Source organism: Stylophora pistillata, chromosome 7 (genome assembly GCF_964205215.1).
Source record: "Stylophora pistillata chromosome 7, jaStyPist1.2, whole genome shotgun sequence".
Taxonomy (NCBI): Eukaryota; Metazoa; Cnidaria; class Anthozoa; order Scleractinia; family Pocilloporidae; genus Stylophora; species Stylophora pistillata.
In genome coordinates, this window is record NC_142525.1 from 16322697 (window position 1) to 16450713 (window position 128017).

Sequence of the window (128017 nt, forward strand, 5' to 3'; positions counted from 1 at the left end):
AGAGCAGAGCGTATACTTTATTATAATTCTTTTGTTAAAGACACTAGCCAGATGGCTCATTTTTATTAAATTGATTATTAATTAGTTTACTAATTTCAGAATGATCCTAGATACGAACATAGTTACAATGTTTATCTGTTTTTTTCTGTATTTCTATTGGTTTTGTAATCGAACCTGTCAGCGTTACCACGCGCATATAAAAGGCGAGTTTAGCGTCCCTTTAATCAAGTCTTCGTAAGTTTTGAGTAGTCTTGGTGAATTTTCTTACAGGCGAGACCTATATATGAGTACCTTTGTAACTTTGTTTTTCTAGTCTAGATTTTTCAGTGTTGGGCGAAAATATACGAACAGATATTCCGTTGTATATATTGCCGTATTCTCGATTGATTTAAGATGTAAAGGCCAAGATTGTACCAAATAGAAGTGAACGTCCACCATTTAGATAAGAACAATGGGGTGTTAACCAGCCACCAAAATTCTTGTAATTTGTATTGAAACTTTTGTACTGGTTCATTTGAATGTATTGTTCGTTGTCATTTTAATCTCGTTATCGGTGTTAAGGCCCACGCGATTCTTTGATAATGTATTCAGCGACATTTCATTAGATTGATAAAACTTCGTTGTATTGTTGTTTCAGTTTACGATCGATAGATTGATAGATTGTGAGATTGATCGTGATTTTCATCGTTGATTGCGGTTCGTGGTCGATTGCCTTTCAGGAATAAAGAATCGTGCTTTGGTTTGTAATCTCGATCTGTAAAATAGTCCCCAAGCACCTCTTTAACCGCGTCTTGAAGCAACGCCCCTTAAAACTTGAGATCTAGATTTTTTGGTCGCCGCAAACGCTACATTTTAATTTAAGCTACCGGTATTGTATTGCAGTGTAACATGGACAAGCTGCTGCAGTCATAATAATATAAAAAAGATATTTAGGCTGCAGAAACACTGAATCATCCTTGACACCCAACAACGCCATGGCACTGTGGATCTATTTAATATCGTATCGTGCTTAATTAGGTTATTAATTATATTAGGTTTTTTTTTAAATAGTAACAGTGTATTTAGAGGGCCACAAGCTCATTAGCTTTTAACTATTAAGTGTCACCCTCTTTAAATAAGGTTTAATTGATTGATCGATTGATTGATTGATTGGAGTCGCCGTCTCAGAAGCATTAAGCAAATTTAAAGTCTAATCATTCTAGTGGCTCTTTGAAGTGATGAGGATTCGCCAATTACCAAACCAATATGTAACCAGGTTTCTCGGTTATTTTATAAACATCCATCTAAACTCCAGGGTTTTCAATAGCCCTTATCGCATTTGTGTCTGCAATACAAAGGGTCCGCGGAGTTAAAGTTTCAGGACGAGGCTATCGGGTCAACGTTTCTCGAGAAACACCAGAAACACTCCATGTCTGACCGTATAACTCCCTGGAATCTGCGTTTTTTTCTGCCGAGGAAAGGTTCAAATTCTTAGTTGTAATTTTCCTGGCACCACGAAAGGAAGATTGAAAGAATGGCATTTCGGAAAGGAACGGTAAAATTTTGTCGCGTTTGTTCATGACTACGGCTGTTGTCCCTTCGTCGGCCTTTCTGAGGTTTAACTCAGAGTCACGTTTCAAGGCCCTCAGCGCCTTGCGTTCGGCCGGAAGCAAATTATCTTTTGGCTTTGTAATTTCTAGCCGTTTGTAATTTCGTAGCCGTTTGCTTCGATTTTACATGAAAGTTTTACCTGTGTGACCCGATAGCCTCGTTTCGAAACTTCAAAGTCCGCTGAGCTCTCGTACAGTGGGCGTAAATGCGATAAGGGCTGTTGAAGAAGTACAGTGAATAGTGAACTGTGTAGAGTAACCATGGGTTTTTGAGTAAGCAATTAGAGCGCACCTTCAACGCTATCCACCGTTTGACAGCCGGCCGGCACAGACAAGCTTCTCTGTCTGGTGTAATGTTTTGGACACGCCTCAGTTGGAAAAAGTCTGCTTTCACAGTTTCGCTTCACGAACTTGTTTTACAATGACTTTCCTATCGAAAATGATACAATGACATAAGTTTGGACAGAGTTTGATAAAATTGCTCGAAAGCACCGCGGAAACTTCAAGATCGGCCATGTTCATGCAAACAGTGTTGGTGGTTTCAATTTCTATGAAATAAAAACTTGGCTACTCCTGGAGGGTTCGACGTTCTTGTTATTTCTGAAACCAAAACTGATGCAAGTTTCCCGGACAGTCAATTTCATATCGATGGTTATCGCTTAGGTCGCAACGATAGACAGGCTGGCGGCGGAGGGTCTATGATTTATGTTGGAAGTGATGTTTACTTTATGAAAGTGAGACAGCTCGAAGGACTGTTCTTTGAAAATTTGTCCACCTTTTAAAACAGAGTTTTTGGTTCTCAAAATCAAACTAGGAAAGGGCTGGATAACAGTTGTTGGTGTTTACAGACCTCCGTCTGTACCGAAATCTCGATGGATTAATGAACTCTCATCACTCTTTGAAGCAGTGGCGATGCTTTCAGATACTGTCTTTTACGCCGGGGATTTCGATTCGCATTTATTGGATCCAGACAAACCTCCAAAAGATGGTAGAAGCCTCTTAGACTTGTTGGATATTTTTTATCTTAATTGCTTAATTACCAAAGCCACTCGTAATACCAAAACATCTGAGACACTACTCGATCTCATCCTGACTAATAACAAGACAAAGACTTTGACATCCGGTGTGGACTCAAATCAGTGAGCATTCGCTGGTTTTTACTGTCTTGCGGTCTGTGGCGCCCAGATCGCGTTCGAGAAAAACATGTTTTCGTAGCCTAAAAAATTTCAACCAAGAGAAATTTGTGCAGGATTTACGTATAGCACCTTTTACCATAATGAATCTATTTGATGATTAAACGATAAACTTTTCGCCTTTGAAGAACTGTACAATGACATATTGGAGGAGCATGCTCCTCTTAAACAGACCATTTTCAGGGGAAATCAACTCCCATATATGAATGAACAATGGCGTAAGCCCATTAGACATCGATATAAATTATGGCGGAAATTTACCAAAGATCGCACGGACGCAAATTACGTACAGTATAAAATTCATCGTAATAAATGCACGTCACTACGGAGGAAAGCGATAAAAGAACACTTTTTTCCCACATGGTAAAACAAAGCAGGCTAATGATATTATCCTTGAAGAAAATAATGTCATCACTGAGAAGAGTGCCGTTGCAGAGTTTTTTAATAATCACTTTATTCAAGCCACTAACAGTGTTGCACGGATAAATGACAGTGACTATGAACAGGACTTCGAAAATCATCCTAGTATTTTTGCCATTCATGAACGTTATAGGGACATCAATACGCCACTTTCTTTTGATTTTCACTGTACCAACTGTGTGCAGGTTGAAAAATTGCTTGAAGAAGTTAATGCGAGCAAGTCGAGTGGTCACGATATGATACTGCCACGACTAGTCAAAGCATCGGCAGCTGTGATAGCTGAGCCCATTGCTAATATATTTAATGCCTCAATTGCTCAAGGTTGCTACCCGAGTGTATGGAAATTGGGGCAGGTTACACCGCTGTTTAAGAAGAGTGCTGAATTTAAAAAGAAAACTATAGGCCTGTCACAGTCCTACCTGCACTAAACAATATATATGAGAGGCTGCTAGTAGTACAGCTGGGAGACTTTTATCAAGCGATTCTGTCGGATTCCATCAGCTCTTACAGAAGGTTTTACAGTTGCGAGACGGCGCTGCTAAAGTTATTTGGCTATACTTGATAAAGGGGAATTAGTTGTCGTAGTCTCAATGGACCTTTTTAAGGGTGTAGATGTTATTCAACGCAATCTACTTTAAGAAAAACTCAGAGCTTATGGTGTGGGAGAGAGAATTTTTGCGCTCTTCAAGGATTATTTGTCCAGGAGACAGCAGAGAGTCAAGATTTGGGACACCTTTTCCAATTGGAAAGATGTTAAAAGAGGGGTTCCGCAAGGAAGCGTTTTGGGGCCTGTGATTTTAATATATTCATCAACGACTTGTTTTACTCGGTTACGCAAGGTAAACTTCATGCATATGCAGATGATCATCAGTCATACTCTTCTGATGTCCACCCAGTAGCTCTAGAGAACTGTATTTGTCGGGAAGTGAGAGTTGCAAATAAGTGGTATCGCAGCAATGGAATGATTGTAAATGAGACAAAACACCAGGCTTTTGTCTTGGGAAAAACAGGCCACTCCTTCTCTTTCCATTAAAAGATTCTTTGGATATATTTGGAATAAATATTGACCATAGGTTGCGTTTTGATAATTATATATCAACTATTTGTAAGAAGATAAATGGCCAGTTCAGTGTAATGCTAAGATTTCGCACACTTTTCTCTAAAGATACTCTACTAAGATTGCATAAGGCTTTTATTATGCCACATTTTAACTATTGTTCGTCTGTATGGCACTTTTGTGGTGCGTGTAGTACTGAGAAGATAGATACTTTAAACAAGCGAATTCTTAGATTTATCTTGCAGGATTTTAATTCTCCACCTGACTATCTGCTTAGCAAAGTTAACTCCAAATCTCTGCATAAATGGCGCCTTCAGACTTTCCTAATTATGATATTGTACAAGAGCTTGTTTTTTACTTGCTATCCAGGCTATCTAAGGAATATGTTTAGTTTCCGGTCTGTATCCTATAGTCTATGCGAAAATGATATTTTTTCTCTACCGTCTACAAAAACTACTACTTCTGGTCTTCACTCCTTTTCATATATGGCTTCAAAACTGTGGAACTCTCTTCTGGACTCTTTTAGAACGTCTGACGTTTCTGATTTCAAGCACAAGATTCTACAGTATGACTCTTTCTCATACTTAAGTTTTAGAATGTTACAGTTTTTCATTTTACATTTTAGCAGTGTTTAGAATTATACTTGTAACTCGAAGATACTAGCTTATCTTTTAGCTACTTCAAACTCGAGGTTAAATAAAGTATATGTATGTGTGTGTGTGTGTGTGTGTGTGTGTGTGTGTGTGTGTGTGTGTGTGTGTGTGTGTATGTATGTATTTTTTAAACGGGAGTTTTGTACAAAGCTGTTTGGGAAAGCCAGATTTTGAAGTGAATTATTTACGGAAGATTTTATAAAGATCATAAAACTTAATGTAACATTTGTCAAAAACGGCCCGGAAAGAAAAATTTTCCTTATTGTTGTACTTTTGAAAAAAATGAAAACTTTAAATATCCATTGTAATGGCAGAAAGCATTACTCCAGGTTGTTGTGGACCGAGTGGTAAGTTCCTTCTTTTTCGCTACTGCTTATGCAACAATCAATGTCATCTTTATTCAATAATCAGCAGTTCGAATGTATGATAAATCATGCGTTCACAGTCGCTCATTCATTACTCACGAGTTTATTATGAACCAACAAAATGACCAGCTCCCAAGTGGCTACTTAGCTCAGATGGTAGAGCACTACACCTATTGGATTCAACTCCCGTCCGAGCTCTTATCTTCACTGAAGTTGAGGTAGGTGCCCACTATTGCCACTGCGCACACCGGCTCCTTAATTTGGTGCGCACCAACAATCTGTGAGAGATACATTCAAACAGGTTCCAGAGTTAATTAGATCTTTTCTCATGTTTCACACATAGTTAACATACGAAAAGAATCCTATTCGAGATGGGTGGAATACAAAGCGAAGTTGCGCTACCTTGAGACCTTACTATTAGTCAATTGAACAATAATTATGACAACCCCTCTTTCAAAGGGATCTGTGCTAGCACATATTCACGTTTCACATCTGAGGCAAAGGGCTAAGGGCCTATCTCGACTGAAATAAACTGAAACAAATTATCCCGGTGGCAACAAGTTCAGATATGAGGGAAGAAAATCCACTAAAGGACACCTCAATTACTCCATTAGAGAAGACGAAGGGGTTGATAAACAGTTTGGTTTCTTTACACCAAATCGATCGCCGGTAAGGTTTAACGTAAGCTGGCATGCCACGATTAAAGCAATCAATAGAAGCATTTGTATATTGCATTAAAGGATCACAAGTAAATGTTCGTGTAAGCATACTAGGGAGTTCTGGAAGCAGCAAAGAGGTATAACGTAGGTTTTCTATATTGATGGAAGGATCAATAAGACAATTAGACATTTCCAAAAGCGCTCAGAGATTCTAAATTGCTGTAGATGGAGCGATAGTAGACTCGATCTGGCAGTCTTACCAGAGGCCTGGCTGATGCCCTCTTCAGTACCTGTTATTAAACACTGAAAGCACTGCAGGAATAAACCTATTGAGCTAACCGCCTCCAGGTTAGCTCAATAGGATAGAGCGCTGAACTGTTGTGCGGGAGGTCGAGGGTTCGAGCCCCGGCCGGACCAACACTCAAGGTCATAAGATAATTGAGAAGAATATGCTACCTTTCTATAATATCAAGAAATGGTTAGACATTCTAGTCTTCTCGGATAGGGACGAATAAATGGAGGTCCCGTCTCCTGCAGGGTTAGGGGTAGGAAACGTTAATTTTCCACGCACGAGATTATTGTGTGATGGATGTCCTCCCCTTGGGTGGGATGGGTGGGTTTGTTGGAGCTGAAACCTCGTAGGGGACCCATGTCCTATTGTTTCTGCTCCAGTACTTGTTACAAATCCTTAAATATTTATAAATTAATAAAATAAAATAAAAAAACAAATTAATGAACTTGGAATCAAAGAAAGTTGTTGTTAGACTAACAGTGAAATTTTCTGGTGAAATTTTACAGGATGCGAATGGTTTCTGGTTCAATTAAAACTCTACGAGGATCTTTTCATGACCAAACATTAAGAATGGCTGCCTGTAAGGATCGAGAATCGTCCGTCAGCGACCATTTTGGTGAATTGCTCATATTTTGCTCAACGATACCCTTTGGTAAACTGTTTTCAAAAATCAAGTTTAAAAGTTCCGACGAGTGTTAATTTTTCAGAAATTTGCGAAAATTTCAAAACGCGGTTTAAGTGCGGTTTTCCGCCTGGCAAATTGTCCAAAATTCACTGCAAAACCCAAGCTCCGTTGAAGGCTTAAAATGAATTCAGTTAACCCCAAACCTCACACGTTTTAAGAAAAAGTCTTCCCATTCATTTGTGTTATGTTAATTTTTCCGTACACAGCTATATTGTGATTTTTTTTTTTTGTCCCTTAAGCAACACCCTCAAAAAGTGCTGTACATGGGGCGAAAAATAGGTAAAATATAACGCGATAAAAGTATACCTGGTACATAATTTTTTAAATTTTTAACTAGATATTCGTAATAAAATGTCATTATTCAACACCTGAGTAAAATTTGAGGCTTTGAATCGGAACGCTTCCTTTTGAAAATACCACAAATGTTTGTGTCCTGAGCGAGCAAAGACATATGTTGTGTAAACAAACGCTAATCTAATTATTCCCTGCCAGGTAGAAAAAGGTTTTGAAATCAACTTTAAGTTTGGAAATTTTTTAGCTGTTATGCCACAAGATATTAGGTAAAAGGGAAATCATACAATCAGAGTTGCGTGAGAGCAGAAAGAAAATAAAATCAGTGTCGAAAATGTACATACGGTTGTTACATCGATCACCATTATGCAAATTACGACCTCAGCTGTAGGAAAACTATGATATCTCTTGCTCAGTTTGTTGAATGACTCTTAAACAATTCAATGGTTGTTTTTCCTATATATATAGAGATAATATGTATATATTGATCAATAATTCCTGAGAATGTAGGGGGAGAACAGCATTCTGTACAAGCATTTCAGTGTACCAAGGCGAATTATTTCTATTTATCATAACCGACGTCCGATCCCAGCAAACACGCACCACATGAGACCCTAAATGGGCTGTCATAAATATACCAAAGACTGAAAAAAACAAAAACTTCACTCAAGGTCTGATAACCACACGATAACACTTTTACACTTCAATCTCTGATTTACTACAAAGGGCAAAGGATAGTGCGTCGGTGTACCCAGTATACTGTTGGAAAGGAAGATTCTCGTGTTTCTCTGAAAGAAGGCTGGGCTCTCAGAGTAATAAAGAAGGCTTACAGATTCAACGAAAAACAAAAGTCGTACCTTGTCTAAATTTCGAATAGGGCAGACGACAGACCACAAGCTTGACGCTGAGGTAGTTGCTCGAGATATGCGGCGTGCCAAGGGCACCGATGGTGCACGAAAAGAAAATTCCAGTCATCGGAATTCTTCACAACTACCCAGATCACCTCTTTCTTCTCAAGACAGAGTGCGTTAGTACGCCAATGAGATGCTGATGACAGTGATATCCGAGAAGCTCAGGAGGAGAGTAATTTTAGCGAGGCAAAGGAGACTGTCACGTCAATACAACTTGACCATCCCCTGATCTACGATCAGTACGATCTTTGTGAAATGGCGCTAAAGGACTCTTTGAAAATCTTGAGGCTACCCATGTTGCAGCACATGTGTGAAGATCTTGGCCTCAATATACCATCAAAGCCCATTCGTAAAAAGGCCCCGTAATTGGCTCTACTGAAAGAGATTGTCAGCAAATGTACTTACCAAAAGTCATCATGATGCTGACTTTCTCTTTTGTTTAGCAGAATAGGAAAGTGAGGAAGAAACGAATGAACGGCGTATCGTTCCTAATCGTCAGTTAGTGGTTATCTTATTTTTTAAAAATGCACGTAGGCCGGATCAGAAGTTGTTGCGTTTTGTTTTGTTTTTCTTTTAATCATGCCGGTATGGACCCTCACTTTTCTTTTCTGGTCTTCACGTAAGTAATGAAGTTTACTCATCTGGTAGCCGAAATATGCAAACTGACGGATGCGGGAGTATCCAACCTACATTTCTATCCGCTCATGTTTTAATGCGGGATTTCTTTCTCTAATTTAACGACGTCGTCCTTTCAGTTGCGGTTTATTAAACGCGCGTATGTTCAAGCACCCCCAAAACGTTTCCAATTACGTTACGTTGCTTGACATTAATAATTACCAGGCTCCGGTTGTTCAAAGGGCGGATAACGCTATCCAACGGATAAATCGCTATCCAGGGGATAAGTGTTACCAAAACATACTGCGCTATCCACCAGATAGAGATTTATCCAGTGTATAGCGTTATCCATTCTTTGAACAACCGGGCCCAGGAGAATAACACCTGTTCTCTTGTATTAAATTACTTTGAAGGTCATAAGGCACCTTTCTTTGTATTCATACTTACAGAAAATGAGTTCTCATTGTAAAAGATAAAAAGTATTTAGATTCTCAGTGTGGAATCAAGTCTTAAGTAGCTTCTTTCGAATGTATCTTTTGCATTACTTGAATGTGAGACGGTGGTAATGTAATGTGTACTTCACTTGCAGATTTTTCAGCCCAAAAATGTTTTGGAGAACCTTATCAAACATCTTGCAAAATTTTTGACCTGTCTCTCTACATTTTACAAGCTATAAGTCACTACAACGGAGACCGAATTTAATTTGGATAAATAACAACTCAATATGGTTAAATTACCTAGTTACTTGTTTACACCCTTTGCATAATTTTGCTCGCTCAGGTCACGAACACTTCTGACATTTTCGAAAGGAAGCAATGCGATTCAGAGCATCAAAAATTGCACAGTGAATGGAAATAGCATTGTTTGACGAATATATTGTTAAAAATCCAAAGTCTCAGGTAACAGCTACATTTTTTTCGCGCGAAATATCACCTGTTTTCAACGCCATTTTACGTAGTCTGTAGGGATGTTCTTTCAAGGGCTTAAGTGATCCCAAAATCGATGTGCCCGAAAAAATATACTCACCAGAATTGAATAAGAATAGCTTTCCTTACAACGTGTGAAGTTTGACTGATTTTATTTTAAGCCTTGAGCGGAGCTTGGTTTTCGCAGTTAATTTTTGACTGTGCGACATGCGGAGCCTGAACTCAGGTAACCTGAAACCGCGTTTTCAGATATTCGTAAATTTATGAAAAGTTAAGAATCGCTGGAACTTAAAAACATGATTTTTGAAAAGGGTTTACTGAAAGGTTTCTTTGGGCGAAATATGAGCAATTCACCAAAATGGTTAAAAGAGTCGTTCAATAAAATGAGCAAGAGATATCATAGTTTTCCTACAGCTGAGGTCGTAATTTGCATAATGGTGATCGATGTAACAACCGTATGTACATTTTCGACACTGATTTTATTTTCTTTCTGCTCTCACGCAACTCTGATTGTATGATTTCCCTTTTACCTAATATCTTGTGGCATAACAGCTAAAAAATTTCCAAACTTAAAGTTGATTTCAAAACCTTTTTCTACCTGGCAGGGAATAATTAGATTAGCGTTTGTTTACACAACATATGTCTTTGCTCGCTCAGGACACAAACATTTGTGGTATTTTCAAAAGGAAGCGTTCCGATTCAAAGCCTCAAATTTTACTCAGGTGTTGAATAATGACATTTTATTACGAATATCTAGTTAAAAATTTAAAAAATCATGTACCAGGTATACTTTTATCACGTTAAATTTTACCTATTTTTCGCCTTATGTACAGCACTTTTTGAGGGTGTTGCTTAAGGGACAAAAAAAAAATCACAATATAGCTGTGTACGGAAAAATTAACATAACACAAATGAATGGGAAGACTTTTTCTTAAAACGTGTGAAGTTTGGTGTTAACTGAATTCATTTTAAGCCTTCAACGGAGCTTGGGTTTTGCAGTGAATTTTGGACAATTTGCCAGGCGGAAAAACCGCACTTAAACCGCGTTTTGAAATTTTCGCAAATTTCTGAAAAATTAACACTAGTCGGAACTTTTAAACTTGATTTTTGAAAACAGTTTACCAAAGGGTATCGTTGAGCAAAATATGAGCAATTCGCCAAAATGGTCGCTGACGGACGATTCTCGATCCTTACAGGCAGCCATTCTTAAGGTTACTTCCCACCTTCAGATGCCGCAAAAAATCATTTTTTCTTTTATTTGACTAAATTGAGGTAAACAATTTTACTTAACGTTACCGGAAAAAAGTTAAAAATCTCTAAAAGCGTCCGAGTTACTTAGAAAAACGTACTTTCAAATAAAATTAACTAGAAGTTTCACAGTGAAAGTGGGTGCTGGCGTGAGAGCTTGAAGAAATACTGAATTTGCAGTTGGATGGTTAGCTTTAACGAGCGATCCACTTAGCTTCAATGAGCGATCCACATTTTGAATCTATGATTGCAAGCTTTTCTTTCGCCTCAACGGGCAAATGTAACTCAATGGTCGAATTATTTACCTCAACGGGCAGAGATTTTGACTCAATGATTAAACTTAATGCCTCAACGGGCGAAGAATACATATATGTTACGGGCTCGTCAAAATACGGTGCAACTCGTAAAAATACTCAGCGATACTACACAACAAAACGTCTAATGAGAGATTTATTATCCAACATGCCAAATTGTTATTTCAGTGCGGGCGAAGTTCGCGGATATTTCTGGAGTACAAATATCGCGTGATATTTGTACTCGTCTCGCGCGTTATTTGTACTCCTAGAAGCACCATTGGATGATTAAAGTTCACCACCAGATTTTCTCCAATTCTTCTTGGTTTAAATTGATCACGTGAAGCGATAGAGTTCATCCGTGGAGACACACTATCAACCCATAGTGCCCGTACGCGGAAAGTTCCCGGATGGGTAGTACTCATCCGTGAAAAATTTTGAATGGTTTGACGGCCGCGGAGTTGGGCAGATCGGTAAAACAGTGAGTTTTCAATTCTGACAGGTAGGACGTATTACTTAGCCAAGGTTACGAATCATTGACGTTTTTGACAGACTATACGCATGAATAAATGTTTGATTGCTCTGCATTTAGTGGGTTTTGACTGTTTTTCAACCGGCGCGCGGAAGAAAATTTAGTGGTTAACTATAAAGACAATAGAATGTTTGTCTCGGAACTATCAATTTGATAGTTGCCCCTTGGAAATTTAATGTTCTTAAAACTAGCATATTTGTTTTAAGAACATCAAATTTCCGCGGGGCAACTATCAGCCGATAGTTCCTCGACAGAAACTCTGTATTGTCTAATTATAGTTCACCACTAAATTTTCTCCGGTTCTTATTGGTTTAAATCGATCACGTGATGCGATAGTGTTCATCCGTGGAGAGACACTATCAGCCCATAGTGCCCGCCCGCGGAAAATACCCGGATGGATAGTGCCCGTCCGCGGAAAATACCTGGATTGATAGTACTCATCCGTGAAAAGTTTTGAATAGTTTGACGGCCGCGAAGTTAGGCACATCGGAAAAACAGTGACTTTTCAATTCTGACAGGTATAACGTATTATTTAGCCAATGTACGGTTGCGAATTATTGACATTTGTGACAAGCTGTAGGTGCGGAAGAAAATTTAATGGTAAACAATAAAAACAATAGTGTTTATGTCTCGGAACTATCGGTCTGATAGTTGCCCCTTGGAAATTTGATGTTCTTAAAACTAGCATATTTGCCCTCGAAGCTTCGCTTCTCGGGAAAATATTTGTCTTAAAAACATCAAATTTCCGCGGGGCAACTATCAGCCGATAGTTCCTCGACAAAAACACTCTATTATTTAAATAATGTGAAGTCGCTTTCGACATAAAGTAGGTTGGCTTCCCACCTTATTCTCTTTCCTCCCGAGACCAGCAAGCTGCAGTCGGCAGTTTACTCCGAATGGAAACATTTTTGCCCCACACTTTACCGCTGCTGAATGCACGGAGAAAAAAAATTATCTCTATGAAGTAGGACTTGATCGAAATCTTAGCACCTCCGTACGCGAATCGGCAAAAATTGGTCACATAATAGAGCAGCCAAACTGACACATAAATATCTTTTGTCTTCCTCGAGAGTGATCACTAAACCGTTCATGACCTTGATTAAGACTTCCACAAGCAACTAAAGACATCTATATTAAAAACTTACCTCGTTTATCGTTTCCTTGATTTCTAGCAGATCGGGACGGCTGTACACAGCTATTGCTCAAGATCGATCGATATTTCCAATTGCATTTTACGCGATGTCATCATAAGCACCCCGGATATAAAAAAACGCAATCGACTGCGCATGTCTCAGATCGTACATCCGACAAGTTTTGGTCTTTCTCTATATTGTAAAGAGGGGGTGAAAGGGGTTTTTGCGGGATTAAGTGTTTTTAATTTTCGGGATCAGTGAAAATACGAAATTAAAATGCGTGAACAGTGAATGTTTTGCTTGTTGTGATACGTAAACCTTAAGATCCTTTATCCGATATCCGTGATTTCCATCTAAATTTTGCTCGTGAAAATAGATGGTGACTACCAAGAAGCCATTGAAACTTCAAATGGACTTTTTAGAAGTCTAGAAATTTCTTTTAAAGGGTCTTTAAATGACTTGAAGATTACGCGACAAGTGACCCGTGACTTTGCACAGATTTTGCTTGGTAGGACCTTTGACCCCACCTCTCTACACTGACAAGCACAACCGATTAAAATGGCTGACAGTGGCGATGTTTTCAAGTTAAAGGGAGTAATATTCTATGTAGATCCCAAATCGGTGGGATGGATGGGTTTCCTTGGGGGTAAAGAAGCACTCGAATACCCGTAAATAGTACGCATTTATCCCTTGAAGCCTTTAAGCGTTGTCGAGAACATGATTACATAATAAGGGGGAATGACACTGTTAATATTCACTTAGCATTGATTACAGGGCGAAAATAGTTTTGTACACGTGTCTTCGAGTCGAACGAGCGAGGAATGCAAAGTTTGTATCGAGAGTAGTTAGCATTGAGCTTGAAGTAAAGCTCGTATCGAGAGACCTAATCAGAGAATTAAAGCAATTCACAAAACAAGTGGCACCTTCAACGGGACAAGACGAAGTGAGAGTCTTGGAACAAGAGCAAGAATCTGACCCGAGCAAACATGACGGAGAAACAAATAGCAGAGCTGGATACCAAAATCAAAGTGCTTTATTTCAAGCTCAAGAAAACCGACGAGATCGTGGAGAAACGAAAACGACAATCTTTAGAGCGCCACCAATTATCGATTACAAGTATCGTTAGTGCAGTGGATACGCTTAAGTCCGCAGTAGAGGAAAAGAAGTTCACAAAGGGAGAGAACGAGGACGCGATAAAAACATAGAGCGAAGAAATCGAGCAACACTTCGAGAAAGCTGACCAAGCAACCGATCCAAGTGATCCAAGCGATAGCTACGGAGGAGCATGAGAAAAAGCGTTTGAGAATCATAAACAGCAGATGGAGTTTGGGAGAGAGATTTTACAACAGAAAGCGAAGTTAGAAGAAAACCGTGAACAACAAAAAGCAGCCACTAGAGCGACCAAGGACTCCCCAAATTATCCATAACGAAGTTCAGCGGAAAGATAGAAGAATGGCTGCCATTCTGGGGGAAATTTACCTCCGAAATAGACTCCTCTAGCCTGGTACCCCTCAATAAATTTGGATATCTAAAAGAGCTGTCGGAGAGGCACGTGAGAAAAGATATTGACTACCATTTATAGCAGAAGGATACGAAAACGCAAAGGCTATTCTCGTAGCGGAATATGGTCAACCGACAGAAATTGTAAATGCCCATATCAAGAACATAATGGAGCTGCCGATTATCACTGGAGCGAATCCAAGAAAGGTCAAAGAGTTTTACAAACACAGCGCTTCAACGTACAAAGTTTAGACACGCTTGGACGGCTCGCAGATGTCAAAGGAAACGTCAGATCTACTTTAGACAAGCTTAAAAGAATCAAAGCCGATCTGGTGGGTGGAAATGAACGCTGGAAGGACTGGGGTTTCAAAGATCTTTAGACGGAGCTGCAAAAGTGGACCCAAATCAATCCGGTAGAAGAGATTGCTGCAGAAATTTCAGAGAAAGACCCAACAAGGAAAAGTAATCAACAATTTAGATCGCCCGTGCCTGCCTTCAATACACATCAATCAAAGCCGCGTTCCGGAAACCAGTGTGTCCACTGCGAAGATGAAAAACACAGAGCAATTGATTGTACAAAGATCACAAGTGTTCATGAGAGGCAGAAAATCCTATCAGAGAATAGACTGTGCTTTAATTGCACCGGTACAAGGCATCGCGCTGATGAGTGTAAGAGCAAATTAAGATGTCATATCTGTGATCGCAAGCATCACACATCCATTTGTCACAAGCAAGAAAACAATGCTAATCCACTCCTTGTCGCCACAGGGATTTCAACCGGAAATGTGACATATCCAGATAGGATATCGTGGGTCGTGGGTACAAGTCGTGGGTCGTGGGTGTGGGTGTGGGTGTGGGTAAAAGTCGTGAATGTGGTTAATACTTAATAATAAAAATAACCATTTAAACCATTAAATATAATAATACATAAATTTTATACAACCCTGTCATTCATTAATTTAACTGTACTTTCTTCTAGTTCTTTTATTTTGTTTATTCAATTTACCCTACTTTACGTCTATTTTTATCTGTTATCTCACTGTCAATGAAATTATTAGTTTCAGTTTCTAGACAGGAAGAGAGATAAATCTTGTAATTACATTAAATTAGTTTCACAACACGATAATTCCGGATCTGTCACCAGCGCGATCGCCGACGAGCGTCCATTGGTCGGCTACTCTGGGATTTGATTTTTCCCTTTTTCTGCTTTCTAGGGTAGTTGTCAAGGGAAATCCACAGGACATTCTTTTGTTCTCTTGCGGTTTTCAAGCCTCAGACGATAAAACTTTCCCGAGGTAATTTTCTTAGGGAAAAATCGGTCACACTTGCAAATTTGAGTTTCCCTAGGGAAACTGTCAACAAGTCAAGTTTCCCTAGGACAAAACCCTGTAGTATGACCACAGCTAATATCGCGTTTACGATCCTCCACTGTCGAGTTACCAGTCTGGCAGAGGTTATGTGCGTGCCTTTTGAGTCAGTCGACTTGTGTACAATCAGTTTTTCTTTGTGTATACAGTGTGTAATTACCAGATTTATCTATCATTCTTTTGTCATTGATGTTGTCAGACGAGATCTCGGAATTTCTGTTCCTTGGCCCCTGACTTTAGCCGCAAATATAGAATTCACGAGCGCTGTCGCAATTTTAACGTTATAGTACTACTATATGAAATCATTTTTGGTACAATCGTACAAAGCAACTCGGGTGTCTCGTTAACACAGACCTCGAAAACGCAGAACGCAGACCGCAGACCGCACTGCTCGAAAAACGTGTACACAGTGTGTAATTACAAGATTTATCTCTCTTCCCTTTGTTATCAAACGAGATCTCGGAATGCGTCGCGAAACTGAAACTAATTTCATTGACAGTGAGATAACAGATAAAAATAGACGTAAAGTAGGGTAAATTGAATAAACAAAATAAAATAACTTGAAGAAAGAACAGTTAAATTAATGAATGACAGGGTTGTATAAAATTTATGTATTATTATATTTAATATTTTAAATAGTTACTTTTATTATTAAGTATTAACCACACCCACGACTTTTACCCACACCCACACCCACACCCACGACCCACGACTTGTACCCACGACCCACGACCCACGACCATTAGTCAAACTCATCCAGATATATTTCCTGAAGTAGAAGGAATAAAATGTCGCGCTTTGTTGGACACGGGAGCAGGGAGTTCATATACATCTGCAACCCTTTTGGACCGCATTTCAAGCATTGGTCACAAGAAAGAAGCCCGAAAAATGGAGATGTTGCTTGGAGCGTCAACAAAGGAAGTAGAGCTGGTCACTATCACCATTTCTGATTTAAACCGAAATTTTTCAATGCTTGTATAAGTCATTAAAGTGGATAAAGGAGAGCTTTTCCTGGAAAACCCAAAATATCAAGAAGTGATCGCAAGAAATCCACACTTGTCGGGAGTTGCAATGAACGATGTGGACACAAAAAGTCGCCTACCAGTGCATATAATACCTGGAGCCAGTGACTACGCTAAAGTGAAAACAGAGATTGTACCGAAGATCGGTGAGCCTGGTCAGCCTGTGGCTGAGTTGACGAGATTTGGCTAGATTATCATAGCTCCAGGGAAAGAGCCTCTAGACTTAACAAACGTTCGGTTAACTCAAACATCACATGTGGACTACGAGGAACTTTGTCGTCTGGATTTACTTGGCTTGTCGGACACACCCCCTAACGACCAGGGCAGCGTGTATGCCGAATTTAAAGAGCAACTTGTACGACATGAGGCGGGCTGGTACGAGACTGGTTTAACCTGGCTAGGAAATCCTGTTTTGCCGAACAATACGGACGGAAGTCTACGACAATTAGCAAGTCTAAACAGGAAGCTTGAGCGTTAGGAACTCAAAAATCAATATGCAGAGATAAATGAGGATTAGAAGAAAGAAGAAGATGTCGAGAGAGCAGACGAGTCATCTGTTAATAGTAGAGAGTTCTACATACCACACAAACCTGTCGTGAGAGCCACAGCGGAATCAACAAAACTACGAATTTTCTACGACGCCTCGGCTAGAGCCTCCAACGGCTCTCCGTCGCTAAAAGACTGTTTTCATACTGGTCCGCCCCTGCAGAATAAACTCTGGAGCGTGCTAGTTAGAGGGCGCTTTAATCCTGTGGCTATTACTGGCGATTTACAGAAAACATTTCTACAGGTGAGAGGAGGAGAGACTGACCGCGACGCAATACCCTTTCACCGACGCCGAGACCAACAATCCCCATTGGAGACCCTGCGATTTACCAGAGCACTATTTGGACTTGCGCCATCTCCCTTTCTGCTGAGGGGAGTGATCGAGATGCACCTTAACAATTGGGAGGAGAGAGAGCCGGAACTTGTAGCCAAGATTCGCAAGGAACTGTACGTCGACGACTAAATTTCGGGATCAACTACAGTAAGAAAGACTCGAGAACTGAAAGAGAAGACCACAACAATCTTCCAAGACGCTTGTTTCAACCTCCATTAATGGCACTCAAATGTCCCCGAGCAGGAATAAGAGCAGTCTTCTAAAGAAGAGGGATAACCAACCTACGCAAAAAAACAGTTAGGAGCCCCACAAGGAACATTTTCCTAGTATTCTTGGGCTCCCGTGGAACAAAGAACAAGATTCACTTAGCATCACAGTCCCACCAGAGAAAGGTACGCTGACTAAAAGAGGTATCTTAACTAAGCTAGCTAAGATATATGATCCCCTGGGACTTGTCTCGCCTGAGACACTTATTGGCAAACTCATCTACCCTGCAGTTTGTGATACGAAAGAACCCTGGGACGCAGACCTATCACGTGACCATGCCAAGCTGTGGGTCAAGTGGGAAAGCAGACTACCAGAAAGTCTTACCTTACCGAGATCGCTGGCTATTCATAGAGACGGAATCGAGCAAATCGATCTATGTTCGTTTGGAGACGTGTGCGCGAATAGAGTCGCAGACTGTGTTTATCCAGCCATTTAACAAGCATCCGGAACAAACCAGGGGTTAATTGCAGCCAAATCGAGACTGTCCAAACAAGGTCTGACCATCCCGCGGTTGGAACTGGTCGCTGGTCACATGGCTGTGAACATTGTTGACAATGTGAGAGACGCTCTTGACGGGCTACCTGTAAGAATTTCACACTGAACGTTTTCAGGCTTCTCAAAATAAAACGAGTAGCGTGAGTGCAAGCCCTCGATACGAGCTCTTCAATACAAGCGTTTCTTCATCCACGAATAAGTTTTGGGCCCTGAGTAAGGTTGTTGGTAAAACGCGTAACTGCGTAACGAGTGACGGCGTAACGGCGTAACGAGAAACCGCGCAACGGGATTTTCTTTAATGTTATTATTAATTTTTTGTAATTGTTTAATTTTATTATTTTTTAAAGTTTTATTATTATCTTTTTTAAGGTGGCTCGTACCAGTTTCCTCGCGCGGGGAACAGGTCACTCTTGCGTGACGCGCGCGAGAGAAACGTGCGAAAGAAGCGCGAGATCAAAAGATGAAAATTCAAAACAAAGATGGCGGCGCGTGGAATTTTTTTCTACTTTTGTGAGTTTACCTAAGAGCTTGTATTTGATGTGTTGAGCGACCACTATGAATGCAGGAGATAGAAACTAAGATAACGAAGACGATTTTCGGAGAAGTAAAGGTTGCTTCACTTCACATTTAAAAGAAATATTCAACCGATATGAAATCTTGCGACGGCGAAAAAAGAAGAACTCAAGTGAAGGATAATCTACCTGAAGTGGAAGAAGACTTTGAAACTTCAAGGAAAATAATATGATATAGCCAAAATTCATGTGTAGGATTTCTAAGATGAGCTCGGGAGGCTGTCTTTGACGGCTGTTTAATGATTTTCTTAGCAGTAAACGTCTGTAAACATCAGATCGTAGGTGCTCGCGCGAGCACACGCAATTGTCAGCGGTAGCTAAAACAGATCATGAGCAAATGCCGATCTTATAGAATCCAGATTTTTAAAATGCGCGTGGAAATTGCTAAACTCACGAAAGCTATTGCATGAAAACAAGTCCGGTGACCCCTTCTTTTTATTGTTCCAATATGATAATAACGTCGAAAGGAATCATCAGAAAAAAAACTAAAAAATTCTACGGAAGGAAATTTGTGATGTGTGAAAATTGGCCTTTTTGTAGATTTTCTGAAATTCCGCTCCGTATAATTTTTTAAAAATCTTTGTGCATTTTCCTTTTCAAGTGCCAAAAGCAATCACTGAAAAAAATCAGGGGGTCACCGGGTTAATTTTCGAATTATTTAAGCTACAAACTAAAAAATGCGTCTGAATAAGCCTATGAAAGCGTTGCCATGGAAACTGCTAGTGACGAAATGACACTTAGTTTTGGATAACCAATGATTATATAATTCAACCCCGTAAAAGTGTTCAACTGGCCTTGGTCAGTCTTTCTGTTGTATTCTTTCAAAGTTACAAACCATCAAAAAGATGAAAACCGGTACGAGCCACCTTAAATGTGAACTTTATTATTCGTGATTGGCGGGGTTTTTCCGGGTGTTACGAAAACTAAGACCCTCGAAAACGAAGACCCAAGACCTAAGACCCGTCTTAGTTAATAATAATAATAATAATAATAATAATAATAATAATAATAATAATAGGGTTTATGAGCGTATTTAAGAAACCCAATGCGCTTACTTAGCATAATAAAACCTATATTAACAATGATACTAACAGTCAGTAGTACCTACACTAACAAAAATAAAGTTAAATGGGATAAAAAGCTATCTAGTATTTCACAATACTAAAAATAAAATGTCCTGAATAGTTTTCGAGATTACGAAAACTAAGACCCCCTAGAATCGAATCCGTCGAAATATAAAGTCAAATTGTAACCAAAACAGGTCTAATCTGACAAATTGTCTCCTGTCTGATCCTTTCCACCGAGTTTTAGGTCAAATTTAACGGTGAATTCAGGGCTCTTAGTTTTCGTAATCTCGAAAACTAAGACCCTTCTTAGTTTTCGTAATTACGAAAACTAAGACCCCCACCAAACCAGTCTGTAAATTGTGTACAAAGTCGAATCACGACCGTTCAAAGACTATGCTCCGTAAAACAACCAAAAAATACAATCGTACGCGTGCTAGATGATCCGCTTCTTCTAACAATTTGCAAACATATATTTTCAGCATTGTGACTTTATAAAAATGATGAAAGCCATACACTACCTACGTATAATTGTACACTGAAAATATGCCTTACCTCAATTGATCTTTAATTTTGTTGTTTACCCTTTCAATCATAAAATTGGTTTTCCATTGGAGATGGATGTTTTTCTACGTGTCTCTCATCCTCGGAGACCCATGGGCTGAGTGGGTTTCAAGTTAGGGCATGAAGAGCCCCTGGGGACATTGTCTTACAAGACTAGTTCCAAACGGTCGCAGTCGTTCTGCTATCTGATTGGTGCCAGAAAATCTTTGTGTTTTTCTGCCCAATCAGAGTGAAGTGTGCTTTAGAGTCCTTTCGTGTGTTTTAACACGGACATATACTTGTAGCGCAGTTGCTCGCCATGTTTGTTTGGACCGTGCGACAGAGATTTGCTTGAGGTGAAAAGTTTCAGTCTCGGCACACAACGTAAGAGAAATCGATCAGATTGTCCGCGAAAATCTTACCGGAAATTATACTGAATACTTTCGCAGGTATCATTAGAAAACATGTTTAAAGTTTGCGAGGTTTGTATACCACACGATGGTTGCAGTCATTGATATGTCGCTTTAAACGATAAACGAGATTTAAGCTTAAATCTTTCTAGATTTTTTGCATAATTTGCTGTGACTGAAACTTTGCCAATCCCGTGAAGTTATTTCGTCGCACGGGCCACGCAGGTATGTCGAGCAACTGGTACTTGCGAAACTTTCTGTGCATGCCAAACTCTAATCGTATCTTCGCTCGAAAAAAAAGAAAAGCTAAGCGTGGAAATATTTGCCTATTAGATGTGGGTAGATGATCCTGTACTACTAAGCTGACATTTGCAATAAAGCAAACCCGCCCTTTCCATCCGATATTTCTTGGTCTTTGGTTTTGTTTTTCCCACTGAAAACAGCATCGGATCGATTCCCAATGATCAAAGGTATTTAACTTGGTCTTCAGCAATCGACAGACTGAGGTGAAATGACAATGACCGAGGGACTAGAAGAGAATCCGTGGCCTTCCTAGCTCAAGAATTTCAACACTCTAGACAGCAGTTGAAAGATTAAGCTCTTTCCAAACCCCTTCGGTAACTGCCCGAGAACATCTCTCCTTCCCACGATGTTCTCGTTAATAAGTTTTTGTTCAGATTTTAATTAGCAAACCGGAAACACAGCTAAGCTTTCTCTTAGCACTTGCTGGAGGTCGTCCACGAATTTAACGTTCTCTGCAACCTTGGCCGTATTGTGAATGACTTTACTACTAAGATTAGATTTTGGCGCGCAGAGAAAGCAGAAAGCTACGTAGGCGAAAGCGCCAGTTGCTCGACATACCTGCGTGGCCCGTGCGACGAAATAACTTCACGGGATTGGCAAAGTTTCAGTCACAGCAAATTATGCAAAAAATCTAGAAAGATTTAAGCTTAAATCTCGTTTATCGTTTAAAGCGACCTATCAATGACTGCAACCATCGTGTTGTATACAAACTTCGCAAACTTTAAAACACGTTCTCTAGTGATACCTGCGAAAGTATTCAGTATAATTTCCGGTAAGATTTTCGCGGACAATCTGATCGATTTCTCTTACGTTGTGTGCCGAGACTGAAACTTTTCACCTCAAACAAATCTCTGTCGCACGGTCCAAACAAACATGGCGAGCAACTGCGCTACAAGTATATATCCGTGTTAAAACACACGAAAGGACTCTCAAGCACACTTCGCTCTGATTGGGCAGAAAAACACAAAGATTTTCTGGCACCAATCAGATGGCAGAACGACTGCGACCGTTTGGAACTAGTCTTGCAAGAAAATGTCCCCAGGGGCTCTTCATGCCTTAACTTGAAATCCACTCAGCCCCTGGGTCTCCGAGGATGCGTGTCTCTGCGATCGAGATTGCGTTACCTGTGACAGTGCTTGGCGGATTGCACGTGGACATTAATGTGGGTAGTACTAGTTTCCTCGCGCGGGGAACAGGTCACTCTTGTGTCACGCGCGAGAGAAACGTGCGAAAGAGGCTCGAGACGAACATTCAAAACAAAGATGGCGGCGCGAGGCGTTTTCTACTTTTGTAAGAAGTTTAGCTAACAGAGTGTATTTGATGTGTTGAACGGGCACTGCGTATGCAGTAGACAGAAACGAAGACAAAGAAGATGATTCTCGGAGAAATAAAGGTTGCTTCCCATCTAGACGAAATATCCAACCGATATGAAATCTCGCGACGGCGAAAAAAGAAGAACTCAAGTGAAGGATAATCTGCCTGAAGTGGAAGAAGACTGTGAAACTTCAAAGAAAATATTTAATCTGCCATTAATCTTCGTCGGAGCGACGAAGGGATAACGCTCGAAACGTCAGCTTTTGTAATCGTTACGGTGGCCAATTTACTATTTCAACTTTGTTGATATATCCAAATTATTTCGTTACCCCCACCGACGCATCCCCAAACAGTTTCTTTAGAAACTATCAGCCTTTATTCGAATGATTTTTTAAGCAGCAAACGTCTGTAAACATCAGATCGTAGGTGCTCGCGCGAACTCACGCAATAGTCAGCGGTAGCTATAACAGATCATGAGCAAATGTCGATCTTATAGAATCCAGATTTTAAATGCGCGACAACACGCGTGGGAATTGCTAAACTCGCGAGAGCTATTGCATGAAAACAAGTCCGGTGAACCCTTCTTTTTATTGTTCCAATATGATAGTAACGTTGAAAGGAATCGTCAGAAAAAAAAAAGGAGAATTTTACGGAAGGACCTTTGCGATGCGTGAAAATTGCCTATTCTAGGTTTTCTTAAATTCCATTCCGTATAATTTTTTTAAAATCTTTGCGCATTTTCCATTTCAAGTGCTAAAAGCAATTACTAAGAAAAATCATGGGGTCACCGGGTTAGTTTTCAAATTATTTGAGCCATAAGCTAAAAAATGCGTCTGAGTAATCCTTTGAAAGCGTTACCATGGAAACTGCTAGTGACGAAATGACACCTATTTTTGGATAGCCTCTGACTATATAATTCAACTCTGTAAAAGTGTTCAACTGGCCTTGGTCAGTCTTTTTGTTGTATTTTTTCAAAGTTACAAACCATTAAAAAGATGAAAACTGGTACCAGCCACCTTAAACTAAGAGCCCACAGAAAGCTCATATTCGATAATAAATCCGGTTAGGTTTTCCCGTGTTACTGTAACATCACGAAGCGAAGAAATGTGCCAAGAAAAGCGAAGAAAAAACGTGAAAAAACGTTTCACAACATGGGGTGTAATCTAGCTGTCAAGGAAACTATCCTGACAAGTCCAAGCTCCAGGTTTTGCTGACGGATAATATCGTTAAGCAACAGTAGCCATCCTAGTTCCACTTTACAGGTTTCGTAAGTTTTTACGAAAGAATTGATCTGCAGCGGCCAGGACAAATTGGAAAACAGACCTTGGGGAGTCGCAAGGAACACCTGGTCACGATTTCCGGTGTCGGGGATTAACTCCTTTGTTCGGAAACAGATAAAATCGATGCTAGCGCTTTCCCATATTGCAAGTACAGCAGTGTTTTTGCTCGATTGATCGAATATGAGCCTTCTGTGGGTTCTTAATTCAATGTCCACGGTCGTAATTCGACTTTGTAAATATTTTACAGAATGGTTTGGTGGGAGTCTTACTTTTCGTAATTACGAAAACTAAGAGGAGTTTTAGTTTTCGAGATTACGAAAACTAAGCCCCCTAAATTTACCGTTAAATTTGACCTAAAACTCGGTGGAAAGGATCGGACAGGAGATAATTTGCCAGATTAGACCTGTTTTGGTTACCATTTGACTTTATATTTCGACGGATTCGATTTTAGATTTAGGGGGTCTCAGTTTTCGCAATCTCGAAAACTATTCAGGGAATTTTATTTTTAGTATTGTGACGCGTCTTGGGTCTTAGGTCTTCGTTTTCGAGAGTCTTAGTTCTCGTAACACCCGGAAAAACACCGCAGATCGCGAATAATAATGTTCACATTAAAAATGATAAGAATAATAAAACTTTAAAAAATAATAAAATAAAAAACACTTCCCTTTCAGGAAAGGCAATTTAAACGCCATAGAGTTGACGATTTGCAATTTGTTGAGGAACAGAATAAATCTGCTATACGAATTGGTGGAATAGCCTCTTTTTTGTCCAGAAAGTTTATTTCTTCCGTTAATTTTTAAGGCATAAATTTCATAGTAGGATGGCGGTGTTTTGGACACCTGGTCGCGAAGAAATTCTTTAAATTGTTCTGGATGGCTTCCTTTAGCTAACTTTCTTTTGTCTTTTCACGCCATGAGAAATTTCCACGCGCATGACCCCATGCAAGCTTCTCTTCACCTAGTGTTACTCAAGGCCCAAAACTTATTCGCGGACGAAAAAACGTTTGGAGCTGGGGCTGAACATCGTTATATTTTGAGAAGCCTGAAAACGTTCTTGTAATATTCTCACACTTACAAGCATATGAGATATTATTGTTTTATGAAATCAATGCAGACGTGACCAGGAAACGTATCAAAGTTACAATTGTTTATTGTAATGTGGTATGTCAAGTTAGTTTTAAGATGCTGTGCGACTTTTTTATGCCGCGACTAAAACTTATCGCAAATTTACCATAACAAAAATAACTAAAGAGGTTTACAACGCAAAAACGCAGTTATTTTCCATGTATAATGGTTCATTACTATTCACATCACTCAGTAATAGAAAAAAAAAATAACAATTAAATTTAGTCACGCGCGTTATCGTCGTGGACATGAATGAGCCAAGCGCTTGAGTGTCTTTGTACAAAAGTCGTGCAACATGCCCTGACGTCCGTTCCGTGTTTTAGAATTTGGGTTCATTTTCCGCCTTTCGTGTTTTAGAATTTGGGGTCGTTTTCCGCCGTTCCAACTTGTAGGATTTAGGGTCATTTTCAGCCATTCCGCCATTCCATCGTTCCGGCTTTTAGGGTCGCCTTCGCTATCAGCCCCGAGTGCACTCGCGTGGTTAGCAGGCTCTTTGATGGTGTGTACAGAACTGAATTTATACAAAGGATGTTTTCTTCTGTCTTTCGTCACCCATTGACACGTTTGGCGTTATCAATATGTTTAACCACAAAGTATTTTACAAGTACTTTGATTTGATATTTTTTAGTCAACGTTCTCAAGAAAGAAATCGTTGTCGCAAGAGTTCCCAGTTATGAAAGTAACAGCAGCGGTCAAGGAAACGACCGGGACGAGTCAGACCAGAAAAGGAAGTCAACAAAACAATCAGAGAAAGGCAGGAGGTGGAAGAAAGCAATCAGCAACAAAACTTGAAGATGAACACCTTGTAAAGCGTAAATTTCCGTAAAACGTGAACATGGAATTTCCATCACCGTGATACGTTATTTCTACTTCTTTATGTCCATGAGCCGTGCGTAGGACCGCCTCCCCTTTTCCCCTTTTGTAAAGAATAGGCTGCTGCCTCGCTAGGGCTCGCCAGCAATAAATCAGGTGGGTGTCATGATCTCGTACCTGAGCGGCAACCGCTCCTCTTCATATTATTTGCATAGTATGTTTACATCGTGCACTTGACAAAATTCACTCGTGGATAAAAAAAATAAAATAAAAAACCGCTAAACAGGCCCAAAGAAGAAGAAAGGTTACCTTTCAGCGTCCAGATTTCGAACAAAGACATCGTCGTCACACCAAATTAAAAAGCGAGGTTTCCCCCTTTATTTGTGCAAGTACCAGCCTTGTTTAATAGAAAAACATATACAGTCGCCTCGAATCATAATTTTGAAGGCTGTCTGTCGATTCGTTGTCTTGCTTCCCAGCACATTATCTGGTTTATCCATTTTAACCGCGGATTTTTAGTTGTCAATTATCCTCAACGCTCCACTAAGGGATCGAGATAGAAAAAAACCTGTCTACACTGCTTCACTTTTCGAGAGATTTAATTTTGTCAAAATTCATTTAACTGCACTGAATAGCGAGGTCTTACTTCGTAGAGAAAAAAATATTGAAGTCTTGAGAAATTCTGTCCAGGAATTTCTGAGACTATCCTCAAAATCGTGTAAGAGGATTTCACGGAATAGGGATTACCATGCTACACCCACCATTTCAAACTTCAACCTTTGGTCAAAACTTGTTTAGTTTTAGAAAAAAACAAAGACCCATCACTAGCCTGAGTCGGTCCAAATTAGTATAACTGTGCCCACCGTCTTAAGTACATGCACCATGGCATGCACAAAGCTACCGTTTGATTTTAAACTATGATGTTCATCGATTTTCGATTTTCCCATGCAGCATCAAAGTTATTAATGGCGCATTTGTACAAGTCGGACAGACGGAACATTTTGTTGGAGATAAACTTAAATGATCTTTAACTTAGAACATGTAGGCAATTTTGAGAAACATTCAGATTCAACCAAACAAAAATCTGTTGTGAATGCCAAAAACACCAGGCTGTTCTTCGTAAACTTCACTATTTTATTTTTACTATTTTCTCTTAGTTAGTTAATTTAATCACTGATAGAAGAATTGTAAATATTTCTTGGTCGTTTTTCTTTTATCACTGACGTGCAGCACACCCTAAATCCTAGACAACGATGTTATATGGACCGATTAATTGGTTCTACTGTTTACATTGAAATCACAAGAAAAAAGATCACATAACGCAAACCACTTATCTTAATAAACGTCACAAAATACAACTAAAATATCTCGATAAATCCTCACAACATTCTATGCTTCACGTGAGTAGAGATTGCTTGATTTGCGTTTTTAATCAATCCAGAAGTCCACTCCAAATTACTCTCGTTCTCAAGCTTGAGGAGCTAGGAATATGGCGGCGAAGTTTTGCCGCACTCTGGATAACAGTTTCCGTTGATATTAATTTTTTTTACAGCAGGCAAACTCTCTTACTTTAGCACTTGGCAATCAATAAATAATGTGCAATAGAGTGCTTAGTAATCTCTGCCATAAACACCATGATCCAATACCCCTTCCAAATCCAGAGAGTGTGTTACATGGCAGAGGCCTTCTGACCCAAATGAAAGACCAGAAATGCTCCAGAAATCGAGGTGAGTTTACTCCGAGTCTTCAGTCTCATCCGAAAAAACTAATCGATTGACTGCTTAATTGACTACCAAATCTCATACACTACTATGGTGGCCGAGAACTGCCAATGAAAGAATCACATTTTTTTGAGTAATAAATGTTGGTTTGGCTGAGAAATAAAACAAAACAAAATAAAACATGAAGTAAAATTAAATGAAATTTAAAAGTACATTGAATTTTAAAGATAAAACCCCTTTACTTTTAAGTTAAACTAAAATGGAAATACAGTTCAAAGTGAAATTTCAAATGAAATTCAAAGGGCAAGTGAAAGTGAATTTCACCGTGGCCGAGCGCTGCCACTAGCATCATTCTACGCGCGCTTACAAAGCTCTGCGCCTGCGATTCTATTAGCCCATATGGTGGATAACCGTAAGGCTACCTGGACCGATGATGATAACCTAAAAGAAGTTTTAACTAAATATGTCCAGCAAGGCTTGGAAAGATCGGAAGCACTGGATTTTCTCAGACGCGAATTTCCACAATATGCATGGAGTATTCGTTCCCTTGATAGAAGGCTTCGTCACTTTAACATTTTCTTCAATGACAGGAGTGTCGAAGTTCAGGACGTGAAAGAAGCGGTGGAAGAGGGTTCGTTACCAAAACGGAAACCCCGAAAACGTAGACCCTTTAGCAAATCGAAGACCCTCTACCAAAACGGAGACCCCGAAAACGAAGACCCCCTACCAAAACGAAGACCCCATGCCAAAACGAAGACCCCCCTACCAAAACGAAGACCCATTACGAAAACGAAGACCCATTAACAAATTCGTTATGTTCATGAGACGCACTACGAAAACGGAGATTGTGACAGAAATCTTGAATTCTGAATTTGGCACATCTGTAATTTATTACGGAATATTTCAACAGTAGAGCCCTATGGAGCCCTAAATGAAGCTACGTTAAAGCTAAAACAAAATTTAATCGAACAGATATGACATGCACATGGAAGACGCGTTGCGTGACGCTTTAAGCGATGTAGGTAAAGATAACATTACAAAAGACAACGGTAAAAACAGCTCCAAAGCTGCCTTTCCCAATTTCTTCCTCATCGAAAAGCTCCTCCCACTTAAACTGCGGTAATTCATTGCAAATTGATCTATCAGTGGGCTGCCTTCCCACAAAAACGGGAAGCTTTTGGGCCATTATTTGGGCCACGCACGGCACTTGGAAGAAACCGCGTGCACCGTAAATTTGAAGACGGCACTTCAAAGCTTATCATAGGTTCTTAATTGTCAACAGGATCATTCATGAAATGTCACTCAAATGAGTTTCCGGAAACATTAAATACAAAGCGTATTATCGCAAGCTTTGTCCTGTGTGTTTTGCTGCTGGTAAAAATGGAGTCTATCTTTCTGTCGAGGGTAGAGGGTGGAGGGTCGAGGGTTTCATGTCGAGGGCGAGGGTACAATGTAGATGGTCGAGCAAAAACACTGCTGTACTTGTAATATGGGAAAGCGCAAACATCGATTTTATCTGTTTCGCAAACAAAGGAGTTAATCACCTACACTGGAAATCGCGACTTAGGTTTGTTTCCCAATTTGCATAGGCCGCTGCCAGTCACTTCTTGGGTAAAAACCCAGGAAATCTGTGAAGTAGAACTATGGTGGCTACTTTTGCTTGCCGATAGAAATTTTATTGTCTGGAGCTTGGACTTGTAAGGAGAGTTTCCTTGACAGCTGGACTACACCCCATGTTGTGAAACCATTTGTGAATGTAACCTTTCAGGGAAAAGCCACGTGTAGCCTGTGATGAGAACTTAAGGAGCTCGAGCAATTGAACACATGCTGAAGGGTTGAAAAATAAGAGTAGTTATTGGAAAAAGCGGCGAATCAAAACAGTATAGCGAACGGATGACAAAATTGAAGTTGTAGATGTGAGCGTGGTTCGCACTAAAGTCAAACGATAGAAAAGAAAAAAGTGGGGGCTAATACTAAAACATAACTCAAGAATATTGATAAGGAACACGATCTCAGAACTAAAACAAAACGATTGCAACTGGAGACATTTGATTCGCTTAATATATTTGTTTTACGTTGAAAAGAAAGAGCTAAGGAAACGTAATTAACATCAAATCAATACAGTTATCCTATTTTAGTTGATGGAATATATGAATTCCATGTGAGTCCTCTTTACTACCTGGGCTCTTACAATGGAGAGGTCACTCCCTTGAAGCGCTACCACGGTGCTCCAGAACAACACGGTGGAGGATAGTTACGGGTTAAAGCTCATGTTCAACTGGCGTCAGACAAAGCGCCTCGGATCCTCTGCGACGATGGGAAGGGCTGTTCAGCTCTGTGGGTACGCTACCGCCCGCCTCAAACCAGGCAGCCCCTGGTCAGTTAGGTGCTACCCTGCCACGCCCACTGCTTCGATGAGGTGGTCAGACAACCGTGGACGTGATTTACTCACCGGCTAAGGACGAGCAGCCTCCACTTTCAACAGACTACGTGAGCGTGCATGGCACAACAAATACCTGACTACCCGCACAATGTGCCGCATCTATGAAAGCTGCATCTTGAACACTCGGCTTTAAGGGGTCGAAACCTGGACCACATATGCCCGCCACGAAGAGGCTGAATGCCTTCCATCTCCGTTGCCTACAGCGCATCATGGGAACTGAACTGGTGGGACAGAATCACAAATGAAGAGGTACTATTGCGTACTGGTAGCCGCTCCATGTTTCAGACTCTGAAGACTCGAAGGATGCGCTGGCTGGGGCATTTCCGTAGGATGCCTGATGGTCCCCTTCCCAAAGGCATTCTCTACAGTGAGTTGCGCACGGGAACAAGACCCAGAGGTCGCCCTATGTTGCGCTTCAAAGACGTGGCAAAACGTGACTTAGTGGCCCTGGGCGTGGGCGTTGGTAGTTGGGAAGAGCTTGCTGAGGACAGGGCAGGTTGGAGGAATGCGCTACGGGAGGGAGGCAAGGCACTTGAGGCCCGATGGCTCGAAAAATTGGCACAACAAAGACTAGCTCTGTGACTCTGACATTGTACTATGTAAATGTTTCGTAAATTGTTCTGCCATATACATGTTCTTCATGAGAGTTATCTTTTGTAATTTTATCTTTACCTACATCGCTTAAAGCGTCACCCAACGCATCTTCCATGTGCATGTCATGTCTCTCCGATTAAATCTCGTTTTAGCTTTAAAGTAGGCCCATTTAAGGCTCCATAGGGCTCTACTGTTGAAATATTCCCTAATAAATTACAGACGTGCCAAATTCAGAATTTAAGATTTCCGTCACGATCTTCGTTTTCGTAGTGCGTCTCATGAACATAACGAATTTGTTAATGGGTCTTCGTTTTCGTAATGGGTCTTCGTTTTGGTAGGGGGTCTTCGTTTTGGTATGGGGTCTTCGTTTTGGTAGGGGGTCATCGTTTTGGTAGGGGGTCTTCGTTTTGGTAGGGGGTCTTCGTTTTCGGGGTCTTCGTTTTGGTAACTACCGTGGAAGAGGAGCTTAAAGGTCATGGTAAGCTGCTTGGATACAGAGCCTTGCACAAGAAAATCAGATTGGAGCACCGTCTAAATGTTACAAGAGACCAGGTTTACGATGTGATTTCTGAACTAAACCCACAAGGTCTCGAAGCCCGTGGTAATGTCGGAGCCAAGAGACAGCGAAGAAAAGGAAACTTCCCGTGGTTCTAACTGGGTTCATTCTCGATGGTCACGACAAGCTAATGGGTTATCAAAATTCAACATTTCCATTAGCGATGCATGGACACAGCTAGTAGAAAGCTAGTAGAAAGCTGCTGTGGTTGAAAGTTTGGGTTTCCAATCATGATCCCAAATTAATTGGAAGATGGTGAAACCAATAGTGCCAAAACCAAGCTCTATAAGTGATCATATATTCTAATGCATTAGCATTAAGCTCCTAGGTGTAGTCACATACCTTATGCGTCTCTTGCCCGTGCTCTTCCCCATCCTGATCATTTGATATTTCGCCATCTGAAATTTTTATAAAAAAAGAACATAGAATACTTTGTGGTCGGGAATTTGGCACATCTTCTTACAAGAGGGCCCACGTTCACCAACTAAGATGTCGCAAATCATATCTTTATCGATCTGGGGAGCAAAGTACTTCTGGCAAGCTTCTACTATGTTGTCGAAAGTTACTTCATCGAATTCGAATGGGACGAATTCTCTTGGCCCAATCCTGGTGTACTTCTGCTGTTTTCCAGTTACTTCCGAACTCGTCCTCTGCACAATTATTTCATCTTTCGCCTCTACAGATTCTCTTGCTGGTCGTTTCCCCTAAGCAGCTGTTTTTTTTTTTTTTGACGCTGGTTGTTTGCGAAGGAGCGAACTGCCTCTACTCCGCCATATTGGCTAATAGAATCGCAGGCGCAGAGCTTTTTAAGTGCGCGTAGGATGATGGTAGTGGCAGCGCTCGACCACGGTGAAATTCACTTTCACCTGCACTTTGAATTTCGTTTGAAATTGATTTTATATTTCACTCTGAACTGTATTTCCATGTTAGTTTAACTTAAAAGTAAAGTGGTTTTATTTATAAAATTCAATGTACTTTTAAATTTTATGTCATTTTACTTTAAAATTTCATTTAATTTTACTTCAGGTTTTATTTTGTTTAGTTTTATTTCTCAGTCAAACTAACATTTATTACTCAAAAATATGTGATTTTTTTTAATGGCAGCTCTCGGCCACCATACACTTTCTAATCAGAATATTTCGTTTCATGCATAACATCCTGTAAAGCGTAGGTCCTTGCGGCTATAGTGATAAGTCGCAGCCGTTCTTTGTCTCGGGATCCCTGTGTTTCCCTCTAGCTCCCCACAAACGGCTGCTCATGTTGACCAAATATTCCTTACCCATTGTTTCCTTCAACCAATGAGCGTCGAGCAGTTGTTCGGGACCCGCCAATCAGGAAGCGAAAAGTTGCCCGCGCGTTTACCGGGGTAGATCTCTCAAAACTTCGCCAAATTATATGTCTGCAGAGCTAAATATGTCATTATTTTTAAATTTCTATGGGTGATACCCCTAAGAAAGTAACTTGCAGTAATTTATCTGGATGTTTGCTGTGTACGTCAACAGTTTCGACTAAAGATAGAGTTAGAATCTTCGGAAGATCGGCTGATGTAGCGAGCGTCATAAGTTTAGCACTGGGTATAAACTTGGAAGCTTTCGACATTTATTTGAATTCCACTTTACTTAGGTCTCAAATACTACAGAAAAGTTTCCGAGATTAAGAAATTAGAAAACGATCTCCAAGAGCTAAAAAATGAACTGAAAGCTGGCTATGATTCCATTCAAGATCATCGGGTTAAGACTTCAACCATCCCTTGACAGCGACTCCAACACAAAGCGACCTTTTGTAGCGAAAGCTGTCGATTTCACCGGCCCTACCACATGTACTTCTTTGCCTCCAAGTCCTACAGTTGAACCGCTTGTATCTCTGCCTTGTACGCCTCAATCTCCTAGTGCATCAGCTATACTGCTACCTACTCTACCCGTCAGTCCAATAATCACTGAGAAATCGCCGCATGTTCACACGACAAAGCTCGCACCTCCAGTATCGTCTACTCCAAAGCCAAGGCCGACCGAACTTAAAGTCAGCTTGTGCATTGAATACCCAAGCAAAACTATCAATAAGAAACTTGGTTTAGACGTGGAAGCCATTACTAAGGCTTTGGCTCAAGGTTCCCCTTCAAGATTTGCTAATGCAACTTTAAAGTCGAAGTCGATGCTCAAACATATTATCCAAAGGGTCTTACGTATTGTTTTTGGAGATATAACTGGGCTTTGCTCAATAAAAAAAACATCATTGCTCCGAAGAAGCTCAAAGGAAGATCTTGAAAATTTCAATCTAAAGAGAATTTGTGACGAATGGTGGTAAAGAGCACCAGTATTCTACTCGTTCCTGTTGACAAGTTGCACAACAAACATTTGAAAAGCATTAGCGAGATGAATATATTATGAGCCCTCCAGATTTTGGAAGACAGCACTCTGATTGGTCAATCGGCTGGAATGGAATGTTTGGTTAACACGAGCAGCCGTTTGTGGGGAGGGAGACACTGGGATCCCGAGACAAAGAACGGCTGCGAGAGGAGACTAAAACTCTGCTGAATCGAACAATAAGAGATCGCCCATACAAGAAGAGAACGGCCATACAAATTGTTTAGCAAAATTTCCTTGATTTAACCTCTACAATGTATAACATTCACATGTAAAGTATGTAATAATGTTCAAACCTGTTTCAATCACGGCGCTTGACTGTTTTTAAATCGCAAATGGCAGGGTCGTCTCGAGGTATATTTTTTCATCGCTGATCCCGCAATTTTACCCAAATTTTTGATCCCTGATTCCAAAAGTGATGAGAATTTTGATCCCTGATCCCGCGAAATTTTGTTGATCCCAGGGCATTTTCTCTTCAATGCGCTAATGCGACATTATTTGTAACTACATAGATTAAACGAACCAACGTAGCTAAGGCTGGTAGTTCTTTACTGACTTCAACTGAAGACGTAAAACCATAACAAATGCAAAAATTACACTTAGGACTCGATGCAAACATTTTTCGAGCGACGCTACACAAAAACACATGAAATAAATTGGAAATAAACCTCAAAACAAACACTCGTCGAACCTAAGGCATGAAACCTACACACCATTACCTTGTCCCGCCTAAAGGATCGCGATGGCAAGACAAAGAGAGCACGCTAAACGAGCATGAATTTACCGAAACTTGTGTCAAACTTACGACTACACTAGTCAAAAAAAAAACGCACTGGTCACGTGACTAAAAAGGCGCGAAAAGTAACAGCGCGAGGACTGGACTGTGGCTACAGTCACATTATTAGACAATAAAAATATGCGACTTTACATTCCTTTCACCATATCATAATGACCCAAATAGCATTTAATAGGATCCTACCTGAATCAACTCGATCTTCCCTTCTTTTGTTCGTCCTTACCATTGTAGAATATAACCTTTCACAATCATCATCGAAGGGTCCGACACTTCGTTGACACGTGTAAACATTCTTGATTTTGGTCAAATTTAACTATAAGGTTAATTTCCCTAAATTCAAAACAAACTAGTGCGATACTATACAATTCCTAAACTTTTTTAGGGAAACAAAGGGAAACAAATTTTCCGGAAAGATCTGATACCTTTCGATTCCATCCTCCTGACAAAAAAAAAGAAGGCTTGAAATTGACGTGAACATTAGCCTCATTAACTTTTTAAAAAGTTCATTTTCACAACCAACATTGGAATAAAACTTATTTATCGTAGTAACCTTTCTTGACCAATCGTTTAAAAGACATCGTTTAGTCATGCTTCAAACTTGGTTTTCAACGCGTGAGTCTACATTGCCTTCTTTGTAAGAAATCTATTGAAATGTATCTATCGAGAAAACTTGTGCAAAGTTTGACACTGGAAAGGCCTGGGACTTTTTCACAAATAGTGTCACTCTCCTGCCGGATCTACTGCGTCCAGCTTCGAAACGCGTCGGTTGATCATCATCGTCTTCACTATTGTCACCATCACTTTCCTCCTCACCACTGTTCTCATAATCATCCTCGTCGGATACTATACCTTCTTCTCCCATGCGATTTGTGGATTCGGGCGATACTCTGAGGACTGATGTTTTGGAGATCGAGATCGCAACCTGGACCGCCAAGATCTGTGGAGCACGTGGACGAGTTTACCTTCAAGGGGCGATGACTGAATACGTCGAATTTATGACTTCTATTTCATGGTCAATTGGCACGAAAATTGACTACAAAATTGACATCACTAATATCAATGACTAGTCGATAAGTAATCGACGGGTTATCAGTCGATTAGTCTCTGACGAATTATCGATAGGCCGCAAGACTACATGTATGCGTTATTTACCAAGCGCGAGGCCAAGATGGCTGGATATTGGCCAAGTTCTCTTTTAGCGTTTTATGGACCGAGACGAAGTCGAGGTCCATAAAAACGCAAGAAGAGAGCGAGGCCAATATCCAGCCATCTTGACCGATTCGAGCTCAAGTTTTCTCACGTCCCTCTAGCTAAGAGATTTTGCTAATTTAAGCGAGCCGGAGCTGAATCAGCTGGCTGAACACTGAGAGACACCTGGAGAAGACCAAAAGAACAACAAACTGGTCTTCAAACTTTCAAGGTACGTCATATATAGCAGCAATTTTAGAGAGACAATAAACTTCTGCACAAGCTATGATTGTAAAACTACTCTGGCGTCGAAAGCCACTTAAGTCTGCTTTCGGAGAACAAAACAAGTAAGTTAAACAGACTTAACAAATTTCTGTTTAAAGTCTTCCGTATCAAATCCGTCTGTTCCGAAAACGTTAAAGATAATTGTTTCACTGAGCGTTATTTAGGAAAGGTTTATCAAAACAATGGTAGCCTCTGATGACTTTTTCAGCTTTGCTCGATCGTTGAACTCTGACAGCCGCTTAAAGGTGTGAGTACATCGTGCACAAATAAAGCTTACACTTCTAACATTTTCCAGCTTCGGTTGTCAGTTTTTTATTTTGTTAAAGAACGAAGTTATAAGAGAACAATTTTTTAAAGCCATTCACGTGTTCAATTTAAGCGTGGTTCTCAGAGAAAGCTATACAAATACCGATTGAAAACATAACCATCGGTCAGCTGAACTGAGGCGATTTTAATACGCCGAAGCGCGAAAACAAAAAGGGGAGCCATAAATTAAATCAAGTTTGTTTGGATTCACACACAGAATTGAAAGGTATCTAAACTCTCCTCCTTACAAAAAGGGCTCCAGTTAGCCAGTGATCCGAGATTTTTTGCGGTCAACCCAGATGTATGTATGTATGATTTTAAACGAAGAGGAAAGGAACGTAACTCACAAATTGTTGCTATCGATTGTCAATGTGTTATCGGTTTTTAGAGCATGGTTTTGTGTCAGGCCTTTTGGCAGTTTTAAAAACAATTTTATGTATACTCTGATCTTAATGATTGGTAACAACTCATTAATCTAACTTATCTGCTCGATGAACGCCGCCTTGAGCTTCGCTCATGCCATTGATCGCCTTTTCTGTTGGGCGACCAGGAACGTGACCTAGAATGTGGAATTCATAAAATTACATTTTGCCAAAAGATTGCTGGTTTTAACAAGAAAAAACCGTAAGTCAAAGTTAACATCAATTTACCTTCTACGGTGCGATCGTCTTTTCTCTTCTTTTTTTTCCCCACTGCACCATTGAATAAAAAAGAAACCGATCTGAAAAGTTGACTTTTACGTTCCAAAATTATACCTATAACACACGCTCTGTCGAGAGCAATCCAACGTGTTTATATGACGCATTATATGGAGTAGAATGTCATGCAGTGCGTGTTAGACAACAAAATCCTGGCAAGTTATTAGCAGATCAATCAGTCAGCTAGTCCAAATACCAAGGATTACTGTATGAAATGGACCAAAATTTTTTGAAGAAGCTTTAAAAAAAACCTTGTTAAGGTGCGCGTGGTGAATTCCTTTTGTTATCCAGAACGCCTGATCCTTGATCCAATGAAAAACACCGCTCATCCCGATCCCGGGGGTTGTGATCCCAGATCCCGGGGCTGTGATCCCGGATCCCACCCTTTTTTTGGCCTTTGATCCCTGATCCCATATATGTCGTTACGACCCTGAAATAGTGTTAGTGGAGTAGTCTGCCACATTGGAATGGGTGACGATTTCCGATAATCGCTCGATAATCACCCGACTCAGAAACTCGTCACTAGTGGTTCTCGGTTGAGCGTAAATCCTGCCAGCTTTGCGCCCGCGACGTAGAAATTCATTTCTAGTACTCCTCGGTTTTTAGGCAACTTGCGCAATGCGCAGAAAGGAAAATTATTATCTAAACGCGGAAGCTCGTAGGGTTTGGTTATCGACGAAGTGTCGACCGATTGTGAAAGGAAATCAGCTGATATGTAGCATATCCATGGGATTGCAATAAGAATTTATCAGATAACGTGAAAAACTTCTTCAAAAGATGAAACTCGATTTGAAGGGACGACTGCTTTTCCTCTGGGTGTGTTTCATGCTGCTATACTCTACTGGTAAGGAAATACGATCGCTTGTAATGTAGATTACCATCGCTCAGTTTCGACGGAAGTTATGCTTAGGAGTATCCTATCTCAGGAAGTTGTCACTCTGAACATGTACTTCACGACTGAAACGATTGACGGAGGCTGGTTATATGCCCTTCATATTATAAAACCAACAATCTATTATGAACGCCACACGATCGGGTATCGAACTCAGCTTAAAGGGAAAGTACGATCTAGAAAAAGTTTACTTAGATCAAAAGTTCATTGCTTGAGTTGTCCTAACTGGCTATTCATTTGAGCTAAAAGCGTTTTAGTTGCGAACAATTACGTGCCAAAACTCGACATTTTCAAATTGAAATCCGCTATCTTTGTTATGACGTAGCAATAGTCAAACATGCTAATTTATATCCCTTGCTGAAGTGGATGTAAACAAGGAAAAGTGCGGCGATGGGGGCGCCACCTATTGAATTCTCGACTTGGATTTTAATCTAGCGAGAGGATGTAGTACATCCATATATGCTTCAAACGAAACATGGCTGGTCTTGAGGGGAAGGAAATACTTCTGTAGGGGAGAAAGACAGAGAAAGTCATGAAAATGAATTTCAAGAAGAAGCGTCGACCCTCTCAGTCACTCACGTCTTGGAAATCGCGAGTGGTTCTCTTGCGGCAACTGTAAAGAGAAACCTATTGAAAATGAGTATGTATCCGCCTAAGAATTAAATGCACTAGGACACTGACTCAATTCGAAAAGCAAAGGTTTTTTCCTCAAACAAATCCTAGCTGTGGAGTGATAGTTACTTTGCTAAAGAAGACCGCAGCGCCCGCTACGGATTCATTTTACACTGCTACCTCGGAATGAGACGTACTATTTTTGCAGTTACAGGAACCCAGCTTCGGTGTATAACGGAACACGAGCCGTTTGGAACTAAGATCAGCCTCAGTTGGCATGCAACAAGGTAGAAATGATAGACTTGAAGATCATTCTTCATCTGCGTAAACACTGTTACAAACACTTAGCTGCCAAAATTAACGCTGACAAAAGGCAGAAGTTAATTGTTACGAATTAAATTTTGTTTGTTTCACCATTTACCTTTAATTTTCAAAGTTTTTTTTCATCTTTATTGCTTAGAATTAGCTTCAATGCAGTATTTTTCGTTGTAAAATGTTTGAAATGTCGCGATTTGTGAGAAGTAGAGCTTTGTTATTTTCGACGTGTGCCAGAAAATCGCCTCTGTCATACAGTGTTTACATTAGAAATTACCTCAATATGTTACCCTCCATAGGACTTTGATGCTAAAGGTGATAGCACGCTCAAAGGAAATGAGTTTTTTAGCATGCTTAAAGTGTGTCCAAGTGCACACTGCATTAGCAAAATCTCTTGTTTCATAGAACACACTTAAAACAAAAAAAGCGTGACCTGTCGAACAATGTAGCATGAGCAGTTGAACATAGAAGCGTGTTAACCTTCAAAAACAAAAGCTACTGTGCGAGACGACACAAAACACTTAGCACGCGAGATCCCACTCAACAATTAGGCTAGTGTGTCCACCGTGTCAAAAGAACTTTAAAAAAATGACTGGCTGAAGTGGTTAAAATGGATATCGATGCATAGTTACTTACCATTCTTGAATGAGCCTATTGAAGAATAATAGTCGATTCTGCTGGTCGTCAAGCATAAGCTTATCGATTTTATTTCACCCTTCTGACATACACCATCGATCGCTGTTTTTCGAGCATAAAAGATGATGAGATTCAGCTTCAAAGTCAACGTAACTCATTGCTTTTTGCAGTTTCTTCGAAGAAGTACTCTTTAGTTGGATTTACAGTACCCGATGGTGGGCTAAATGCTGTTTTCCATCTTTTTCTTGGTCATAAACATCGACCATTTCAAGTCTTGTGTATTGTGTTGTAGATATATTTTCTCGCACAAATGCAAAACAAATCTCGCATGGTAAAGTTTGGGGAATATTTTTTGAGCGGTTGAGTAGCATTATGACCAAAAGCGTTGTTTGCTCAAAGTAAACATGAGCACACCACACCAGGCACGAGCTTTGTCAAAATTCAGTTCTAGTGTTTGTGCAGATTTTACTCTAATGAATTTGAACGGTAATTTGAAACCTAAAAACGCGCTGGTGCAAGCGAAAGTCACAAGTATTTATATTAACAGACTATGCGCTTCTACAAATTTTCTGTTGTCTTTGTAGTTTCGCTTGCCAAATTGAAATTAAGCTTTTCAAAACTCCAAACTCCGCGCTAAAATATCAAAGAAAGTTTGGAGTGTCTTAGGGCTGGGAATAAACATAAGCCGCGTTTGGTTTCGCGAGCGTTCCATAGTGAGAAAAACATTCGTTGCTAGATTCTTGCTGGTTTTAAGAGGGGGACTGTTGTCTGATTTGAATCTCGCTCATGTCTGGCCATAAATTTTTGAATGGGACAGCTTGAATATAGCCCGTTCAGATGCGCTCAGCAGCACACACGTCTCGCTCTGTTCCTTCTCAATTCTCGTTTGTTTGTCTCGCTCGTGTCAGCCAAATCATCACCATGACTTGTCTTGTTTGATTCTCACTGATTAGCATTTTTTTTATGGCTGGTGTCTCGCCGAGAATTTTCGTATGGGGCGCGCCATCGATCGCACACTAAGCATGCCATTGACCGTACTAACTAAGCGTGCTACCGATCACACAGTAAAGAGTGCTATCGATCGCACACTAAGCGTGCTATTGATCGCATACTAAGGGGAACAAAAGATTTAGCATGTTAAGTCGTGTAATACAAAACAAGTGTGCTCTTCTTTTTTAAATCTATGTATAATCCGTGTTGTAGGACACACTAAGCGTGTTGTGTCAGCGTTTTGTGAGCGTGCTATCACCTTTAGCTTTAAAGTCCTATGGAAGGCCACATGTAACTGAAGTTAAAATGAAACTTTTGATTTCTTTTGAAAGCATAAGCACTGCATAATTACCTCAAGTAGTTGGTTCGAAGACATGAATAATTTCATATTATTTTTATGGTGTCCAATCGATATGATATAGTGAAATATGGGCACCTGCCTGATGAAGGATTATTTGTATTGTAGAGCGTGCCAGTATCGCAGAGGTCAGTGGTTTGAATCCCGTACAGGCCTGATTTTTTTCAGGTCTGATTTTCGCTATTGCATAAATAGTGCTCTCTACTGCGAGGATCGTGCATCATACGTATCTACAACTGCAGTTCAAAACATATGAACTTCAGATATTCATTGTATCTGATTTATCATCATGGGTTTATTACGAATCAACTTAACGGCCTGCTCCCAGTCGGCTTGTTAACTCAATTGGTAGAGCGCTGCACTAGTATCACAGAGGTCAGTGGTTCGACTCCCGTACAGGCCTGATTTTTTTCAGGTCTGATTTTCACTATTGCATAAATAGCGCTCTCTATTGTGAGGTTCGTGCATCGTACGTATCTACAACCGCAGTTCAAAATATATGAACTTCATATATTCATTGTATCTGATTTATCATCACGGGTTTATTACGAATCAACTTAACGGCCTGCTCCCAGTTGGCTTGTTAGCTCAATTGGTAGAGCGCTGCACTAGTATCGCAGAGGTCAGTGGTTTGAATCCCATACAGGCCTGACTTTTTTCAGGTCTGATTTTCACTATTGCATAAATAGCGCTCTCTACTGCGAAGATCGTGCATCATACATTATTTGTATTGGTCGCAAGCGTGTTTGTTTTGATAATTTGCTGGCGATGTATTAAATGTCATGTAGTTTTTTCTCCACAGGAGAATGTGACTGTTGGAGTAAAGAAAATTTACTCGATGGACTCACATCAGACTTAGGAAAGACAAGATATATTTGTACACTGCTTGGAAAAGCGCATGATGTTGTAAATCGGCTTTGGTCAAGGGTGGCGACTGAAAATTTACCACACATGGTGTACCACCATTACGAGCTTCAATTTATTCGCTTATAATAAAATGGTTTGAAAAAACTCGTAGAATAAAATTAATAACTGGGAGCTGTGTTGAATATGGAAAAGGTAAGCATAGCTTTCAGTTTGAAGCAAAGGTCAACAAGGAAAACTGTGACCTCTCACGGAAAACGTTCCGAACGGTTAGCCGTTCATAAACGGATAGCCGTTCACCAGCCGTTCATTGGTCGTTCGACTGTATTGGCATGCCGTTTGAACGACTCAAGCTATCCGTTCTTGAATATTCATCATCTGTTCGAACCATTCGAGCTATCCGTTTAAGAAACTTCATCATCCGTTCGAACGCCTCTAGCTATCCGTTCCTGAATATTCATAATCCGTTCGAACGCCTCCAGCTATCCGTTCTTGAATATTCATCATGGATCCGTTCGAATGGTTTGAGCTATCCGTTCGAGAAAATTCATCAGCCGTTCACTTTGCACTTTGGCAACGATGGTAGAAACATTTTCGGTGTGATCGCAATCCATATCTTATCTCGTTGAATTCTCCATTTTGTGATTGTGTGAAATGGCGGTAATTGACACAAGTTGTTAGCAGTTACCAAGGCAACACATTTTTGATGGAGTGTCAGGGAAGCTGGGATTATGGAAATTTAAACACGAATTGAAGTTGAGAACTATGCTTTTCGCGTGCAAGTTCCTTGGTTGTACCTTATCTTAATCGGTCGAATTCAATGATAAAAATATTAATTATAATTCATTTGAATACGCCGAAAGCGAAGTCGAGTTATTCAAACGATTGAGTTTCGACTCGTTTTAAGTTATCTTTTCACAGATTGTGTCAAATACCTCGCATTACTTGACACCGCGTCACCCAACACGTGACGCTTTCATGAAATGATCCTTCGCTTTGGCTCAAGACAAGAGCTTGGGATGCCTGTGTCGGCATTGGTTTTGACAAAACCATCTGTTCAAATAATTTCTACAGGCCATCACTTGTTCGACCGCTTAGCCGTTCATCCATTTGATCTCATCTGTGAGGCTCATCTGAGTGTTCGAAAAATTAGCCGTTCATCCCTTCGATAATTTTCATTAGCCATTCATCCGTTCGACCTCATCCGTTCGACCTCAAGCCGTTCGTCACCCGTTCACTTGCCGTTCTGTTCACTGTTCGAACGGCTACCATTAGGAACGTTTTCGTGTGAGAGGTCACAACTTACATGCCTGTATATCTTACTGGAAGTCTTTGTTCTGGAAGTTCTGAGGTTTTACAGGGTTCAGCAAGTTGTCATCGCGGGTCATTTTTGCTGGCTAACTTTTCTTTAATATTTCACTTTCTGGTAGTTTGTAGAGGCTTACACCTTTTCCTTTTGAATTTTAGTATGTATTTTGACATTCAACAACAGGACAGTTGACTATTACTACGTCACAATGACATAATATCCAAGATGGCATTTTTCTAACCACGAAAGTTGTAAAAATGGGCAACTTCGAAGCGCTCTTGTCGTTAAGGCAAAGCAAACTAGACAAAATGGCAGTTATTTTCGAACTCCTGAGGAAAAAGTCTTCCAATTGAGATAAAATTTTTCTAGACCATACTTACCCTTTAAAGGGACACTGTCACGGGTTGACATGTGCAGTAGCATACACTCTCTCCGAGACTTGTCACGCTCGACGGCCATTATGGAAGTGTTAGTGAGTTGAAGAATTCTGCACATATTAATTTTTGCATTTAAATCAAGTTTATCCAAAGCAAATGCTCAAGAAAGCGAACTTTTTTTTTTAATGAGGAACCTTTGCTGATCTTTTGTAAATGTAAAAGTGCTTGTACGACGAAGTGCAAAGAAAGTAGTTCTCGTGGGTGCTCGTTCAAAGGGAGAAACGTGCTGTGCATGTACAGATGAATGTAAATGTGGAACAAGCAATGAACCTTGCAGAAACAGGGTATGCATATAAAGTTGAATACACACATATAAAGTTGTATACATTCACTTCTGTGGCTCGAATGTCCAAAAAGTATACGAAATAATTTGTGTATTCCCTTTCTTCAGGATTCGAACGAGCAGTCATCATCTGCCTGTATTTATGAAAGCCGTAGAGTTCACCTGAGGATTACCTGTATTCCAATTATAATGTGTAGTAGAATAAACATCTGCCTCGCAAATGCTACAAATGTCTGTGATATCTGGCATTATTTTATTTTCCTATCAGTAAAATCGATCTTGAAATGTTAGATGGCTGAACTCACAGAGAATTTCTTCCACACTTGTGTTTCTTTCTGAGGAGCGTCAAGTGTGCCATGGCAGATTGGGAGGCCTGAAAGGTATTCAGGCATGCATCCTTTGTTACATTGGTTGCGTGGGACTACCAAAGAAACAAATACTTAAAGGATCAGATCACACTTACAGACTGTTAATAGGCAAGAAAGTTGAAAAGTCCCAATCACTAAAGTGCTCTTTGTTTCTGAAAACACCATAATGAATTGAATAGAAATAAGTTCCACAGATGACTTTTAAAGCATCCTTTGTTTTAACAACAAAATGAAGCATTATTTGTTTTGTGTCTACTCATTTTATTGTTTCTCAGACATTTCGTAAACTTGTGAAACTTTATCACTCAAGCAGTGTTGGTTTCTAACAACTCCATGAAGACTTTGACTACACAGAAATCATATGCTGGGAACTGAAATGTGTTTGAGAGTAGGGATTCTAAAAGTATTGTTTGTTTCTAACAACCTGATGAAGGGTTGTATGTTTCAAACAACAAAAAGAAGCATTGTTCATTTGGTATAATTATACTTGTTTTGTACTCATGACAGTTTCATAAGTCTGAGAGTTAAGTAACTTTAAGTAAGTAACTTTATTTAACCACATATCACATATGAGCGATAGCTCGTTTAAATGCAAATGTGACATAAAAATTTACATAATTTACATGTATAGGTATGAGTAATAAATAAGAAATAAGAAACTTTTTCTTGGTTCTTAACAACACCATGAAGACCTAGACTACACAGAAATTGATCAGCTGGTCAGAATTGAAATATGTCTGAGTGATTCATGGGCAAAGCTTGAAAGGAATGGATTTTTTTAACCAAAATGCACCAGACTGCTTTTAGAGAGGCTGCCTTTTAGAAGTCTTGTGGTAGTGGGTCCATGCATTGACCTATGATATTTGTGTATTGAGGATAGTGATAAGAAAGAAAGCAAGTTCTCCTCGTGAAGAGAAGAAATGCAACAAAATTGAACTGCCTCCAACTTTAAAAGCAATTGTTGGGTGGGTACAGAAATTTATGACCAAAAATGGGTTATAGATACAGTGCAAAACATCTGGTACAAGAAGCTGCCCATGAAGAGGGACGGCCTGGCAAACATAACGAAATGAATGGCAGAGAAAGCAGAGATCAAAAAGGAAGGTAACTTTACCAATAATTATGTCAGATAGGAAAACGGCCATACAGAGTCTTTGTGGTCATTTTGATCCTCTGGCAATTTCGGAGCTCACTGGCCATGCTAATCCCATTTCCATCCAGTCCTACAGCCACAATTCAATACAAACACAGAAAGAAATGTTTGACAGACTGGCAACACGAGCAAGATCTTCAACTGCAGTCTACAAAAAAGAAGCCCACCACCGTAAATGCTTCCACTTTGAATCAGCAACAGTTCTTCGAAAGTTTGATTAATAATAGCACTTTGAATTCTTGCCAGATTAACATTCATTTTCTAACTGGCAAGTGACTTTGTCACATTATTACAATGTTTATGACTGTAAAAGTTGAATTTTCAATAAATAGAACTTGAAGTGAAATATTTTGTACAATCATTTTAATGCGGCGGTAATTTGTTTGTGTACATCAGCAACCCAATTTAGTGCAATGATGTCAATTTCAGAATTAGAACCAATCACAGGCCGCAAAAGTGAGTCGGCAATACCACGAAATATTGACAGCTTGCGCACAGCCAAAACTATAAGAAGATCATGATACTGAATGAAAATGGGGATTAAGTTGGAATTTTGCACTGAGCCGCCTTTTAATGTTGCATATTTACAGGTGAAGGAAAAGATTCCAAACTGAAAAATGATCCTCAGTGTAAAAAAAAAACATTGAAAAAGAAAAACCTAAAGTATATGATTTATTGTCACCAAGGATCAATGTAAGTATGCAAAGCAAAAAAAATTACTCAAACAAGAGTTTTGTGAAAAGACACATGGTGAGGTTAAGATTATTTTGATTGAATTATAAGAAAATGCTTTTTTTTTTTTGACTTGCAGAATCATTCACCTGGACTGTGCAACCAGCCAATGTAACATTTGTAACAAAAGGAGAAGACGTGTCACTCACATGGAAGTTCACTCTAACTGCTGATGAACAGAATAAGAGTCAGACATTTTATCTTATTCAGTGGAAAAAGTTTAATCAGAAAAGTTCAGATTATGATGTGATTGCTTCCACAACCTTTTTAAATCTCGTTGGGATACCTAGTTACACTGAACACGAAGCCCCACATATTGAGATTGTCAGAAGTGATCAAGCCACATTACTCATCAAGAATGTCACGACAGAAGATGAAGGAACATACAGGATTGAGTACCGCGTACAATTTGGTGCAACTCTTATTGCTGATCATCAAGTAAATGTTACAGTTTTAGGTAAGTTGTTACATGTGGAGAGTTTTGTTTGAAGTTTTATCTTAATTTCTAAGGTTTTGGGTGCTGTTGGCCATGCTCTTGTAAGGAAGCAGTGACATAAGAATGTTGTTTACTAGTCTGTAAACAATGCTAGATAAAAATTAATGTGATTGAGTTTTAAAACCATAAAGTGAGAGTTACAGTGTAGGTCAGAAATTCATCTACCTTTAAAAGTATTGATTTGCTATCTACCCTGGCCAGGGATTGGTTTTTACTGCATGAGAAGCCAGTCCAGGAAGATGAAAAAATTTATTTCCATGTTTAAAGCAAAATTCAGTTGAGTTTGAATTTTATGCAGAATTGAACAAACAGTTGCCACCACTAGTTGCCACTCGAGGGAAAAAACAATTTCCTGCTTCAGTCCAAACTTATGTCAACTGGAGTGAGCACAAACAATTAAAAAATGCAGCAGCATAGAATATTTTGAATTGAAAAGTTAACTGTTCCATACTTCAACCATCTTATAACCCTGAATAAATGATTTTGTCATTTGTCTTACAACCTGAAGTTTTTTATTTATGAAAGCAGTAGACCATGCTAAGTGTCAGTGAAAAAAGATAATAAGTCTAATAGCAGCCCATTTATACTGTATGTCTGCAAAGAGGCTGACAGGCCCAACATTTAGGATAACTCAGTTGTTTTTTGTCAAACAAGCAACATCTGTGGCTTACATTCGCGAGCAATTTTATGTTCATTTGAGAGCATGTCCACAAGAAAACTGGGCAGGCAGCAATCCAATGCCCAAAAAGGCTCAAACTTGGCTCAAATGCTAAATATCATGATTTAACAAAATTTAATGTTTGAAAGTAATGAGTCAAATTATCTAATTCCCAGGGAGATTAAGGGTTTCTCTGGGAAAACTGCCATTTCCTACATTTTTTCCATAATTACTTAGTTAACTTTGCATTGCTGCTGTGACGAACTGAATAGATTAGAGCCCTCTGTAAATTTAATCAACTGGGTTGTGTTCTAAATCTATCAGACGTCAATAACATCGAACTGTTTTAACTTTCTCATTTCATTTTTCCCTTACCTCTTTCTTAAATGAAGACAACTTTCTCTGGTTTAGACAAAGTCCAAAAATAGTGGAATTTTAAGGCCAAATATCTCCCAGGACCAACCACCTCTGATCATAATTCCTACACGAGCAGTGAAAGCCATCACTGAACTTCCAAAATCAGTAATAAAATGTTTTTTTTTCTCTTTATACAAGCTAGACTGCAAATAATTTTTGTTTATAAGCAGGTCATTTGTCACGCCAAGGATAAGTTTTGATTGAACAGAAAGCCAGAGTGGTTGATCAAAAATTTTTTGGTCATTAGAAATTTAAAAATAGAGACATGTACATCATTTTCTTTTGGTATTTCAGTACAGATCCTTCCAGTTCCTTTTTGGAGAAGTAATTGTTACATCTTGCAATAACTAAAATTAAACAAAGTTTGTCTTTTATGGAGAATCAAACTGTGTCTATGTCGTCCTCTTCATTTCTGAAGAGAGTCTCTTCAGACAACTTAATTTACCATAAGGGTTGAATTGGTGCCAAATGAAAATACCGTCAGCAGTTGCAGCCGCAAAGTAAAATTTATTTATCATCATTAAAGTTAAGTGAATAATAAATTGGCGAATGATGTCTTGGAAAAAAGTTTCAGTCTCAGCACAGAATGTAATAGAAATCAATCAGATTGTCCACAAAAATCTCACCAGAAACTATACTGAATACTTCCGCAGGTATCACAAGAGAATATGTTTAAAAGTTTGTGAGGTTCGTATAAAACAGGATGGTTGCAGGTGTTGATATGTGTCGCTTTAAACGTTAAACGAGATGTAAGCTTAAATCTTTCTAGATTTTTTTGTATAATTTGCTGTGATTGAAACTTTGCCAATCCCGTGCAGTTATTTTGTCGCACGGGCCATGCAGGTATGTTTAGTTTAGTTTAGTTTACCGAGATTTGCCACTGAAAAATACAATTTACAAGTAAATACATGAACAGAGACATGCAACAAATAAACAAAAATATAATGGCAGGAGAAAAATACAGGGCGAGCCCCTATTGACATTTTGTCCCCTTACAAAATACAAAGAATAGAAAAATATAGGTTACATATGCACTTATGTACTTTGTCTATAGAATAAAATAATTTGCCGACCAACTGCGACACTTAGTTAGGGCGGACTATAAAGCGTGAGCTTTTCTGTATGAAACCGCTTAACTAAGGCTTTAAAGTTATGTAAAGAGGTTGCTTGCTTAATGTTGCTTGGTAAATCGTTCCATAATTTAATTGTGCGAGGAAAGAAAGAGTTTGTAAAATACCGCTGAGTATGAGTAAATAAAGGGTGGATGTTTGCAGGATGATGATGTCGGGTTGCGTATGCATGGTTAGCAGGAAGGAGAAGATGGTCAAAGCTAGCGTTGATAAGACCTGACCTAATTTTGTATAAAATGACAAGATCATGGACTTCTCTTCTGAATTCAAGCGGCAGTAGGCTAAGAGTTTTCAGTCTCGCAGTGTAGCTGGTTTTCCTATCTGGGTGGTGTAGTATAAATTTAGTAGCCCGTCGTTGTATATTTTCGATTAGCCTACGATGCTTTGCTGTGTAAGGAGGCCATACAGAGGATACGTACTCGACGATTGAGCGAACTAACGCAGTGTACATCATTTTCCTAGTTGATACGTTAACAATGTCTCTACTGCATACACGCTTTACAAGACCAAGAACTTTGTTACACTTGACACATATCTCTTCGATGTGCGTCGTCCATGATAGTGGAGTAGTGACAGTCGCGCCTAAATCCTTGGTGTCAGGAGGCGAGTCCAAGGTCTGGCTGTCTAAATGGTATGTATGTTTCTCTCTTTGGTGCGAGGTTCTCTTTGACATGTGTAGAACTTTACATTTGTTTGTGCTGAAAGACATACTGTTGTCGTCACACCAAGTTTTGGAGTTGTCCAAGTCAGCTTGCAGCAGGGAGGCACATCTATTGGAAACAATTGGGTGATATAGCTTGCTATCGTCCGCAAAGAGGCCAAGTTTACTTCCATGGGTAATGGAGCATGACATGTCATTAATGAAGACCAGAAATAAAAGCGGACCCAGGATGGAGTCCTGGGGTACTCCTGATGTGACCAGGAGCCAGTCTGAGGGTATGCCGTCAACAGCAACTCGTTGGTATCTGTCAGAAAGATAGCTTGAGAACCACAACAAAACTGGACCAAATATACCAAGGACCTAAAGCTTCGAGAGGAGTAGCCTGTGTGGAACCTTATCAAATGCCTTTGACAGGTCAAGGTGGATTACGTCTACTTCTTGGCCATTGGCTAGTTTGTCTAAAATATCGTCATACACCTCAAGTAGTTGTGTTTCTGTGGATTTTCCTGGCTGGAAGCCATGCTGGAGTTGGTGAAGAAAAGATGATAAATGAGGGTAGCAGTGATTAAACACCCATCGTTCCATAACTTTGGAGACAATGCATAAAAGAGAAATTGGCCTGTAGTTCTCTGCTAGGGTAGGATTGCCCTTTTTAAAGACGGGTGCTATGTTCGCGTGCTTCCAATTTGCTGGAAAAGAGCCCGTAGACAGTGACATGTCGAGCAACTGGCGCTTATACTTACATAGCTTTCTTTGCGAGCCAAAATCTAATCTTCACTTTGTAGTAAAGTCTTTCAGAATATGGCCAAGGTTGCAGGGAATGTTAAGTTCGTGGACGACCTCCGGCAAGCGCTTAGAGAAAGCTTAGCTGTGTTTCCGGTTAGCTAATCAAAATCTGAACAAAAACTTATTATTGAGAATATCATGGGAAGGAGAGATGTATTCGGACAGTTACCGAAGGGGTTTGGAAAGAGCTTAATCTTTCAACTGCTGCCCAGAGTGTTCAAATTCTTGAGCTCAAAAGGCCATGGATTCTCTTCTAGTGCGTTGGTCATTGTCGTTTCACCTCTTTTGTCGATTGTTGAAGACCAAGTGAAATACCTTTGATTATTGGGAATTGATGCTGCTTTCATTGGGGAAAACAAAACCAAAGACCAAGAAATATTGGATGGAGAGGGCGGGTTTGCTTTATTGTAAATATCAGCTTAGTGCAGGGTCATCTACCCACATCTAATAAATGAAAGTTTCCATGCTTAGCTTTTCTTTTTTTTCAAGCTAAGATTAGATTAGATTTTGGAGCAAACAGAAAGCTGCGTAAGCGCCAGTGGCTCAACATACCTGCGTGGCCTGTGCGACAAAATAACTTCACGGGATTGGCAAAGTTTCAGTTGCAGCAAATTATACGAAAAACGTAGAAAGATTTTAGCTTACATCTTGTCTAACATCTAAAATGGCATATTAGTTAGCACCTGCAACCATTATGTTTTACATGAACCTCTCAAACTTTTAAACACGTTCTCTTGTGATTCCTGCAAAAGTATTCAGTATAATTTCTGGTAAGACTTTCGTGGAGAATCTGATCGATTTCTCTTACATTGTGTGCTGAGATTGAAACTTTTCACCTTGAGCAGAGCTTAGTCGCATGGCCCAAGCAAACATGGTGAGCAACAGAGCTTGTGTATGTCTGTGTTAAAACACACAAAAGGACTCCAAACCACACTTCACTCTGATTGGGCAGAAAAACACAAAGATTTTCTGGCACCAACCAGATGCCAGAACGACTGCGACTGTTTAGAACTAGTCTTGTAAGACAATGTCCCCACAGGCTCTTTGGCCCTAACTTGAAATCGACTCACAGCCCCTGGGTCTCAGAGGATGGTTGCAAGCAGACAACGCCATCAGAATTGCTGGTTTCAAGTCGTCTCAGCTGTTCAAAATGGGAGATTGTCAAGCGCTAAAGAAAAGGTGAGTTTCAAGCGAAATAACGATTATTAAGTGTCTGCAACATTAAAACTACGCCATTGTTGAAGGCTTTTAATTGTTTATGTCAAATTTTTAGCGAAAATTGCGAGTGATGTGACTTTCAGCTCCTTCAGTTTCTGCATTAGAATTATAAGCTGTCGCTGTGAACAATTCGCTGCCATCGACAACCGTTTCTGCTTCCTTTCCCTAATTTTACCTGATATCTTACCTGTGTTATGTTTTTTTACTTCTTTGATGAAGTGGAATGAAAAAGCATGACATCTTTCTTTGCCAGGAAACTCTATTTATGAAGCCATATCAGTTCAAGGCAGGAGGCCCTCAAAGTGGAAATGCTTGGAAAAATAATGTGACCTTTGTGAAGTAAAGGAGATTACCTTCAATGTCAACCAAAGGTCTGTTCAGGATCGATACCGGCTTTTGTTAGAAAAACGTAAGAAGAAAATGAGGGCCCAAGAAGGCTCCAGTGGGTCAAATACCGACGAAACCGAGTTAGACCAACTACTAAAAAATATCGTGGAAGAGTTTCGAGAGGCATCAGAGAATTATGAAACAGATACAAAAGATAAACATGAGAAAGGCTTGAGAGATCGTAAAGATGCCGAAGAAGTCCGTCAGAAGGCTCTTGAATGTGTCGCCCAAACCGGAAAAAGGCACACCAAAGAGGGAGAGCAAAGCCAATCAAGCAACTCCAGGAAGAGACCCAAGAAGAGTGGATCAGAAACTATGCTCTACCTGCAGAGTAAAGCTGAGAAAGAGTTTGACCTAAGGAAGGAAGAGTTGAAAATGAAGAAGGAAGAAATGTAGCTACAGAAAGAATTGCAGCTGGAAGCAGCTCAAGAACAAGCCTCAGCAACTGACACTATGGTTAAAATGCTTGAACATTTTCAGACACAACAGATAAACGTGCAGCAGCAGATGTTGCAACTGCAACAGCAATACCAAATGATGAAGCAGCAGCAGTCGCAGCTCTTTTTGTCTGTAATAGATAGGCTGTCTAAAAGTTGTCCCAAATCTGACTGAAGCATGCTGTTGAGTGTTTTTGTCAAAATGCCCTGTGCGGTTTTAGGGATAGATGTCATGTTTGATGCTTACAACTGTTGTTTACTATTGTTAAAAATGGGAGAAGCATGCATTTTAATGATTAATCAGTACTTTACGTAGTTGCAGTGTTTGGTTATGCATACTAGTCTGTGGTAGGCGTTTGGATCTCTATTCATGTGTATAATCTTTTAGCAGCTAACTGTTGTGTTTAAATAAATAATTATGTTCATATCACAAGCACAGCCATTGTCTTAAAAACCTCAAGCTGTATCTAAAAATGCAGGCCCAATTTTTCTGAGATAAAAATAATACTTCTGTAGACTAGACACACTGTGAGATAAGCTTTTTAAGATACATTGGTTGCATTAGCATTATATCTAAACAAAAATTAATGTTTTTTTAAAAAATAATATTATGATAAATGAAGTCTTGCTGTTTAAAATACACATGTAGCCTGCTAGCGGGCTGAGGGCTGGAGGTTAGGAAGAAGGGTTCTCAACTCCTCAGAGAGCTTGATCACAGGCTTAACTATAGTTATCAAGTCAGCAAATCCTGCCTGAAAGTGTATATTAGCTCCATTTCTTAACTGCTCTATGTGAACTGAGCAGACAGATGGGCCAGTCTTGTTTGATTGAGCTAGAGAATTTATATATTATTTCAAAATGCCAATGGGCCCATAAAGCAAAGCTCTTACATCATCCAATTAGCATTTCTGAGATTTTTAAACCTCAACTTAAGTAATGCCATCAGTTAAGTAACAAATAGATTTAAAATTTCTTGCAGTGTACAAAGCCAGCCATCTTAATGCAACTATTACAAAAGTAATAGGAAAATTCACCTTTTTCCTTTTTTATAGATTTGAACAGCACCAAAGTTACAAAAGTTCTTTGCATGTGCCATAGCACCTTGTAAAATTTAAAGCCTCTTTCATTCTATCTTACAATTGTCTTATTCAGTTGCTACTCTGTTTTCATTATAGCAAAACAAAAAATAATTATGGTAAGACAGAACAACAAATTGCTGAAACTATAGGGTCCATAGGGATAAGGTACACAATCATCATGATGTTATCCCTGTGGCTTAACCCCAAATCTTGAGGCCTTGGTGCCCAACTCTATGGTGAATTCACTTAAGAAAAGTACTCCTTTAATGAAGGTGGTCCTAAGTTGAAAAAGCTGCTGGTCTATGTGGGATACAAACAGGTTCTAGCATTAGGTAAAAGTGCATAAATAATATACATTTTCCCCACTGCACTTAGACCTATCTTCAAGTTTTTCTTGAAGTCAAGGAAGCTGAAATGGTTGATTATGTCCCCAAAAACCCATTCAACACTTGATCTAACAGGGCTCATGGATGTATTGAACTGCTGTACTGTTGGAGTGCAGTTAGATGCAAGCCTCAGAATGGTGTTTGTAGCTGTGGACATAAGGGATATCCCACATCACCATAAATGCATAAAGGATTTCCTAAAGGTGAGTGAGAGTGAAGCTGTAACTGTGGTAACAGGCCTGAATCAGCTAGCATACCACTATCATGGTGTTGCCCTTCAAAAGGACCATACAAGTTAGCAATCAGTCCATTGGGGGCAACCACTCCTTGGAACTTAATAGCATGAACTCGTTTATGTCCATTGTATAAAGTCCTCTGTAAAGTTCCTGGTCTACTAACTGGTATGACTGTCCCCTCCACAAATCCCAACAGTTTGTGTAGGGAGCTCTGGCCTTGTGGACGACATCAGCAAAGGTTTGAAGATTTGCAAGGGAAAGCCAAGCCTGATGGAAGCTTCTCAAGCAGTGACTGTGTTGGCTGTAAATAATGTCCATCATTGTAGTTGTTATATTGCTGAACTGTGGTACAAGTCTAGCAAATAAATCGAGGGCACATATCACTGTAGCGAATAGGATATGCAAATCACTTTAAAAGAACACAAGGCCTCAGTTCCATCAACAGCTAGTCTGTTATAACAAACAACCTCATTGGGTACTTGTAGCACATCTTTCAGGACATAAATGTCGCTCTTTAAGAAGCGAAATTCAGCTTTACACTCGTCATCACATAGTTCATCTAAATTGAACGTGTCATACTGGCAGTAAGGAAAATCAGGGTTCTTAGAAGTATTTAAATCGTACGGAAGAATAAATTCTTCATTGTACCGCTGCCCAGTTAACCCAATGGATAGTGCGCTGGACTGTTGTGCAGGAGGTCGAGGGTTCAAGCCCTGGCTGGACCAACACTCAAGGTCTTAAAATAATTGAGAAGAATTTGCTACCTTTCTATCACATCAAGAAATGGTTAGATATTCTAGTTTTCTCAGATAGGAACGAATAAATGGAGGTCCCATCTCCTGCAGGGTTGGGGGTAGGAGATATTAATTTCCCATGCACGAGATTACTGTGTGATGGATGTCCTCCCCTGGGTTGGGATGGGTGGGTTTACTGGGCCTGCAGTAATTGGTGCAAGTTGTTGCAGTGTCCCTGCTGGTCGGCGAAGCTAATAAACTAAGCAAGTTTCTCTCAAAATCAGAAAGGAGACGGTGCCTCACATCACATAAGTTTGGCATTTTCCGAAAAAAGATTCAGAGACTTTTTCAACAATTTTCTTGCTGATAACATAATTATTTGTAAATTCCCGCCAAAACAACTTTGTGTGACACGAGCACGCCCGCTTGCATAAGTAGGACGAATGCGACAAGTCCCGATGAGGATGTGGACTGCTAAATAGGAATTTCGACGACGTCCTCCCAGGTGACATCATCCTTGCGTAAGGTCTCTATTAACGAAGATGGTTTAATGCTTTTAGGGGCAACAACTGTAAGTGCTGTAATATTAGTAAAGCTCACGCTTACATGAACAAGGGTTCTTTTAAGAGCCACTAAACTTACAAAAGCAAATACCAGTACTCCTTGTAGATTAGTAATATTATTTTACCTATTTTTCCATAAAAGTGTCAGTTAAGAGAAATTGGCGTCGATATTCATGACACCTTTTTCAAATGTTCCTGCAGATGAGCTGCACCCCCAATTTCTAGTGATAATTTTTAGAAAAAAAGTGTGGCTGATACATGTGTAATTCTGACAAAATCAGACTCAACGATCTTTCCAACGCTGCTGCAAAATGTGCAAACTAACACATAGTTATAGTGCTTGGCCAATGTAGTATGTTTATGGTTCAACTTTACATTCTCGCATGATAAAATTAACTCTAAGAACCAATTTAAACGAGATAAATAAACTTGTTTCATATTTGGCCAAAACCTCTAGAAAACGTTTTTTATGCCTTTGCTGCAAAAATACCAGGTCAGAGTGTCCGACCAGGCTCAGCAGATAACACAAAATTTACCGCACATTTGTCTAATGACCGACTGTTATTTGCAGCCTAATTGATATATGTTTTTCACCATTTTCTTTTTCCTTTTGCTGAGAGGAGACCAAGATACCACCAGGTTTTTTTTTTTTCCTTTTTCAGTGAATGAGCACATAACCCGAGCTTAACAAATGAAAAGTCAAATATTTTGGAAGTGATTAGTCTTCTTAGATTTTAAACTTTGGGGATGAGAAACACAAAGCAAGATTGCCAAATGAATGTCAAAATTGACTGCTGAACAGAATTGCAGGCTCGATGTGATCAGGAATGGGGGATTCTCCCACTGATTTACATCAGCTTTTAGGGCATCAAATAATCTTTTTTCCACCAAATGAACACGTCATGTAAGTCAGAAAGTATCACACAGTACGAGACTAATAATTTTGATCAATCTTTCCTGGAGCTCTCACCTTGTTTAATGTTTCAACAAGGCAACAAAGCATCTGGTACATTGTTGTCATGACAGCTACTTGTCTAACAAATGATATCAAGCCAATAGTTGCAACTGAGGCACCACAGAGACCTGTATGATCTCTTTTGTCAAAAAGTTAGTCTGCCGGTAAATGCACCCTTAATGTTCATCAACAACTGCTGCATTTACTTGAGAATAATCCAAACATGGCTGAGAAAAAAGTTCTCACAAAGGGCTCAATGTGACTGCTATTCAAAGTTTCTCTCCTCATTCATGTGTAAACAATGCTTTCTGGGAAATTTCTAGTAAATGTCAAGGAATTTTTTAAGCTAATAAAACAAAGATGTGGTTAATGGTGTTTTGATGACACAGACGAAAAAGTGGTTAGTTAGATGTAAATTTCAAGTCAGCATGGGTAATGAAATGAGTTATCCCAAAATGTTATTACTGATTTTGGAATTTCAGTGATGGCTTTCACTGCCCATGTAGGAATTATGATCAGAGGTCATTGGTCATTGGAGATATTTGGCCTGAGAATACCCTTATTTTTAGACTGTCAAAACCAGAAAAGTTGTCTTTACTTAAGGGAGAGGTAACGGAAGAGATGTGCTGAGAAAGTTAATGAAAACAGTTCAATGTTCTTGAAGTCTGATAGATTTAGAACACAACCCAGTTAATTGAATTTGTAGATGGCTTTTGGGTTTGTCACAGCTGCAGCAATTAATGCAAAGTTAGGTAATTAAGTATGCAAAAAATGCAGGAAATGGAGGTTTTCCCAGGGGGACCCTATAGCTTCCAGGGAATTGGATATTTTGACTTATTACTCTCCCACATTAATTTTGTTAAATCACGATACTTAATATTTGAGCGTAGTTACTAAAACAAGGAATGACCTACAATGACCTACAATAAGCTACATTGACCAACAATGACCCACAATGAGCTACAATGAGCTATTACCAGTGTTATGAAAAATTGTGGCGTGACTTTGTGCGTTGGTTCGTCATTGGGCGAAAAAGTTTAAATAAAGATTTTTCCATAAATTAAGCTTATGATCTGTTCTGCACAAGATATTTACACAAAACGACAGCAACTTAAGATGACACAGAATGGGTAAAGAGAGTGAATGGTGCCAAAGCTATATTGTTAATTACATATTTTATTTATTTATTTATTATTTTTATTAGCTATGTTTATATTTTTATTCTTTTATCTTCTTGACGCGTAATAGCGTTGAAGAGTATTAAAATAGATGTAGATGAAAGGATACTGACATAGCCTCATGATGGTGGGATGACCTTTTTGTTTTGCTGTCTAAAATTATCAATGAGTTAAAGCTGTTGGCAGGCCAAATACGTCTCATATTCTCATGGTGCTGTCATACTTGACCTTATTAATGGTTTTGATCTAAAAATATCAGTGAGTAAAAGGTGTTGACAAGCCAAATACGACTCATAGCCTCATGATAGTGTGAAATTATGGGAGGCTTGTTATATAAGAATAAAGGCCGCCCAATATCGGTGATTCCAATAATGGTGAAGGTGTTTGAAAGGATAGTTTATGAACAGTTATATGCCTATTTGGAAGAGCACGATATTCTATGTCAAAACCAATCAGGGTTTTGTGCTAATCATTCATCTGTAACAGCTTTGTTGGAAGCGACAGATTCTTGGGCGTATAATATTGATAACAAGAAAATCAGTGGAGTCATTTTTCTAGATTTGAAAAAAAGCTTTTGACACTGTTGATCATCAGATCCTTCTATCGAAACTAAACTATTATGGTATACATGGAAAATCTTTCAGATGGTTTCAGTCATATTTAGAAAACCGAACACAAAAATGCTCTGTGAACGGGTCGCTATCCAGTAGCTACTTGTTGACTTGCGGCGTCCCTCAAGGGACCATCCTCGGTCCATTATTGTTCTTATTATAAATTATATCAACGATGTTCCAAATTGCTTATCAAATTGTAAACTGAGAATGTATGCCGATGACACGCACCCCACATATGCGGGAGGCAATCTTGAGAACGTTCAGTTTTGTCTAAATGAAGACCTAGAAAACATCTTCAACTGGCTACAAGCGAACAAACTCACGTTGAACATGACTAAAACCGAATTCATGCTAATAGGGTCGAGGCAGAGACTGAATACTCTCACAGCTTCACCAACAATTAGAATGAACAATACAGGCTCATTCTAGTGAGCCAGGTTACAGCTCTAGTGAGCAGTACATTCTAGTGAGCCAGGTTACAGTTCATCATAGTGAGCCAGGTTACAGCTACAAAATCGCTTGGTGTAATAATAGACGATAAACTCGATTGGCATAGTCACATCTAAAAACTAACGAAAAAGATCGCCTCTGGTATTGGGGCCCTAAAGGGAATTAGGCACCTGATCCCAGCATCAACCTTACATCTCATCTACCAAGCTTTAGTAAAACCTCACTTTGATTACTGTGACATTGTTTGGGGTTGCTGTGGGAAACGCTATGAGACAAACTGCAGAAATTGCAGAATAGAGCAGCCAGTGTGTTGACATTCTCTAACTATGATGCTGATGCAACTGAGCTACTCGAGTTTTTAGGGTGGAAAAATCTTGCACACCAGCAGGAAATCCATAAAGCCACCATGATGGTTAGATGTCTGCACAGGCTAGCTCCAAGGTATCTATATTCAAAGTTTACATGGCGTGACTCTGCTTATGACCTCAGGGATTCTGAAAATGAGCTTAATGTTCCACTACCGCACACTAATTATTACAGAAAAAGCTTTAGCTAGAATGGGGCCACATTATGGAACAGCCTACCACGCGATATAAGGAACACAGAGTCTCTGGGTTTATTTAAACATAAGATCAATGACATTCTTTTAGTCTAACGCACGGCATTCACGGAAAACAGCTTTAGTGTTATGGTATGTAGTTTTAATTTTAAATATCTGAGCGTATGTGGTATGTATTTTTATAGGCTGATGAATTGATCGTGTTTAAATAAAGATTAAATAAAATAAATAAATAAAATAAATAATTTCTAAAGAAACTGTTTTGGGGCTGCGTCGGTGGGGGTAACGAAATAATTTGGATATATCAACAAAGTTGAAATGGTAAATTGGCCTCCATAACAATTACATCAGCTTTTGTAATCATTACGGTGGCCAATTTACCATTTCAACTTTGTTGATATATCCAAATTATTTCGTTACTTCCACTGACGCAGCCCCAAACAGTTTCTTCCATAACTATCAGCCTTTATTCAATCTATTTTAAGGCCTGGGTCAATTGACATCTTCAATGTTGATTTTCATAGCATTTGAGGATGCTCAGGTTCTTTAAATTTAAAGCCAATAGACCAGAATGTTGTGTTTGTTGTATCTCATGGACATCTAAATGAAGTTACAGTCCTTGGAATACAAAAATTTGCTGACAATAGGTAGGCCATATTTGAAATATCAAATAAAGCTACACTGTAAAAGGTGCTGTTCATGGCTCGCTTTCAATACCCTTCCCTCACTTCATACCAGTTATGTGATTATTTACAGAACCTCCTGAAGTTGTTGTTAGCAAAGACCAAGATGTTTGTGAGGGTTCTACAGTAATTTTGAGCTGCAATGCAACTGGTAAACAAATGCCAAATATTACATGGACAAAAGAAGAGGGAAATGGTATTGACAGTGGACCACTACCATCTGTGGATGGGCTTCATGTCATCAGTAATAGTAACAAAAGCACAAATGGAACATACCGCTGTACAGCATCCAATGGAGTTGGGAATCCTGTAAATCTGACAACAAAGGTGATTGTGGGAAGTAAGTTACCATCTTTGTGATTATTTAAATTTATTTTCTCTGTATTTCCTCATGATTGACAAATGCAGTAAAATAATGTATGGTCTATAGTAAAGGGAAGTCTTCAATGATGCACAAATATGACCCTCCATAGTACTTTGATGCTAAAGGTGATAGCACGCTCACAACATGCTTCCATTTTAGAACAAAGGAAATCAGTTTTAGCATGCTTAAAGTGTGTCTAAGAGCACACTTCATTAGCAAAATCTTTTGTTTCACAGAACACACTAAAAACAAATAAAGCGTGACCTGTTGAACAATGTGGCGTGAGCAGTTGAACATAGAAGCGTGTTAACCTTCGAAAACAAAAGCTACCGTGCAAGACGACGCAACACACTTAGCGTGCGTGACGACACAACATACTTAGCGTGCGAGATCGCACACAACAATTAGTCTAGTGGGTCCGCCGTGTCACTTGAATCTCACTTGTATCTGGCCATAAATTTTCAAATGGGAGGGCTTGAATAGGGCCTGATCAGATGCGCTTGACGGCACACATGTCTTGCTCTGTTCTTGCTGAATTCTCATTTGTTTGTCTCTCTGGTGTCAGCTAGCCGAATCATCACCATGACTTGTCATGTTTGGTTCTTGCTGATTAGTGTATTTTTTTATGGCTGGTGTCTCGCTGAAAATTTTTGTACGGGACGCGCCAATGATCACACAGTAAGCATGCCACTGATTGCACACAAAGCGTGCTATCGATCGCACACTAAGCATGCTATCGATTGCACAGCTACACAAGGGTGCTACCAATCACACACTAAGAGAAACCAAAGATTTAGCATGTTAAGTCTTGCAAAAGAAAATAAGTGTGCTCTTCTTTGTTAAATCTATGCATAATCCTTGTTGCAGGACACACTAAGTGTGTTGTGTCAGCGTGTTCTGAGCGTCCTATCACCTTTAGCTTTAAAGTCCTATGGAGGGTCACAAATTTTCCAAGCAAAGGAGGGTTTAAGAGTGGTAACAAAGGAAATCTTAGGCTCTTTTCTGTTTTAGTTTCCACAAATCAGATTGAGAAGGCTCATTAGTTCATGTCAGTGTTGTCATGGCGACTTAGGTTAGCCAAATGCATTGTGAAATCTGAGTATGCATTGGAATCCCTCCAGACATCACCCTGTTTTTTTCCTGACCATCAACTGAAGGTTACAATGTTTAGTGGTTGAATTAATTGTAGAAGAATTTTAACTCTATCACAAAGGGAATCAAATTAAGTTTTAAGAGGTACAGATAACTGATTTCCAGACAACACCTCCATTATCAGACATAGGTTGGTTATACCGTATTTATTCACTTAATATATTAGGCGCACCCTTTTTTTGCAAGAAAATGTGCCTGTTTGATCAAAATCTGCTCAAAACCTGGGGTGCCTCTTAGAACCGAGTATTTTCGCGCAACAAAATCTTAAGATCACAATTTTACCGGAACTTACAGTTACAAAGACATGAAAAGAATGCTAGTTGTTGGTCATTAACTTTTTTAGATATGGTGGTTCTAAAAAGAACCAGGGGGGCTCTGAAAAGAGCTGTTGTGGTGGTTCTGAAAGAACCGTTTCTTATAATGGAGTGCGTCTTATAACCAAATATATACGGTATTAGGATAAAAATTGAGTGAGAGGGAAACTGTCATCAGTCCAAGGCAATGCCTTTTAATCCTTCCTGAAATTCCCAGAATCAGGAAGGGTTGTAAAAAAAGTGGAGTGGACAGACAAGATATTTGATTTAATATACAGTCATGTAGATCTTGGAAGTGAAATGATTGACCTTGCATTTTGACAATTCTCTAAGTCCAAGCAGCACCAAGGCTAAAACAAAATTTTTAGATAATTTTAAGTTAAATGTTTATTTCCTAAGGTAAGGGATATAAAGTCTTAGTTTAAAATAAATTGCAAATGTTAAAGTCTTATAAAAACCAAGAAAGATTTATTGCTGCTTGATGTTTCAGAATCATCATGACTCCATTGGCAAGAAACTAGTTAACTTGCATGCAACTAAGGAAGGGTACAAGATAAGCATAAATTACAATAAATGGCCTAAACAAACACCTTGGCATGAATGGAATCTGTTTGCACTGAGCCCTGCCCATCACCTGATGTACCATTGGAGACTGGGATTTACAAACATTATAACTTCCAACACAATAGTGAAATGCCTGAATGCTTCATTGAGCAATTTCACATCATCTTGAAATGTAGCTGCAAATTTGATTGCCTTGTTAAAGAAATGTTATACATTCGCATGTGTAAACCAACACTGAACGTGCAAACAGATTCTATCTGCACCACGGTGTTTGTTTTAGGCTGTTTATTTTAATTTATGCTTATCTTGTATCTTTCCTTAGTTGCATGTTAGTTAACTAGTCTCTTGATAATGGATTCATGATGATTCTGAAACAGCGAGCAGCAATAGGTCTTTCCTGGTTTTTCATATGCCTTTGCTTCAGCAAATCTCTCTGATCAAATATTAAAGTAGCACAGATGCAAGGTTTTAAATCTACAAATATCTGATGTCAAATCCCAAAATGTGCAAATTAAAATAATTTATTAATTTAATTGCAGATTCTTCATCTGTGGATGATGTAGTTATCTCTTCAAATACTGTGGTTGAAGGTTACCCATATAACCTGAGTTGTGAGGTATCTGGGGTTCCTGAGCCAAGTGTTTCTTGGATCAAAGTTAGCAATGGTGAGCGCCATGCTGGGAAGTTATTAAATTTTACTAGTATTAGCAGAAATGATGCTGGGAACTACACATGTGAAGCAAGTAATAGATGTGGAAAGGACTCTAAGACTGAAGCTATGGATGTGTTCTGTAAGTACCATGTTTTGTTTGCTTGGTAAGTTTTAATTAATTTTGCTTTAATGACTTCTAATAGCCTGTAACTACAGTAAAGGTCATCCAAAAAATGAGGTTACATTTATTTAGCAATACACTTTACCATTAGAGATCAAAACAATGCAGCAGAATGAACATATTACAAAAGGACTGAATAACCAAACTCTGTCATGGGATTTTGCTCCTGTATTTGATTTTCTTGAGAAAACCATTGATTTCTACCATTCCACAAAAAGATGCTTGAAGGATTTGTAAACTGAGTGATTGATTGTATACCTCAGAAAAGTAATTATCCCTCCTTTTATCCAAAGTATTTAGGCTGGTTTATAATTATGATTAGTATGATTTCATAGCTGAGTGAAGAGTTTCCAGCAATCTGATTGGTCGAGTGGTTCCTTATATGACGCTATATAAACGGCTACACACGGGTTATATAAAATGGTAAAATAAGATGTTAATAAATGGTACTAAAATGTTACGATTTTAGGAATTTCTCTGTTGTTGAGCTCTGAAATTATACTAAAACAATTATTTGCCTCAGGTTCGGTGAATATAGTCGAATAATCCCCTCAACTTTGTCTCAGGGATTATTCAACGATATTCACCTCGCCTATGGCAAATAATTGTTAAATACAGTTCCGGGTATGCTAAGCTGAGAAGTTAACAAAATTCGTTTATTGAATTCTCACAGGTAGCTATACAGGCTCAAATTTGCCAGTGCCATGATGACATAAAGATGTCCTTTCATTGTATGCGCAACAAAAGAAATATGAATTTGAATTTAGGTTATGGATGGTTATTAAATAAATGTAAAAACTTTGATAATTCCCCATATCTTCAAAACTAACAAGTGTCACTTTAATAACAGCAAAATACCAATAGTCTTTTAGTTATTGCTGTAAAGTAAAACAGTTGTCAAAACAAAAAAGTTAAGTTACCTTCCATTCATGACAAAAATTCTCAGAGCATAACAACATTTAGTGCATCAACTCGTGATGTTAACATTATTGACGGAAGTGCCTCTCAAAATTTTAAATGTCATTTTGAAAGCATCTAGTGACATGGACTGCCTTAATTTGGCCCAGACAGCGACTAAACTTTGGAAATTTGCAACAATTCAAAGAAAAGGCCAGCATACTGCATACTTGAACAGAATTTTTTAAAAAGATCAGTCAATTGAAAATATCAATTGCAATTCAGGGAACATGCTAGTGCAGGGCAATACTATGGTGATCAATGAATAAGTCATGTACAATCCCCAGTTGTATTGCCAGATATTAGTAGATTTAAAGTTTTAAAACTGATCCAGAAAGTAATGTCTGCAATGATGGAAGTGCCCTTAAAGCAGGTTAAGTGAAAACTAAGGCCAACCCATCACAATAATAAACTAGTGTCACTTTTTTAGAGGAATGCCATACAATTGAAACATATAGTGTAATGTTACACTTACAGTTATATCAAAAGGAAAGGTTCTTGAAAATATGGCTTTTGGCTAGAAACTGAAGTAATTGTAAGATTTATTTACTTGAAACCTAGTATAAGAGGCACAACACACATGAGTCTTCTGATTATTTGCAAAGGAAGAAGGACTGAAATGTGCCAGTGAATATCTCCAAGTGGAGCATTATGCATCATGAGTGACAAAGGATCAGTTGGCATTTAACCATTATTGTATACTTATTTGATTTAATTTTCTTGTATTATTGTAATTTTTTTCCTTATAATTTAGATTTAGTAGTAATAGGTCCACATCAGCTGTACATTTGCATATTTTTAAAACCTACTTATCAAATAAAATTAATGTATGTATGTATTACTGCCTAACAAAGTCAATGAGCTTGGAATACATAAACACTTAACTTGGTGATTGAGCTACACCAGAAATAACCACTTTGCAAGATAAAATAATTATGCAGAATTGAAATAAATAATTAATAAGAGTTTAACTTTGTAAGAATTCATTCTCATGATGCTTTTAAAGTAATTGAAACTAACTTAGAATTATAGTAGATAACTTCCTTGTTGTAACAATTTTTTCAAATAATTTATGAATTATGATTTTTTTTGCTGTTGCTGTTGAGTAACAGGAAATAAGTTGATGAATTATCTTCTCATGAGTAACATAATGACCTTGTCATATTCTTCTCTCAGTTGGACCTGAGCTTACCCAGTTCACAACATCTGCTGTCCACCACAAAGTATGTCAGAATGATGTCATCAGCCTTAACTGTGCTGCTGATGCCTATCCACCTGTGACGTCATACCAGCTGTTTGAGAATGGTAGTGCTATCTTGGACACAAACACTTCTGGAATGTGGAGTAGGAATATGTCAACTATGGGAGTGTTCATATACAAATGTTTCGCAAACAACACTTATGAAACAGGAAATAGTGAAAGGATTCTTATTAATGTGTATGGTGAGTGACTGTTCTATGTTCTGAGCTTAATTCTTAATTTTAGTTAGCATAAGCAAGGTTTATGTGTAGGATAACAAATAATCTGTAATGTTGCTAATAATAATGACCTCATAAATGAGCACCGTGGTATCTTTATTAAGTCGTATTGCTTACAATTTTCTTTGCTTGTTCTTTAAAACACCAAGTGACATGAAGGGAGTTTTTTATTTTGTAGTGGTATAACCATAGTTGCCATGAAATCAATATATTTTCAAGAATTTCAGTTGACTTGTGACGCATTATTGGAGTATGCTGGACAGCTAATGTGCTGCTTCTTATTGCTCACAAAATGTGCCAGCAGTTGTTGCAATTGTTATTGTTATTATTTTATGCATGTACACAAGGTAATTACCTATACTTCTCCAAGTAATGTTTCATAGTGTTAGAAAGCATGTACTCTGCCAGCAAAAGTAAGCTATTTTTTTGCTAGGTCAAGGCAGGAAATAATATTATTTTACCTAAAGAGCACGTGTCCTTTCAAATCTTTATCTTACTCAAATTGGCTTCACTTGAATCAGCACAGTCATCTAGCATAATTGATTAGCATGATGAAATTTACCAGCCTTAGAAGGAACATTCTAAACTGCATTTTTAAATTTGAATAACTTATCAGCTATGACTATCGGGGTGGTTGACTATTACTATGACAACTGCTCAAGAGAATATAGTTACCAGGTATTCAAAAAAACAATAATTGTCAATAAACTGTATTCTGGAATGATGGGAGCCTTCCCTTTTTCAAAAATGGAAAGGAAAGACTATTGCTGGGCTTTGTTGAATGCCAATTTCTGCTTAAGAAAAGTTGAAAAGGGAAAAAACTACGCATTTCAAGAATACTTTGAAAAAATAAACTTTTACTGCCTAGAGTCGATTCTTTGACCTTTCACCTGCAGGGAGAAGCATAATATATTGCGCCAAGTAAGCAAATTTAGTTTAGGACTGACAATTTGGTAGTTTAGTGGCAGGGCTCAACACCGATGGTAGCCCACTAGCCACAGACTGGTAGAAATTCAGTTTTGGCTAGTGGTTTTCAATTTCCACCAGCCATTTTGGCTAGTAAACAGACTGAAATTGTCGAAACATTAAAAAACATCTAAGATGTCACTAGCCACTCGGCTAGTATGTTAAAAGTTAGTGTCGAGCCCTGAGTGGTCCCAGTTTCTTGACTTCAGGATTTCATGGTAAACAGCATTGTAAAGAAGAGTCACAGCAGATTTGATGAAGTGTTTTTTTTGTTCCTAAGACTGACTGATGAAAAATGAAGGAAATAAATGATTCATTGACATAAATGAACGGGACAAAAATGCTGTCAACTCAACAAGAGCAAATTCAAAGTGACCAAAAGAAGAAAATGCTTATAACATAATATTCTATTATTTTGTTCTTCTGGTATTCACACGTGCGTCAGTATTTATTCACTTTTCATTTGGCCCTTGTTTCGTATTTACTTATTTCACAGACACCTGAAATTGTCGTGTGCACTTTTTCAACAAGCTTTCTGCAAACAGCTGTGTTTGTAGTGCATGCTATGCTCTATAGGGTGTCTCATCTGGCAAATCCAGGCAAGAAGAGCACTTTAAGAAATGAGTTGTATCTTGAAAACAACTCAATGATTCAATAACAATTCACTTGTAAAACTTAAACAGAAATGTTCAAATTTTTTTGGTGAAATATTCAGACTTGACATCTGATCAAATTGGGAAATTGATCAGATAATCTAAACTAGGGCACACTTTGTTTGTACTGGTAGTGCTGTATAAAAAAAAAAAAAAAAAACTCATTTATGAATATTCATTATTGACCAAGGGTAAGGTCAAGATAGCTGGTTATTGGAAAGTTCTAAATGCAAAAAAAGAACAAGGCTAGTATCCAGCCATCTTGAGTGAATAAGCCCAGTCTTTATAAATAAGCAAAAAGATTTCGCTGTGATAAGAAACAAGAATGTCTTGTTTTTTTTCCAAACCTGGGAAACAAAGCCAACTGTGTTAGCAGCCCAATAAACCCATAAGGGCTGTTTATGTTTGCTTTTATTTTGACGGTCTTCTGCCCCCTTTTGCGACATTATTGCCGATATTGTCCAAAAATAACGAACTTTTTAAGTCCGCTCCGCGCCATTTTTGTGTTGCGTGGGATCAAAGCGGGCAATCTTGAGCAGGCAAGATGGATCTATTTTGCCCACTTGGGATTCCATTTCGAACACAGGATTCACTTCATATTGCCCACGGTGCTATCAGCCATATAATGAGTGATATAATTGTTGGTTATTGATCCTTAGTGCCTCCTTCCATACAAGAAATAGACAATCAGAAGATAACTGAGGGGAACAATGTGACTCTTACATGTCAGGCATCTGGAGACCCTCCACCAGAGACGTTTTGGATCAAGCCTGATGGTCGGCGTGTTACCAAAAAAGTCTTGACACTTACAAACATTACAAGCAATGAAACTGGGGAATACAGGTGTGAGGCCACTAATTATTGTGGAAACGTTTCAAGGACAGCAAGTGTTTATGTGCAATGTGAGTATATATGTACCGCATTAAAGTCAACATATGTTAAAACTTGCGCATCTACTAACAAGTCTCCCTTTGGTCATAAAAAGGAATTTCATTTTAAAGGAGCAGTTAAGTGTTGTTTCAAAATAGCTTCAAGGATAATTTTGTTGTGTATATAAAGAAGGAATTCTTTATATACACATCCTCACTAGCATTCTCACTTATTAATACCAACATTTTGGGGGTTCAAACTTTAGAATTTAAAAATTTGCAATGAAAATATTTCTTAAGAACTTTTTACCCTCTAACAAAGGAAATCTCCTAGAAGTGATATTCGAGGAATATCACGCTTTTTGAAAGACTATTACGCTTGCTTACAGCTGATTAATCTCTGCATTTCCGTTGAGATATTGTTTTTTACTTGAAGCCAAAACTTTTGATGTTGGGAAGCAGGGATGGACTGTCATCCCTGAATTTTACTTCTTATTAATGTGTGCAGAGTACGGATGTGGATCTAAGTTAGGTTGTGTTATGAAACAAGCATTTATTGTGTAATGGGGTTAAGCTTACACATATGGCGATATTTAAGTGCCCTATGGAAACAGGAACCCTTGTGTATAAGAGCAAATCCCAGACTTTAAAAAGTTTAAAAGAAATGTGAGGCTTCAATTTGAAATGAATGTTCTTTGGAATAGAATGTTCTATAGCGTCTTTATCAGTTCCTTGACGTAAATGCAATAGAAAGAACATAAAATTGTGAAGAGCACTAAAGGTACTTCTGAGTTTGGCAGAACACTTTTCAAAGCTAAGATAATAAGGTTTTTGCTGATTGACTTTACCCTTTAACTCCTATGATCTGACTGATTATTTTCTCTTCTTGCTGCTACACATTTCCTTGTTAATTAGTCTTGAGAATTTGGTGTTGAATCAGGATAACAATCTCTTCTTGAGAAGTTTGAGTTTTCCCATTACCCGTTTGTTGGATATTGTATGGATAATCATATTATAGGGAGATAGGGAGTGTTACATGTTAATTTCTCCTGGGAGTTAAAGGGTCAAATAAGCCTGTCCAAATTGCCTGTTAATCGTGGTATGAGTAATCAACACAATCGTTACAACATTTGTGGGATGCTTTCTTCATTTAAAGAATTTACAACGGAACTCAAAAGCACGCTGAGCTGAACTACATGACTCGGCCCAGTCTTCCATCTATAAATAACTGTGTGGTGACTAAACGAAGGTTTTGTATCATTCTCCTAACCTTTTCTTTTGTGTCCAAATTTCATCATTTTCGTTTAAACTGTGGTCTTTAACAATGAAGATAACTACTGTGAATCTCAAGAATAATGGAAAGCAATTAAGGTCACTGGAATATACACAGCATCAGATTTCAGCATGTTTATAACGTGCAACGTTTTTGCTAGATATCCTTTTTCAAGTTTTCATTTTTTTCCCCTAAAAATCATTCTTGGAATTGACAAGTGCGGCTTATACATACGTTTTTACAGTAATTTAATCTGAAGTGGGAGAAATCACTCCTCATCTTGCATACAGGGGATGCACTAAGTTCAATAAGATTCTGTCCAGTTAGATTTCTGTTGAAGCAAAGCATCATCTTCCGTATCTTTCATGTTGTGGTTCTTTACTTATAATATTGATAATAATGATTGAGACATATGACCGACATATAATAAGCATTTCCTATTAAAAGGAATTTTCCATTCCTTTACAGGCAGATAAAACGGAAAAATTGTACAAAATTCCAGCAAGCGTTTTCTCTCAAACTTCTTCAAGGAAACTATTTGATTTCAAATGCCCCAGTGTTAGTATTAAAATTTAACTAATAAATGGAAAGCAGTACTGACAAAAAATGAAAATAATATCTCAGTGATAGCATTCATGTAAATGACTGATGCGAGAAACTTTGAGAAAGAATATACATCCATGAACATTTCTAACATTTACCTGTAAGAATTTATAGTACAGGCTGTTACTTCCTAAAGCCTACATTGTTCCTTTTTTACAAATATTTCAAACATAAAATTACTAAAATCAATAACACTTTATTACTAATAAGTAACTTAATGTATAATTAATGGCGAACACCATATCACAGTGCGTTACAGTGCAACTAGCTAATGAAGAGTTTTGGCAGACGCTGTCCCGCAAAATCTGCCACCTGTTAGTAATTTGAGTCTATGAATCCATACTTCTTACTTACCGAGTTCGAGAGCCGGAAACAAGCAGAAAAAAACCAGGTTCCGTTACTAACATTTCGGCCCGAGAAAAACGAGGTTAGTGAGGTGTTTTTTTTTTTTATCTCTTGGTTCAATAGAAAGGGAAAAAATTTCAATTCAAGCGGAACGACCAATGATGATTGACGCGGGTCAAATCCTTGGCACGATAGCATTTTATTGGATTCCAATTAAGACTAGACTTTTAGCAATCAATGCTTCAAAATGTTCATTTAAAATCCATAGTAAAAAATAATTCAAAATGAAATGAAAACAACAAAGTGTTCAAAGGCTTTTTGCAAGGAACCGTGATGCAACGGTCTCTAAGTAACTCATTTGTCAAGAGTATTTTTAGATGCTCAAAATCTACACTGCACAACGTAGGAAGTGCGAACTAAGGGCTAACTTTGTTCAGTGTCAACCTCGAATGAATTAATTTTATCCGAAATGTGATCGAAAACAATACAATGATGTTTTCAACGTTTAGTATCCAATTTTTAGTGTTTTGCGGTATTTTCATGGAAGCTGCAAAGTGGATCACTCGGTGCAGACTGATCAAGTTTCAAAACAGTTGGAAATTGAGCCGATGTTTATTTGCGCGAAGAATGATGTGGCATCGCTTGGGAGCTGAACCTACTCAGAAGAGCTTTTCGAGGATAAAAATCGGCAAACAAAGAAAGACGAGCACGGCGAAGATAACTCGAGTATGCTTTTTGAAAGTTTGAAATACTGTCTGGTTCGTACTCCTTGCCATTTTGATAGTGACATCCTTAAGAACATGCCAAGGAGCTTGTAAACTTGTCGTTTAAATGGAGGGTAGATGCCTGGCAGGCAAAGGCGATAGGCAAGGCAAGAACTAGCAAGACCCCATAGCCGGTGTTTTCCATGGTAGGAAGTGATGAGGGGTATTACTACTCCCCCCTGGTTGGAATGCCAATTCATCACAGGGCTATCACCAGCATTTTATCAGGCTTCCCTGACAAGTTTTTGGTACTAATTTATACTCATGGGTGGAGAGAGGCACCGTGAAAGTAAAAATAATGTTTCTTAGGACCACAAGACATTGACCCGACCAGGTCTTCAATCCCGACCACTCGACTCGCAGTCCAGCTCACTAACCATCAGGCCACTGCTTCTCCCACACTAAAAGTAATGACTGTAATTTCAATGTAAAGAAATTTTATCTTTTTCTTTGTCATCAATAACTGGTTGAAAAAACTGTGCCATTACTTCTGCAGATAAACCTATAAGTGTCTTATTGTAGAAGAATGTATCCAGAAACGAAAGCTGTGAGAGGATGTGGAATAATTTTAAATGCTCATAGTCTGACTCAAATCCACCAATACATAACTACTTTGCTAAGACAAGCTAGGGTGTCTCTCATCATTGATCAGTCTTTTAATTGTTAGGAGTTGAGTAAGTCGTGAAGTAATGCAAATTAACATAGAGTGAAGAGAGTTTAGAAATTTTCACAGTCAAGTGAGGGTTTGAGGGAACCTGATTTTACCATGGTGGAGGCAAGATCTTTCGTAGGTTTGACAGTATTTTTGTTTGAGGATTTTCTACACATATAAGGTTTCAAATGCCATTCATTAGGGTCATTATACTTCCGTTACCTTTGTTTTTGTCATTATTTCACTGCCACCGTAACGAAGATACCAGGAGAATATAGTTACTATACACATCCGAAACACAATCGTCCTAATCGGGGGCGCTTTACGAAACAGATTAGGGAGTTTAAGTAAATCACTACGGCTGGCGCTGCTACGGCTATCGTGGTTGACGAGGCTAGGGGAGAGTACGTCGCCGTAGCCTGCCAAAATTCAACTTTAAGCAACGCGAACTGCAAACCTAGTACGGCTGAGAAGTTTAAAACCAATAAGCGTCTTGGCGGTAGTTTTTGTACGGTTAAAAACTCTGAATGACTTCGTTCAAAGAGACGAGGGATTTTATTATACTTTGCTATGACCAAGGGATTCTTAACGATGAATGACTCCTGGTTTTGTACGAACAGTTCAAGTCTCCAAGCTCCACTAGTGCTACATGCAACATCCAAAATTAATCAGTGCAAAAGAAATTTAAAACTCAGAATAGATGGTAATTAAATGCGTTCCTGTCTAACCGGCTGTTAATAGATTCCAACGTTTGGAAAAAAACCATTGTAAGCGATCCTGTGCACAGTGAATGAGTGAATGAAAATATTTAAGCTTACGTGTCGTAAAATTGCCAGTTTGGAGCTTATAAACACCAAAGCAAAGTTTCTACACGGTCCTTCGTAGTAACCCTCGTCATTCCTCGGCCTCAGCTATTTGAATTTCGAGTAGTCTGAGGTTTGAAAAGGAAAAGTTAGACTTTCTACTTACGCATTTTTCCTGCCGTTCGCTGCGTTCTCCATGTGCACACTGCTTCGATCCTTCGACAAACCCGGCTGCAAAAATAAAGGCAGATTCACTCGGTAAGGAACAGCAAGCTTGAGAAATATTCACGATAAGCTATTTTTAAAGATGTTAAATATATTTCGATAGTTAAAATTGCTCAGGCGAATGCATAAATCGAAGAAAGAAACGAGATAAGTTCACGTACCACAGACTACGCCGAAACCTTCTAACTCGCTTAGAAGGATTTCCCGCTACGGCTGGATGGGAACCACTGACATGCGCAATGACTCGTTTCAGGACAATTTTATTTCCGGTAGCCGTAGCAGCGCCAGCTGTAGTGATTTGCTTAAACTCACTATTGAAGGTTTTAATACGGAGTAACCAGCAAAGAATGTGTTTTTAAGGCAATGTGTGTGTTAACTTCGTCACAATTTTAACGCAGTACTTATTTAAACTCTTTAGTTGAAGGGTAAATCATTTTCAATCACATTTGATAATAACCTCAAAACTTCTCACATTTGATCAGAGTTAATAGAGGAAACCCAGTTCCCTCTATTAACTCTGATTTGATACAGTCAATTCTTTCCTATGAGAATCCCCTTGGTGCTGGGACAACTGGTTGCTTAAGAGAAAAAGCAATGTGGAAAGCCAACTAGAAATCAGTATTTCTTTTGTCATCAGTTAATCGGTGCGGATCGATAAACAAAGTTCCTTTTGAATTCAGGTATTTTAAATGATTTCGGGTAAAGGTACGTAAACGGATATTCATTCTTGAGGTTTGCGACATGTATCTTTGTAATATGATTGTGCTCCATGTCAAATCGCCTGAAAAATATCACTCGAAAGAACTTTCAATTGCGATGCCACATAAAGGGAATGTCGCACGTTTTGCTTCTCTTCTATCTTGACCAGATCTCTGTCTCATCGAAAACAAAAGGGAAAATTCTTCATCAAATTTCTGGCATCGAAAGTGATCGTGATCGTTTAATAAGTACGAAAAGTGGTTGTTTAAGAGATCTATGTTGAAATTGTTTTGACTGAGAAGTGAAACGACTTAGTAAGTGACCGTTTAAGAAAGGTGAAGGGGTACTGAAGTGGTAGGTAAGAAAAAGTGGACCGTACTTTCCAGAATCTGAGCAATGATATGCAATCATTGTATCAAGACTCATCATCTTGTAGAGGTTTTTAATAAACAACGCTACCGTAGGTGGAGAGCCAGTATAATGTGGCTTTGCACCTAGGGTGCAGTTTCCCAACAAAGTTTTCTGATTTTTTTAGGTCACATTGGAGAAGTTTTCTCGTGCAAACGTTTCCGTCTTGCAAACAAATGCCTTGAATGTCTTTGAAAATTGTGTTGTGTCTTTGAAATTGAGTTTCTATGCCCTGTTAGGTGTATTAAATCTTGTAACTCTAGTGACCTTCAAAGCATTCAGGTCGATTAACTGAAATTCCATTTCACATTGTGATAAGTTCCACGCCCTCATTACGTAATAGAAAGTTTGTTCAGGAGACTTCAGCAGTGTTTTCTTTCGGAGAGTGTACAGATCTGTATGAGGTAGTATTCTTTCTACATAGTAGAACATCAACCATCGAATTTTCTTTTTTGTTTTATTATTACCAGCCACTTATACAAATCTGTGCCAGTCTTTCCGTTGGTCTCGCGATGTAGTAACATTGTGGGTTGCGACGTTTCCTCTGCAGTATACTACTCTTCAAGCGGGAGCCTCCTTTTGAAGCATTATGCACCGCAGTGATTGGCTGGTTTTCAACTGCTGTGACTGGCTCACTTCAAGATATGTTGGTTCAGCTGTCCGATGTTTTACGGTCTTCGTGTTGATTTATTTTAGATTGACAATGAAATGACTACGTCGTCAGACAAGCGATAATAACTCGATTAGTTTATTCACCACAAGGGATAACCACAACCGTTTTATTATATTGATCGCTGATAATAATTAAGCACTTGTTATTGCTGTGACTACTGCCTCCTACAGGAGGCGAAGCCGCATTTGCTATCGAGATGAGTGAGTGAGTGTAACAATAGAATTCCGATCTGGAATCAGTCTTGACCCGATGGTTCCTGGTGATACTTATTGCTTCTTTCGGAGTATCTTAGTATTTGACATTTGCACTTGATATACAGTTGAGTTCTCTCCTTATGTAATTTCAGAATTATAGCCATTAGCACAATATGTTTTGAGTTCTTTTCATGACACTATGGAAGAGAGCAGAAGACGATAAACACCTCACAATCATTTGCGGATTCTGCGCGATTTGAAACAGAAGTTTTTTTTGCAGAAATATTTTAATAGGTATGGTGGGTGCATCATCAAGACTTAGGGGTATCATGGCAATAAAAAATTTCTTGTGAAACGTGATCTGCACATCCTGTTAGCTTTGAGAAAAGTTTTTTTTCTTTGAAAAGAGAGTATTTTCGTTGCATCGGCGACTTTTTCCGAAAAGGGTCGCTAAATTTGAGTAGCGAGCAAGCTGTGAAATACGATAGTTCTAATTATTCAACAGAATGACGGAACGGAGAAACAGAGAAATGGCTGAAAGGCGGAATATCTTAATACAAAAGTCTCGAAAAATTAAATTGCGATTTAAAAAAAATATCAATTCCAATTAATATAAACTAATTGCGATTTTGAGACGGTAGTACCACATTATATTGACGGCTAGTTGGGAGAAAATATATTCCGTATTGGGCGGAGTCGCGAAGCGACGGAACCCAATACGGAATATATTTTCTCTCAACTAGTCGTCAATATGCTGTGGTTTTGCCGTCTCAAAATCGCAGTTAGTTTTGAATCGCGTTCCATCATTTATAAGGATAAATAAAACTGTAAAATAATCAACCCGCGCCTGATCGAAATATCAATTCTTTCCACCTGCGAAACTTATCCATGGTAACACTAATTTTGCACGCAAATAACTTTGTCGCGGGTAAGTTGAAATTCCCCGCAAGTCTGTAGTCTTTGTTACCGTAAAATGAGTTGATTGAAACCGAAAAGTGTTGAAAATTACACAGAAATGGAGTCCGAAGAGCCATTTGGTGATGAAATACCAAATTTTGATATTTGTGGGACTGTTTTTAAAGAGTTATTTAAGGACATCGATGAACTAGACGTCGATGCGAAAACCGAAACGGCTGCCTCGAGCGAAAATAGTGGGTGGAAAAGTACAGACAATGGGAAGAATATAATAACACTTTGAATTCTTGCCAGATTAACATTCATTTTCCAACTGGCGAGTGACTTTGTCACATTATTACAATGTTTATGACTGTAAAAGTCGAATTTTCAATAAATACTGTTGAACTTGAAATGAAATATTTGTACAATCATTTGAATGCGGCGGTAATTTGTTTGTGTACGTCAGCAACCCAATTTAGTGCAACGACGTCAGTTTCAAAATTAGAACCAATCACAGGCCGCAAAAGTGAGGCGGCAATACCACGAAATATTGACGGCTCGCGCATAGCCAAAACTATAAGAAGATCGCGATACTTGGCGAAATTAAGAGAAGCATAGGTAATCATTGTTGGAGCCCAGAGTGTAGAGGAACCATGAGGCTTTCAAGCTAGTCCCTTATTATTATTATTATTATTATTATTATTATTATTATTATCATTATTATTATATGACTATTGTTATCACTTTTCTTATTATAGTTAATACTATTATTTGTTACCATTTAATTATTGGTTGAATGTCATTTATACAATTACTTGAATCATCTTTCTCTTGTGAAACAGGGTACTTAAAAATATGTAGAATGCGTTTTCTGTTTTGCTTGAGAGACAAATATTCTTCAACACTACCTATACCAATAGCCATATGCAGTCTTTGATTGACTGTTTTTTATCGTTTAAGATGGTCCAAAAATTCCCATCGAGTCCAGTAATTGCAAAGAGTATGTTAAAAAAGGTGATCATTTTTCCATGGAGTGTCCTGTAGAGGGAAATCCTCAACCAAACATTACGTGGTCTGAAGGAGGGAGAATTCTAAGTCACAACAAATCCAAAATCACTCTCAAATCCCAGCATATTGGTGAGCACATATATACGTGTACTGCTTACAATGGAATTGGGAAGCCTGACAGCTTAACGTTTCTCCATGTTGTAAACGGTGAGTTTTTTTACTGTTACACGTATAGCGTTTACAATTTGTGAATAAAAATTCAGTACTTCTAATGAAAACGAATCTTTGCAGATATATAATTAACTTGCCGTATGTGAATTAGAAATGTCTAAGCTCACTTGTGTTGAGAACTTAGATATGTACATATAATGTTAACTATCGTAATCGATTTACGAATAAAATTTTACAGAGGTGACTCGGTGTTGACAGCGAGTACAAAATGGAACTTGCCCTTTCGGAATGCAAATCCGACTTGATCACTATTTCTCTGGTAGTCATAACATTTTATAAAGCGGAAGACCTAAACAAAGAGTTAAAGGGGGTCTGGTAATTAGCCTTTTTCAAGTTGTTTTGTGTTCATTGTTGAAATTGCCTGCAATTGCTTGACCTAGTCCCCACGATACTTTACATGAACGGAAAAACTGTTAAGTTGGTTTTTGAAATGTCAGTCTGCTAACAGAGTGTTAAGCTAATGCCATTTAATTAAAGTGATGATCAACAGGTGTTGAAATTGTGCTTGATTTTTATTTTCTCAGATATTGTAAAAAAGGATTTTATTTACAAGATGAAAGAAAAATCGGAATTTACGAGGCAATTAAGCGAAGACAACAAAAAACAAATAGAAGTTCAAGAGAAGGTGAGATATAAACTTTAACACACCTACCTTGACTTGCACTGATACTTTCAACTACGTAGCAAACTTGTGATGAAAAGTAGAAAGCAATCACCATATAATTGTTGTGCTAGATGTTCTGTTTTCAGCTTTCGATAACCGCGGTAACCGAGTCTTTAGAGCCCCGTAAACCACACTTGTTGTTTTGTAAGTTTCACGAATCTCTTCTCAACACTATCGTGTTTTTGAAAATTCAGTTGGTCGGGAGGGGTTCCCCTCGGCGATGTAATTTTCATTAGACTTTCTAAAGTACCCGTGAGACGAAAATTGACCATTTTATCTTGCGCTAATTTGTTTACAGAATGTTGAATTGGGTCAAGTTTAAACCTTTTACGCCATTAAAAACTCAAAACAAACCTTGTATGACCAATTTTTACCGCTTCAAAGTCTTCCAAAAACCGTCCGCCATTCCTGAAAACATGTTCCAGCCGAGCCCGCAAACATACATGTACATCACGATGTCAAAGGCTCAGCAAACCTTTGGTTTACTTTGTCACAACTCTCTTTGTTCGCTGCATAGCGAATCATGTATAATACTTTTTTAAGAACTATTTTGTTGTCATTCGTAAAATATCGACTTTCTCTGACGAGGAATTGTTCCAGCAATCATCTGAGCTTCTGAGGATAGTTTTGCGTCGGCAAACGATGAATGCTTGTCATGAGAATAAAGGTAAAGACAGACCGGCACGGACTACCCACGTTGCTCTTGTGTTCGCGTCGCATCATCGCCTTCAAACTGTACTTTTGCTCTCGCAAGCGTGTCGTAAGAAATTTTCCCTTTTGCAAGAGATGATCGGATGATACATAAAAATTGTTTCCAGGAAGGGCTGCTTGTGTATCAAGGCGAAATGGGAGTTTGTGAAAGTCACTTTAAGTCAAGTCATCAATGTGTTTGCCCCGATGCATTTGATCAATGATCTTATTACCCTTTCTTGTTTGTTTTTTGCTATCTGTGATTTGAGAGGTTTGAAGTGAACTCTGTTGTCGAGTTGCACTTTGGCCTCTTCTGGTCGCTACAGCCTTGAACTATGGATCGATAGCCCGTCATCTTTGTTAGAAAAGAGTAAAACATTCTGTTATGTTTGTTTGACATCTAGCCATGTGATCTTTTCGCGTTGGGCCTTTGACGTCACTTCCTCTGAGTCCTGTGATCAACTTCCGAACATAGTCGTATAATGGCGGACGCGAAATCTCGAATTTAACTACCCAGAAAAAGATACTTCTGTGGCTCGGACTAGATTGAAATTTGGCAGGGTAGGTGGGGGATACACACTTATCACGAAAATGAAAATAAAATTATTTACGAAAATTTTGACCTCAGGGGCAATTTAAAGGGAAAGTAAGGTCTAGAAAGAGTCTACCTCAGTCAGAAGACTTTTTCCACAGGGGTTCGAAAATAACTGCCATTTTGTTCAGTTTGCTTTGTATTAAGGTCAAGAGAGCTTTGAAGTGGCTCATTTTTACGACTTTCGTGGTTAGAAAAATACCTTCTTTGACTTCGTCAGTTATGACGTAGCAAGTAGAACTTTGTTCCCCGCTTCGTCCTCATTGACCTGTTTGACCCGTGTGGAAAGAATTTCTAATACTCCCAATAATTGAAATGAGGTGAACTGTCTTGTGGTTAAATGTCCAAATACATATTAAAATTCAAAAGGAAAAGGTGTAAGCCTCCACAATTGAATATAGAAAAGGTAAGCTATGCATACCTTTTCTATATTCAACACAAATTTCACTCATTTATTCTATCAATTTTTTTAAACCATTTTAGTGTAATCGAATAAATTGAAGCTCGAAATGGTGGTACACCGTGTATGGTAAATTTTCAGTCGTCACCCTTGACCAAACCCGATTTCCCAAGTGTGTTCTGCAGGCGCCCATATCTCCCTATATCGTATCGATTGGACACGATAAAAATAATTAACAACTATTCACCAAAGTGGAGGTGGTTAGTGGTGGATATTTACCAAGCCGCGACGCGGCGAGGTAAATATCCACCGCTAACCACCGACACTGAGGTGAATAGTTGTTTTAGTATATACTAAAACAGTGAGATAATATACACTGCTTCGACGTTAATTTGAGTGATTTCTTCGCTTGTCACGGATGCAAACCTGGACGCTATTTTTGCCCGAGTTGCTCGGAGGTAAATAGCAAAGGATATTCGGAGTTTGACTAGCCAATCAGAACGCGTTTTCAACGCCATCCACTGTTATAGTATATACTAATATGAGAATATATCATGTCTTCCAACCGACTACTTGACGTAATTATGCTTATGCTTTCAGAAGAAATCGAAAGTTTCATTTTAGCTTTATTTATATTTTGGTAATTTCTAATGTAAATACTGAATAACGAGAGGCGACTTTCTGGCGCGTTTCGAAAATAACAAAGCTCTACTCCTCACGAGTCGCTTCATTTTAAACACTTTAGGATTAAAAATATTGCGTTGAACCTAGTTGTAGGCGATTAGGTTAAAAACATTATTGCAAATTACAGGTAAATGCTGAAACAAACAAAACTTAATTCGTATCAATTAACTTCTGTCTGCGTTAATTTTGGCAACTAAATGTTTACGTATCAAATTTGTCGGTGTTTACGCATACGAAGAATGCTCTTCAAGTCTATCATTTTTAGATTTGCATTTCTAACTGGGGCTGGTCTTAGTTCCAAACGGCTCGTGTTCGGTTATACACCGAAGCTGATTTTCTGTAACTGCCAAATAATTCGTTTCCTTTCGAGGTAGCAATGTGAAATGAATCCGTCGCGGCACAGTGGTCTTTGGTAAATTACTATCATTCCAGAGCTTGGATTTGTTTGAGGAAAAAACCTTTGCTTTTCAAATTGAATCGGTGTCCTAGTACAATTAATTCTTAGGAGCATACGTTCTCGTTCTCCGTAGGTTTCTCTTGACAGTTGCCGCAAGAGAACCACTCACGATTTTCAAGACGTGAGCGACTGAGCGGGTCGACGTTTCTTCTTGAAACTCATTTTCCTGACTTTCTCTCTCTTTCTCCTCAACATAGTTATCTCCTTCTCCTGAAGTCGAGCCATGTTTCGTTTGAAACATAAATGGATGTATTACACCCTCACGGCTAGATTAAAATCCAAGTCGAGCACAGCGAGGTTCGTGCGTCATGAACGAGAGCCAAATATTTTCCCGTTTAGCCCGACCGAACTCAGTCAATTAGCATTTATCATAAGTTGAAAGATTTGAACTTTTTTCAACTTAAATAGTACGCATAAGACCGGCCTGCGCAGGAAAACTACAAAAAAAAAAAAAAAAAAAAAGATTCTACAATAAAACCTTTTCCTTTTTACTAGTCAGAGTAAGAAACTCACAATTTATCGAAAAACATCACTCATTTTCTCATTTTTGTTCACTACTGTTTCTCGTTTTTTGCGACTGAAACTGCGAACAATTTCGCCGTACAAGTGCACCAGGCCCGTCTGACCTTACACACGTCAGCTTTAACTATGGTTTTCTACGGGATTGCGCGAGCAGGGCCAGACGGGTCATATGATAGTATAGTTTCTTTATGTTGGAAATGTTGATCATCACACATATCTGCTATATTGTTATAGTTAACAAATATCGAGGCCTTTATTTTGCTCTGTTCTGTTGTAATGCACGCAGGGAGCGGCTAGAGTATGAAAGAGGTGCAGGGAGAAACACGAGACGTAGGTTTCCCCACTTCACACAATCTATGCAGTAATTTGAAGAAATATGTCAGGATTTTATGCCTTGCTGCAAACAAGAATGAGCGTGTAGTTTCTTAACTATGAGTTTTTGCTCCACTTTAGATCACGAAAGTTATTCCAGAATGTCATAAACATGAAGTTGGCAAAATCGAATTCAGGTAAGTTTGTTTTATCCTTTTTTTTGTGTGAAAAATGTTAGCCTTACCGTGGTATGCATTTTTATGCATCACAAAATATGGAAGATATGTATGATTATCAGACCCCTGACAAAAATTACTGATTGGCTGGTTAGTGGTATTTGTTTAAGTTAATCATTTTAGAGAAAATGGAGGAAGAAATTTCTGGATCGGGAATTGTTTTTAAATATCTGTTAACTTAGTTAAAAACTCTCTCTTATCCTATTTCAAGAGTAGATGATTGCCATGCCATAACCTTTTCTATTTTACGATGTTATGATTATGGTTTCAATAATTCATAAAAGGTGCTGACCTAAGAACCTTGCAAAACCACGTATGTATAAATAAATCAAGTTGGAGTTGTTTACTCCAAAAAGTAGGTAAACCAGTGTTCCCCAAAGGAAGTAGTGGGGAACACTGGTTTACCAAAACCACTTTAATGTGTTTGATTTTATTATCAACTTTGCAAAGAAATTGTGCACCATAACAAATAATCGGCGACAGTACAAGGTGCTTTGGGAACTATAAGTCTCCCACCTCCTCGAGGATGTAACTATAAATACAGATAAATAAATGAAATAAAAATACTGCTGATAGTTTTGGTCAGTGTTTTGGTGGTTTTGGTGGTTTTGGTGGATGTCCATTCCTTGCATTCACCAAAACTACCTAACACCTTGACCCCTACTGGATATCTTAACTATCTGCATAAAATTGCGCAAAATGTATTAGAATACCGCCATCGAACTATAAATTAATACTGACCAGTTCTTGGGTAAAATTTTTTGACGCAATTTCTCAAAGAAGTAATACACTTAAGTCACCGGGATAAATCGGCATATCTTCGTAGCTTTAGAATTTTCTTTTAGTATAATATGTCATGAGGTGTCCATCATTCCACCTCTGTCCCTCTCGGCCAAGGTGATTTTGGTGGATGGAATCTAATGCTGAACATTTAGAACATCATTTTCAGTATACTTATTGGAGTTGTATAAAATTGCTCCTCACTGGGAATGTTTGACCGCACTTCATATTTCACTGCACAGGAAAAGACTTGCGTTAGTGTTGAGTATTTTCCGGGAGATTCAACCGGAATACCATTCTAGCGGTGTGCATCTTGAATCTTTATATGGCGTTAAACATAAAAATTAATTTTCAACTTCCAAGTTTATTTTCAACACTCAAGGTTTCCTTTTAAACCATATGCAAAAGTTCAGGTGTTATTTTCAACATTTAAGTTTTGTCAGCCTTCAAGTTTTATGGTTAAACGTTCTGTGTACAATATGAATTAGAAAGGAACTTCGAGGACAAAACCTCTTTTCTGCTTTCAAATTCATACCTTATTGCAATCAGTCCAGATTCAAACATGAGGCGTAAAGGAAAGATTTATCACAGGAGAAGCGTCTAAAACCGCGTTACGCCTCCAAAGAGCAGACTTTTCGCGCTCCACTTTTTTAGTAAACATAGGCGTGCTACGCATGCAGGAGATATTTTTGGGATTTGTGGATTGGAATGGGACACCTACTAACTGATGCTGGTGCCCTGTGCGTGCGAAATACGTGATAAAGTGCAGGTTGTTTACTGGAAATTGACACGCAATGGAGTAAAGTCCAAGTTAGCTAAAAGTGAATTTTATTGATAGGAAACGTATCAGCACGTAAGGGTTGTGTGGAAAATTCACCGCCTTTACCATTATGTTCCTTGTGATTTATTTTTCATTGAGGTAGAATTATGTCATAAAAATTACGTTGTTTATCATATAAGGGCAAAATTACTGAATTGTGATTGGTCAAGACAGAGGGCATTTTTTCTTAATTTTTGTAATTGCCCCGGGCAAAATTACTTGAAAATGATTGGCTGAAAATCGCCTAGCAACGGCTGCCAAGGTAAAGAAATTTCTGTTTCTTTTGTAACAATGACGTCCCGTTTTGCGCGAGATCAGTAAGAAAACATTTTGCCCCTTATATTATAAACAAGTAATCGCATGGTTCCTCGTAAAATTAAGGATTAACATCACTTGTGCTTTCCGAAGTTGCAGAAATTGCCCGAGTCGCTGCGCGACTCGGGCAATTTCAGCAACTTCCGAAAACACGCGTGATATTAATCCTTAATTTTACTCGGCCCCATGCGATTACCTATACTTACTAGAAAATGGCATTTCATCTGAGGAAGTCTAGTCCACACTGGCGAGTAAAAAGTAAACTCGCAACTGTAGCGGGAAAGTATCGTTTAAACAATATCTAATTCATCGAGAACTTTTAGAAGCAAAGAAACGGATATTTTACATGGCAGTCGACTCAGAAAGTAAATATAACTTGGTTGTCTTTCAACCTTTGCAAAAAGGGCAGCCACAGGGCAAAAAACAAGATTATCAATCAATTATGGTTTATTCAAATGCCTTGCGCAAGTTTTAGCAGATTCAGCAAAACTAGCCCTTCCAAAACAACACGTTCTGTTGCCAAATTCGTGTTAGGCCTTTGGCTGACGGTGTGTGCGTTAAAAGTGAAGGAGCGGTACACAAAACATCACGTTTTAACCTGAGATTGGTGGAAAAAATTCCCTGACGGCCTTTCGAATCCTGACAGATCATAGCGATAAATTCCTCACGAAGGACAGCCATTACACTTGGGAGATGGGCTTACAATTATTGTAGATGTCCTTCCTACCTCGTTCTTTAATCGAAATTCCAAGTGGAATTCATACATAGTAATGAAATATCCCTCAGTCGAGAAAACCAAATAAAGTAACCGCGGGACTGCGTCAACACTAGGTAAACTTTACCTTTCCTTTAATTATCTTCGACTTCAAAAACGCGGAATTACGGGAGCACTAGTTTAACGGCCCTCTCGTTATATCATTATTCGACTTCATGAGCGAGGGACTGCGGGTGCACTAGTTTAACGGCCATATCATTTCATCATTCTTCGACTTCAGGAAAGCTTGAATGCGGGACCTCTGGTTTAAGGTTACTTCCCACCTTCGCGGGTGTCCTTCGGGAAAAAAAAAAACTCGTACGCGCGCTAGTTTGAAGAAAACCCTAACAAACTATACATCAAAAGAAAGCTTAATAAATGCAGTTTACGATAAAAATATAATTTAAGCGATTTTTTCATTTAAGGAATATCAGGAGCCGCTGAGGCGTGAAACGACCGAGGATGCCTCTATTAAATTTGTAGGGTATCGGATCCCGCAGCACGAGAAAAATAGCTGCACAGTCTTATTCGCAAGGCATCAATCAACAAAAGTGTGTCAGGATTTTCCGATATTCTGATTGGTTGTTTGAAAGAATTTCAAATATCAGAATTTCCTGACACACTTTCGTTCGTCATTATCCCAAGAATGTTTTGGCGAAATTTCACGAAAATCGGTCAAGCATACATGCCCTATAAATTCGCTTGAAGTGGGTGTATTCCTCTCAAAATCAAATGCGAGATTTTAGCTCCTAAAGGTTTGTAAACAACTAGCGCCACACCAGTAAATTATCTCGCCTCCTGAAACCGCAAACCAATGGGAAGACAGGACCTGGCGTCAATGACAAAAGTGTCGCATAGCACTCACGTTTTTTTTATCTCGCTCTGTTGAACGTTGAATAATGGGCAAAATTGACAAAGGTAAAGCTGGAGAAACTGCTGGAAAGCATAACAGCGAATCGACAGACAGCTTAAGTGATACCCTTATCGCTGAAATGAGTTCCCTCGGATAGGTATATTCATAATTTCATACGATTCGAGGCGATTACCTATGTCTTGTATCAAGGCTGGTACTTGCTTATTGAAAGGAACTTCGTTTTTAACCTTTCGTACGACAAAGGTAGATTTGATGGCGACTTCTATGTTCGTAATTGTGATGCCAGCGTGGAGAGGGGTACCAGAACTGATTTTATTTTGCCTGACAAAAATTTTGCCTTTTCTTTCTTCTTTGGGTCTGTTTTTTTAATTTTTTTTTCTTTTTCTTTTTCTTTGCCCAGGGACTCGTCTCTGATTTTGATTTCTGTTTTTCATTTATGAGAAAAGACTTTCCACTAGCAGAGAACTTTCACGTGAGAATTTTTTCAAGTGCGCGATGTAAACAAAACACGAAAATAACATGAAATTGCCGCGAATATTCACCCAGAGGGTTCGCCCATTTACAAGATTATGACACCCTCCTGATTTATTATATTTTATTTAAGAATACGTTTTCCTAAATAAGTCGGACGCTTTTTGAGATTTTAAATATTTTCTTTTTGTAAATGTTAGGAAAATGTTTAGCTTCAATCTAGTCCAATAAAAAAAAAAAAAAAAACATTTTTTTGGCCTCTGTAGGTGGGAAGTAACCTTAAATGTCCTCTCTTTTAAAGTTATTTTTCGACATCGGGACCGTAGGAGCAATCCATTCATAGCGGTCAATAGGGGCCGGGTATTGGAAAGTTGCTCCCATCAACGTCTCAAGCAATGTTTGATTCAAAATGTTTCTCATATTCCACTCAGTCTCCTTTAGAACGAAGAATAACCATAGTCGTACAACGATCACAACTCCACCGCTTTCCCAACACAACTAATACGTTTCCTTAGTTCGCGATCCGCTCTCCCCGAGTCACGCGTTGATTCGCTGAAATTTGAAGACCTGTCAAACCACAATTTGCAAGAACGCTCTGATTTGTGCGGCATCGAAAAATACTACAATCTGATTGGTTTGTGATACACCAAAACTTGCGCCAATAACATTGCTTTAAGATACACCAAAAAACAAAATGCACCAATCAGACTGCTTAGAGATACGCCAAATTGCGCAGATTAGATTACACAACACCAAAACACACCATTCTATACGCTAACATAGAGTTTTGTTTTGTTTTCTAATTAATTAACTCAAAAGCGTAGTTTCAAAATACGGTTAAAGAATAGAGGATACCCAGATGAGTTAAGTAAATCTTAAGTTCTTTTCTCCCGGAGAGAAAGATCACTGAAAAACAAAAAAGAAATAGCATACAGAAGAAATAATGCGTTTTGTAATACTGTGTCATCCGGCTTTACCTAACCACAAAAGAGATGCTGATGAGAAGTGGAAGTGGCACTTCAGTCTAAACTGTACCACACATACAATGTATGTCAAGGAAAGTCATTTTAATGTTAAAACATTTATCCTAGTCAGACCTAAACTTTGAAGGTTACTGTTAACAAACTCTGGCGAAAATTTTCAAAATTTCGGGATTTTTTCGCTCTTTAGTTGGAGAGAGCAGTAAAATGTCTAAAACACGAAATTTTTTACTGAGTTTTCTGGTTGATAGCTGTATTTAAAATTAGTGTCCCCATCTATCGCGCGGTCAAAACGATCATGTTTCATAGGTGTGACGTAAAAACTGAAGACAGATCGGCAATTATGGTCGGCTTCAAAGACGGCTGTCACGAACACATACTTGTTTCGAAAGAATCGAAGTTCCCTAGCCTGCATTGCCCACCTTTCCATCTGTTTATATCCCGATAAATTTTTGGATTTCGTTAATCCATTTAGTGTAAATTTATTTTCCCCGTTTCGCGAAATGACCTTTCCCGCAAATTTCAAAGGAGTTCTTTGTCACCGGACTTGCTCAGGGGTTCGATGTTGGATCTCATTGGTCGGCGGCATGACACGTGCATGAGGTACGAAAGGTTTTGAGGATCGAGGTTTGTTTTTACACGAGTTACCTCATCGTAAACAGATTGAAAGAGTATGTAGACTTGTTGGATTTCCATGAAAAGTGACCAGAATGTTAGTCAGCTATCGGCACAGCTAAGTGTGTGAGGCTCTTACGAATTTTGGAGAATTTTTCTCGTGACATCTCGGAGCGAGGCAAGAACCGAAATATTTCCCATCGGCTAACTTCCAAAATAGAATTTTTCAGAAACCAATAAGAGTATCAAAAGAAGCTTCACGCACTTTGTTATCTTGTCCAGTAGTGTGAAAGGCTCGCGCGTGACTATCAATACAAAAATTGCGAAAGCTTCTTTTATTTACTATTAGAACATAGCCAGCAGAACCGCGCAATCAAATTCAATATACGTAAGCGTGTTCAAAATCCCAGTAGTGCCCTCTGATAGCGTCAGCAAATCGCTTCGCCAGAAATTTTTTTTTAGCTCGAGCGGCCATTGTTAGCGGAGGGAAAAATAATATATTTCGCGACAATAATGGGTACAAACAGAAACTCGGCCTACAAGTCCGAATACGAAGACAATGTTTCGACCTTTTCCCTTGGGCTAGAGTTCTTAAATGAGGCAGAAAAAGAGAAAAACAACGGAAAAGGAGACTCGACATCAGCGCCGTCACCATTCGCTGCAACTGATATTGTTGTCCGTTTTTCGCGTCGGATTTGATGCACAAATCCACCGGCTGTGTTCTAATACAATTGGTTCATGCTTTCAGCTGTGCACTGTCGAGTTATGGAGCACGTGGGAAGTTTGGAGAGCACTCAAGAAGCTAGAGTTGCCCGAGGCTATCGCCTCGGGCACCTCTTACGCTTCTTTCGTGCTCTCCAAACTTCCCGCGTGCTCCATAACTCGATAGTGCACGCTACAGCATGAACCATCGTTAAATAAACTATATTTTATAGGCTTTCCTTTGATATATGTTGTTACATTGAGAGAAGCGAGCGTAGGACCATTTTTCCGGAAGGCACCCTATTTTGTTGACAGTAACCTGAAAATCGCTTCATATTTAAAATTAATTGTTGAGATAACATTTGTATGTTGATAATAGAACTTGAATTTTGGCAGGAATGTAACACCATATCTTTGAACCTCAACCTTGACGAATTTCCTGAAATGTGTTAACAGTTTACATACCGTATCTTTCTGAACTAATATTTTTATTTTGTCTTTTAAATACAAGAGTGGGTTCTTCATGTCCTGCACTGGCGTGATTCTGATTACCACTTTCTGGCTTCTCCTCCACAGGCCAGGAAGCATTATCATATATATTCATCTCTCATTCGAAAAACCCATGGGGCAAGAGGCATTAACAACTATGCTTCAAGAAGCTGCCAGAAAGGGGCGCTTTGGCAAAAATGTTGATCCTGATTCAATTACAGATGTATCAGACATCCCAGGTAAGCCAAGAGTATGTGTAAGGTGACCGGCTCCCTAGAGGAGGGTCAAGGAACGTCACAGATGAAGAGCGTGTCCACGAGAAAATCGGGCATGGGCCGATAAACCTCAACTCACCGATTTGGCTTAAACTTGGCACAAATGCTGAGTATCTTGAGTTAATAAATGTGTGAAAATAATAAATCAACATATTTAATTCCCTGGGAGATATAGGGTCCCCCTGGGAAACCTCCCTGTTCTGCTTTTTTTGCATAATTAGCTACCTAGCTTTGCATTGCTGCTGTGTCAAACGGAAAAGCCATCTGCAAATTCAATCAACTGGGTTGTGTTCTATATCCATCAGACCTCAAGGAAATTGAATTGTGTTAACTTTTTCATTTCATTTCTTCCCTTACCTCTCCCTTTACTAAAGATGGCTTTTTCTGATTTTAACAAAGTCCAAAAATAAAGTTAATTGAGGGCCCAATATCTCCGATGACAAATTAGTTCTGATCATTATTCCTCCGTGGGCAGTGAAAGCCATCACTGGACGTCCAAAATCAGTAATAAAATTTTGGTGCAACTGATTTCATAACCTTTGCTGACGTGAAATTTGCATCTACCTCACGCTTTTTAGTCTGTATCATCAAAGTTCCGTAAACTACATCTTTGTCTTATTAACTTAAAATAACTTGAAATTTACAAGAAATTTCCCAGAGTATCGTTTAAACATGAACGAGGACAGAATCTTTGAATAGCGCAAGTTGAGCCCTTTTTGAGAACTTTTTTCGTAGCCATATTTCAATTATTCTCGAAGAAACGCAGCAGTTGATGATGAACATCAAGGGTGCATGTAGTCGAACTTAGTGGCAAAAAGATGATTTGATGTCCTGAAAGCTGATGTAAATCAAAAGGATCGCGCCTGCAATATTTTTCAGCGGTCAACTTTGACATTCATTTAGCATGTTGTTTGTTTAGTCCACAAAGTTTAAAATGTATCAAAGATTTACGGCTACCAAAATATTGGACTTGTTAATTGTTAAGCTTGAGATAGATACTGGTTCACCGAAAAACGAATACTGAAACAGGTGATATATCGGTCTCCTCTCAGCAGAAGGAAAATGAAAATGGTTTAAAAACTGACACGTACATAGAAATCACTTATCTGAGGTTTTCTGCTTACATTTGATATGTAATCTCTTGCAGCTGTCGACTGTAATATCTGGCTTTTTGTCGAGATGTACCGTAGAAATTGCTCCATTGCAAAAGTGTGAATTATTAATGAAAGGTTGGGCGAGGAAGGGGAGGGGGTCAACAGTTAATTTCGTAGTAAGTATCAGACAGAGGTGTAATAGCCGTACTTAAAAGTTACAATTAACAGCCGACAATCCGAAAATGTTAAAATGCACACTCGTACTCGTACATCTTTATTTAATGAGGCCAACATATTAACTTTACACAAGTTTTCTAACATATGGCCCTCACCTTCCCATCCCACCCCGGGGGGGGGGGGGTGGAGGACATCCATCACACAGTAATCTCGTGTGTGGGAAATTAACGTCTCCTACCTCAACCCTGCAGGAGACAACCCTGCACAGTTGGCAAAGCAATTGATAGGAGAATATCGAAAACGGCCTGACATAATCATGTCGATTGATGCCTTGTGAATAAGACTGCGTAGACATTTTGCTGTGCTGCGGCATCCGATACCCAATAAATTCAATAGAAGAACTCTCGATTGATTCACGCTTTACCAACTTCTCACATTTCTTAAAAGAAAGTTTGCGTTTACTAAGCTCTCTTCTGAGGTATAGTTTGCTAGTATTTAATGAAAGTAGCGCGCGTACGAATTTTTTCCTAAGGACACCCGCGGAGGTGGGAAGTAACCTTGGATAGGATATCTCTTCGACCACAAAAAGTCGGTGGTGGTGTGACTAGCATTGTGGCATTAAAGTCTAATAGACATCTTTTAAACTGATCCCATTAACTCTCAGGGCATCATATCATCTTTTTGCCACCAAAACATATCATGTAAGTCGATAAGTATCACGCCGTAAAAGACCAATCATTTTGATCGATCTTTCCGAGGGCTCTCGCCGCGTTTAATATTTCAACAAGGCAACGGAAGCAAATCGAACCTAGTACATTGTTGACATAATGGCTCCTTATCAGATAATATCTAACAAATGATATCAAGCCAAAAGTTGCAACTGAGGTACCACAGAGACATGTATGCACTATCAAGTTTCTTCCTAGATTTCTTTTGTCAGAAAGTTCAACTACATGCGCCCTTGATGTTCATTATCAACTGCTGCGTTTCCTCGAAAATAGTCCAAATATGGCTGCGAAAAAAGTTCTCCAAATAGGCTCAACTCACCATATTCAAAGATTCTCTCCTCGTTCATGTTTAAGCGATACTCTCTGGGAAATTTCTTGTAAATTTCAAGTTATTTTAAGTTAATAAAACAAAGATGTAGTTTACGGAATTTCGATGATACAGACTGAGCGGGAGGTAGATACAAATTTCGCGTCAGCACGGGCTATGAAATCAGTTGCTTCAAAATTTTATTACTGATTTTGGAAGTCCAGTGGTGGCTTTCACTGCTCATGTAGGAATAATGATCAGGAATAGTTGGTCATTGGAGATATTGGGCCTCAAAATACCTAATTTTTGGACTTTGTCAAAACCAGGAAAAGCCGTCTTTGCTTTAGCGAGAGGTAAGGGAAGAAATGAAATGAAAAAGTTAACACAATTCTTTTTTTTATGAGGTCTGATGGATATAGAACACAACCCAGTTGATTGAATTTGCAAATGGCTTTTCGATCTGTCACAGCAGCAATACAAACTTAGATAATTGATTATGCAAAAAATGCAGAAAATGGAGGTTTTCCCAGGGGGACCCTATATCTCCCAGGGAATTAAATATTTTGATTTATTATTTTCACACATTTATTAACTCATGGTAATTTGCGTGAGTGCCAAGTTTGAGTAAAATCTATGATTTGAGGTTTATCGCCCCTGCCCGGGTTTACCCAGTTCTGCCCGGTTTTCTCGTGGTCACGCTCTTAATAAATGTAAAAATTAAATTGATTGAGGAGGAAAAATTCGAGAGTGTGATAACTAATTGATTAATGGTGGGTGACTTCCTAATACTGTATTTAACCGCATTTTTATGAGATTTCAGAGCGGATTACATTTCAGTTTACTCTGCCAATCTGATGTGGTAGAAAAGTAAGACATGGCGATTATGAAAGCAATATCTTCCTTTTTATGTCTACAGCTTTGCTAATTGATATCACCTCTCCGTTATTTACCGTCTTCTTTGTGCTTGCTCTCCCAAGGTTTCTCCTATACCGAACGAGAGAGAAACCACTGCAAGCAACAGCCTGCTTTTTCATCGAGCATGCGCGAGCATCGTGCGGCACGTGCTCTTGGACGTATTGTAAACCAAAAGAAGTGCCATCTGGTGAATTAGTGATTTTCCATGTCCGGTTGGAGGAATGGCCATAATATCGTGACCCTTTGAAAATGGAGAACAGCCAGTCTTTATTCAGTGCTTAACTTCGCTATCCCTAAAGATTTCAAGCCCTCAAAAATTTTACCCAAAGCTTTATCCTATATGTAAGTCGTTGGCAATAAACTTAAACGATGACCTACACGCCTTTTTGATCTTTTCACAATCGGTACGCATAAACCCAGCAGTATGTTGGTTGGCACATGCATCCGAGCTTAAACAGCTATCCAAACTGATTTTACTGGTTCAAAGTTAATTCATTCATTCCCGGCGCTGGACAGCTGTTAAGAACGAACGGTTACTCGCAGTGGTTCTCTCTCGGTCAATGTAGAAGAAATCAACTGCTCGCAAGGCAAAGGGAAGCAGGATCTTAAAATTTTGCAGTTTTGAGCTGTACGTGTACCAAAATAGATACTTACAGGTAGATCTAATTTCAAAAAATAATTTTTGTTTGTTTGTATGTATTTGTTTTGCAGCAAAGCACAAATGTAATGGTCTTTACGAGGATGATCAAATTTGCAAGACAGGTACGCATTATCTTCCTAATATCTTTGGCTGCTTTAGTTTCTATTTCCTCTACGTTCGATGTGCTAGAATTCTCTGTTAGGGTTATAAAGCCCCTTATAAGATCGTTGGCAGCTCTCGTGGGTAATGTGAAGCGAATCCTGTGTTCTGATTGGCTACACGAGCGGGCAAGATGGTCCTATCTTGCCCGCCCGGGATTGCCCGCTTTGATTCCGCGAAAATAGGGAGGGACTTACAAAGTTCTTAAATTTTTGGAAATTCTCGGCGATGGAGACGCAAAAGCGGCAGGGGACAGTAAAGACAAAGATAGCATAAACGACTCTCGTGGGTTTTTTGTCCAATAAACACAGTTGACTTTCTTCTCCGGCTCTCAAAACAAACAAATTATCCTCGATTATTAATAAAGCGAATCATGTATATGTGCACGATCCTTCGCAGTAAAGCACTATTTGAGCAATAGTGAAAATCAGACCTGAAAAAAATTTCAGGCCTGTACGGGATTCGAACCACTGACCTCTGCGATACTAGTGCAGCGCTCTACCAATTGAGCTAACAAGCCAAAAACAGACCTGAAATTTTTTTCAGGTCTGATTTTCACTATTGCTCAAATAGTGCTTTACTGCGAAGGATCGTGCACATATACGTTTCATAACCGCAGTTCATACATATGCTTCATATGTTTGTTGTTGTTTAAAGCGAATCATGTTTGTCATATAAGGAATCCTTTCTTGACCAGGCGTGTTCGGTCAAGATAGCTGTTTATCAGCCTGGTTTTTTTTTCGTTTATATGGACCTGGACCTCGTCTCGATTTTAAAAATGCAAACAACAGAACTCCGGCAATATACAGCCATCTTGACCTCACGTTTGGTCGATAGCGCCGATAAACATCTGTGGTGATATTCCTGGTTTGTTAGTACTTTCTATTATGTCCCTTTTTTTTCAACTTCCAACAGTGGATCACGAAGAAAGTGATTAAAGCTGATATGATTAGATATGATTTCAGTCACTTCTATCATGAAGAAACGGTTAGAAATTGAACAAAAGCCGAGGAGATAGACCACGGCTGCAAGCCACATTTTAAAAAAAAAAAAAAAAAACTCAAAAAAGTTCGGAAAGGGTCACGATTTTAGAAAAGGGTTTATACTCTCTTACGCTGGATACATCGTCAATCACATATTGGGACGGAGTGTGACAGAAATTGGAAGTCGTTCTTCCTTGAATCTTTCTACTGATCGCCACTAGTGACAAGCCCACAATAATAACTCAATGCGGTTTTCGTCATCAGGATAGGCGAGGATTTCAACATATAGATATGTGTACATGTATGTTGCTGGTTGCCTCTCTACCTAGCTATCAACCAACCCAGCTAAAGTCCCTCTCATGGAATTCGGATATAGATACTCGCTCATTTTAGTTCACTTACGCAGGCTACGTTTTTAGTAAACTATACAGAGTTTCGCTGACTTTTTAGTTTATTCATTGCAAGAGTCCTTTTTTCGGAACGAAGGTAGGGAGGCGATGGGACGTCTAGAGGAACGTCGTGAAGTTTGTTTTGGTCAGGTCTGCTTATTTTCGGTTAATCTGAACTATGTTGCTAAATTACGGATTGTTACTAAGCGTCACCTGTAGGAGAGTGAAATGAGGTCTCAACCATCGCTTGTGTCTCGCTTGTAGACATATAATTTTGAGATAAACTAAGAGAGATTTTCTTTTTATTCTAGTCAAAACTCTTTGGATTGTAGTATTTGCCGTTGTAGTGCTCGTGTTTGCTGTTGTTATCATTATAATCATTTACATGGTACACAAAAGAAGAAAGTGCAGGCGCAAAGATCAAAGGAGTAAGTACATAAAACTTTACTTACAACTCAGGAGTTACACTCAAATATAGTTTATTTCTATTTATTTTTTTTTTTTTTTTACATCTTGCTTAGAATGTTGTGTTGTTTTATTTTGCGTCGGCTGATCCCATGTTTCGCTGCTAAGCAAGTTAAAAGATGGTTTCGTTACCCTGTGTCATGAGTGAAAACAAATTCCAGTTGTGCATCGTAGTACAGTATCTGTTTTAAATCATCCGATTTAACTTACCACATTTTGGGGGGGACTTTGGCCGGACTGCATTGGGCAATTTACTATTTGTGAAGGAAATCTTGCTGATGCCCACAACACCGGGAGCTACGTTCCCAAGTCTTTGCAACAAGTATGTGGGCTCTTTAACGTCCCCTGCTAACCAGTACAGAGAAGACGCAGGAGACTGGGCCTACGGCATTTCGTCCTTATCCGACAAGACCAGGATTTCTAACCATTTGAAGATGTCATAGCAAAGGCAGCACATTCTCGTCAGTTATTTTAAGACCCTGAGTGTTGGTCCGGTCAGGAGCTCCACAACATGAGCTAATCAAGCGGCAGTTGTCACCGTTCCTACTTTCTCCGATGTTCGACGGCGTTGCAAATTTTTAAGCAAATCTTGAGCTAAAGAGTTATATTAATGTAGCAGGCTTTACGTACTAGATAAACCACAGCTATGAATTGAAAGAGAAGCAAAAGAGCTTTAAACGTTGATTTTGGATAGGAATTACGAAACTTGTTGTGTTCCGCCTTTTAAGATTATTCTATGACATTTTATACTTTCTACCTATCTAGTTCACACTGAGACCGACGAACGGCAGGCATTGTAAGTATTTTAAAGTTTGACAAAGTTGAAAATCACTGAAGGGCCCCCGAGTTAAAAAAAAAATTAAAAATTAAAAAATTAAAAAGCTGTCGCTGTTATTCTCATTCGAATTGAATTTTTATTGTTCATACCATGCTAAGTCTCTCGGGAGGAAGGGAAGGTGGGGGGGTATTAAGGCTTCTAGACGGGGTGCTTGTAGAAGAGGGATACTTAATAGAGAGGTGTACTTATTATTGCAGATATTTGCACGACTTCAAGTGCAGTTTAGAATGAGCACATACAACTTTTTTTTAGGACAAACTACGGGCTCGTACAAATGGACAGCTTTGAAGAAATTTACAAGTGACTATACTTTCCAAATTTACGAGGAGAGGCATGTGGTTGCGTAATCATAATATGCTTAAAACGCAATTGTCGATATCTTTTCATAATAATGCTATAGCAATGTTCGCGAATCATATTCAAAAGTGTCTTATCAAAACCCTGCTAGGTTCAGTTCAGTGTGCATTCGGTATAATCAACCACATTCCGCCAAAACAACAATTTAACAATGATTTTATGCAACAAAGAAGTTCAAAGACAGACTCAACAGTTTGTCACTTTTTGGATTGAATTATCTATTTTCTGTATTGTGTTACCTGAAAACTGCATTCCTCTAAGTCAACCAGTTTTAAATAATTTTTTTCCACGTTTATTATCAGAAACCTGACTGAGAAGCGAAATGCGATTTGTTATTTTTCTTCTGAATTGTTGCCAAATATGCATTTCTTTTGATAAACAATTCCGACGTGTTAAACACAAACTCATACGGGCATTTAGATATAGGCGTATTCTGCAATGAAACACTACCTGATATAAATGAGCATGAAGAAAAAAACTATTTGCTGATTCGTCCAGAGTTGTCTTCAACTGATAACCCAATACAGAATAAATAAGAAGACATGAAAACTCAATCTCGATTGTATAAACGTACCTGTCCACCCTTCAATCCAATTCATTTGTGCCTCTCTCCGTTATTGTATTTGGCGAAGTCCAATTTGAAATGCTTTGTGTTACATTCTGAATTTTAATTATTCGTTAAGGCTTTCGAAAGGACAAGTTTATTGAGATACTCGAATAAATTTAATGGTTAATGATGTGGATTTTATCATTTAACTTTTTTTTTTTTTTTTTCAAAACTCAACATAATCCATCTCACGCATAACGTCGGCAGTCATGCCTTTGTTGAAACCGCGGTTAGATAAGATATAATAAGATAAGAACTTTATTTCCGTGTCAAAATCTCAAGCGTACCACGTACGCTAATTCGGGACACCTAATTACCTAGTACTAAAATTACTTTAATAATTACAAGATATGAAATTTATATGTATGTTTGTGTTAACCTTATTTGTAGTAAATTCGTGTTTTTTTCTCAATTTCAACTTTATTTCAGTTTACCTATACTGATAGATTTACAACTTGGCATCTGATGCTCGAAGTCTAATGCTCGCAGCTGGTCGAGGCGAGCAGTGGTTTCAAGCAGATTAATAAAATTTCTACTGGAACAAATTACAGAGAATAAGTAAATAGGCTCTTGCTGGTTACAGTAACAAGATTACTAAGATGAGAAATTGCAACACAAATGAACAGAATAGTTTCAATGTGTTTCTTCCCAGGGAGAAGGGATGGTGCGTGGTGAAAAGAATATGTTTTCAAGTCGAAATAGTATTTAATGATACTGAAACAGTCATTTTTTAAGTGCACTTTTATTTTGATGTTACACTGATATCTACCATTCTGTCAGTTCCAGTAATCACAGCACCCTGTCAGGGACTAATCCATATGCAGAATTGAAAAGTGGATATGCCATGTCAGGACCTCAACCCCAAGGTGAAGTTGTCATTGAACAAGGGGAGGGAGAGGTTGGTGGTGAGCCCCCAGCAGAAATTGTCATTGGACACGAGCACTCAAAAAAGAAACACAGAAAGAAAGATAAGAAAGTTACTGAGCAGAAACCGACTGAGGATCAGTATGCTGTCGCAGACAAGTCAAAAAAGAAGAAGAAGAAGAATGCACCGGACGCCACTTACGCTGAAGTCGATTTATCAAAAAAAGTAAAAAAGGTTTGCCGGCCAATTATTGTACTGATTACTTTGGAAGTTTGTTTTTACCTTTTTTGTTTTCCTAGATCACAGGCAGCCGTACATTTTTTCCTACTGACTTATATCCCTCTCCTGTTTAAATAGGCAAGACTTGAAACTACCTCAGCTTCCCTCCAGAGATTCTTTAGTGTTCTCTGGTGTTATTTCATCTCAGGTCGTTAAATTTTATTGATCATTTATTGCCTTTTACAGGAGACAGATTATGTTTCTCGTGTAGTAAACATTCCGTTTATCTTGTAATAGATGGGAAACGACGCTTATTTTCGAGGACTCAACATTATCTTTATCATATTTAACCTCAGAAGCCCAACCCGGGTGAAGTTCTTTACGCCGATTTGGGTGAATTCCATAAGACGCAGAAAACGCCTGACGTATCCACCTCCCTGAAGACCCTTTCTCCGACCAAACGGCCTGAGGCTTATACTGAAACATCGTATGCTGACATCACCCAGTTTCTGAAGGGAAACTCTCAAGAAACCAGTGCTGAGCCTACTGAGGACAGCACTATTCTGCCTAGGAACACAGGTGACACTGCACAAGCAACTAACGAGTCTGGATTTTAGTTTTATTTAAGGTCATGGAACGTTAGAAGAGCTGCAGTTGTTTCGTTAAAAAAATGGCGATCGTAGCCTTAGCGGTTGATTGTCATAAGAATTCTCTTTGACTTTTGAGTACTTAATCAATAGGTTACATTTGTACTGTAAAGAGTTGTGGACATAACAGTGCTAGAGATAAAGAGAGCTTAAGATTTTTCAGTTTTCCGGCGATGATAGCGAACACAATCGCATCTACATATACGCAACAACTATAAGTACTGCTGTTTTCTTTGTTGTTGTTGTTTTTTATTTTTTTACCATTATGCGATTCAAGGAAAATCCATTACTTGACTCGTGAATTCCGCGTTTAATGGCACTTGCAAACCGATATCACGACCCGTGCGATATTGGTTTTCAAGTGCAATTTAATGCAGAACTCCCGCGCCAAGTGATGAGTTTCCTATTATGTCAATCCCCATCACGATTGAAAATAAGATTTAACCTACCCCGCTGATATTAATAGATATTAATGACTTAGTAATGTGTAATACCTAGAATACCACGGTTTTTTATGACTCGGTTATCCAGCCAGTAAGCAGGAGTAAGGGCAAAGCTGTGTCCTTCATGGTGCCATGTTCTTTTGCACTTAATGTTGCTATATTTATTTCGGAATTTATGTTTCGTCAACAAGCATTATAAAAACACCAAAAACAATGTTTGTGCGGGAGGTAGAACGTGATGTACTGTGCTAAACGAGTAGGACCTTGTTTGCTTTGCAACGATACACCTTCAGGATTCAGGAACACTTGTAAGGTTGTTAAGTATAGTTAACTTTGGTCGGGTAACCAGTCTGTTTGTCGATGAGTGTAATCTTACTTACTACGTCACCATATTACACTTGGCAGTTTAATTGACATCTTGAGGTGCAAGGTAAAGATAATTCTGTGGCTCGAATTGGTAATTTTCAATTTAATTTTTATTGAAATATGTAGACGCCTAAACTAGAGATTGTATATATATATATATATATATATATATTGTGGGAGGAAAAAGACAAGTAAACTACAAGTTCATCCCTACAAGCCTGTTTCGTGGTCGCCCACTCATCAGGGGATTTATATATATATATATATATATATATATATATATATATATATATATATATATAACTGTACATGTCTGCAGTTATGTATATATATATATATGTAACCAAAATAGCGGAATGAGATCATCATCTACTAAAAAGTGCTCAATAGCAGGGCTAGAGCTATGGATAATTATACCTCAAGAATTAGGTTACTTGAACTTTTACTGCAACTCTGAGTTTCATGCCTCTTGCCTGACGATTGCTTCGCAAGAGGCATGAAACTCAGAGTTGCAGTAAAAGTTCAAGTAACCTAATTCTTGAGGTATAATTATATATATATGTATATATATATATATGTATATGTGTATGTATGTGTGTGTATATATACGTATATACACATATGAATGTGTATATATATATATAACTAACTGCAGACATGTACAGTACTGTTTCGGTCTTCTGGGCCTCATCAGTGCAGTGCTGATGCTCGGATGGGGGAGAACCGATATGATCACCCCAAACGATCCCATATTTGTGGTATCGTCTAAGCCACGCCAGAGTGCTCAAACTAGATAAACCTAATGAGCTATGCGCAACGCTAGCGGCCATGACTCATCCCATAGTGCTTAATTTGGACATGAAAGCCGAGCTTTATATGCCAAAGAGCTCTATCTTAAACACGGTACTGTTTCGGCCTTCTGGGCCTCATCAGTGCAGTGCTGATGCTAGGATGGGAGAGAACCGATATGGTTACCCCGAACGATCCCACATTTGTGTTATCGTCTAAGCCATGCCAGAGTGCTCAAACTAGTAACTAGTGAGCTTCGTGCAATTGCACGACATGACTCATTCTAGCAAAGTACTATCTATATATATATATATAATTAGTAAAGTGGACTTTAAAGGGTGGATTGTTTTCCTTTAACTCGCTTTGAATTTCAGCCAAACGACTTTAAGTCTCTTGTTATTTTTCAATAGGAGTTTGCATTTTTTTACCTCGTACTGCTTTAGCGTTTTTGTATGTTTTCTTTCAGTAATCTCTCAAAAATAGACGCAATGAAGTATTTTCATTGCGAACTTTGGTTATTTCTAACACTTTGTTTCCCAAGTCTGAACAAATTTCCGAGGCTTTTCAACGTTCAAGTTTTTTTACCCTTCACTTTTGCAATGATGGTTCATGTTCCTTTTGGTGTGGCATATTTTTCCCAAGGCTGAAATGCGAACGGATTAAAGGATCACGTATGCACCAGCCTTTTTTAGATCACAGCCCAGCTGTGAATGCATGTGTGACATGTGTGTTGTGTGAGTTGAAAATGCTCAGTAGACGTAAAACGTCAATGATAGCTGTAGTTGCGTTTTGTAGATAGAGAGTAGGGTGGTTTCTTAGGTAAATTAGTTGATTAAGTAGTTCTAACCTGGCACAATCTTCGTTCTTTCGGGATCAAGAGTGACAAATGCCTTTTGCATGGATTTTATTTTAGACATAGATAATTAATCAGATTGGTTTAAGTTATTAGTTTTTCTACCATTTTTATTCATTTTAACCAGCATAATGCTCTTTCGTAGTCTGAATGATACAATGTGTATTAATTCGTAATAAATAGCAGATAATATATAGATTTAGCCAAGCCTAAAAGCGGAGCTCGCATTTTTTTCCCACACGTCTCAAGGGCAAAACGCCTTGCCTTATATACTAGGTAAATGTACTGCTGTAACAGCTTTGTGTGTGTGTTTTAGCTTAGTATTCTTCTATTTGTACTATGTATTGTACTATGTACTTTGTATTTGTTCTATTTGTAAGGGTGTGTGTGTGTGTGTGTGTGTGTGTGTGTGTGTGTGTGTGTGTGTGTGTGTGTGTGTGTGTGTGTGTGTGTGTGTATATGTGTCTTTCTCTTTTTTATCATTTATTTTTTTTTCTTAATTTCTATTTTGTATGTAAACGTAAGAAAATAATTTAATTAAATTTATTAAAAAAAAAAACGCCTTGCCCTGGCCGGGACCCGAACCTGGGTCGTCCGACTCGGAGCTCAGTGCACTGACCACTGGACTACTGGACAGAACCGTGGCGCTGGCGTTCCCGCGGTACAGTATAGTTGACCGCGCATGCTAAAAGTTGCACCTCTTACGGACGCCCGTATGGTCATAAGTCCAAATTTTTTCGGCTAATGGGTTACTACTTAACAATTGGTGCATGCGTTAGCGTGCACTATCGAGTTATGGAGCACGCGGGAAGTTTGGAGAGCACGAAAGAAGCGTAAGAGTTGCCCGAGGCGATAGCCGAGGGCAACTCTAGCTTCTTGAGTGCTCTCCAAACTTCCCACGTGCTCCATAACTCGATAGTGCACAGCTGAAAGCATGAACCAATTGTTTTAGAACATATCTGGTGGAATTGTGCATCAAATCCGACGCGAAAAACGGACAACAATATCAGTTGAAGCGAATCGTGACGGCGCTGATGCCGAGTCTCCTTTTCCTTTGTTTTTCTCTTTTTCTGCCTCATTTAAGAACTCTAGCCCAAGGGAAAAGGTCGAAACATTGTCTTCGTTTTCGGACTAGTAGGCTGAGTTTCTGTTTGTATCCATTATTGTCGTGAAATATATTAATTTTCCCCGCGCTAATAATGGCCGCTCGCGCAAAAAAAGAAATTTCTGGCGAAGTCGGATTTGCTGACGCTATCAGCGTGCACTATCGGGATTTTGAGCACGCTTACGTATAATGAATTTGACTGTGCGACTCTGCTAGGTATGTTCTAGTACCATTTTGTATAATTATGGGGGCTGCGCGAGCTGTGAGCTCCCCTATTATATTAAATGAGTGGGTTAATTAGTGAGTATTAATTTTTATACTGTAATCAGGTTTTTTGCCGGAGAAGCCAAGAGAGCTTAAATGTGTGGTATATGACTTCAGGACAGACACCGTCCATAACGCTGTTTTTGTAATGAACACTTACTGTTCATAAACCCTTAGCGATTTTCCAATGGCGAAAACTAGACTTAATCCATCGGAAGTACTAATGTGAACGCACCTGCAGATTGTAATGGAATACTTCTATCTACAGGTAAACAATGGTCAGTTTGAGGCAGATTGGTTATTTCGATCTCTTTATGCCGCTTGTACCACACATTTATTTTTTTCTTTTGGTGATTCTTTGATACTTTTTACTATATCAACAGCCGACTGTAATGCTTAAACACTGATATATCTTGCATGCGTCATTGTTTGACTTTTAAAGCCCAAGTTATAATTTTAGAGTTATAAGGTAAAATTTCAAAGCACTTTCACGACATACAGTAAAAGAAATGGAGCGATGCTCCTACCCTTCCTTCACAGTTTTGCTTTCAACCTTCACGTTCTTTTCGAAGGAGAAGAGGAGGGGGAGTTCGGTCATTTACAGTAAAATGTTGTCTGGATCGGATATCTTTTATCGGTCTTCTTTTATTAATCAACAAAAACTCAAGTCGTCTACTCGCAAAGCCTATGGGTATACTCAGCTCAGAATGATCCACCGTTTATGAAGGATCACAACACGTGGAAAAGATTTGAAGTGTAAAAAAGTGAAGATACGTTAACAGGAGCGCTATATTGAGAGCTAAAACGCTCGTAGAATTATTAAGTTAACTACATCCAAGAACTTAGTGACGTATTTTTTCTTTGGTAACAATGGTCATATTGACCAACAACGTCTGTTCCCACCTTCTCAAACTTTGCAGAGTGAACTTGGTTTGTCTCCTGTTTGGACTAATGGCTGCTGCAATATTTGTTGTTTATAGGAAGGTTAAGCAACGAAGATTAATGCATTTTCCAAGCAACAAGGACGCAAAAAGACCTAAAAGAACACGCAGTATGATTTAAAGATTTTCAAAATGGAACAATACCTTTCTCCGTTTACTGCTTTTAATTGTGAGACATTGTTCTTGCCACTCGAGCGTAAAATTTACATCTCACCTCCGTGTATTTAAAAACATTGCACAAAGATTCCCATATTAGGGTCGTACACGATAGCGAGATGCGATCTGAAAGAAGGAAGACAGTAAAGGGAAGAAAAAATGAAAAACGACAGTCAAATGACTGTATTAAGTCAGACTCAATCATGACGCACGAACCTCACTACGCAGAGAACATTTCTACCTAGCTTCTTATCTTAAGAATCAGGGCTTCCTCGGTGAATTCAGGGTCAGTAACTGTTTAGAAAATAGTACATCTCGAAGCTGTTATTTCGTACTAGGGCGGTACAATGCTTGACATTGATACTCTTCAGCAAGCAATGATTTAAAACGAGATTTCAGGAGATGATGTATCGCAGCGGCATCAGGAAATCTGAACAGGGCTCTCATGAAACAAATACTTCCGTTTCATTTTTTCTTTTTTCTTTAAGATCAGTCTGATTATCTTTGATAAAGTTATCGCAGTGGTTTCCAGTTCTTATGCCCGGCTTCCCGCCAATAAATTCCAAAATCTCGCGGTCCAGTACATCTCTCGTCCAGAGTCTCACCATCCGTCCAAGAAATTAACACATACATCTCGAAGCTGTTATTTCATACAAGGGCGGTACAATGCTTCACGTTTGCTCTCTTCAGCAAACTGTCTGTTTCCAAACCTTCATTCTTTCCATTATGGGTCTTGGTGATCCTCAATCTATTTGGGAATGTGAAAAGTATCGTAGGCATCCCGCTAGGTACACAATTTGGACCACAGGCGGTGTGATTTTGGGGTCTAAAGTTCATCAACGGCAATACCTAGCATAATAAGATCGAATTTTCAGCGTAAGTGTAGGACGTTAAAAAAAAAGGAAAAATTATAAAACAATTAAGAAAAAATTTAAAATTGTAATAAAAGCGCGGAATAAAACGTGTGGAGTCTCCTTACCTTTTTTCTATAGCCGCTTTGTTGTCAACGGTCGTTTTAATGCTGTGCTGACGACTTTCTTTGTAACGCGTGTGGTGTCAACAGTCAACTGTATAAAAGGAAAAATTATAAAAAAAATTAAGAAAAAATTAAAAAGGATAATAAAAGCGAGGAATATATCATATCAAGTCTTCTTACCTTTTTCCCGTAGCTGCTTTGTCATTTACAGTCTGTTAACGCTGTTTTGGTGACTTTCTTTATAACGCGTGCGGTGTTACCGCTCAAATGTACAATAAGTTGGCAAAAGTTTCCAAATTTCGCAGCATCGATTTGAGAGCCGCTCCGTTTAACCTACCTCCCCCCCCCCCCAACGCCCCGCCCGATTAAAAAAAATCTGGCTAAATCGCTTTGTAGGCACTAGTAACCTTTTATGCCTTTACTAAGGGATTCAAATATACAATAAGTTGGCAAAAGCTTCCAAATCTCGCTGCATCGATTTGAGAGCCGCTCCGTTTAACCCCCCCCCCCCCCATCCCCCGCCCGAAAAAAAAAAATCTGGCTAAATCGCTTTGTAGGCACTAGTAACCTTTTATGCCTTTACTAAGGGATTCAAATATCGAAGTGCATCCGGTCGAATTACACGCACGACTCCCCAGACGATGTTGTTTGACAATAGGGAAAACTTAACAACCTTCCTATCGATCCCCTGGAGAGTCTTTAATTGGCCAAGTGCGCTTCGATACTTGAATCCCGTAGTAAGGGCAAAAGGATTACGAGTACCTACAAAGCGATTTAGCCAGAATGGTTGGTAAAACGGAGCGGCTCTCGGATCGATGCAGCAGAATTTAGAAACTTTTGCCGCTCGAACGAGTAGGTAATAGCTAAGCGCTCTCGCGGGTGGAAATTTGGGGGAGATCGGTCGACCTTTGTGAAATTTATCGGCACGGACACGGTTGGTGTCCGGGACCGTTTGAATTTTGCAGCCTTGAGTTTTTCGTTATACATGTACAGTTGACCAGTAACACCACACGCGTTACAAAGAAAGTCGCCAAAATAGTGCTAAAAGGACCGTAAACGACAAAGTAGCTACGGAAAAAAAGTTAGGAGACTTCATACGATGTATTTCTCCCATTTATTACCACTTTAATTTTTTCTTTATTTGTTCTTATAATTATTTTTTCCTTTAATGCAGTTGACTGGTGACACCGCACGATTTACAAAGAAAATCGCCAAACCAGCGTTAGAACAACAAAGCAACAAAGCGGCTACGGAAAAAAGGTAGGGAGACTTCACACGTTTTATTCCTCGCTTTTATTATCCTTTTTCAATTTGTTCTTAATTTTTTTAAATTATTTTTTCCTTTTTTCAAGGGCCCCCGCTTACGCTTAAAATTCGATTTTAATATGTTAGGTATTGCCGTTAATGAACTTTAGACCCCAAAGTCACACACAGTACGCTTGGGCCGCCTGTGTTTGAACGAAAACATTCAGTTTCCAATTCGTGGGTTCAGGCAGAAGTCCGTGAGACCTCTTCCATTCCATCACGATCAAGAAAGATCTTTTGGAGCTTAAATGAAAACTACATATTCCACGAATATGGATAAGCGCTAGGCACACCGGGTAAGTGTTGATGCAGATGGCGATGCTGATGGTATTTAGAGCAGATAATTTTGAGATCAGACCTCTTTAAAGCAATTGCATTTGCTATTATTTTCTTCGACTAAGAAGAGTAGGGAGTATCGGCCTGAACATACTGATGACCAAAAGAAGAAGCGAAAGTGAATCGTTCTTTCCTTAATGGACCCTTCATAATTGTCTGTTGCTCCTTGGAGTAAACAGCAATTGCAACTGATTGCTGAGCACAATGACAGAAGTGTCGCCTTCTCTGTAGGAGAATCTCAAATTTGTGCAGAAAGTGATGGCTACTTTGTGGAGTTTCAGAAGTTGGTGGTTTGCTATAATGGTTATCTTGCTGAAAAGAAGTCTACTTATCAGCATGATCTTCTTTGGTGCACCAAGGGTTGTTAAGCTATTTCTTACTGAATTGCTTTGTCTTGTCCAAAATCAAAAGGATTTAAATTAACGTAAAGCGTCCGTTTTGTTCATTATCGAGGATAATGATAAATAACTGGGGAGAATGTGCTACCATTCTATGATATCAAGAAATGGATAGATATTCTAGTCTTCTCAGATAAGGACGAATAAACCGTAGGTCCCGTCTCCTGCAGGGTTAGGGGTTGGAGACGTTAATTTCCCGCGCAGGAGATTACTGTGTGGTGCATGTCCTCCCCTGGGATGGGATGGATGGATATATCTGCGCTGATGAAAAGGGAGACCGTCTCGATCCCCGGAACTGGAGGCCCATCAGTTTGCTTAATGTGGACTACAAGATCGCCTCCCGATGTATCGCCGGCCGTCTTTTAAAAGTCATACACTCGATTGTAAACAAAGATCAAACATGTGGTGTTCCGGGGCGGTACATCGGTGAGAATGTAGCTTTCCTCCGAGACGTCGTCGACTTCGCAACATCTTCGGGTTCCCCTGTTGCCATTCTCTCCTTCGACCAGGAGAAGGCATTTGACAGGGTCGATTGGGGTTTTGTGTTAGCTACTCTTGAGGCTCTGGGGTTTGGCCCCTCATTTGTCAGCTGGGTTGAGCTCTTCTACCGTGAGGTGAGGAGCGCTGTAAACGTAAACGGTCATCTAACTTCCTTTTTCCGCCTGTCTCGTGGTGTCCGGCAGGGTTGCCCCCGGTCGCCACTTCTGTATGTCCTGGTTGCCGAGATGTTTGCCGTGAATCTCCGTTCCAACCCTCGCATTCAGGGCATCTCTTTCCCCGAAGTCGGTTCAGTCTCTCCCATTGTCCAATACGCAGACGACACGTCGCTGGTGCTCTCCTCCGACGATTCCATGAAGGCTGCGTTTGAGGCTTTTGCCTTATTGGAAAATGCGTCTGGCTCCAAGCTTCACCTGGCCAAGTCCAAGGGCCTTTGGCTTGGGGGCTGGAGCGGTCGCTCCGATCCCCCTGTCATGCTTGATTGGTCTTCCTCCAGGTTGAAGGTTCTTGGCATCTTTACTGGCCCTGGGAACCTTGAAGAAGTCAACTGGCGTCCCCGGATTGATGCGGTGGACCATGTTCTCAAATCTTGGCGTTCTCGTTCCCTATCCTTTCGTGGCAAGGCCCTTGTTTTTAATGCCCTTCCGCTTTTCCGGGTCTGGTATGTAGCCTCCCTCATCCATATGCCGGCCTGGATGTGCAAGGAGCTCTCCTTTCTGGCTTTCTCCTTCTTCTGGTCCGGCAAGCGGGAACTTGTTTCTCGCTCTGCTGTGACCCAGTCCCCTGTCTTTGGTGGTTTCTCCGTTGTCGATGTTCGTTTTAAAGTCTATGCTCTTCTTGGCCAGTGGGTGAAGAGATTTGTCTCCTCGCCCTCTAGCTGGTGCGTCTCCTTGTCTTCCTGTTTTTGTGTCGCGTTTTGGTGTCTATCCTCTAGATATCTTTTCCCGCCCTTTCTCGTTTGACGCCAGGGCCTTTCCACCTTTCTACCATTCTCTATTACTAGCCTGGGGGAGCCTTAATGGCTCCTTTTCCCACTCGTATCAAACTCTTGTATATGGTTCGTCTACTCCCCTTGTTTGTGCTCCTGCCTTAAACATGTCTACTAGTCTCTGTTATCGTTACCTACTTTCTGAGAACATGGTCCCGCCGCATCGCGTGGAGAAGTTTAACATTATCTATGGGAATCTGGACTGGCCTGACACGTGGCGCTCCCTATCCCTCTTCCATCTTGATCGTCAGGTCACTGACCTTAATTGGAAGATTGCACACGACGTCTTGTACACTGCACAGCGTCTGGCCTCCTTCGGCTTATCTGTACCTTTACCTTGCTTCTGTGGTGCCCCGGTGGAAACACCGGAACACCTTTTCTTTTATTGCCCCCTTGCTCAAAGCGTTCTTTCTTGGCTACAGTCGTTACTGTTTGGTTTCTCTTCCATGTGTCCTGTTCTCCTTCTTCGTCACGTCCTCTTTGGCCTCAACTCTAATGAGTTGAGGGCCATCCCTTGTGTTTTCGTCTATCTCCTCAATCTCTGTAAATTCTTTGTCTGGCAATCTCGTAATGACTTTTGCTTCCGTTATTCCAGGCCTGGCGCTGTGGACGTCATCGCTCGCGTGAAGACCCGCCTGAGGTTTCATCTTAAAATCTTCTTCAGGCGCTTCACGTCGACCCGACGTCGTTGCTTCTTCCATCGGCAGTGGGGTGCCCGTGGCACTGTAGCCTCAGTGGTCAACTACACTCTTGTCTTTACCATCTAGCCTCGCTTGCTGGAGCGGTGTGTGAATTTTTCTGTTTGAATGGGTGTGTCTCTGTACTGCTCGTGGTGGGTCTCCTTCATTGGTGTACTACACAGTAGCCCTTTGTCGGTCTCGCTTGCTTGAGTGATGTGTGGATTTTTTTTTTTGCTTGAGCGAGTGTGTCTGTGTGCTGCTTATGCTGGGTCTCCTTCATTGGTGCACTGCACAGTAGCCCTTTGTTAGTTTCCGTTTCGTAACCCATGTGCTGGGTCTCCTTCGTTGGTGTACTGCACTGGGCTTGTATCGTTCTGTCGTTTTAGTTTTTTGTCTTTTACTCTTATTGTTTGTTCTTTTGCGAGTGTGTGTTCAATTTTTGTTTCCAATGAGGTGGGGTTCGATTCCCCAGCGATTTTGGCGATTGGTGTCCCTCGTTTGTTGCGGTCCCAACCCTAAGGCCTTGCACTCTAGCCATGGGTTGGAGTAGACGTTATGGTCGGCAGGCATCGCACCGCCCTCACGGGAGCCTGACCGTCCGCTTCAAACATAAAAAAAACCTACGCTGGGACTATTCAATTTCGGGTAATGACCCATTTAAAGAAGTTGATTTCTTTTTAAGCAAGGAAGGTGCCGACAAATACATTGGGTATGCAACTAACAGTGTGATCACAGTCTCACCTAATGTTCCCTCACGGGATCGTTTTTCGATCGAACGGCCAGCCACTTTGATAATCCACTATGTAAGTGCTTCTGATACTGGGACGTATATTTTAGGAGTTAAGCTGCAGTCAGCGAAAAGAACCTACGGCTTAATCGACCTAGATTTTCTCGGTAAGCCGATGTAATTATACATGATGTTTGGTGTGCAAAACGGTCCTAATACTGTGAAACCTCTATTAAGTGGATCCCCAGTCAAGCATACACCTTCTTTTAAGACTAAGCCGGGTTTTACATTTCTCTTAAAAATGAACTCCTATTCAGTGAATACCTTTATTGAGCGGACGTAGACACCATTAAGTGGACGTAGACACTAAAATTAAGAGTTTCCACTTCCGAATAAAGAACATGAAAAACGAGCCCAAAGATGAGCAGTTAGCTCGTAAATTCCCCTACGGGATTTCTCCACGGACGAGATTATGACACCATGATTTATAAACTATTATTTGAAAATGCTTTTCTCTGAATAACTCAGACGCTTTTGGAGATTTGATTTTTTGAAAATAAATTTACTCGGATAAAATTAAAAACGATTTTTTTCGGCCTCTACTAAGTAACCTTCCTAGTTGATCACTCCTTTGTAAGTTAACCGTAATTATATAAAGTAACTAAATCTTCTAGTCTAGGTTGAATTGCATCTTGACTGGTTTTAAATATAAAAATACTGTAGATTGTTGACAGGTTGTTTAAACAAATCCTCTTTAATATGAACTTGTCATCTCCAAAGTGACTTCACCCAATTCCTACTGGCAACCACTCACTCTTTTACACCTTATAGTTCTTCGTCGGTGTTGAACTCTTGTTTGACGGTTGGTTTTTTTGTTTTCATTTTTACCTCAAAGGGCCGTTTCTCCTATTGGCGAGCAACCACGTAAAAATAACCATTGACGATGAGTGGACATGTGTGGCAGACACGTAGGATAGACCTTTTCCTGATTAAGAGCTAAAAATTCACTTGTTACTTTGCCAATGAGCAAATACAGATGTCGAGTAATCACCAGCTTATCATATGCACTAATGACGCAGTAATTTGGTTTTTCTTTTACTAAGCTGATGACTAAGCTGAAAATGTAAATCGGCCGCCGTAAAGGTTTAAAAGCTGACGTTTCGAGCCTTAGCCCTTAGTCAAAGTGAATTGAGGAATTCTGAATCACGGTGTGTGTTTATGTGCAGAAAGTGGGGCTATACTATTGATGGCAACATGGTGAGGAGAAAAGGAAGAATAAATTAGTAGAGGAAAGAGGGTTCGTTGATACCAATGGGATTAAGAGGGCCGATTTGAAAGATAAACCTTTTTTCAAGAGTTTTGCGGCTTTCCGAGCTACCTAAGGTAAGGAAAGGCCGCAGACCGCTATATGTTGCTTAGAATAATTAGGTAGATTAAAGTGTTCAGCGACTGGTTTTGGTGTATCCTTGTCCTTCCTTTCTTCCGTCGCTAAGGTGCTCTCGGAATCGGTCACCTTGTCGTCTTCCTGTTTCGCCAATGTATATCTTTTTGCAACAAGTGCAAGTTATGCAATAAATTACACTGATGGAGGTGCACGTGAAGCGATCAGTCATCTTGATGGATCGTTCAGGTCCCGACATTTTCTGAACATTGTTAATGAAGGGAAAAATTTTGCATCGTGCGAGAGCACAATTAAAAATTGCGGGTTGTTCATTAACTTCAAGTGAACTTCTGACCAGAGAGAGTTGACTGCGGTTACAAATTGAGTTGGCTCCTCTCTGGCACTCTGGCAAGGGAGGTAGCGCCGATACAGTCGTCAATGTAGCGACCGTGGAGCCCAGATTTGGGGCCGTTGTATTGACTGAAAAATTGGTGTTCGACTAAACCTACAAAAAGGATTGCCACAGCTGAGTCCCATTTTCGTACCCATGGCTGCGGCATTAGTTTGTTTGAAACAGTTGTCTCCGAATGAAAAACAATTGAGAGTAAGCGCTAGTTCGGTTAGGCGAAGTAGTGTTTCAGAACTAGGTTCTTTAACTATGCGTTTATCACACAAATGTTTTAGGGCCAGATGACCTCCGTCATTGGGAATAACAGTATAAAGAGATGACAGTCAACCAATCAAAACAGATTGGACAAGTACCACAAGCCTTCCATGAAAATTCAGAAGCGCTCCGCTTTGGTTTCATTACAATAACTACTTGGTTGTTCTATTGGATAAAACTGACTTCCACACTGTCTGGTTTCATTTTATCCATCTTTTTTTCAGCATGATGCTCTTTCGTGGTCTGAATGGTACAATGCCACGATCATGCTCCGCAGAGAAAAATGCTCCCTGCCAAAGGTAAAGTATGTAAAAGGTGCAAGAAAAGGAATCATTTTGAAAAAGGTGATGATAATAATATATATAACAACAAACATATGAAACATATGTGTGAACTGCGGTTATGAGACGTATATGAGAACGATCCTTCGCAGTAAAGCACTATTTGAGCAATAGTGAAAATCAGACCTGAAAAAAATTTCAGGCCTGTACGGGATTCGAACCACTGACCTCTGCGATACTAGTGCAGCGCTCTACCAATTGAGCTAACAAGCCAACTGGGAGCAGGCCATCAAATTAATTCGATATAAACCCGTAGATGATAAATCAAACAACAACAAACATATGAAACATGTGTGTGAACTGCGGTTATGAGACGTATATGAGAACGATCCTTCGCAGTAAAGCACTATTTGAGCAATAGTGAAAATCAGACCTGAAAAAAATTTCAGGCCTGTACGGGATTCGAACCACTGACCTCTGCGATACTAGTGCAGCGCTCTACCAATTGAGCTAACAAGCCAACTGGGAGCAGGCCATCAAATTAATTCGATATAAACCCGTAGATCATAAATCATCTACGGGTTTATATCGAATTAATTTGATGGCCTGCTCCCAGTTGGCTTGTTAGCTCAATTGGTAGAGCGCTGCACTAGTATCGCAGAGGTCAGTGGTTCGAATCCCGTACAGGCCTGAAATTTTTTTCAGGTCTGATTTTCACTATTGCTCAAATAGTGCTTTACTGCGAAGGATCGTTCTCATATACGAATAATATATATAATAATATAGATCAATTTCTATAGCGCATTTCCATGTAAATGCTCTAATGCGCTTTACAACACTGTGCGGGGGACTTTTCCAGACTGCCGGCGGCAGTTTACAATTAATAAAGGAGAAATTTTTACAGATGCCCCCTCCCCCCCTTCCCAGTAAACAGGCCAGACCACATCACAGTAATCTCGTGATGTGGGTTCTTTAACGTCCCTTGCCGAAATTAACTAATTGATAGGTGCAGGAGACGGGACCTCCGGCTTTACGTCCTATCCGAGAAGACGAAGCAATGTGAGTGAAGCGTCTTGCTTAAGGACACAACGTCAAGCCCCAGCCAGGACTTGAACCCGGGCCATCTGACCTAGAGTCCAGCGCACTGACCACGATGCTATGGTTTATGCCATTGACAGCGATGAAGACCTTGAAGAGATCAGTGTTGTAAGGATTCAAGCTATGATAAGATAAAGCCGTGTTTGCTAAAATATTGGTCCAGCAGAAGCCTGTAAGATTCCAAGTTGACCGTGGATCTAGTGCTAATATTTTGCCGTACAAGCATGTGGGAAATATGGATTTGCCCCTTGTCCCAATCCCCTGCGTAATGTTTTGAACGAAGGTATGTATCACACAGGACGACCCAAAGTTAGCACACCAACCACATTGGAATCACATGTAAAAATTACGTTATTCCCAGCATGTTTAGCTACATGATGAAAGGCGTGTCACGCTACCGTGTAACGCTAAAGACTACACCCTGTTATGTGGAATGGCACCAAGGTCAAGCTTGTGGGGACATATGCTCTGCCAGTTGTAAGTCCCCGAATCAATATCAAGTACAAAGTAAGGTTGCTGGTCGTGAAGGAAAATCTAATTCCGCTTCTGGGTTGAAACGCCACCGAGAAAATGGGTTTGCTAACCGTGCATAAGGAGACCTTTGTGAGTGTTGTGAAGAATTTGGAAGATGATCTGATCATGAAATACGTAGATGTGTTTGATGACGGCCTTGGCAAGCTGCCTGGCAAGGTTCATCTACAAGGCTTCCCAAATGGTAATTCTCCCAGCAAGGAAACTGCCTGTCTCAGTCACAGAGAAATTTAAGGCAGAACTTCAAAGGTTGCAGAATCTCGAGGTACTTGATGGGTCAGCCAGTTCGTTGTCGCTGCTAACAAGTCTGGTGAGTTACGGGTTTGCATTGATCCTAAGGCGTTCAATACTGCACTGAAGAGGGTTAGATACCAGATTCTCTTTATTGACGATTCGCTGCCCGATTTTGCAGGGGCTCGAGTGTTTACTAAAGTTGATCTTATATCTGCTTTTCGGCATTTGGTACAGGACGATGAGTCTAGTCTATTGACAACTTTAGGCACTCCTCATGGGAGATATCACATGCCTCGTTTGTCGTTTGGCTCGTGAGTCATGTGAAATTTTACACCAAGAGTTGCTGGGTATTTCAAGTGTCAAATGCTTCGCCGATGGTGTGCTTATTTATGGAAAAGATGATACAGATCAAATGCAATTGCAACCTGGGAGTCTATCTTTTTGTCGAGGGTAGAGGGTCGAGGGTTTCATGTCGAGGGCGAAGGCAGAATGTCCAGGGTCGAGGGTACCTTTTTTTCCCCGTGTTCTTAAACTAATTTCAAGATACATAACATTTCAAAAATAAGACAGTCAAATTTGTCCTGACATTTTCTTAAGATTCTTTGTGTTCCTCAATTCGTTGGTGAAGGTGTCGGCACGTGTAGCCGACATAGCCTGCATCGCGCAGGCGACACTGAAATTAATACATCACGCATTGCTGACTTGCAACAGGCAGCTTGTCTTCTCTGACCTTAATTTCTTCCTTTATCTCTCTACTAGTGTAAACCGGGATAATATCTCCATTGATCTTCCGACTGAGGTCAGAAAGCTGTCTACGTACTACGTTCGCAGATTTCAAATCTTTGAAGGGCAACGTACACGATTCTGATTGGGGCTTCTCTTTTATCAGACACTTGCGAACGTGAATCTTCGGACACTTGACTCACTGAATTGGCGGATGGTAGACTACACAAGATCGGTGAATGAATTGAGGAGCACAAAGGATCGGCAATCGAAAACCACCTCAGAGGGCAGCATCATATGGAGTCAGACGACACAGCACAAAGACTTAGAATATTAAGAAAGTGTCAGAACAAATTTGACTGTCTTATTTTTGGAATATTTTTTATCACAGAACTCAAACCAAAACTAAACATACAGTACGATTCAATTCGCGCCAAATTGGGTGTTTAGAGTAGTTGTTGTTATCATTGTTCTATTGTTTTTACCACAAATATTTTTAGCACTTTCTTACATATTTTATCACGTTGTAGCGTCCGCCACATTTTTACTCATTTCAACTTTTTCTACATTTTCAAGCGATTTTGGAAAACTTTTACTCACTTGAAAATGACATCGGAGAGGTCGAAATGTCTTGCTTTTTTATTGCTAATTTTAATATCGAAATCGATCTCGAAGAAATTACTTGTCAAGTTTTCTTAATTGATAAAGAAAAATTAAACCGAATTTAACTAAAATAACTAAAGAAAAAAAAAACTATTTTTTAAGATACGGATTGCACGTGGACATTAGATCTTTTTAGACGTAGATATCGCCCCGAAAAATAGCGAGTAGGGAGGGGTGAAATAGTAAGTGAATAGCACATGGACATCCCAGTTCGTTTTGAAAAACCTGATCAGTTTTAAAAAAAATTAATTAAGAACCCAGAGAAAGCACATATTCAATCATATATCTGGTTAGAATTCTCGGTTACTGTAACATCACAAAGCGAAGAAATGTGACAAAAAAGCGAAGAAAAAGCGCAATGTCTTTATAAATGGTTTCACAACATGGGGTGCAATGCAGCTGCCAAAGGAACTCTCCTGACATGTCCAAGCTCCAGACAATAAAACTTCCCGGCCAGAATCGTTTCATTTATGACTTTTACGTTTTGCCGACGAAAAATATCGGCACGCAACAACAGCCATCATAGTTCCACTTCGCAGGTTTCGTGGGATTTTACGCAAGAAGTGATTGGCCCCGACACGGGAAAATCTGAAAACAAACTTAAGGGGGCGCGAGGAATACCTGGTCACGATTTCCGGTGTCGGTGATTAACTCCTTTGTTTGCGAAACAGATAAAATCGATTTTTGCGCTTTCTCATATTACATGATAGTACAGCAGTGTTTTTGCTCGATTCGAGAATATGGATTCCTCTTCGAAATGGTTCACTGATGCGGTGAGAGGATAGGAGACAAAATGTTGGTCGAGGAAGTACCAGATAGAGGACAAAGAGGAGGCAATGTTAATTACCATCGAAAAATCACACGAAATTGTAAAGGTAACTGTTGTCTCTTTGCTGCTTCGTGTGTTATTTAAGGGAAAATCCAGAGAAGGGCAATCTTTTTGTCTAACAATGACTTTTTCAGTCTGTTCATAAAAGATAACAACATAATATGTGACCTCTGTTTGTATAGGTGGATAGTTCAGGCGATGAAGAACCAACTCCGGGATTCTGCCGTAAGTAAGTATAAAAAGGAGGACAAGCATGTTCGGGTAAGTGTCTTCAGTCTGGCTGCGTTTTAAAATATCTTGTGCAAGTTTGCACGCATCTTTCAGTGAAACAGCACAAGTCATATACGAAGTGTGTGTGGGAAATTTGCGGTTGTATTCGTTGTTATGCAGAAGTAACCGCTGTCTGTTGTTCTTAGGGATGTTTTTACTATAAAATGTTCTTATCGTTGTCAAAATCGTACTTGACGGAACTTGAATTGTCTAATCAGACCGTTCACGCGAAAAACTAAAGCTTGCGCTTCGATCAAGATCGTGAAAATACGAGCACGTGAGAGAGATTTATTTTCACGGGTGACAAAAATCAAACTTAACTTTCTTTTGCGCTCTCGCAGCGCGCGCTTGTAATTTTGCAAAACAGAAACCGTCTATGAAAAAAAATTACGCGTGAAAAACCACATTTGATAAGCACCACAACATTCACACAAAAATCGGCTTAAACACACAACTAAAACAAGGCAAGCTGATTTTTAGTCATATCTCTTCATGTTCATAGTTTACAGAAACAATGGTTTTTTTTTCGTATAAACCCTTATAATTCGAAAGTTACATAACAGTGGTGACACTCATATTTCGAGCTTAGGCTACCCGTGATTTATATCTCAATGTACGGGATAGCACACGAAGGGCCTCGCGCGTCAATTTTCCCCTTACCCACCTTCTAAACGCCTGCTACGGACGGGATTTTTCGAAAACGCATGTACTGCGCTTATTAAAAGTGTTTGTGCTCTTTGTCATTGCCTGGCTACGTTTTAAGCATGATGTTTATCCTCTTTGACAGAGAAAAATAAGAAGCTTTGAATCTTGGGAGAAGGAGTTTTGCCCTGGGAAGCCCCAACTTCCGATACGTATGTATGTATGTATTGACGAATATTTATAAAGGGTAGCCCAGTTTAGCAGATAGCTAGTTTAAATGGGGCCCTGTGAACACCCACCCATCCCACCCCTGGGGAGGACATTCACCACACAGTAATCTCGTGCGTGGGAAATTAACGTCTCCTACCCCTAACCCTGCAGGAGACGGGGCCTGCGGTTATTTTAAGACCATGAGTATTGGTCCGGCCGGTGCTCGAACCCTCGATCTCCCGCACAACACAATCCGGTGCTCTAACCAATTGAGCTAACCGGGTAATACATGTAAATTTTGGCTAATAATATTTGTTTGCTTAAATGGGCGGCAAGTGAAAAAAAACAGAACGAAAGGCAATTTGATAGTTTACATTGGCGTTGAGTCCTAACTGCTTTTTGCACTTATTCCTTATCCTTTGATCTTAAAAATAAGGAGGCACAGCCGTCCATGTGCGACGCCGTTGACCTGACAATCCTGCTGGTCAAGACCAAAGTTTCAGTAAGGTAATATCGGTTAAAATAGATAATTTTCCTTATAAACCCATTCGTACTGTGAAGCTAGTCGAACCGTTTTCTGGTCATAATTCGGCACAAAAAACTTCCCAAAATGTTGTTTACAAGTCGAGCCGATGCCAAATTATATTACAGCCTTCGAAGTACGCGCGTGCACGCAGGTACAAAAAGTGACACTGTCCCTTTTACCTTTTGTTTTCTCCTCATTGTTTCTTTTCGTGCTCATTCTGGGCTTCATTTCGGCGGAAAAAGTTTTCTTCAAAACTCCCGAGGAGTTAGAAGTACTTGTAACGTGAGTTGTTGAACAGGATTTATTATAAGAATTTTCCTTAAAATTAAATTTCTTTTTCAGATTTTAGCTTGTTTGACCGATTTGCGTTCATTTGTATACGGTTTGAAATGTCTGTTTTCTCTGCACAAGTTAGGCGACACAATTGTCTATGAGGGTTAAATTTGATGACGTCCATGTGGTACAAGGGACGTGGTTCCGCACGGGCGGATATGGGGGGTTGGGGTGAGAGGCCCTTAAGTGCATAGAAACCTGCATTGACCGGACACCCTGTATTAAAGCGGACACGGTAATACAATTTTTCCGATACTAACTGTTGTCTTGTGCCTCGTAGTGATTTCCTTGTCATTGCTTTCATCTCATCCTTTAGTATCAAGTCCGCTCATCAGTCAAAAGAAAAGGAAGACACGTAGAGGATAAGAAAAGGAAGTCAAAGGTGATAGTTACATTCGATTATGCTGTTGTATCCAATGCTAGTTATATATTTCTTGATGCCGTCACCGGTTCAAACGTTTGCATCTCCGACTTCGACACCGACTCTGAGCAGTTGTACAAACCCACTTTCCCTATTCGAAGATACGAAAAAATTCTTCTTCTTCTTCCTCTTCTTCTTGTTGTTATCATCATTATTATTATCATCATGAAAAGCTGTCTTCAAAATTTAATCATGTATGCATGAATTAACGTGTATGCAGTAAAGAACAGTAAAAGCGGCAGCCTGAAAAATCTATAAGGCGGAATCAAAGAGAAAAACCTTAGAAATCGTCCACTATCGTTTTCGCCCATCTGGAATTTTCGACTTTAGACAGACGACCTGCGAGGGGTACATGACAAGCACCCAGAGGCGGCCGATATTGTAGAGGAGAGCCTGCTGCACGGACCAGTTGATTATACTCCACCAAACGTGTATGATCTCACAGATGACGAAATTATTTACAACTCAGCAAGCAAGACCAAGGGCTCTGCAGGGCCATCTGGAATGGACTCAGAGCTTTATAGGAGAATCCTGTGCTCTTAGAGAAGAGATAGCGGTGTTTAGGAGAGATCTGCTCAAGAAATATTACCACCCATCTTTACTCGAACCCTTTACATCTTGCAGGCTTATCCCGCTCGACAAGAACCCTGGAATCAGACCATTCGGTGTTGGAGAGGTCCTGAGGCGAATAGAGGGAAAAAAGTCAGTGGTTTCTTAAAGAAGGAAATAAAAGAAGCGGCAGGTCCCCTACAAGTTTATGCTGGTCATAATGCAGGAGCAGAGGCTGCGATACATACAATGAGTCATGTGTTTGAAGAAGAAGGAACGAATGGAATTCTACTGATCGATGTAAGTAACGCCTTTAATCAAATGAACAGGTCAGCGGCTTTGCAAAATATCCAGATCACATGAAAAGAAATGACGCTCTATGTAATTAACACCCATAGAAGCTTATCTAGACTGTTTATCTATGGTGGAGGTGAAATACTTTCACAAGAAAACACTACGCAGCGGGATCCCTAGCGATGCCATGTTACTCTGTCAATAGACCTTTAATGACTCAGAGTCTGAGGGTAAACTGGCCGATAGTTAAACAGGTGTGGTTTGTAGACGACTCTGCCGGAGGAGGGAGAATCGCTCAGTTGTACGACAGGTACAAGAAATTGAGTAAAGAGGGAGAAAAGTATGGATATCTCGTAAACAGGCCAAAGAACTGGCTGATTGTTTAGTCTGAGGCACTTGCAGATGCAAGGAGGGTGTTTGGTGAAGAGAAAATTCGCATAGGGAAAGAGGCAATCGAACGGCTCTCCGAAATTGCAAAGAGTCAGCCTCAGACAGCGTACGTTGCCTTCACAAAAGAGAACAAGTCAAAGTTCACAAATATCAAAATAATAGAGGAAGGAGGAGATACACAAGCTATTTGCATAAGATCATTGTCAAGGCAATTGAAAAGTGTGGCAGCAGAGTAAGCAAATGTGCGCTTTTCAGAATTAGACGTGGGTAGGGAACTTGAAGACTAAAAGCGCAAGCTCTGGTGCGCTAACCAGTTGGACCAACGGAAGACAATAAATTGAATTTGCGTTTAAGACAAAAAGGAGCATCAGGATTATTGAGGATAGTAAATAAAAGTACAAGTTTTCTTACTTTTATGAGGTCGAAGATAGGAAGCCATTTGAGTTGGAAAATAACCTTACAGATGATTGAGTGAAGTCGGCATCAAGGAGCAATCTAGCTGCACGTTTTTCAAGACGAATAAGACGAGACAATAAATAACTCGAACAATTGCCCCATGCACTCGAACAATAGACCACCTTCATAAATGGCGGCCGAATTAATATTCTTTTGTTTGAATTTAAATTAGCCTTTCTGGCGTCGCTTTTCAGTACAAAATTTAAAAGAATACATTATCTAAAGCGAGGCCAGAAAGGCTAATTTAAATTTAAACAAAAGAATATTAATCCAGCAGCCATTTACGAAAGTGGTCAATAGATAAGGTGGTTATGAATACAAGAATTGAAGAAACGTAGAGCACAGTGATGACTGAGAATCGGTTTGATCCTTCTCATGAGAGACAATCTACTGTTTACAATTGAACATATATTATCAATGTGTTTCTCCCATGTAAGATGGCAATCAAGAGTAATGCCAAGATGTTTAGCATGCTGAACTTGTTCGATTAACTTCCCATTAATCATGACATTAATAGAATGTTCATTTAGACGATGAAATTTCTGTTGAGTCGTAATAAAGATAGATTTAGTTTTAGACGTGTTGAGGGCCATGTCGTTGAAATTAGCCCAGGCAAACACGCCAGAAGCGTCACGATTAAGGCGAGCATAAAACTCGTGGATAGTAGAACTAGATTGAGTTATGGAAGTATCATCAGCAAACATAGTAAGAGTAGTGTTCTGTGGGAGAAATAAAGGGAGGTCATTGATGAATAATAGAAAGAAAAGAGGACCAAGAATGCTTCCTTGTGGAACACCGATAGATACAGGCAGAGGGTCAGATAGTGTACCCTTAAAGTTAGTACAATGAAAACGGTCAGAGAGATAAGAAGCAAACCACTGAACAGTGGAGGATAAACAGCCATAGATTTAAGTTTTGGAAGAAGAATGCTATAGACCACTTTCATAAATGGCGGCCGGATTAATATTCTTTTGTTTAAATTTAAATTAGCCCTTCTGGCCTCGTTCTCTAGTACAAAATTCAAAAGAAGACATTATCTCAAGCGAGGCCAGAAGGGCTAATTTAAATTTAAACAGAAGAATATTAATCCGGCAGCCATTTATGAAAATGGTCTATGATTTAGGAGGTCGCACGCCTTTTTAAGATCGACTAGCAAGAGCCCATTTAGGACTCCGGTGTCCCTACTGTTGAGGAGGCAATCGATAAGATCAGTAACAGCAAGCTCGCAGGAGCGAGACTTTCTGAAGCCAAACTGGGAATCATAAAGCAGGTTATTTTCAGTAAGAAAGGTATAAAATGAAATGTGGACATGGCGTTCAAGAATCTTTGAGAGAATAGAAACGGAACAGAAATGGGTCGATAGTTAGAGCGGTCAAATAGACAACCGTCTTTAAATAGAGGCGATACTTTAGCCTTTTTCCAAACATCAGGAAAAGAACCAGATGAGAGGCTAAGATTAAAAGATTATTGTTAGAGAAGAGCTAATAGAAGGAGCCGATAATTTCAGAAAATATCCACTAAGACCATCTAAGCCTACGGCTTTTCCAGTACGTAGATGACGAAGACTATCAAGAACAAAGACAGATGTAATTGGAGGTATGGTAAAAGAAACCCCCAGTGGAAGTTTGGATCTAAAAAAGTCCTTCAGGTAACCCCAAGTGGGAGTCGTACTTGCGTTTTTGTTAAGTGCAACTGAGGAGGCAATATTGACAAAATGAGCATTGAACAAGTTCGCAATATCAATATGACTATCATAAATTATTCCATCAACCAACAGATGGCTTGGAAGATTGGAACCAAGGTATCTATATCCCAAGGTATCTATATCTCCAAGGTATCTATATTCAAAGTTTACGTGGCGTGATTCTGCTTATGACCTCAGGGACTCTGAAAATAAGCTTAATGTTCCACTACCGCGCACTAATTATTACAGAAAAAGCTTTAGCTACAATGGCGCCACATTATGGAACAGTTTACCACGCGACATAAGGAACACAGGGTCTCTGGGGTTATTTAAAGATCAAAGACATTCTTTAAGTCTAATGCACGGCATTCACGGAAAACAACTTTAGTGTTATAGTATGTAGTTTTAATTTTAAATATCTTGGCGTATGTGATATGTATTTTTATAGGCTGATGAATTGATCGTGTTTAAATAAAGATTAAATAAATAAAACAAAATAAATAAAATAAATAAATAAATGAACATTGAGTAGGAGTCAAGTTGCGGATTATTCTCTGTAAGTTTTTAGGGTTACCAAGATTGCAATTCATGGAGTTACGATAGAAATCACGTTTAGCTTTCCTTATTTAATGGACAACTTGATTGCGCGCCAAACGATACTCTCGCCAATGTACTTCGGTATTATGCCGAACTGCTTGTCTATGTAAATGATTACGCTGTTTGATCGCAGAACTTATTGACAGAAGCAGAAATGTAAAATGCGAGTAAATACTGCTGTTCTCGCTTTTTTGAGTAGGCGGCGTTTCATATGCTGACTCTTGGTAAATTTCTTATTAGTGGTGGCTCAACCCGTGATATTGACGCTGCAAAAACAAGCAACACCAACCCGGACGATGAAGACAGCGAAATTGGCGGGAAGAAGCAAAGGAAAATTACAGTTATGATGTGGGCAGGTGTAGAAGCGGAAACAGAAGGGCGAATTCCTGAGGGCATTGATTACCTAAAGGTTTATCATATAAAGAGCTACTGTAGCTCAGCCACCCTCCAAGGTGACAGGAAATAGAAAAAATATTACCCAACGGACTGGAAAGACCATGGACGTACGCGTTACGCCGACTGCAGTGGCTCCTATAAATTCACTAAGGAACGTTGTACTTTTTAGGGAAAATATGGTGTAATAAAGACAACCCAATTCGAAAAGAAGAGGTGCGTAAATGTTGCAAAAAGGACTCGATTGCTCGCCTTAAATCGCACGACTCGTCTTTGTTAAAGTCGGCACGTCATACCAGACGTCCATTTGCAAGATATTCTGGAAGACGTTAATTAACGGCGTACGTTTCTTCTTCTGCCTCTATACCGACTCTGAGATTTTATGCCTTTAGGTAACGGCATAATTTCTTTCAGTGGGTAATGTATATGCTGTAGGATTTTACGCCGTTAATTAACGGCATTATTTCCCTCAGTTGGTATATACTGCAGGATTTTACGCCGTTAGCCAACGGCGTAATTTCTTCTAGTCGGTAATATTCATACTGTAGGATTTTACCTCTTTAACTAGTGGAGTTAAATCGTACAGACTGAGTTAGTGGCGTAAAATCTTCCAGTTTTATAGACCGAGATGACAGCATAATTCGCCGTTATCTGATCCTCATCGTCATCATCAGGGCTAAATTCACTCCTGGCGGACGAACCCCTCCATGGAATGATCCCACAGGTCTCTGACTTTAGCCAGTCTCGACCATGCAGGTCCCAGCTGTCTGGTGAGATCATCCCTTTATCGTGTTCTTGGACGACCCTGTTTTCTGGTCCAATCTCTTGGGGTCCACTCCGTTGCTCTAATGGTCCATCTATTATCTGACAGCCGTGCTATGTGACCTGCCCATCTGTGCTTTGCCATCTTGATAGCATTGACGATGTCGCTTACACCAGTTTCTTGTCGAATCCAGGTGTTTTGCATTCGGTCTCGAAGGGTAATGTTCAGTATTATACGTTCCATTTTTCGCTGTGCGACCGCAAGCGTCTCTGCCATAGCTTTGTTCAATGCCCATGTCTCGCACCTGTGAGACATTACGGGTAGAATGTACTCATCGTGTATCTTCCTCTTGATCCTCGTACTTGCCTTGCGGCTTCTCATGATGTTGTCCACTTTTCCAAAGTAATTTGGATATATCAAGAAAGTTGAAATAGTAAATTGGCCACCGTGACAATTACAAAAGCTGACGTTTCGAGCGTTTTTCGAAGGCAGAAAATGGAGCTACGTTATTGGTGGAAACATGGTAACGAGAAAAACACGAAAAATTTATGGAATGAAAAGCGTTCGTTGATCCCTGTGGGATTTAGATTGCCGGTTTGAAAGATGAGCTTTTTTTCAAGAGTTTTACGGCTTTCCGTACGCCTAAGTGTAAGGAAAGACCGCAGATTGCCATGTGTTGCTTAAAATGATTAGGTAAATTAAAATGTCTTGCGACAATTAAATATAAGTAAATTATTTCGTTACCCCCACCAACGCAGCCCCAAACAGTTTCTTTAGAAACTATCAGTCTTTATTCACTTTTCCAAAGGCTGCCCAACCAACTGCAATCCTTCTCTTAATCTCAGGAAGTGGGTCACCATCTCGTGTCAATGTCTTTCCTAAGTAGACATAGCTGTCTGCCTCCTCAATGGTCTTACCAACGACAGTTATTGTTGACTTGTTGACGTGGTCATTGAACATCACTTTAGTCTAGCCTAGATGCATGTTGAGGCCAACTGGTTTGCTTGTCTTATGGATGTCAATAAGCATACTGTTTACTTCCTCTGGTGACTTGGCCAACAAGATGATATCGTCATGGGAGAGGTATTCTCCATAAATGGAGAGGCCTCTACCTTCCCAATCAATTCTCTTTATGATCGCATCCTGAAGACACGATATAAAGAGTTTAGGTGATATGCTGTCACCCTGTCTAGCTCCCCTCTCTAACGTTATTTTATTACTGTCCCTATGTAGTTTTAAAATTGAGGTAGCACCATTGTACAGGTCACGTAAGATAGTGATATAATCCTGATCAACTCCTTGGTTTTCCAGTACCTTGAAAAGCGGTATAAATTCATTGGAGTCTAAGGCCTTCTCGTAGTCTAAAAAGGCAAAACGGAGTGGAATCTTAAGCTCGTTTGCCTTCTCTTGCAGCTGACTTAAATCGTGAATATGGCGAAAATTTATGATATTGTTCCACCGTTTAAGAAAATAAATATCAATCAAATTACAACATTTCAGCACAAAATGGCTTGCTATTCCAAAAAATCGTTTAACACTGAAGTAACTTTATGGATTCCTGAAACTTTGTTGTGGTAAAGCGATCAAACACTTAGTTCCAGTTATTTACACGAAGTCTTACCCAAACCGTGGTTTTACGCAAGTAGTGGCCTTAAGGATCCTCTCTAAGAGGGTTGATTCATACTGTAATTAAATAGGTATCCTTCCAACATTTGCTTTCGGCACTCTTCAGACTAATCACAAAAATAGATTTTCAGAAAAAAGATTGCACTAAATTGAGGATGGCTTGGAAGCGATTTTGTTCTACAACGGCTAAACTTTTGATGCCAACATATGGCATCGCAGCTCAGTTGCTTGTCGCGCCAAAATTATAAATGGGAAGCACATGCAGATTCAAATCCCATCAAAGCCTGAATTTTTTTCAGGCTTCTTTTCTGCAACGACTGCTGCTAGCCCGTAAGGACCGTGGCTTTATTTAAAACACCAAGTAGTTTAATTACATTTTTAAGTCTCAGGATAAGGCGTCGGCTTAAAGAAACGATATTTTGTGAGATAGATAAAATACACCAACACCGGATAGAGACAAACTATTTTTCAAGATAATTTTTAGAGCATTTTTTATCATATCGGGGTAATTTAAAAAGATTACGTCAATGCTTAAAGAAAATTCCAAAACCGAAAGAATAATTATTTAATTACCTGCTAAAGGAGTGAAAGCAATGGAAGCTTAAAAGTACTCATGAGTGGGTTGGACTTCCTACATCAGACGGCAGTCCTAATTCATTCTACGGCTCATTTCTCCATAACATGACTGCTCTTGAGATAATTTCTTCAGAGAGAAGACATCAAACACTGATTTTAAACTTTCCTTAAATTTTCCTCACCAATGGCTGTTTCGAGATAAAATAAAAAGATTGGTCAACTTGCTATTTTAAGAGTTACGATGGGCAAAACTTACACTATCAATTTACGCTTGCACTTAGTTCTTATTGACCGAGCGGGAGGTCTGTAAGGGAGAATCTTGACCGAGGTCGCCAGTACAGACCGAACGCAGTGAGGTCTGTACCAGCGACCGAGGTCAAGATTCTCCCATACAGACCGACCTAGCACGGTTAATAAGATGTTTATTATATGGCTGTGTCTAGAAAGCAACGTAACATTATATTCTATGCAACTTTTTTTTTCTAGACCGGTCTAGATGCTGGTCTAGATTGGAAAATCTAGACCACTTTCAATATTGATTTCAGCCAATCAAATAGCCCATTTCCGAATTACCCTTGGCCTCTTTTTCAAAACGAGCCCGTGCTCAAACATTTTTGGGAAAGTGAGTTTAATTTGCATGTGAATGAAGACTTATTATCATATGAAAGGATGAGCACCAGGACTCGTTTTGAAAATGAGGCCAAGGGTAATTTGGAAATGGACTATTCGTGAATTCGGTAGTTCCCAGTCCTTGTGAGACACAGCCATATAATAATGGACTTAACACGCGCGTCATTGACCAGTTCAAGGTATATTTTGCGGCGACTTAGAGTTAGAGTTTTTAAAGCAACAATTGAAACAAACTTGATAGTTAAAAAGTCCCGAGCGTATGGAAAATTTTTAAATATAGTTCGTGGGAAAATCACGCAATTTTAAACGACACCCACTCAAAACATTACTCGAGTCGTTTCTTTCAAGGTAATAGTTTGCATCTTTGAGTAACAGGCTTAGGGGCGTTATTAGCTACGTCTTCTCTTTCCTGTTCGATGAATTTTTTCAATTTTTCCAATTTTTAAAGAGGAGATAATATGTACACCTAAATGATGCAATAGAAAACATATCGGTAGGTAAGTGTGTTCGTTCAAAACTAAGCTGAAGACCATCCCACCTCTTTGCCTGGTCCATTGATTGAAAAGCATAATATGTGCGCGCCTATTCGCCTGATTACGTGAATACAGGATGCACAGTGCAATGCTGAGGAATCACCTTTAAGGTCAAAACAATCTCTAAAATGCGATAAAAATCACGACTGTTCTGTTATTCTATGAATATAATGGAGGAAAATCCCCTTTTATTGTAGTTGTGACGCACTTTATGATAGGTTGATGCCCTCCTATCTACACGACTAAATCCTCAACGTGTATGGATCGCTTCACGTCGTACGTTTTCATGTTCATTTTATTTTATTTTATTTTATTAGCTTCGCCAAAAAACAAATAAACAGACAACAGAAAGAACGTTGGCAGGGACAACGCAACAGCTGTGGCCAATTACAGCGGGCCCGGACACTAATAAATCAGGAAATATTAAAAAGCACAGTAATACAAGAGAAACAACAGCTACATACAACAAGTTATTGGAAAAGACAAGGGACGAGCACTATTACATTTTAAGCAGATAGACTTGAACGAACGTGGGTCTTCACAATCATAGGAAACAGCTGACGCAGACTTATAATAATTAAGAATAACCGATTTAAAAGTAGCTAAGGTCAATAAGCTCAAATCTAGTTCATCCACTAAATAATTCAAAATTCTACTAGTTCTAATGAGGAAGGACTTTTGGTACGTACTTGTTTTACACTTCTTAATTATGTATTTATCAACATTACTGGTTGAGGATCTAGTACGTCTCCCGTATTTGCGAACTTCAGGTTGGACAGAGGAATTCACGTTAAGAAGGCCGTGTGTCAATTTATAATAAAAGGTTAGATCTAAAAGTTCATGCCAGTAACAAATAGGGATTAGGTTTAGAGTTTGTAAGCGAGACTTATAACTTATATTCGAAAATTACGTAATTTTAAGATAAACTTAGTCGCGCGTCTTTGGGTACGCTCAAGCTTGACAGTGTGCTCGATAGACTGTGGTGCCCAAATTTGGGTGGCGTATTCCAAATGTGGCCAAACTCCAAATTTGGCGTATTCCAAACTAGGGCTAGCTATAGCGTTCGTCTTACTCCGGTTCTAAGTATGAACCTCGTGTTCCTCGTTAAGTATCCAAGAAGTTTAATAGCTTACGAAGATTGTTCGTTTACTTGTTTGTTCCACGTCAGATCCTTACTAATCCAAACGCCCAGGTCTTTTTCTGCAGCATATAATTCAAGTGCGGTGTTGTTGAGTTTATAAGAGGATAAGAAGATCAGCTCTGTTTTCCTTGTAATGTGCTGCGCCTTACACTTAGCTTCGTTAAAAAGGAGACCGGATGATTGAGACCAAGTTGCAAGCTCCTCAAGGTCTTCCTGGAGAGAAGAGGCATCCCCCAAGGTCTTTATCTCCCTGAATATTTTTGTGTCGTCAGCGAACATCAAAACACGACGGCTAGAACTGATGACTTCGGGAAGGTCATTGGCGTATAAGAGGAAGAGGGCTGGAGCGAGAATGGAACCCTGAGGTACTCCAGTGGTAACAGGAAGATCCTCTGAACTGGCGCCGATTACCGTAACGCGTTAGCGTCCACTTGACAAGTAGCAGCGGAACCAGTTAAGTAGGTTTCCACCAAAACCGGCCTGGATTAGCTAATGGACGAGGTGCCTGTGACTGACTTTGTCGAAAGCTTTTGACACATCAAGGTAGATGGTGTCAACCTGGCTGCCACTATCTAAAAGTCAACCAATGAGGTTAAGAGCCTCAAGTAGGTTGGTGACACACGATCTTCCAGTGCGAAAACCATATTGTTTAGGTGATATTACCTGGTAAAGCTAGTCCTCGATGCCATTCAACACACAGTGCTCAAACACCTTGGACACTATCGGGAGTAGAGAGATATGGCGGTAGTTTCCACGTGATCTTTTGCACCCTTTTTGTGGACAGGCACGACGTTAGCTAGTTTCCAGTCACTCGGGAAAGACCCTAGTCACAGTGATTAGTTGAAGATCTTACATATGAAAGGAGCAATCGCTGAGGCAGTCTCTTTGAGCAATTTAGCAGGAATTTCGTCCGGCCCTGTGGCTTTACCGACTTCTAGTGCTTTGAGTGCAGCTAGAACCGTGGACTCATCGGGAGTTAGATCAGATAGAGTAGTGTCCGAACGTATTCACGCTGTCGTCTCCACTGCGCTGTCGATAGTGAATACAGAGGCAAAAAACCTGTTAAACAGGTCAGCCATACCCACAGGTGTATCAGCACTTACTCTTGAAGGATTTTCTGGGGCGGTTGCCATGGAGACATGGACTGGGATGGGACGAGATGTAGAGTTAAGCTTCAAAATTGACCATAAGCGCTTAGGATTGAATCTAAAGCCAATGTCAATGAAGTTGTAAAAGTGAAAAAGTGATCTCGACTTTTACAACTTCGTTTTAAAAGTCGAGATCAAGTCACAAGTCAAAGAAAGCAGTTTCTTTGACTTGTGCCAGCAGAGACTTGAATTTATCCGCCAGGCTGGCGTTCGGATGTGACTTAAGTTTTTGGCCAAATGAGTTCAATTTCTTGATTAGTTTTAAAATGATCCTATCTATCCAAGGAACCGGGTTATGGCCTTTCAATCTCTTAGA

The 128017-nt window shown here is 39.4% G+C and overlaps 1 protein-coding gene and 3 pseudogenes across 5 annotated transcripts; all 4 read left to right on the forward strand.

Moving 5' to 3' along the window:
- Positions 1 to 16436: 16436 nt before the first annotated feature.
- On the forward strand, positions 16437 to 19056 carry LOC148726856 (uncharacterized; annotated as a pseudogene).
- Positions 19057 to 37402: 18346 nt separating this feature from the next.
- Positions 37403 to 101526, forward strand: LOC111332247 (hemicentin-1). 5 transcript variants are annotated; one of them, XM_088727665.1, is made up of 15 exons: positions 37403 to 37610; positions 45795 to 46172; positions 59416 to 59682; positions 62276 to 62527; positions 64703 to 64969; positions 67284 to 67526; positions 75990 to 76244; positions 76793 to 76893; positions 80731 to 80786; positions 87713 to 87864; positions 91833 to 91883; positions 93604 to 93720; positions 94523 to 94553; positions 96340 to 96658; positions 97000 to 101526. In XM_088727665.1, exons 1-15 carry the CDS (start codon positions 37544 to 37546, stop codon positions 97258 to 97260), a joined length of 2817 nt encoding a protein of 938 aa, XP_088583791.1. In that variant the 5' UTR covers positions 37403 to 37543; the 3' UTR covers positions 97261 to 101526. The 5 variants fall into 5 exon arrangements, with proteins under 5 accessions (XP_088583791.1, XP_088583793.1, XP_088583792.1 ...); XM_088727667.1 differs by having other exon boundaries at positions 96340 to 96649; XM_088727666.1 differs by having other exon boundaries at positions 96346 to 96658.
- On the forward strand, positions 51014 to 53058 carry LOC148726857 (uncharacterized; annotated as a pseudogene).
- A 10583-nt stretch (positions 101527 to 112109) lies between the features above and the next one.
- LOC148726858 (uncharacterized) lies at positions 112110 to 118390 on the forward strand (annotated as a pseudogene).
- Positions 118391 to 128017: the final 9627 nt, after the last annotated feature.

Coding starts and splice junctions, on each gene's coding strand:
- LOC111332247 (XM_088727665.1), top strand. CDS start 37,544: ATGAAACTCGATTTGAAGGGACGACTGCTTTTCCTCTGGGTGTGTTTC. Junction 62,528..64,702: donor TGAAGCTATGGATGTGTTCT/GTAAGTACCATG, acceptor TTCTTCTCTCAG/TTGGACCTGAGCTTACCCAG. Junction 76,245..76,792: donor GTTTCTCCATGTTGTAAACG/GTGAGTTTTTTT, acceptor TTATTTTCTCAG/ATATTGTAAAAAAGGATTTT.